General features: G+C 43.9%; 3 protein-coding genes across 4 annotated transcripts in view; all 3 read right to left on the bottom strand.

The window, feature by feature from the left end:
* Positions 1-57,850, bottom strand: part of LOC122932418 (sialic acid-binding Ig-like lectin 5) — a 61,181-nt gene extending 3,331 nt beyond the window's left edge. The window contains exons 1-4 of the mRNA XM_044286803.1: positions 57,835-57,850; positions 50,268-50,351; positions 16,566-16,934; positions 3,023-3,160 (exon numbers count right to left, since the gene is read on the bottom strand). Coding sequence (XP_044142738.1) covers positions 3,023-3,160; positions 16,566-16,934; positions 50,268-50,322 — 562 coding nt within the window. The 5' untranslated portion in view covers positions 50,323-50,351; positions 57,835-57,850. The remainder of the gene's footprint in view (positions 1-3,022; positions 3,161-16,565; positions 16,935-50,267; positions 50,352-57,834) is intronic.
* Positions 57,851-68,486: 10,636 nt separating this feature from the next.
* LOC122932403 (sialic acid-binding Ig-like lectin 14) lies at positions 68,487-117,516 on the bottom strand. Of its 2 annotated transcripts, none has more exons than XM_044286785.1 (7): positions 117,390-117,516; positions 115,074-115,445; positions 112,786-113,088; positions 111,857-111,886; positions 102,309-102,431; positions 97,434-97,489; positions 68,487-69,665 (listed from the first exon to the last, which is right to left on the bottom strand). In XM_044286785.1, exons 1-7 carry the CDS (start codon positions 117,430-117,432, stop codon positions 69,615-69,617), a joined length of 978 nt encoding a protein of 325 aa, XP_044142720.1. In that variant the 5' UTR covers positions 117,433-117,516; the 3' UTR covers positions 68,487-69,614. The 2 variants fall into 2 exon arrangements, with proteins under 2 accessions (XP_044142720.1, XP_044142727.1); XM_044286792.1 differs by having other exon boundaries at positions 102,358-102,431.
* A 15,842-nt stretch (positions 117,517-133,358) lies between these two features.
* The window catches only part of LOC122932396 (sialic acid-binding Ig-like lectin 8), a 21,773-nt gene continuing 10,952 nt past the window's right edge, over positions 133,359-144,179 (bottom strand). The window contains exons 4-7 of the mRNA XM_044286772.1: positions 144,086-144,179; positions 141,747-141,869; positions 136,507-136,547; positions 133,359-133,622 (exon numbers count right to left, since the gene is read on the bottom strand). The exon at positions 144,086-144,179 is cut by the window's right edge and continues 206 nt beyond it. Of these exons, the coding sequence (XP_044142707.1) occupies positions 133,572-133,622; positions 136,507-136,547; positions 141,747-141,869; positions 144,086-144,179 (309 nt within the window). The 3' untranslated portion in view covers positions 133,359-133,571. The remainder of the gene's footprint in view (positions 133,623-136,506; positions 136,548-141,746; positions 141,870-144,085) is intronic.

The raw sequence follows: 144,179 nt of genomic DNA, 5'->3' as shown, positions 1-144,179 counted from the left end.
CCAAGTTTACGAGGGTAAAAAGGGGGTGTTGTTATGGGGGCTTGGCTTAAAAGGGTTGGCCCAGCTGGGACATTGATAGCAATCAATGTCAGATAGGTGCGAGTTCCACATCTGACATCTACACCTACCCAGAGAACGGAGCCCCCAAAGTGAAGTTGAGCACACTGTGCATGCTCAGCATGTTCTCCATTCATCGCTATGGAAGTTACAAAAAATAGCCAAGCAGGTATACTCGGCTGTTTTTGGAAGATCTATAGCTGTGAAGGAAGAGTGCATCGCGCAACCGTGGCCATCTCTATATTTATTGCTAAGCGACAGCCAGGCCATCGCTTGACTATTTTCAGAGCTCCCGTATTGATAAATGGAAAGTGGACATGCAAGTGTGGATGGTCGCTGTTCACTTCAAAGGTCCTGTTCTGGAAATAGGGTTCCAAAGGTGGGAACCGCACCCATTTGATATTGGTGGGATATCCTAGGAATATACGATCAATGTATCAGTTGTTATACAACACCAATGATTTGATCATATTTTGAGTTTTGAGGATTTCCTAGCAAAATATTTTTTTCCTGTTATTTTTAATTTAAAAGAAAAAACAGCCAAAATTAATGCAAAGACCTATTTTAGTGCTGCCCCCTGGACCATACAACCCTATGCAGGAGCCCAGTTTCCCTGTTTGCGCTGATTTGTCATACTGGTTAGTTTTGTAAAACTAACATAAAGCGAGAGTCTTTTCTGATGGAAACCTCTATCTGTCCAAAATCTATGAGATATTCTTCTCTAGTGATAATTGTCCCTATTACTCCAGCATGTGATGGGTAACGCTAGAGAATGACAGCATATTTTATAGGCTAAAGAATAAGTGTGGGCAGGAGGACAGTGTAACAGGGGCAATTGATATTTTTGGGTTTGGTGCAACTGATTTGGCACTGTGATTTGGTGGCTTGGCCAACACTGTACAGTATGTAGTTCTAAGCACACAAGGTAATTAGAATAAGTTAAGAAAATATGGTAAATAAGAAAAAAAATATATAATTTTATGCTGCAAAATAAATATTGAGCAGATCAATTCTTCAAAATAAGAATTCAACCACATATATTTTTTTTTTTACTTGGATTTATTATTTGGGGGAATTTTTCTGGAAAAAGAGTGATAAATAAGAGATTCAGTGAATGACTTCGTTATTCCTATCTGTGCATTTAAAAATATTTTAAAATAGGAATCCATACTTGGCTTTGGTACCAAGGAGCCCACCAGTACCCGAACCCATTTCAGATTCCTATCTTAAAATGTTTTTAAATACGCAGATAGGAATACTATATTTATTCACTGAAGTCTCAAGCAATCTAGGCCGAGAATAAATTTGGCTACACGGAGCGCATACATTTTAATGCTGTACGGAAACAGTATTTTAACAAATCGACTTTAACTATGATCCGAAGCGCTATTCGCTCAAGCCTACTCATGACCATTATTTTAGTAAAAGTAAGCAGGAGACCCCTCAGTAATATTCCAGGCCACAATAATCAGGGTTTAGAGAGGCTATCCGGGTTGCACCATGATCCCGTGCAGAGGCCACTTCCAGGTTAAAGGGGTTGTCGGGTTCAGAGCTGAATCCGGACATACCTCCATTTTCACCCAGGCAGCCCCCCTGACAAGAGCATCGGAGCAGGGCAAATGCATCAAGAGTTCCGGTGATGAACCGGGCTATCGGTGGGGCTGCCAGGAATTCCAGTGACGTCACCGGCACTGATAGACTGGCTTTAGCGCTGCCCTAGCCAGTAAAACGGCTAGGGCAGCGCTAAAACCTGCCTATCAGAGTCGGTGACGTCACCGAACACACTGCTGAATGGAAGCTTCCACCCAGCAGTGTGTTATGATAAACAAAAGAGCCCCTGTCATGCGCAATCCAACATCAAGAGGGCTGCCTGGGTGAAAATAAGGGTATGTCTGGGTTCAGCTCTGAGCAAAGGCAACCCCTTTAATGTTCCTTACATTGGGCACATGATCCGAGTCTGGCGTTATAACCTTCAGCACATAGCTTAGTGGCGATAGATTCAGATTCGCGCATAGAAACATAGAAACATAGAATGTGTCGGCAGATAAGAACCATTTGGCCCATCTAGTCTGCCCAATATATCTGCATGGGCTGTGGGTTCTAACCCCAGGCTAGGATCACGTGCACAATGTATGCCATGTGATCCCGCAGGTGGCTTCTGTATGGAATTGTAGTACAACCCAAATAACCCCTTTAAGTTTCATTTGTACAGTTAATTTCAGTTTATATTATATTTTATGTACTTGTGCTGTTTGTATCTGTAGATCCGAACTCCGGTCACAAGACTCACTAAACAAGACAGCCTTTCTATTGACATGAAATCTACAACTCTCCTCTTCTAGTCTTAAGAGTTTCGGAGAGCATTACCATTTTACTGATTTGGATGAGCGGTCAGTAGGGGGTACCCATATCCCTCGCCCAGCCTTGGCACTACATGACAACACTTTTAAATTCATATTTTTTTGAAGTGTAACTGTAATTTTTTTAATTTTTGTAATCTGTAGGGGCAGTGATACTGACCATTTTTGTAATATACTTTATTTACTGAAATTGTACTTTTCTATTAGAAAAATAGCTCTAAAGTGGCCCATTTTGAAGCCTTAGCAACGCTCCTCTGTCTTCTGTTAACATAACTGTGGAGACCTGCTCAACACTGACTGTTATGTAAACAGAAGACAGGAGCGTTGCTAAGGCTCAAAATGGGCCACTTTAGTGCTATTTTTCTAATAGAAATGTATGATTTCAGAAAATTACAAAAATGGTCGATATCACTGCCCGTACACGTTAAAAAAATTTAAAAAAGAATGACAGTTAATCTTTAAGGTTTTGTTTGTCTGTTTCTTTGTTTTCACAACATTTCCAAATATGGAATATTATTAAAAAATATTAAGAATAACTTACTTTGACACATATAGTTAACATAGAAAACAATATTAGCTATAAATAATAATGGGGAAAATATTACCAGACTGGCTGTTCTCCATGTTTTTCTTAAGGTAGCGATGCAATCCTACAACTGTCAGGACCAGGGTGGCGAAGTTACTGAAAACTGTCCACACAATGATGCGTGAAGTCACAGTCCTGGATGCTACAGTCCTAGAAGCTATAAAACATAACAATGTGAGTATTTTTTTGTTATACTTTATGGAATTGCCATTTTTAAGACTTGTTTTGTAGCTGTAATGCTTCTTCCAGAACGTACAGTTACAGTTGGTAGTTTTACAGATGGTAATTTCAGTCACTGTCCAAACAATCCACTTAGGACATAATTGGCCCTGGCTCAGTGTAGTCCAGGGTTAAAGTCAGTGATGTAGGTACCTTCAATAGAAGCAGACCACGTGACTGCTATAGGGCCTGGGCGGGGGGAGGAGGGGTTGAACATCTTCTGTTGCCAATATAGAATTTTTTTTTTTTTTCATGCAGCCGTCGCTAAGGGCAGCTCAGTGCAAAGAGATGATATGTGAAGTAAAGCTGAAGATTTATCCCATTTGCCTGGTGTAAATACATTGAGAAACATTTTGTTCAGAATGAGTCCCAAATTTTTGATCCACCAATCCCACTATTTGTGACTTAAAAGTAAGATGGGTCAAGGGTGACTTTTTCATGATAGCAATAAGGGGATATGCAGGGAAAACGGAGGTACAACATCTGTAATAGATTGGTCCTGTTCTGTACAGTTATGACCAAATGTTTTTTGTTACAATTTTTTTAATTACCTTTCTATAAAGAGTTTAATTGTTAATTTATTAGCCACCTACCTACATCCATTCATTTTTTTTACCAATATTCACACATTTTGGTACACTTACCATATTTACCATAATACTGTATATTTTCATACTTATAGTCTTTTTTAAACCCCTAACTGACCTATGATGAAAGGTTACATCTCAGTAGGTTGCTGATTCCCCCACTGTAATGTTCATTTCCCTCATAGTGATCTCAAGGGTGCTGTTAGTACTACTCCAATGCCAGCAGTTTAACCTCTTAGATGCCATAATCAATAATGATAGCGGCAGCTAAGTAGCTGGGACTCCAGCTGGTATGCCACAGCAGCCAATGGCGGCTTGCCAATGGTTGCTATGGCAATAGGTGCATAACAGTGTAAAACAATGTATATAATCCTATGAGGATGTCTGTCAATATAACACCAACGGGCATAATACACTTCGAGTAGTGCAGTGTACTATAGACATGGGATTGAAAAGAATGAAAATAAAGAAATAAATAATTAAATGTAAAAATGTAGAAATGGGAAACACTAAAATGATCTTCCTCAAAAAGTTATGTCATAAAAAGTAAACCTAAATGGTATAATCACATGCACAACAAAATTATCATGTTATTACCTCACGTAGTGAAAAGTGTTAAAATAAAAACCCATCAAAGCTCTGTTGATGGAAAACAAAAAAAGAGCTCTCAGAATATGCAGACACAAAAACAAATGATTTACAAAGTGTTTTGAATGTGCAAAACAAACAAAATAAAACAGCATAGAAACAAAAGGGCTCATTTATTAAGACCGGTGTTTTAGATGTGAGCGATAGAGTGAGTACAGTAGACTTTCTTACTACTATCACTCCTATTCTCCTCCTCTGCTGCCCACTATACTACTTGAATTTTTTTAAGCCACTATTGGTACTATTTTTGGGTACCCACAGCATTTTGATCATTCGGGTATTTATTTATTTTTTCCTTGCAATATGTGTGCACACAACAGTCCTACTGCAATTGAGTTTTCAAACATTTATAAGTGCATTTAAACCACCTTTCCTACCTGTAATGTAGACAGCTTTAGTGAGACTTCTGGCAATCTTTGTTTTTCACAATGTGTTTCAAGATTTCTCAGATGACCGCCCCATGCTCAGATGACCGCTCCATGGTCAGATGACCACCCCATGCTCAGATCACCGCCCCCCATGCTCAGATCACCGCCCCATGCTCAGATGACCACCTCATGCTCAGATGACACCCCATGCTCAGATGAAACCCCATGCTCAGATGACCGCCCCATGCACAGATGACCGCCACATGCTCAGAGGACACCCTCATGCTTGGATGACACCCTCATGCTTGGATGACCGCCCCATGCACAGATGACCACCTCATGCTCAGATGACACCCCATGCTCAGATGACACCCCATGCTCAGATGACCGCCCACATGCTCAGATGACCGCCCACATGCTCAGATGAAAACCTTCATGCTCAGATGACACCCTCATGCTTAGACGACTGCCCATATGCTCGGATGACACCCTCATGCTTGGATGACCGCCCCATGCACAGATGACCACCTCATGCTCAGGTGACACCCCATGCTCAGATGACCACCTCATGCTCAGGTGACACCCCATGCTCAGATGACACCCCATGCTCAGATGACCGCCCACATGCTCAGATGACCGCCCACATGCTCAGATGACCGCCCACATGCTTAGATGACACCCTCATGCTTAGACGACCGCCCATATGCTCAGATGACACTCTCATGCTCAAATGACACCCTCATGCTCAAATGACACCCCCAACCCTATTCTGAGATCATGTGTGGGGGGTTGATTTGACATAGGGGGTATGTGAGAGATGTTAGCATGGGGTGTCTGATTTCTGTTGTTTTATGTGAGCACTGGGGGGCTTATTTTGTGGGTCTGATGAGGATTTGGAGGTCTTATCTGAGCTCATACTACCCCCATGTCAGATAAGACCCCCCTGATCAGTACTGTAATAAAAAACTGTAGGAGGCTTATCCTACCTCTGCTGCTGCTGCTCTGAGGACTGTGGCACCCTCTCCACTGTGACCTGACATGCACAGCGTCAGGTCAGAGCGCAGGTCTCCACGTATAAACTACGTCCTAACAGCAGTGCGCGTCAGGACATAGTGGAGAGTGCTGCTGAGAGGAGCGCAAAGTAGAATAGCTGGCCCGCTCCCCTGCGAGCTGCATATAGACAGAGCACTGCAGAGAGGAGAGTAAGAGCTGGCCGGACCGCTCCCCTGCAAGCTGCAAATAAAGGTGCGAGGAGCCACATGCAGCGCGTGAGCTACGGGTTGGCCACCCCTGCTTTATGCTGTTCACTGTGCATGATAAATAACAATAATTTGATTGTTTTGGAAACAGCAATGCTGCAATTCCTTTTTATTGTTTATTTTATATGATATATGGGAAATGTCTTAGTTTATAGTCAATGCACTTTTTAGTATAATGACATAGTAAGGGTCTAAAAAGAAACAACTTAATATGGTTCAATCTAGTTGTTATGCTGATATCCATGTCCACCACTCCCCCGCTCTCATAGGTGGACATGGGAGCCGCTCCATTCGCCCTGTGCCTGTTGCAGTTCCAGCACACCAGCAGCAAGTCCAGGCGTCCGTGTTCTGGGTGTATGTTAGGAATAGAGATGAGAGAATTGAAGTTGACGAAGTGGAAAAATTAGATTTGTCCCGAAGTCAAATTTACACGCGCTTCGTGGTAACTAGGAATGAGTGAACCCGAACTGCAAAGTTCGAGTTCGAGTACCCAGACCTGAACTCAAACTTTTTCACTAAAGTCCGGGTTCGGTATTCAGGTGATTTTATTATTTTCCGCTATAACATGGTTATATCAGAAAATAGCATTCTTAAGACAGAATGCAAAACAATATGGCCATTTATGGGTTAACCCTTTAGGACCCTGCTATTTTTCACATTAAGGACCAGGCCATTTTTAGCATATCTGACATGTGTCACTTTATGTAGTAATAACTTTAAAAAGCTTTTACTTATCCAAGCCATTCTGAGATTGATTTCTTGTCACTAGTGAACTTGTGTTTTCAGTCCGGCGTCTAAAGTTTGGGTTATCGAAGTATTCCGTTATGGATTTTAATTCCGTTATGGTCCGTGGCAGCGGAATCCATAACGGGATACTTCGATAACCGGAACCCGAACTTTAGATGCCGAACTTAAAACACAAGTTCGCTCAACATTACTCGTCACATATTGCACTTTATAACAGTAGTAAAATTGAGTCAAAAAATTTCATTTTTAGTTATAAAAAAATACCAAATGTACCAAAAAGTTCAGAAAATTTGAAAATTTCCAAATTTCAATTTCTCTACATTTATAATAGATAGTAATAACTCCAAAAATAGTTATTACATTACATTCCCCATACTGTATGTCTAGTTCATGTTTGTATCATTTTGTGAATGTCATTGGAGTATTGTGCGCAGTACTGGAGGCCATATCTCCAGAAGGATACTGATACTTTGGAGAGAGTTCAGAGAAGAGCTACTAAACTGGTACATGGATTGCAGGATAAAACTTACCAGGAAAGATTAAAGGACCTTAACATGTATAGCTTGGAAGAAAGACGAGACAGAGGGGAGATGAGAGAAACTGCTAAATACATAAAGGGAATCAACAAGGTAAAAGAGGAGAGAATATTTTAAAGAAGAAAAACTGCTACAAGAGGAGATAGTTTTAAATTAGAGGGGCAAAGGTTTAAAAGTAATATCAGGAAGTATTACTTTACTGAGAGAGTAGTGGAGGCATAGAATAGCCTTCCTGCAGAAGTGGTAGCTGCAAATACAATGGAGGAGTTTAACCACCTCCGGACCGCCTAACGCAGATGTGCGGTCCGGAGGTGGCAGCCCTGCGCAGAGTCACGCATATACGCGTCATCTCGCGAGGGCCGGGATTTCCTGTGAACGCGCGCACACAGGCGCGCGCGCTCACAGGAACGGAAGGTAAGCGAGTGGATCTCCAGCCTGCCAGCGGCGATCGCTCGCTGGCAGGCTGGAGATCCGAATTTTTTAACCCCTAACAGGTATATTAGACGCTGTTTTCATAACAGCGTCTAATATACCTCCTACCTGGTCCTCTGGTGGTCCCTTTTGTTAGGATCGACCACCAGAGGACTCAGGTAGGTCAGTACAGTCGCACCAAACACCACACTACACTACACCCCCCCCCCGTCACTTATTAACCCCTGATCACCCATGATCACCCCATATAAACTCCCTGATCACCCCCCTGTCATTGATCACCGCCCTGTCATTGATCACCCCCCCCTGTCAGGCTCCGTTCAGACGTCCGTATGATTTTTACGGATCCACGGATACATGGATCGGATCCGCAAAAAGCATACGGACGTCTGAATGGAGCCTTACAGGGGGGTGATCAATGACAGGCGGGTGATCACCCATATACACTCCCTGATCACCCCCTGTCATTGATCACCCCCCTGTCATTGATCACTCCCCTGTAAGGCTCCATTCAGACGTCCGCATGATTTTTACGGATCCATGGATACATGGATCGGATCCGCAAAACACATGCGGACGTCTGAATGGAGCCTTACAGGGGGTGATCAATGACAGGCGGGTGATCACCCATATACACTCCCTGATCACCCCCCTGTCATTGATAACCCCCCTGTAAGGCTCCATTCAGACGTTCGCATGCGTTTTGTGGATCCGATCCATGTATCCATGGATCCGTAAAAAATCATGCGGATGTCTGAATGGAGCCTTACAGGGGGGGTGATCAGTGACAGGGGGGTGATCACCCTGATCACCCCCTGTCATTGATAACCCCCCTGTAAGGCTCCATTCAGACGTCCACATGCGTTTTGTGGATCCGATCCATGTATCCATGGATCCGTAAAAAATCATGCGGATGTCTGAATGGAGCCTTACAGGGGGGGTGATCAGTGACAGGGGGGTGATCACCCTGATTACCCTGATCACCCCCTGTCATTGATAACCCCCCTGTAAGGCTCCATTCAGACGTCCACATGCGTTTTGTGGATCCGATCCATGTATCCATGGATCCGTAAAAAATAATGCGGATGTCTGAATGGAGCCTTACAGGGGGGGTGATCAGTGACAGGGGGGTGATCACCCTGATTACCCTGATCACCCCCTGTCATTGATAACCCCCCTGTAAGGCTCCATTCAGACGTCCACATGCGTTTTGTGGATCCGATCCATGTATCCATGGATCCGTAAAAAATAATGCGGATGTCTGAATGGAGCCTTACAGGGGGGGTGATCAGTGACAGGGGGGTGATCACCCTGATTACCCTGATCACCCCCTGTCATTGATAACCCCCCTGTAAGGCTCCATTCAGACGTCCACATGCGTTTTGTGGATCCGATCCATGTATCCATGGATCCGTAAAAAATCATGCGGATGTCTGAATGGAGCCTTACAGGGGGGTGATCAATGACAGGGGGTGATCAGGGAGTCTATATGGGTGATCACCCCCCTGTCATTGATCACCCCCCTGTCATTGATCACCCCCCCCCCCCTGGTAAGGCTCCATTCAGACATTTTTTTTGGCACAAGTTAGCGGAAATTTTTTGTTTGTTTTTGTTTTTTCTTACAAAGTCTCATATTCTACTAACTTGTGTCAAAAAATAAAATCTCACATGAACTCACCATACCCCTCACGGAATCCAAATGCGTAAACATTTTTAGACATTTATATTCCAGACTTCTTCTCACGCTTTAGGGCCCCTAAAAAGCCAGGGCAGTATAAATACCCCACATGTGACCCCATTTCGGAAAGAAGACACCCCAAGGTATTCCGTGAGGGGCATATTGAGTCCATGAAAGATTGAAATTTTTGTCCTAAGTTAGCGGAAAGTGAGACTTTGTGAGAAAAAAACAAAAAAAATCAATATCCGCTAACTTATGCAAAAAAATAATAATTTCTAGGAACTCGCCAGGCCCCTCATTGAATACCTTGGGGTGTCTTCTTTCCAAAGTGGGGTCACATGTGGGGTATTTATACTGCCCTGGCTTTTTAGGGGCCCGAAAGTGTGAGAAGAAGTCTGGGATCCAAATGTCTAAAAATGCCCTCCTAAAAGGAATTTGGGCACCTTTGCGCATCTAGGCTGCAAAAAAGTGTCACACATGTGGTATCGCTGTACTCAGGAGAAGTTGGGGAATGTGTTTTGGGTTGTCATTTTACATATACCCATGCTGGGTGAGAAAAATATCTTGGTCAAATGCCAACTTTGTATAAAAAAATGGGAAAAGTTGTCTTTTGCCAAGATATTTCTCTCACCCAGCATGGGTATATGTAAAATGACCCCCCAAAACACATTGCCCAACTTCTCCTGAGTACGGCGATACCACATGTGTGACACTTTTTTGCAGCCAAGGTGGGCAAAGGGGCACATATTCCAAAGAGCACCTTTCGGATTTCGCAGGCCATTTTTTACACATTTTGATTGCAAGGTACTTCTTACACATTTGGGCCCCTAAATTGCCAGGGCAGTATAACTACCCCACAAGTGACCCCATTTTGGAAAGAAGACACCCCAAGGTATTCCGTGAGGGGCATGGCGAGTTCCTAGAATTTTTTATTTTTTGTCACAAGTTAGCGGAAAATGATGATTTTTCTTTTTTTTTCTTTTTTCCTTACAAAGTCTCATATTCCACTAACTTGCGACAAAAAATAAAAAATTCTAGGAACTCGCCATGCCCCTCACGGAATATCTTAGGGTGTCTTCTTTCCAAAATGGGGTCACTTGTGGCGTAGTTATACTGCCCTGGCAATTTAGGGGCCCAAATGTGTGAGAAGAACTTTGCAATCAAAATGTGTAAAAAATGACCGGTGAAATCCGAAAGGTGCAGTTTGGAATATGTGCCCCTTTGCCCACCTTGGCAGCAAAAAAGTGTGACACATCTGGTATCACCGTACTCAAGAGAAGTTGGGCAATGTGTTTTGGGGTGTCATTTTACATATACCCATGCTGGGTGAGAAAAATATCTTGGTCAAATGCCAACTTTGTATAAAAAAATGGGAAAAGTTGTCTTTTGCCAAGATATTTCTCTCACCCAGCATGGGTATATGTAAAATGACACCCCAAAACACATTCCCCAACTTCTCCTGAGTACGGCGATACCAGATGTGTGACACTTTTTTGATGCCAAGGTGGGCAAAGGGGCACATATTCCAAAGTGCACCTTTTGGATTTCACCGGTCATTTTTTACACATTTTGATTGCAAAGTTCTTCTCACACATTTGGGCCCCTAAATTGCCAGGGCAGTATAACTACCCCACAAGTGACCCCATTTTGGAAAGAAGACACCCCAAGGTATTCTGTGAGGGGCATGGTGAGTTCCTAGAATTTTTTATTTTTTGTCGCAAGTTAGTGGAATATGAGACTTTGTAAGAAAAAATAAAAAAAATAAAATCATCATCATTTTCCGCTAACTTGTGACAAAAAATAAAAAGTTCTATGAACTCACTATGCCCATCAGCGAATACCTTAGGGTGTCTACTTTCCGAAATGGGGTCATTTGTGGGGTTTTTCTACTGTTTGGGCATTGTAGAACCTCAGGAATCATGACAGGTGCTCAGAAAGTCAGAGCTGTTTCAAAAAGCGGAAATTCACATTTTTGTACCATAGTTTGTAAATGCTATAACTTTTACCCAAACCATTTTTTTTTTGCCCAAACATTTTTTTTTTATCAAAGACATGTAGAACAATAAATTTGGCGAAAAATTTATATATGGATGTCGTTTTTTTTGCAAAACTTTACAGCTGAAAGTGAAAAATGTCATTTTTTTGCAAAAAAATCGTTACATTTTGATTAATAACAAAAAAAGTAAAAATGTCAGCAGCAATAAAATACCACCAAATGAAAGCTCTATTAGTGAGAAGAAAAGGAGGTAAAATTCATTTCGGTGGTAAGTTGCATGACCGAGCGATAAACGGTGAAAGGAGTGTAGTGCCGAAGTGTAAAAAGTGCTCTGGTCATGAAGGGGGTTTCACCTAGCGGGGCTGAAGTGGTTAAGCATGCATGGGATAGGCATAAGGCCATCCTTCATATAAGATAGGGCCGGGGCTATCCATAGTATTCAGTATATTGGGCAGACTAGATGGGCCAAATGGTACTTATCTGCCGACACATTCTATGTTTCTATGTTTCTATTTTATTTTTTGGGGACGTTACAAAGCTTAGAAGTTTAGAAGCAAATCTTGAAACTTGAAAACCCACTTTTTAAGGACCAGTTCAAGTATGAAGTCCCTTTGTGAGGCTTACATAATAGAATCCACCGAAAAATGACTCCATTTTAAAAAAATACACCCCTCAAGGTATTCAAAACTGATTTTACAAACTTTGTTAAACATTTAGGTGTTCCACAAGAATTAATGGAAAATGGAGATTAAATTTTAGAATTTCACTTGTTTTGGGCAGATTTTCCAAGGGTTAACAGCCAAACAAAACTCAATATGGCTGTGTGGCTGTCATGGCCCATAAAAGGTAGGAACTAGTGTTAGGGACCACTCATTAAGGCGACCTTGACGCGGTGAGAGGCTTATTACGCTTTGGCCAAAATGTACACCAATGCCTTATTTAACATCCAGCATAAAGGCAGGGCAGAGTGCTGGTGTTTATGATTTTTTTCATCGCTTGGTATTACACTTTTTGCGATTGTAAGGTGACAAAAAAATGGCAATTTTTACACATTTTTTAATTTCTTTTTACGGTGTTCACCTGAGGGGTTAGTTCATGTGATATTTTTATACAGCAGGTTCTTACGGAGTTTTTTTTACTTTATTTTTGGAAAAGGACACTTTTTTTACTTGAAACTTTTAAACTTTGTGGAAATACTTATTATTTTTTCACTTTTTTTTTTCACTTTTTTTTTGTCCCACTCTGGGACTTCAACTTTTAGGAGTCTGATCCCCTTTACAATGCTTTAGAATACTTCTGTATTGTAAAGCATTGGCTATAAGTGTATTACACACTGTATTTCACTTACAGCTTTCTGCCTGTGAGATCCAAGGAACTAGATCTCACATGCTGTCACAGAAGGCATCCACGATATCTAAGGAAGGCATCTGGCTGCCTTCCCTGCCATCGGGTCCCCGTCACAGCAGCCCGGGGACCCAATGGCAGCTCCGATTCCCGCAAGGACATTGCCCGTGCCGCAGTCAGCGCTGACCGCAGCACATCAAGGGTTAATGTGCTGGCATCAGTGTTTTCACCGATGCCAGCGCATACAGCAGGGGTCCCGCTATTAGTGACTGCCGGACCCTGCCGCGGGTCGAACGGGCGCAGCTCCTGGACCCGCCCAATCAGTGCTCCATACATTTACGGCGCTGGGGGTTAAGGGGTTAAAAAAAACTCTTCTCATCCACTTGCGGCAGTCTCTTCTATCTTCATTCAGCAGGACCTGCGATGTGTGTGATGGCATCACCGTGCTCAGCATGTGGGAGACTTTGACCTGAAGTTCACCTGAACCTAGCGAACCCGATCTTCCATGTGTTCACTTATTCCTAGCGGTAACTAATCACAATTTTTCTAAAATGGCTGTTGCACACGTGTCACGTACCGGAGGACCAAGGTAAACCTCTGGGACGTCTTGCAAGCATGGCACAGGCAGAAATAGACCAGGGACCAACAGAGTAATTGATTACACTTGTAATAAAAGAACTTGACAGTAACAGATGCAGGTTAGGCAATAGTGGTAGCACTACCACAGAACCAAGTGCATCGGCAGACCAGAGGCAAAACCCAGAGGGCGAAGAGCGAGTGAGCCCCGTTCTTCACAGAGCCTCTGGTTACGGGGATAAACTGGGCCGAGGGCTCACTGGTTGCACCTCCAGGAAGGTCCCAGTACACTTGGCCCCTACCTGCAGGATACCACAGACAACAGGACTGGAACCCAAACAAACACAGGACATAAATCAGACAACAACAAAAAATGGGAACCAACACAGAAGCAGGTGCCTGGACTACAAGCAGAATGGAAGCATGGCGGTCACAGGCAGAGATGCACACAGACTTGAGATCTTCCCTCCGGAGAACCCAGGGGTCCTTTCACAAAGGCAGGACAAACACAGGATGGGAAGCAGTGGGCACTTCTAGGCAGGACAAAGTACAGCATCAGAAGCAGATTAGCTCTGCCAGGCTACCAGACACAGGTAGAGCACTGCGATACATGGAACAGGGTGGATCCAGACAGAGAACACTGTAAAACAAAACATGCAATGCAACAGCATGCATGTGGAACCTACACTCCCTGAATTGTATGGTAGCCGTCATGGCACATAACATGTAGAATTAGTGTTAGGAACCCGTCTTACAGAGATCGCCTTGACGTGCAGCAGACGGGCTCAAATAATTTTGTACAAAATGCATTTGCCAAGCATCTCTAATTTATAAGTATAGCATTAGCAATTTTTATGCATTTTTGTACTTTATTTGGTTTGCAGAGAGCTGTTGCATTGCATGTTTTGTTCTACAGTGTTGTTTTCAGCCATAACAACGTGCCCCTGCACATTGGGATGTGCGGACTGACCCCCTGTTTCTTTGCAGACAGAGAACAGGTACAGAAGAACAGGTAAGACATGGACAAGGATAACAACATGAACATCACAAGACAGGTACAGAAGAACAGATAAAGCAACAATAACAATGCATTACCAAGCTACACCACACAAAAGGGCAGATGGCAAAAAAAAAAAAATGGGTCAGAAGCAAGGGGCTACACCCAGCAAGGCAGAAGACAGACCCACAGCTCACAGAAAGATATAGCAGCGATAACGAGGGCACCTGATAAGCCGCACCCAGAAACAGACCAGGGGACATCAACCCCATCAGAACCAGGAGTAACCAGAATTACTGAACAAATGATACAGACCACAGTTCACACACAAGCCCGCAGCCGGCACGCATAGCAGAACCAGCATACATGGGAACAGCCAGTACCCAAGGCGCATGCAGACAGCCTGCATGGCACTTTTGACAGGAACCACAGATATATGGACGTGGGAGCCACAAACACGGGTCACAGTTCACACACACAACCGCAGCCAGCACGCAGCCCTAAGCAATCAGCATACACAGGTGTCAGCCTGCAGCTAGTACGCAAGAGAACCTGCAGCCAGCCTACATGGCAACAGTGACAAGAACTGCAGTGAGATGCAGACGCGGGGAGTACACACATTTCCAGGCAACAGTTCACACAAGACACTGCAGCCAGCACGCAGCCCCAAGCAACAATCATACACAGGAGAGAGCCTGCAGCCAGTACGCGATAGGGCATGCAGCCAGCCTACGCGGCACAACTGTCACAGTGAACCGCACCATACCATGGCAACATGTTAGAATGAGGAAATAAGAATCCGGGGAAGAAGTGATCACCCACAATGCCATCCGCAGCTAGCTAGCCCCTGTGATGTAACAGCCCTATAAAAAGTCTCAGCCTGCTCAGTCTCCACCATTTTACAGTGAACTTAGTGCAGGGAGAGACATTGCAGGCACTAGGGACAGTGATTAGGAAAGACTTTGTTCATAAAAAAAAATAAAAAAACAACTATTGAGCAGTTCAGGTAAAGATTATTCATAGTGTAGGGAAAAGATAGGGAGGCATTATCCACACTGTAGGGAGGGAGCAGGGACCAATAGGAGAGTGTAAACTCTGGGTAATAGGAGCGATTCTAATACACCTTGCTGCACTAATTGGGGGTGCAAAAAGTGGTCTATTCCTATAGATTTTAGGTTGTTTGCATTCTTTGATACATCAGTAATTCTATTAATCCTTGATTCTGTTATTGGGGTGAAACTGCGGTCTGATACAACCAGTTTTGGGATGTATTTAGTTGATCCATTCCTCCTTGATTCTGAGGTGTTATTATGTTCTGATACAACCAGTTTTGGGGTGTATTTATTTTAAATATAAGTACTTCCATTCCTCCTTGATTGTGGGGTGGAATTGCAGTCTTATAGTGTTGCTCTTTTATACTATCAGTTTCTTTTAATTTATAGTATGTCGAACAGACAGGCGACAGGCCCTTCTAAGGGAACGGGCAGTGGCCAAGATCTTTCTGGATCTGGCAGAAGTAGCAGCAGAAGAAGGGGGCAGCAGCAGTCGCAGCAACAGGCCAGAGCTGCCAGTGTCATCTAGCGGTCATGTTTTGACCAGCAACCCAGCTGTCTTTGAATGGTTAAATGGATAAGTAAAAGTGTTCCAAAGTTATTACAACATAAAGTGACACATGTCAGATTTACAAAAATCTGAGATTTAAGGTGAAAAGTAGCTTGGTACTGAAGAGGTTAAGCAACTCCGTAAGGTCTGTTGTTGTGTAAAATGGCAGCTAATATGCTGTGCAATTTATGTGTGATGAATACCAACAATTTCAGATTCAATAAACTACAAAACTTTTGTGAAATTTGTAGCAAATTTGATTTGCTTAGAATCAATTCACTCATCTTAACTCATAGCCATTTACGCCTCATAATGTTTATGGCAATTGACAAAGACCCTTAAGAAATTTCAAAAATATAGAAATTAGAGAAAATCATTGGATCAACAACCCATCTCACATTGAAGATGTATTCCAGTGAAAATGATAATTGTGTGTGTATTTCATTAATCTGTAGAGATACAGGTTTTTTGCTCCAGCTTTTAGGAAATCTGTCACTGTATTCTGCCTGCATGGTAGTACGGTACGTAGACGGGCATACAGGCACACAAAAACAAAGACTAAAGCTCACTTACCAGTCACCACAACTTTCACTTCCTCTGGAAATGTTACTACTTTAGATATACTGGTATATTTATTTCTATTAAACTGAAAGTAATAGACCCCTTCATCTTCTATCCTGGCATCAGTTATTAACAGCGAGCAGTCTCCATTTTCTGGATTTCCTACCAAGTGGAAATTTGACTTTTGCACAGTTGCGTACCGATCATTAGTGGCAGCATAACTTTGTGAGGATTTAGAGCCTATGAGCCAGTATCCAACAGAAAATAGTAAGGACCTTTGGGCACTAAATGTACAAGGAATGAAGACACAGTGCCCCTCCTGCACACGGACACTGCCATTAACATGAATGGAGGAGCCAAGGGTCTCCTGACAATTGATACCTGCAGGAAGATAACGCTTGTGATTAGTACTGAAGATCAAGATAGGAAGTTCATAATAATACAATAAAGGGTAGTAATAATAATAATAATAATAATAATAATAATAAATAGTTAACCCTTTCTACCCTGGACATTTTTTTGCAAATCTGACTTGTGTCACTTTATTTGGTAAGTAATAACTTTGGAACACTTACTTATCCAGGCCATTCTGAGATTGTTTTATCGTGACTAGAGATGGCCTTGCAGTTCATCCGGCGGTCGTTTCATGGTGAATTTTGCTTGTTCGCGATTCACCGAACATGTGAACATATGGCGATTTTTGCATGCCTCATATACTTTTGAATTGCGCCAAACTTTGACCCATGAAACAACCATCAGGTGGGACAGGACCGCTAATTGAGACATTTTAGCACATGGACACACCCCCACTCTAAAAATGAAAACATTCTGGCAGCCATTTTACATTCTGTGTTTTGCCAGTGTAGGGAGAGGTTGCTGTGTGGAGCAGGGACAGGCTGTTAGGAACACCAAACGCTAGCTAATAGGGTCACAAAAGTCCTTTTAAGGACTGGTAAAGGTGTGCTATCGATAGGTGTAATACGCCAGCACCTCAGAAGACAGGGTTAGCATGGCCGACATGTGCAAAAGCTTTGTCACCTCGCCGCAACAACCGGCCCCAACTGCTGATATGTAGCATGTTAGCAGGAGGCAGCATCTGAATAACAAGGTGGAACAGTACCTGTGCACATGCCTACACGTACTGACTGATGGTTCTGCCCTATTCAACTTCTGGGTCTCCAAATTGTCCACATGGCCAGAGCTTGCCCTGTATGCCTTGGAGGTGCTGGCCTGCCCTGCAGCCAGTGTACTCTCTGAATGTGTATTCAGCACGGCAGGAGGCGTCATTACAGACAGACGCAGCCGCCTGTCCACAGCCAACGTGGACAAGCTGACGTTCATTAAAATGAACCAGGCCTGGATCCCACAAGACTTGTCTGTATCTTGTGAAGAATAGACAGTTCTAACAGCCTCAACCATCCATCCTTGTACTCAAGTGCACTTATTTTTTTATATGTCCCAATATTTTGGGGGATACCCCTATGTAAAAATTCAAAATAACACACATCTGTGTTGGCTACCTTTTCCTCCTTTGCCGCCGCTTCCACCTAGACCGCCACGTGAGCCTACACCGCCACATCCACCCATTCTCTGCCTCCTCAACCTCTTCCTCCTACATCATTCCTAATTTTAATTTTTTTTAAGGTCTTTTATGTTTTTTTTATTCATTTCCCTATCCACATTTGTTTGCAGAGCATTTGCCATGCTCTTAAGCACATTTTGCTGCCTTTTGCAGCCCTCTAGCTCTTTCCAGGGCTATTTTAGAGCCATTTTAGTGGCCAAAAGTTCGGGTCCCCATTGACCTTAATGGGGTTCGGGTTCAAGTTCGGGTTCCGAACTCAAACTTTTTTTTCAAGTTCGGCCGAACCTGCTGAGCCCGAACATCCAGGTGTCCGCTCAACTGTAGTCTCCACGTTTTGGTTAGTGCGCTCTGTCTGACCGTTCGACTGGGGATGAAAAGCCAAAAAAAAAGTCAGTTGAATTCCCAGACGAGAGCAGAACGCCCTCCAAAATCTGGAAACAAATTGTGTCCCCCTATCAGACACCACATCAGAGGGAATGCCATGTAGTTTCACAATGTTATCGATAAAAACCTGAGCGAGAGTTTTGGCATTGGGAAAGCTAGGCAACGGTACAAAGTGGGCCATTTTACTGAAGCGGTCCACTACCACCAAAATGACAGTTTTCCCAGAGGAACACGGTAAATCTGTAATAAAGTCCATGGACAAATGCGTCCATGGACGAGACAGGATGGATAAAGGAAGAAGGGATCCTGAAGGCCGAGTGTAAGCCACCTTCGCGCGTGCAAAGGTCTCACAAGCTGTCACATAACCCTCCACACCCTTGCGCAACCTTGGCCATCAGAATCTCCGGGAAATAACATCTATGGTGGATTTGCCTCCAAGATGTCCCGCAAGGACCGTATCATGATGTTCCTTGAACACCTTGTATTGCAGTTCAGCAGGAACAAACAACTTGTCTGGAGGACAAGAATCAGGAGCCTCCTTCTGGGCCCCCAACACGTCCATCTCCAACTCGGGGTACAGAGTGGAAACCACTACCCCATTAGTCAAAATCGGAGCGGGAAGCCTTGACGTCTTTAACCCCAGGGCGAAAGGTGACCACAAAATTGAACCTAGTAAAAAAACAGTGACCATCTAGCCTGTCTAGGATTCAGGCGCTTAGCAGACTGTAAGTAAGCCAAATTCTTGTGGACAGTATATACCGTAATAGGATGAGTAGCCCCCTCCAACCAATGACGCCATTCCTCAAAGGCCAATTTGATGGCCAGTAATTCTCTATCTCCTACATCATAATTTCTTTCAGTGGCCAAGAGTTTTTTGGAGAAAAAAGCACACGGACACCATTTGCTAGGACATGGACCCTGCGACAGAACTGATCAGACCCCCACTTCTGATGCATCAACCTCCACGATAAACGGTTGAGACACATCAGGTTGCATCAGAATAAGAGCAGACACAAAACATTTCTTAATAGCAGAAAAGGCCTGTAATGCCTCATCTGACCAGATAGAAAAGTCGGCACCTTTTTCAGTCATATCTGTCAAAGGTTTTACAATGGTGGAATAATTCAAGATTAATTTTCTGTAGTAATTGGTAAAACCCAAAAACCGCATCAGAGCTTTCTGATTCTCAGGCTGGTCCCATTCCAGTATTGCCCGGACCTTTTCGGGGTCCATACGAAAACCAGAGTAAAAAATCAGGTATACTAAAAACGTCAGCTTCTGGACAGCAAATACACATTTTTCCAATTTTGCATACAATTTATTCTCCCGAAGGATCGACGACACGTGATCCTGATAGGTCTCCAATCGGGTAAATTAGTATATCATCAAGGTAAATAACAATGAACCTTCCCACTAAATGATGGAAAATATCATTCACAAATCACTGAAAGACCGCTGGCGCATTAGTTAAACCAAAGGGCATGACAAGATTCTAGAAATGACCTTCGGGTGTATTGAAGGCGGTTTTCCACTCATCTCCTTCCTTGATTCTGATCAGATTATAAACTCCTCTTAAATCCAGCTTAGAGAACACCTTGGCTCCGACAATTTGATCAAATAGATCAGAAATCAAAGGAAGGGGTTACGGATCACGGACCATAATGAGATTCAATTCCCGGAAATCTAAACATGGTCTAAGTGATCCGTCTTTCTTTTTTACGAAAAAGAAGCCGGCGGCCACGGGGGACTTAGATGGCCTAATATGTCCCTTTGCCAAACTCTCTGCAATATACTTTCGCATAGCTTGTATTTCGGGTTGGGAAAGGTTGTATAGTCGATATTTTGGCAGTTTAGCTCCAGGGATGAGATTGACCGGACAATCATATTCTCGATGTGGAGGCAGCTCCTGTGCTCCTCCCTCTGAGAATACATCTGTAAAATCAGAGAGAAACTGAGGTAGGACCGTAGTTGACACCCCTGAGATAGAAGCACCAAGACAGTTGTCCGAACAAAATTCACTCCAGCTACTTATTTGTCTTGTTTGCCAGTCAATAGTAGGGTTATGCTTTATCAACCACGGTAAACCCAGAACCTTCGGAGCAGCCAAGCCCTTCATAACAAAACAAGAAATGGACTCAACATGTGAATCACCCACCCTTAACTTAATGTCATGAATTATATGAGTCAGACTCTTTTGTGAGAGAGGGGAGGAATCAATAGCAAACACTGGTATCTCTTTATCTAAAGTGCTAGTTCTAAAACCAAGATTTTGGAGGAACTTAAAATCAATAAGTCTAGTGCCACCATGGCAGGCAGGAGGAAACGGGTATTGCAGGGAGTATGCATATTTGCTTGCTCAGACCCCCAATTCACACTACCAATAGTCAGGGAAGTATTTTTTTTCTCTTTATATGAATACCTCCATAGTTTTTTATTATCACTTTTAGGTTTAACAAAAGGACATGCACAAACACAATGACCTTCTTTTCCACAGAAGTAACATAGCTTATTCAGCTTCCTAAAATCCCTATCACCTGAGCGAAAGGAAAACTGGCCCAACTGCATAGGCTCCTCCCCTGCCCCAGATTCAAAAGTCATACTCCCCCGGGAACTAGGTGGGACGGATCCACTTACAGACGGGACACCCCCCCCCCCTTCCCCGCTCGAGAGGAATCTTACACCTTTCTCTAAGACGTCTATCAAGCCGGACTGCCAAAGACATGGCCGTCTCCAATAAATCGGGATACTCATGAAAAGCAAGGGCATCTTTCAACCTCTTACATAGCCCCTGACAAAACTGACTCCGGAGTGCAGGATCATTCCACCCCGAGTCAGTTGCCCATCTTCTAAATTCTGCACAATACGACTCCGCAGTACGTTCTCCCTGTAACAAACTGCGCAGCTTAGATTCAGCCATAGAGACGCGATCTGGGACATCATAAATCAAGCCCAAGGCTCTATAAAATTCATCCACCGACTGGAGGGATGGTGAACCGGTCGGCAGAGAAAAAGCCCATGACTGCGCGTCCCCTTTGAGCAGAGATATAATGATCACCACTCTTTGATTCTCGTCACCAGATGACATTGGCCGCAGACGAAAATACAACCTGCAGGACTCCCTAAATCGTATAAAGTCATCACCATCCCCTAAGAACCGGGAGAGCGACTTTAGGCTCTAAGCAGACCTCTTTTCCTCTAACTGCGCCAGACGCCAGAGCATTCTGACACCGTGCAACAGAACTGCAGAGATCAGCAACCTCCAGCGATAATCCCTGCATGCGATTAACCAAGGCATTCATAGCCTCCATTTCGCAAACAGCAGGGATATTCAGCAGGTTATAATGTCACGACGGGTAGGTATCCAAAATAGACTAAAACAAGCAAGTGGAAGTAATGTATCAAAATATCAATTTGTTATAAAATATATAGTATAGGGAAAAGACGGGATGGTATACAGTATACAGAAAAGCAAAGGGTCATACAACACCATAACATACACGTGCCAGCCTATGTATCAGTAAGACACAGGAAGGTATAGCAATTGGAAAGAGAGGGATTCAAGCTCAGGGACCACCAATATTGAATAGCTCAAGGATAATTACCACAATGGGATAACACGCTATTAATGCAGAAAATTCATACCTTGGTGTCCATGGGCTAACCCTCACATCCCAAAATAAATAAGCAGCACAACTAATGAATACAAAAGGAAAAACCTTAAATCACATCGATATCCTGAAAAAGGTAACAGTGGTGGACCTGGAGTCTCCAGGACCCACTATGGATGTATGTAGCAGTGCCGATAGGATACCATGATATACTAAACACAGGACGTACCTGAAGACATGGTGAATGAAAGGAGTGAGACCCTAAGCGCGAGACCTCGACGTGCGTTTCACCTCACCACGACAGGTAGGTAAGCAGGAAAACAACCAAACACGGGAAAACAAACTGAACAAACGACTAGGCCTAACAGCTAGGGAGAAAGGGTCACCTCCTAGAGATCCCTAAATGCTTTCCCTAAGCTGCTGTGCCCATGTGCATACCCTTAGGGTGGATATGCACATGCCCTCGTGTCTAAACCTGAACTCCCTGGGCAAACCATAAGCAGCAGGGAAAAGGGAAGAGGCAACCTGCTTCTTCAAACCAGGAAGAAGCAAGCGTCTCCCTAGAGGCCTAGAAAAAACTCACAAAGGGAAATGAAGGAGAGGACTTATCTTGAGCAGAGATGGAGCAGACGATTCACCACAAACCAAGAGCTCCCAGGAAAAGAATTATAACCCGCACAGGCCACTGGGGGGGGGGGGGAGGGATAAATAGCCTCACTAACAATGAAACCCAGTACACCTGAGGGAAGGTGGATCCAGCTCAAATCCAAATCAAAACAAACCAAGAAGTCAGACATGTGCAGCCAGTCTGACAGATCTCCGCACAGTCACAGAGCAAGGCGTTACACTACCGCAATCAAACAACGCAAGTGTGAAAGTACCTTAAAGAGAGCATGCTCGGCCGAACACCAGTTCTGCTTGAGCATGGCTATGCAGCTACTAAACGTGCAGGAAATACTATCATGCCCAAACCATTAGTGTTAAGCGCGATTCACAATGGAATACTTATTATGCTATCTACCTTTATTTTTCTTTTTTGTTGTTATTTTACCTATCATTAGTAAACTTATTATAAGTATTAGTTTACCTTCCATTATTGATTAAAAAATTTTTTATCGATGCTATATCATTATTTATAACATACAAAAGACAACATATAATCACACAAAATCTATATGCCAAAAGCTGGGTATGTGCAAGCCAACAATCTATCCATAAGACAGTTAGTGTGATGAATACCACGCCTCGTGCCCGCTTGACGTCACCTATGTCGAGCTCACGAGATGCAGTATGGTCACTTGTTACCAAAGCGTGATGTTACGCCCTCCAGAGGAGCAGGTAAGGTCAGCTTGGTACAGTTTACACAGACACCTCCTGTCCACGCGGGCACAAAGAGGCAACAAGCTGAGAGAGCCGCTTCACTGCTGCAGTGAAAACAGCAATGTCTCAGCCGGGGTAACTGCCACCAGTAGAGTTGAGCGAACACCTGGATGTTCGGGTTCGAGAAGTTCGGCCGAACATCCCGGAAATGTTCGGGTTCGGGATCCGAACCCGATCCGAACTTCGTCCCGAACCCGAACCCCATTGAAGTCAATGGGGACCCGAACTTTTCGGCACTAAAAAGGCTGTAAAACAGCCCAGGAAAGAGCTAGAGGGCTGCAAAAGGCAGCAACATGTAGGTAAATCCCCTGCAAACAAATGTGGATAGGGAAATGAATTAAAATAAAAATTAAATAAATAAAAATTAACCAAAATCAATTGGAGAGAGGTTCCATAGCAGAGAATCTGGCTTCCCGTCACCCACCACTGGAACAGTCCATTCTCAGATATTTAGGCCCCGGCACCCAGGCAGAGGAGAGAGGTCCCGTAACAGAGAATCTGTCTTCATGTCAGCAGAGAATTAGTCTGCATGTCATAGCAGAGAATGAGGCTTCACGTCAGCCACCACTGCAACAGTCCATTGGCATATATTTAGGCCCAGCACCCAGGCAGAGGAGGGAGGTCCCGTAACAGAGAATCTGTCTTCATGTCAGCAGAGAATTAGTCTGCATGTCATAGCAGAGAATGAGGCTTCACGTCAGCCACCACTGCAACAGTCCATTGGCATATATTTAGGCCCAGCACACACACAGGCAGAGGAGAGAGGTCCCGTAACAGAGAATCTGGCTTCATGTCAGCAGAGAATCAGTCTTCATATCATAGCAGAGAATCAGGCTTCACGTCACCCACCACTGTAAGAGTCAATTTTCATAAATTTAGGCCCAGAACCCAGGCAGAGGAGAAAGGTCCCGTAACAGACAATCTGGCTTCATGTCAGCAGAGAATCAGTCTTCATATCATAGCAGAGAATCAGGCTTCACGTCACCCACCACTGCAACAGTCAATTTTCATAAATTTAGGCCCAGAACCCAGGCAGAGGAGAAAGGTCCCGTAACAGACAATCTGGCTTCATGTCAGCAGAGAATCAGTCTTCATATCATAGCAGAGAATCAGGCTTCACGTCACCCACCACTGCAACAGTCCATTGGCATATATTTAGGCCTAGCACACAGGCAGAGCAGAGAGGTCCCGTAACAGACAATCTGGCTTCATGTCAGCAGAGAATCAGTCTGCATGTCATAGCAGAGAATGAGGCTTCACGTCAGCCACCACTGCAACAGTCCATTGGCATATATTTAGGCCCAGCACCCAGGCAGAGGAGGGAGGTCCCGTAACAGAGAATCTGTCTTCATGTCAGCAGAGAATTAGTCTGCATGTCATAGCAGAGAATGAGGCTTCACGTCAGCCACCACTGCAACAGTCCATTGGCATATATTTAGGCCCAGCACACACACAGGCAGAGGAGAGAGGTCCCGTAACAGAGGATCTGGCTTCATGTCAGCAGAGAATCAGTCTGCATGTCATAGCAGAGAATCAGGCTTCACGTCAGCCACCACTGCAACAGTCCATTGTCATAAATTTAGGCCCAGCACCCAGGCAGAGGAGAGAGGTCCCGTAACAGAGAATCTGGCTTCATGTCAGCAGAGAATCAGTCTTCATATCATAGCAGAGAATCAGGCTTCACGTCACCCACCACTGTAAGAGTCAATTTTCATAAATTTAGGCCCAGAACCCAGGCAGAGGAGAAAGGTCCCGTAACAGACAATCTGGCTTCATGTCAGCAGAGAATCAGTCTTCATATCATAGCAGAGAATCAGGCTTCACGTCACCCACCACTGCAACAGTCCATTGGCATATATTTAGGCCTAGCACACAGGCAGAGCAGAGAGGTCCCGTAACAGACAATCTGGCTTCATGACAGCAGAGAATCAGTCTGCATGTCATAGCAGAGAATCAGGCTTCACGTCAGCCACCACTGCAACAGTCCATTGTCATAAATTTAGGCCCAGCACCCAGGCAGAGGAGAGAGGTCCCGTAACAGAGAATCTGGCTTCATGTCAGCAGAGAATCAGTCTTCATATCATAGCAGAGAATCAGGCTTCACGTCACCCACCACTGTAAGAGTCAATTTTCATAAATTTAGGCCCAGAACCCAGGCAGAGGAGAAAGGTCCCGTAACAGACAATCTGGCTTCATGTCAGCAGAGAATCAGTCTTCATATCATAGCAGAGAATCAGGCTTCACGTCACCCACCACTGCAACAGTCAATTTTCATAAATTTAGGCCCAGAACCCAGGCAGAGGAGAAAGGTCCCGTAACAGACAATCTGGCTTCATGTCAGCAGAGAATCAGTCTTCATATCATAGCAGAGAATCAGGCTTCACGTCACCCACCACTGCAACAGTCCATTGGCATATATTTAGGCCTAGCACACAGGCAGAGCAGAGAGGTCCCGTAACAGACAATCTGGCTTCATGACAGCAGAGAATCAGTCTGCATGTCATAGCAGAGAATCAGGCTTCACGTCAGCCACCACTGCAACAGTCCATTGTCATAAATTTAGGCCCAGCACCCAGGCAGAGGAGAGAGGTCCCGTAAAAGAGGATCTGGCTTCATGTCAGCAGAGAATCAGTCTGCATGTCATAGCAGAGAATGAGGCTTCACGTCACCCACCACTGCAACAGTCCATTGGCATATATTTAGGCCTAGCACACAGGCAGAGCAGAGAGGTCCCGTAACAGACAATCTGGCTTCATGTCAGCAGAGAATCAGTCTGCATGTCATAGCAGAGAATGAGGCTTCACGTCACCCACCACTGCAACAGTCCATTGGCATATATTTAGGCCTAGCACACAGGCAGAGCAGAGAGGTCCCGTAACAGACAATCTGGCTTCATGACAGCAGAGAATCAGTCTGCATGTCATAGCAGAGAATGAGGCTTCACGTCAGCCACCACTGCAACAGTCCATTGGCATATATTTAGGCCTAGCACACAGGCAGAGCAGAGAGGTCCCGTAACAGACAATCTGGCTTCATGACAGCAGAGAATCAGTCTGCATGTCATAGCAGAGAATCAGGCTTCACGTCAGCCACCACTGCAACAGTCCATTGTCATAAATTTAGGCCCAGCACCCAGGCAGAGGAGAGAGGTCCCGTAAAAGAGGATCTGGCTTCATGTCAGCAGAGAATCAGTCTGCATGTCATAGCAGAGAATGAGGCTTCACGTCACCCACCACTGCAACAGTCCATTGGCATATATTTAGGCCTAGCACACAGGCAGAGCAGAGAGGTCCCGTAACAGACAATCTGGCTTCATGTCAGCAGAGAATCAGTCTGCATGTCATAGCAGAGAATGAGGCTTCACGTCACCCACCACTGCAACAGTCCATTGGCATATATTTAGGCCTAGCACACAGGCAGAGCAGAGAGGTCCCGTAACAGACAATCTGGCTTCATGACAGCAGAGAATCAGTCTGCATGTCATAGCAGAGAATGAGGCTTCACGTCAGCCACCACTGCAACAGTCCATTGGCATATATTTAGGCCTAGCACACAGGCAGAGGAGAGGTTCATTCAACTTTGGGTAGCCTCGCAATATAATGGTAAAATGAAAATAAAAATAGGATTGAATGAGGAAGTGCCCTGGAGTCCAATAATATATGGTTATGGGGAGGTAGTTAATGTCTAATCTGGACAAGGGACGGACAGGTCCTGTGGGATCCATGCCTGGTTCATTTTTATGAACGTCAGCTTGTCCACATTGGCTGTAGACAGGCGGCTGCGTTTGTCTGTAATGACGCCCCCTGCCGTGCTGAATACACGTTCAGACAAAACGCTGGCTGCCGGGCAGGCCAGCACCTCCAAGGCATAAAAGGCTAGCTCTGGCCACGTGGACAATTTAGAGACCCAGAAGTTGAATGGGGCCGAACCATCAGTCAGTACGTGGAGGGGTGTGCACACGTACTGTTCCACCATGTTAGTGAAATGTTGCCTCCTGCTAACACGTTGCGTATCAGGTGGTGGTGCAGTTAGCTGTGGCGTGTTGACAAAAGTTTTCCACATCTCTGCCATGCTAACCCTGCCCTCAGAGGAGCTGGCCGTGACACAGCTGCCTTGGCGACCTCTTGCTCCTCCTCTGCCTTGGCCTTGGGCTTCCACTTGTTCCCCTGTGACATTTGGGAATGCTCTCAGTAGCGCGTCTACCAATGTGCGCTTGTACTCGCGCATCTTCCTATCACGCTCCAGTGCAGGAAGTAAGGTGGGCACATTGTCTTTGTAGCGTGGATCCAGCAGGGTGGCAACCCAGTAGTCCGCACAGGTTAAAATGTGGGCAACTCTGCTGTCGTTGCGCAGGCACTGCAGCATGTAGTCGCTCATGTGTGCCAGGCTGCCCAGGGGTAAGGACAAGCTATCCTCTGTGGGAGGCGTATCGTCATCGTCCTGCCTTTCCCCCCAGCCACGCACCAGTGATGGACCCGAGCTGCGTTGGGTGCCACCCCGCTGTGACCATGCTTCATCCTCATCCTCCTCCACCTCCTCCTCATCCTCGTCCTCCTCGTCCTCCAGTAGTGGGCCCTGGCTGGCCACATTTGTACCTGGCCTCTGCTGTTGCCAAAAACCTCCCTCTGAGTCACTTCGAAGAGACTGGCCAGAAAGTGCTAAAAATGACCCCTCTTCCTCCTCCTCCTCCTCCTCCTCCTGGGCCACCTCCTCTTCCATCATCGCCCTAAGTGTTTTCTCAAGGAGACATAGAAGTGGTATTGTAACGCTGATAACGGTGTCATCGCCACTGGCCATGTTGGTGGAGTACTCGAAACAGCGCAACAGGGCACACAGGTCTCGCATGGAGGCCCAGTCATTGGTGGTGAAGTGGTGCTGTTCTGTAGTGCGACTGACCCGTGCGTGCTGCAGCTGAAACTCCACTATGGCCTGCTGCTGCTCGCACAGTCTGTCCAGCATGTGCAAGGTGGAGTTCCACCTGGTGGGCACGTCGCATATGAGGCGGTGAGCGGGAAGGCCGAAGTTACGCTGTAGCGCAGACAGGCGAGCAGCAGCAGGATGTGAACGCCGGAAGCGCGAACAGACGGCCCGCACTTTATGCAGCAGCTCTGACATGTCGGGGTAGTTGTGAATGAACTTCTGCACCACCAAATTCAGCACATGCGCCAAGCAAGGGATGTGCGTCAAATTGGCTAGTCCCAGAGCTGCAACGAGATTTCGCCCATTATCACACACCACCAGGCCGGGCTTGAGGCTCACCGGCAGCAACCACTCGTCGGTCTGTTGTTCAATACCCCGCCACAACTCCTGTGCGGTGTGGGGCCTGTCCCCCAAACATATGAGTTTCAGAATGGCCTGCTGACGTTTACCCCGGGCTGTGCTGAAGTTGGTGGTGAAGGTGTGTGGCTGACTGGATGAGCAGGTGGAAGAAGAGGAGGAGGAAGCCGAGAAGGAGGAGGTGGCAACAGGAGGCAAAGAATGTTGCCCTGCGATCCTTGGCGGCGGAAGGACGTGCGCCAAACAGCTCTCCGCCTGGGGCCCAGCTGCCACTACATTTACCCAGTGTGCAGTTAGGGAGATATAGCGTCCCTGGCCGTGCTTACTGGTCCACGTATCTGTGGTTAGGTGGACCTTGCCACAGATGGCGTTGCGCAGTGCACACTTGATTTTATCGGATACTTGGTTGTGCAGGGAAGGCACGGCTCTCTTGGAGAAGTAGTGGCGGCTGGGAACAACATACTGTGGGACAGCAAGCGACATGAGCTGTTTGAAGCTGTCTGTGTCCACCAGCCTAAATGACAGCATTTCATAGGCCAGTAGTTTAGAAATGCTGGCATTCAGGGCCAGGGATCGAGGGTGGCTAGGTGGGAATTTACGCTTTCTATCAAATGTTTGTGAGATGGAGAGCTGAACGCTGGCGTGTGACATGGTTGAGACGCTTGGTGACGGAGGTGGTGGTGGTGGTGTTGGTGGTACATCCCCTGTTTGCTGGGCGGCAGGTGCCAACGTTCCTCCAGAGGCGGAGGAAGAGGCCGAGGCGGCAGCAGCAGAATAGGCCGAGGCGGCAGCAGCAGAAGAGGTAGCAGGGGGAGCCTGAGTGACTTCCTTGGTTTTAAGGTGTTTACTCCACTGCAGTTCATGCTTTGCATGCAGGTGCCTGGTCATGCAGGTTGTGCTCAGGTTCAGAACGTTAATGCCTCGCTTCAGGCTCTGATGGCACAGCGTGCAAACCACTCGGGTCTTGTCGTCAGCACATTGTTTGAAGAAGTGCCATGCCAGGGAACTCCTTGAAGCTGCCTTTGGGGTGCTCGGTCCCAGATGGCGGCGGTCAGTAGCAGGCGGAGTCTCTTGGCGGCGGGTGTTCTGCTTTTGCCCACTGCTCCCTCTTTTGCTACGCTGTTGGCTCGGTCTCACCACTGCCTCTTCCTCCGAACTGTGAAAGTCAGTGGCACGACCTTCATTCCATGTGGGGTCTAGGACCTCATCGTCCCCTGCATCGTCTTCCACCCAGTCTTGATCCCTGACCTCCTGTTCAGTCTGCACACTGCAGAAAGACGCAGCAGTTGGCACCTGTGTTTCGTCATCATCAGAGACATGCTGAGGTGGTATTCCCATGTCCTCATCATCAGGAAACATAAGTGGTTGTGCGTCAGTGCATTCTATGTCTTTCACCGCTGGGGAAGGGCTAGGTGGATGCCCTTGGGAAACCCTGCCAGCGGAGTCTTCAAACAGCATAAGAGACTGCTGCATAACTTGAGGCTGAGACAGTTTCCCTGGTATGCATGGGGGTGATGTGACAGACTGATGGGGTTGGTTTTCAGGCGCCATCTGTGCGCTTTCTGCAGAAGACTGGGTGGGAGATAATGTGAACGTGCTGGATCCACTGTCGGCCACCCAATTGACTAATGCCTGTACCTGCTCAGGCCTTACCATCCTTAGAACGGCATTGGGCCCCACCATATATCGCTGTAAATTCTGGCGGCTACTGGGACCTGAGGTAGTTGGTACACTAGGACGTGTGGATGTGGCAGAACGGCCACGTCCTCTCCCAGCACCAGAGGGTCCACTAACACCACCACGACCATGTCCACGTCCGCGTCCCTTACTAGATGTTTTTCTCATTGTTATGGTTCACCACAACAACAAATATATTATTTGGCCCAATGTATTGTATTCAAATTCAGCGGGATATAAATTTGAGGCCTAGTATTTAGGCGCTGGGTGACCGGTATGGATTTAGTGACAGAATTAGACTTGGAAATGCACAGAAGCGTGTGTGTGAAGTTATTCTGAATGACCCTATGTGCACCTTCAATATTATATACCCTTTTAGGGATAGATTTCAAATAGCTCTGATATAGCAGAAACCACTAAATTATGAAATTGCTAAATTGGGAATTGTACTTCAACCCAGAACAAAAAATGTGCTTTGACGGACACTAAATATCTTGCCCAGCAACAACAGTACAGCGGTGGGTAACGAGAGATTTAGAGGGATTTAAATTTGAGGCCTAGTATTTAGGCGCTGGGTCACCGGTATGGATTTAGTGACAGAATTAGACTTGGAAATGCACAGAAGCGTGTGTGTGAAGTTATTCTGAATGACCCTATGTGCACCTTCAATATTATATACCCTTTTAGGGATAGATTTCAAATAGCTCTGATATAGCAGAAACCACTAAATTATGAAATTGCTAAATTGGGAATTGTACTTCAACCCAGAACAAAAAATGTGCTTTGACGGACACTAAATATCTTGCCCAGCAACAACAGTACAGCGGTGGGTAACGAGAGATTTAGAGGGATTTAAATTTGAGGCCTAGTATTTAGGCGCTGGGTCACCGGTATGGATTTAGTGACAGAATTAGACTTGGAAATGCACAGAAGCGTGTGTGTGAAGTTATTCTGAATGACCCTATGTGCACCTTCAATATTATATACCCTTTTAGGGATAGATTTCAAATAGCTCTGATATAGCAGAAACCACTAAATTATGAAATTGCTAAATTGGGAATTGTACTTCAACCCAGAACAAAAAATGTGCTTTGACGGACACTAAATATCTTGCCCAGCAACAACAGTACAGCGGTGGGTAACGAGAGATTTAGAGGGATTTAAATTTGAGGCCTAGTATTAAGGCGCTGGGTCACCGGTATGGATTTAGTGACAGAATTAGACTTGGAAATGCACAGAAGCGTGTGTGTGAAGTTATTCTGAATGACCCTATGTGCACCTTCAATATTATATACCCTTTTAGGGATAGATTTCAAATAGCTCTGATATAGCAGAAACCACTAAATTATGAAATTGCTAAATTGGGAATTGTACTTCAACCCAGAACAAAAAATGTGCTTTGACGGACACTAAATATCTTGCCCAGCAACAACAGTACAGCGGTGGGTAACGAGAGATTTAGAGGGATTTAAATTTGAGGCCTAGTATTTAGGCGCTGGGTCACCGGTATGGATTTAGTGACAGAATTAGACTTGGAAATGCACAGAAGCGTGTGTGTGAAGTTATTCTGAATGACCCTATGTGCACCTTCAATATTATATACCCTTTTAGGGATAGATTTCAAATAGCTCTGATATAGCAGAAACCACTAAATTATGAAATTGCTAAATTGGGAATTGTACTTCAACCCAGAACAAAAAATGTGCTTTGACGGACACTAAATATCTTGCCCAGCAACAACAGTACAGCGGTGGGTAACGAGAGATTTAGAGGGATTTAAATTTGAGGCCTAGTATTTAGGCGCTGGGTGACCGGTATGGATTTAGTGACAGAATTAGACTTGGAAATGCACAGAAGCGTGTGTGTGAAGTTATTCTGAATGACCCAATGTGCACCTTCAATATTATATACCCTTTTAGGGATAGATTTCAAATAGCTCTGATATAGCAGAAACCACTAAATTATGAAATTGCTAAATTGGGAATTGTACTTCAACCCAGAACAAAAAATGTGCTTTGACGGACACTAAATATCTTGCCCAGCAACAACAGTACAGCGGTAACGAGAGATTTAGAGGGATTTAAATTTGAGGCCTAGTATTTAGGCGCTGGGTGACAGGTATGGGTTTAGTGACAGAATTAGACTTGGAAATACACAGTAGCGGGTGTGTGTGAAGTTATTCTGAATGACCCAATGTGCACCTTCAATATTATATACCCTTTTTGGGATAGATTTCAAATAGCTCTGATATAGCAGGAACCACTAAATTATGAAATTGCTAAATTGGGAATTGTATTTCAACCCAGAACAAGAAATGTGCTTGAACGGACACTAAATAACTCGCCCAGCTACAGCACTAGGGACAGATTTAGCTGGATATAAATTTGAGGCCTAGTATTTAGGCGCTGGGTGACCGGTATGGATTTAGTGACAGAATTAGACTGGGATATGGCCAAAAAATAAACAGACTATTGCTGGTTAAATGCACTTGGTGTGACAGCTTCACCCTGATGTAGGCTTTAGCCAAAAAACAACCACACCATTGAGGGTTAAATGCACTTGGTGACAGGCGCAGCTTGCCCCTGATTTTGTATATGGCCAAAAAATGAACAGACTATTGCTGGTTAAATGCACTTGGTGTGACAGCTTCACCCTGATGTAGGCTTTAGCCAAAAAACAACCACACCATTGAGGGTTAAATGCACTTGGTGACAGGCGCAGCTTGCCCCTGATTTTGTATATGGCCAAAAAATGAACAGACTATTGCTGGTTAAATGCACTTGGTGTGACAGCTTCACCCTGATGTAGGCTTTAGCCAAAAAACAACCACACCATTGAGGGTTAAATGCACTTGGTGACAGGCGCAGCTTGCCCCTGATTTTGTATATGGCCAAAAAATGAACAGACTATTGCTGGTTAAATGCACTTGGTGTGACAGCTTCACCCTGATGTAGGCTTTAGCCAAAAAACAACCACACCATTGAGGGTTAAATGCACTTGGTCGCAGCTTGTGCTGGCGCACCACAAGACACAAAATGGCCGCCGATCACCCCAGAAAAATGAGACTGACAAACGGTCTGTGCAGCCTAAAAACAGTGAGCAATTGAGGATCAGCAGCTCAATGATCCACAGCTGCAGATCGATCAGTTAATCAAGTCCTTTGGAGGAGTTAATCTGCCTAATCTCGCCCTACTGTCGCAGCCGCAACCTCTCCCTACGCTAATCAGAGCAGAGTGACGGGCGGCGCTATGTGACTCCAGCTTAAATAGAGGCTGGGTCACATGGTGCTCTGGCCAATCACAGCCATGCCAATAGTAGGCATGGCTGTGATGGCCTCTTGGGGCAAGTAGTATGACGCTTGTTGATTGGCTGCTTTGCAGCCTTTCAAAAAGCGCCAAGAAAGCGTCACAAAAGCGCCAAGAAAGCGACGAACACCGAACCCGAACCCGGACTTTTACGAAAATGTCCGGGTTCGGGTCCGTGTCACGGACACCCCAAAATTCGGTACGAACCCGAACTATACAGTTCGAGTTCGCTCATCCCTAGCCACCAGCTTCTCGTTTGATATAAGCCTGATCCGCTAACGGGATTATATAGGGTGAGAAACCAACCCACGGTAGCTTATAACTAGGCCGAAACACGGACGTGGGGATTCGTGATTGAGATACAAGATAGCACAAGATTAGATTATACTGTATATTTAATCGCCTTAAGCACACACTAGATGACACAATATACGCAGAGAATATATACAGTGGTCTGAGGTTACAGATACAGGTGATGTAAGTAAAACAGGGTTAAGCAGAGCAAAATTCAGTTTACCAGATATATGAGTCCTTTGGGTAGTGATGAGTTCTTAGCTGTATTCACGTCGGAGGCAGTGATGTCAGCCGGTTGCAGGTCCCTCCAAACACATTGCACGATGTGACCCCTTTTCAGAAAAAGACCTGCCCGCTTGCTGGCACAAGCCTTTTAACCTGAAGCCGGTCCCTCCCCTCCCGGCCTTTGGGAGGGGTCCACCCCTCTCTGCTGGACTGGCTGCAAATGACCCACAAAACCTTTTAGGGTTTATAGCTCCAGTCCAGAAGGTCACAGGGAGATGGTTCTGGGACCAACAGATCTGCCTGGGTTCCGGCTACAACTAGAGTCCAAGCATGGTGCCGCTATTGGGTTTCTGTGGGGAGATATGGATATCTCCCTTTCCTGGCATCCCACCGTCAAACAAAGACCATGGGCATGTTCTTCGTGTCCACTGGGGCAAAAATATGTATCTGGTTTGCGCCTGCAATGGCTGGGCGATTCATTATTCATTATTAAATGTAGGTGCCAACATGTCTGGGAGGTATCATTGATCCTGGCAAGGGCTGATATCTCCTGTTGGGGTTTTTTCTGCAGGATCCATGCTGGAGTGTGTGAAATGTAACCAAATGTGGCCTGCTAGGAGTTTTCTGCTATCTGGCTGCGGCTTTGACCCAGGCCCCCCCTGTGGAGCTTTCCTCCACCATCTTTTAGCAAATGGTGGGTGTGAGGACATGGCTGTAGTATTCCTCACAGTCGGCATACCTTACAATGAGACATTAAAGCCCATCTCTCATCTGACTGAGAGATGGTAAGTCTCAAAACTGCCAGATCTGAGTTGGATAGCTTGGGGGGACCTGCACATCTAGACCATTATGATTAGAGGTGGGACGACAAATCCGTTGAATCCACGAATCCCTCGAATCATGTTGGATTCGAGGGATTTGTGGACACGAATCCCGACCTCATTTACTAAATTCGAATCCGACGAATCCATGACAGTGGGGACCGGTGCAGTCTCTGTATTCTAATCCACCGGCCCCGCTCACTGTAGTATAATCTTATGATCTAACCTGCATTGATAAGATATAACAATCCATCTGTATTACTTACATTACAACATTAAGTTCCGTAGCAGAGAGGAGGGGGGAGGCAGGCCGGGAGGATGGGCGGGCGGCACGTCACTCACTACATCACGTGCCTGCACCACCCACTTTATGAATGAAGCAGGTGGCATGGGCACATGACGTAGTGATTGACGCGCCATCCGCCCGTCCTCCCGGCCTGCCTCCTCCCTCCTCTCTGCTACGGAACTTAATGTTGTAATGTAAGTAATACTGATGGATTATTAAATCTTAACAATGCAGGTTAGATCATAAGATTATACTACAGTGAGCGGGGCCGGTGCATTTGAATACAGGGACTGCACCGGTCCCCGCTGTCATTCCTAATCCAGATGCCGGCCCCCAGCCCCTGTATTGGGGGTCATTCACAATGCAGGGACACTGTTATGGGGGGGATCTGTGGATGGCACATAGCATAAAATGCTATATATGTGTCATCCACAGATCCCCCATCACAGTGCCATCAAGATATCCCCAATAACAGTGCCATTCAGAGATCCCCCATAATAGTGCCATCCAGAGATCCCCCATAACAGTGCCATCCAGAGATCCTCCAAAACAGTGCCATCCACAGATCCCCCATAACAGTGCCATCCACAGTTCCCCCTATATAGCAGTGTCATCCACAGATCCCCCCCATAAGTGTTTGGATCACTTTGTTTCTTACACCGTTCACACAATTGTTATGTACAAGATTCGTAGGATTCGAGATTCGAAAGATTCAATAGATTCGAGAACCTTTTCGGATTCGGATTTGGAAAAAATTGGATACGTCCCACCTCTAATTATAATTATGGTGACAAAAATTGTAATATAATTTTTTTTTTGTATGCCAGCTAACTCTTCTCTCACTGCTAAGGAGGGCTTCATAAAAATATTCAGTTTTCTAATTGTCCAACCATTATATTCAATAATCTTTCTATACTGTTTTGTCATGTAAACTCATTTGCATAAACATGGGCATATGGTAAAGACATGTAAATTAGCAGAATCAGTTTTTCAGCTGAAACACTATTTGCATGTCTTCCCCACATGCCCATGTTTATGCAAATGAGTTTACATGACAAAACAATTTCTGACATTTTCCTATGAACCAGAAACCCTCCCCTCTTCAGAGCAGGGGGTGCCTAGTTTAATGCTCGGGTTCTCCCATTGACTTCCATTGTGCTCAGATACTCGGTCAACACTACATATTAGCCATTGTGTGGTGAAGTGGAAAAATTTCAGCCCTTTTTGGCGTGTATTAATGGCAAACAAAAGTATTATTTGCCGTTCAGTGGTGCAGTTACATGTTCTAAAGCCTTTTTTTGAGCTCCCTGTGTCATCTAGCAGTCGTGTCTTGACAAGCAGCCCAGCAGTTCTTGAATGGTTGACTCAGTCATCCACTTCGTCCCAAGTAACATTCAGACACCCCCAGCCAAGAGTCGGTTGGTTTGTCAGACACAACACTTAGTTGGCATGGCCCGGGAGCAGACCCTGAGCCCTAACCTGTCCTCAACCTGCCTCTGTCCTTTTCTGTTCCCTCAGCCAGAGAAGTATTATATGCTGTGGGCTCAGCTCCACTATACAGCGAGGACGAGCTACTAGAGGTCAATCAGCAGCTACTGCCCATCCAAGGTCGGTAGCGTGGCCGGGAGTCAGCAGGGTGGCAGCAGTGGAAGATCGGAAGCTAAACGTGCCTGGAGTAGACCTCCTGCCTGCCCGAAAAGTAGTAGTTCAGGGGTTCGTGGAGGCAGCGTTGGTAGCAGTCAGTCAGTGCGGAGTGTTAGGGGTAAAATCACCTATTCGTCGGTGTGGCAGTTTTTCGATAAGCCGCTGGAGGGGGTGAACATGGCCATTTGCCGAATATGTAGGCAGATGGTGAAGAGTGGCCAGGGTGCCAATGGTGGCACCACGGCCCTGTGTCAACATACAGATGTAGCAGTGTTAGCGATCACAGTAGAATCGTGTGAACGCAGAGCAATATCCTGTTTTAATTAGGTAACAAAGTGCGTAAAAAGAGTAGTTAGAAGAATCAAGGTGCAATTTGTGTTTGTAAACAGCAGATGGTGCTTGGAACTGAAGTTTCATATCTATACTATGCCCCCAAACACTTCTGCCCTAATAGAGATCAAAATTTTCCTACACAAAGACTTTTTATAATTGCAAATATTCTAGATTTTGTATAGTAATTATTTTACCTACCATTAATGAATTTTTTTATCAATATTTTCCTACCTATTAATTTTTTTTTTTTATAGATGCTATATTATTTTTTTAAATACATCATTACCTATAACATATGTAATCTTATCCATGAAACAGGTACAGTCAGCATATGGTACAATGGCAGTCTTGTAGCCTCTCACTGCTTAGGGACCATTCACATGTCCGCAGAATGGATCCGCATCCGTTTCACAAATTGCGGAACGTGTTCGGACCCATTTATTCTCTATGGGGCAGGAATGTATGTATGTGAATGGACCCTTAGGAGGGCTGCATAAAAATTTACAGTTTTCTAATTGTCCTAAAATTTATATTCAATAACCTTTCTATACTGTTTGTCATGTAAACTCATTTGCATAAACATGGGCATATGGGGAAGATATAGTCTCATTGCCTTACATTCTGCAGACTACATAGTAACATAGTACATAAGGCCGAAAAAAGACATTTGTCCATCCAGTTCGGCCTGTTATCCCGCAAGTTGATCCAGAGGAAGGCAAAAAAAAAAAAAAAAAAAAAAACTGTGAGGTAGAAGCCAATTTTCTCCACTTTAGGGGACTATAAACTTCCTTCCCGACTCCAATCAGGCATCAGAATAACTCCCTGGATCAACGACCCCTCTCTAGTAGCTATAGCCTGTAATATTATTACGCTCCAGAAATACATCCAGGCCCCTCTTGAATTCCTTTATTGTACTCACCATCACCACCTCCTCAGGCAGAGAGTTCCATAGTCTCACTGCTCTTACCGTAAAGAATCCTCTTCTATGTTTGTGTACGAACCTTCTTTCCTCCAGACGCAGAGGATGTCCCCTCGTCACAGTCACCGTCCTGGGGATAAATAGCTGATGGGATAGATCTCTGTACTGACCCCTGATATATTTATACATATTAATTAGATCTCCTCTCAGTCGTCTTTTTTCTAAAGTGAATAACCCTAATTTTGATAATATTTCAGGGTACTGTGGTTGCCCCATTCCAGTTATTACTTTAGATGCCCTCCTCTGGACCTTCTCCAGCTCTGCTATGTCTGCTTTGTTCACTAGAGCCCAGAACTGTACACAGTACTCCATGTGTGGTCTGACTAGCGATTTGTAAAGTGGTAGGACTATGTTCGTATCACGGGAATCTATGCCCCTTCTGATGCAACCCATTATCTTGTTGGCCTTGGCAGCAGCTGCCTGACACTGTTTTTTGCAGCTTAGTTTGCTGTTTATTAAAATTCCTAGATCCTTTTCCATGTCAGTGTTACCGAGTGTTTTACCATTTAGTATGTACGGGTGACTTGCATTATTCCTTCCCATGTGCATAACTTTACATTTATCAGTGTTAAACCTCATCTGCCACTTATCTGCCCAAGCCTCCAATCTATCCAGATCCCTCTGTAGTAGTATACTGTCCTCATCAGTGTTAATTACTTTTCACAGTTTAGTGTCATCTGCGAAAATTTATATTTTACTATGCAAGCCTTCTACAAGATCATTAATAAATATATTAAAGAGAATAGGGCCCAATACTGACCCCTGAGGTACTCTACTAGTTACAGTGACCCAATCTGAGTATTTACCATTAATAACCACCCTCTGTTTTCTATCATTGAGCCAGTTACTTACCCACTTACAGACGTTTTCTCCCAGTCCGAGCATTCTCATTTTATATACTAACCTTTTATGTGGTACAGTGTCAAATGCTTTGGAGAAGTCCAGATATACGACATCCATTGATTTGCCGCTGTCAATTCTAGAACTTACCTCCTCATAGAAACTGATTAAATTAGTTTGGCATGACCGATCCCTCATGAAGCCATGCTGATATGGCGTTATTTGCCTATCTCCGTTGAGATGCTCTAAGATAGCATCTCTTAGAAAACCTTCAAACAGTTACCCACAACAGATGTTAAACTTACCGGCCTATAGTTTCCAGGCTCTGTTTTTGGACCCTTTTTGAATATTGGCACCACATTTGCCATGCGCCAATCCTGTGGGACATTCCCTGTCAGAATAGAATCCGCAAATATCAGAAATAAGGGTCTGGCTATGACATTACTTAAGTCCCTTAGGATACGGGGGTGTATGCCATGCGGTCCTGGTGATTTGTCTATTTTAATCTTTTTAAGTCGCTGATGTACTTCTTCCCGGGTCAGACAGGACACTTTTAATGGGGAATTTATTTTTGCATTCTGCTTGTCATCTGAGAAAAAAATATTTAACAGCTTTGCTTTCTCCTCGTCGCTCTCTGCGACTTCCCCCTCATTACTCCTTAAATAGCCGACACCTTCAGATTTATACTTTTTAACATTTATATAATTAAAGAACATTTTAGGGTTAGTTTTACTCTCTTTAGCAATTAATCTCTCGGTCTCTAGTTTGGCTGCTTTTATTTTTTTTTTACATGTTTCATTTTTTTCCTTATAGTTTTTTAGTGCTTCCGTGCTCCCCTCCTGTTTGAGTGATTTATATGCTTTCTTTTTGTCATTTATTGCTTTCTTTATAGTTCTATTTATCCACATTGTTTTTTTTTGTTCCTTAACCTTTTATTCCCATACGGTATGTACCTCTCACAATGAGATTTTAGGACGCTTTTAAAGATATCCCATTTTGTGGCTGTATTTTTACTTTTAAGGACTTTGTCCCAGTTAGTTAGGCCTATGGCCTCTCTTAATTCTCCTTGTAGAAACGCTCTTTTGAATGATAATTGGAAGGCTATTACTTTATGATCACTATTTCTCAGGTGTTCCCCAACCTGCACATCTGTTGTTCTGTCAGGCCTATTGGTTAATAATAAGTCCAGTATGGCTGTCCCTCTAGTCGGGTCTTGGACCAGTTGGGAGAGGTAATTGTCCTTGGTTATTGCCAAGAACCTGTTTCCTTTATGAAATATACAAGTTTCAGTTTCCCAGTCTATATCTGGGTAGTTGAAGTCCCCCATAATAACCACCTCATTATGATTTGGCACCTAATGTACCTCCACAAAGAACTTTGGAGAGCAAAGAACTTTAGATTCTGTGGCTGGAGGTACATTAGGTGGTCACAGGATGAAAATGTAACTATCGGCCAGTATAGGCCCCAAAAATTAGGCAATAAGCATTCACCTGACAGTAAAGAACTTTGGATTCTGTGGCTAGAGGTACATTAGGCGGTCACAGGATAAAAATGTAACTGTCGGCCAATAGGCATTCACCTGACAGAAAAGGCCTTTTATGCCATTGTATATACATAAGGCAAGGACCAATCTTTGTTCTGGGTGGTGGCGGATATGTGTAGGCTGGCATGAGGAAATTCAATTACATGTTTCGATGTGGGTGGAAAATTCCTCTGCCAGCCCCCGCAACAGCAGAATGCAGCATCTCTCACAGCAAGGCCTGGAAATTCTGCATTCTGCCAGCCCTCTGTGATGAAGGTAACATGTCCGCCATTTTGTGTTTGTACCGGGGGTCTAAGTACGTTGCCCCCCAGTACTGGTCCTTGACCTTTATGCTTTTTATATGGTGGTCCCTCTTCAAACACAGAAGCATGAAGGCCCCCATTTGCACTAAATTGGAAGCGGTGGAGCACCCCGGATCCTACTCATCACCCAGGAGAATGTTGTCCTCGGTCTCCTCCCCCCAGCCACGGACAACATCATTGATGCCCGAAAAGTTGAAAGCATGCTCCTCTTGCTCCTACTTCTTCTCCTCCCCCCAAGCCACCATTCTCCTCTGACTCCTCTTCAGACTCCTCCTGACTTGTCTCAGATGGAGTAGCCCCCCTGGGAATTCATTAAGCATAGCGACTAGAAGATCTTTCTAGCGTGGCTTTGTGGGATCTGACGGCGATGCTCCCACTGGGCTTGGTGATGGGAGTCCAGGTGCCTTCTTAAGGTTGTTGTCCCTAGGTGAGTGTTGGGCTTACCGCAACTTATGCGTTGACAGCACAGGCTGCAGATGGCAACACTATTGCCAGCAGCTGACACGTTAAAAAAAGCACACACTGCGGAGCCATGTGCCGGCATCCTGGGAGCACCAGAAGTGACCGTGCATGGTGGATGGCTCGCTCCAGATACATTTGCAGTCTGCTTTTTGCCTCCTGTTTCCTGCAAGCTCTGCCTGCTTCTTCTCCTTCTCCTCCCTCTCTGTTGCTCTGTCTCTCCCTCTGAACTCCCCTTCTCTTCCTCTCTTGTGGGCACCCACGTGACATCCATTGACACGTCATTATCGTCACCTTCACCACCACTGACATTTGAGATCTCAGAGTAGGCAGCAACAGCGGGGACTTCCCTCCTTTGGCTGATCTGGGTACTGCTGTCAAACCGCTGGGTGGCGGCCATTGCTACCTCCTCTTCCTCATCCGATGAAGGCCCCCATTTGCACTAAATTGGAAGTGATGGAGCGCCCTGGATCTTGCTCATCACCTAGGAGAAAGTTGTCCTCGGTCTACTTCCCCCAGCCATGGACAACACCATGGATGTCCGAAAAGTTGAAAGCATGCTTCTCTTGCTCCTACTCCTTCTCCTCCCCCCAGCCACCATTCTCCTCTCACTCCTCTTCAGACTCCTGCTGACTTGTCTCAGATGGAGTAGCCCCCCCCCCCAGGAATTCATTAAGCATAGCGACTTCCTCATCTTCCAGCTCCTGCTCCTCGACGACTTGGTCAATGACACAAATCAATGCATGCTCCAGAAAGAAGGTGTAAGGTACGATGTCACTGATGGTGCCCTGGCTGCTACTGACCAGTTTAGTGATCTCATCAAATGGCCACAGAAGTCTGCATGCACCGCGAATGAGCATATACAAGGTGGAGTTCCAGCGCATCAGGCAGTCACAAATCAGACGTCTGACGGGCAAGTGGTGTCACCGCTAAACATCAGCAAGGGGAGCCATGGCCGTGAAAGATCTTCTAAAATGGCCAGAGATTTTCCTGGCCTGCCGCAAGATGTCCTGGACACCGGGTTATTTGGCAACAAATTGCTGCACGACTAAGTTTAGGACGTGTGCCATGCACGGCACGTGAGTCATTTTGCCCTGTTTCAGCGCGGTCAGCAGATTGGCACCGTTGTTGCACACCACTTTGCCAACTGTCAAATTGAGCAGGGTTAGCCACTGATCAACCTGTGACCGCAGAGCTGAAAGCAGTGCAAGAACGGTGTGTCTCTTGGCTTTCAGGCACAACAGCTGCAGCACAGCATGACAACGTCTCACCTGGCACGTCGAATAGGTTCTGGGGATCTTGGGGGGTGCAGCGGAAGAGGAGGTAGCAGTGGAAAAGGAGAAGTCAGCTGAGAAGGAGACAGAGGATGCAGTAGGAGGATAAGAAGAAGAGGCAGGCCTATATGCAATACTTGGTGGTAACACCAAATCCACACGGGTGCCACGGGTTACATGCTTGACGGCCATCAGAAGGTTCACCCAGTGGGCAGTAAAAGTTATGTACCTCCCCTGCCCGTGTTTTCTAGACTACGTGTCTGTGGTCAGATGTATCTTGGCACCGACACTGTGTGCCAGAGATATATTAATTTGTTGCTGAACGTGGCCATATCGCTCAGGGATGCAATTCTAGGAGAAATATTTCCTTCCAGGGACCTTCCATTGCGGTGTGCCAATGGCCACAAATCTTCTAAAGGCCTTTGAGTCCACCAGTTTATATGGCAGTAGTTGGCGGGCTAGCAGTTCCGACAAGCCAGCGGTCAGCCGTTGGGCAAGAGGATTATCGGGTGTCATTTTTTTACGCTCGGAACATTTGGGCCACGGAAGTCTTTCTTCTGCCAGATGAACGCAACGACGGCACGGTGTAAGGTGGAGTGGAGGACAAATGGGAGGAGAGAGGAAAATGAGAAGAGGCAGAACGTGGAGCGCCGGGAGCGTGGCTTTGTTGGATCTGACGGCGTTGCTCCCACTGGGCTTGGTGATGGGAGTCCAGGTGCCTTCTTAAGGTGGTTGTCCCTAGGTGAGTGTTGGGTTTACCGCAACTTATGTGTTGACAGCACAGGCTGCAGATGGCAACACTATTGTCAGCAGCTGACACTGCTGGGAGCACCAGAAGTGACCGTGCATGGTGGATGGCTCGCGGCAGATACATTTGAAGTCTGATTTTTGCCTCCTGTGCCCTGCAAGCTCTGCCTGCTTATCCTCCTTCTCCTCCCTCTCTGTTGTTCCGTCTCTCCCTCTGAACTCCCCTCCCCTTCCCCTCTTGCGGGCACCCACGTGACATCCATTGACACGTCATTATTATCACCTTCACCACCACTGACATTTGAGATCTCAGAGTAGGCAGCAACAGCGGGTACTTCCCTCCTTTGGCTGATCTGGGTACTGTTGTCAAACCGCTGGGTGGCGGCCATTGCTATCTCCTCTTCCTCATCCGATGTCAAGAATGGCTGTGCATCAGTAAGGTCTTGGAATGGATGGAAAAATAATTCCTCTGACTCGAGTCGAGGGGCTATATTGGTGGTGGTGTATTTGGGGGTGCACACAGCAGAAAGTGAGGAGAGTGCAGATACAGAGGATGAGGAGGGTGCAAAAGCAGAAGGCTGAGTGAGCCACCCAACCAACTCTGGTTCGCCCATTCAAGTAATTGCATGTGCCTTCTCCAACTTCCCACTTAGGCTCTGGCCTGGTGCACCTGCCAGACCCCTACCACCCCTGCGGAACGAACGTCCTGCCTCTTCCTCTGCCAGTCATTTTCAAAATGACCCTGTGCCTATGTACCTAGAGAAGAGAAGTATTTGTGGAGGCAGGTATATCGCAGCCCTTAATCAGTATTTGGTGGATGCAGGTATATCGCAGCCCTCAATCAGTATTTGGCTGGAAGCAGGTACATCGCACCCCTCAATCAGTATTTTGTGGAAGCATGTATAACACAGCCCTCAATTAGTATTTGGTGGAAACAGGTATATCACAGCCCTCAATCAGTATTGGGTGGAAGCAGGTATATCACAGCACTCAATCAGTATTTGGTGGTAGAAGGCATATGGCACCACTTAATAAGTATTTTGTGGAAGCAGGTATATCACACCCCTCAATCAGTATTTGGTGGAAGCAGGTATACCGCACCCCTCAATCAGTATTTGGTGGAAGCAGGTATATCGCACCCCTCAATCAGTATTTGTTGGAAGCAGGTATATCGCACCGCTCAATCAGTATTTGGTGGAAACAGGTATATCACAGCCCTCAATCAGTATTGGGTGGAAGCTGGTATATCGCACCCCTCAATCAGTTTTTTGGGGAGCAACCAGTTGCAAATAGTTGTTCCAATAGCGCTTGTCCCTCTATATACCTGCAGTACGCAGCAGAACGGAACAAAACTGCTGGACAATACAAATGCACTATAATATACTTTCTATGTTAGAAAGTATATTATAGGTATCACACCACTCAATAAAAATTTTTTGGGGGCAACAGGTATATCACACGCGTTGCAATTAGTTGTTCCAATAGCATTTGTCCCTCTATCTAGCTGCGGTATTGCAGCAGAACCGCACACAACTGCTTCACAATACAAATGCACTATAATATAATTTCTATGTTAGAAAGTATATTATAGATACCGTGTATCACACTTTTCAATCAAAGTTTTTTTTGGGGGAAACAGGTACCGTATATCACACCGGTTGCAATTAATTGTTCCAATCACGTTTGTCCCTCTATCTAGCTGCGGTATCACAGCAGAACCGCACAAAACTGCTGCACAATGCAAATGCAATATAATATAATTTCCATGTTAGAAATTATATTATATGTATATCACACCCTTCAATAACAGGTGGGGCAACAGGTATATCACACGCGTTTCAATTAGTTGTTCGAATAGCATTTGTCCCTCTATCTAGCTGCGGTATTGCAGCAGAACCGCACACAACTGCTTCACAATACAAATGCACTATAATATAATTTCTATGTTAGAAAGTATATTATAGATACCGTGTATCACACCTCTCAATCAAAGTTTTTTTGGGGGGCAACAGGTACCGTAAATCACACCGGTTGCAATTAATTGTTCCAATAACGTTTGTCCCTCTATCTAGCTGCGGTATCGCAGCAGAACCGCACAAAACTGCTGCACAATACAAATGCACTATAATATAATTTCCATTTTAGAAATTATATTATAGGCATATCACACCCTTCAATAAATTTTTTTGGGGGGAAACAGGTATATCACACCCGTTTCAATTAGTTGTTCCAATAGCGTTTGTCCCACTATCTAGCTGTGGTTTTCGCAGCAGAACCGCACACAACTGCTGCACAATACAAATGCACTATAATATAACTTCTATGTTAGAAAGTAAATTATAGATATATAACACCCCTCAATCAGCTTTTTTTGGGGAACAGGTATATCACACCCATTGCAATTAATTGTTCCAATAGCGTTTGTCCCTCTATCTAGCTGCGGTATCGCAGCAGAACCGCACACAACTGCTGCACAATACAAATGCACTATAATATAATTTCTATGTTACAAAGTAAATTATAGGTATATCGCACCCCTCAATCAGTTTTTTTTGGGGGGCAACAGGTATATCACACGCGTTGCAATTAATTGTTCCAATAGCGTTTGTCCCCCTATTTAGCTGTGGTATCGCAGCAGAACCGCACACTGCACAACTGCTGCACAATATAAATGCACTATAATATAATTCTATGTTAGAAAGTATATTATAAGTATTAGTGATGAGCGAGCATGCTCAGCCGAACTACTGTTCGGCTCGAGCATCGCTATGCGTGGCTGATCCAAGTGCACGGCCGAATAATTTGGGTGCTCGAATACAATTTAATACAACGGAAGTCAATGGGAGAACCCCAGGCACCCCAGAATATATAGCAATATAGCGAATATTATGTAATAATTATGTAGTAAGTCAGTGATAATATCTGACACTGGAAAAGCTGGGTAATAACTCAATGTAGATCGTGAGTTATTACCCAGCTTTCCCAGTGTCAGATTTTATCACTGAGTTATTACCAAGCTTTCCCAGTGTCAGATATCATCCTAGTGTAGATCGCAAATATTCTAATTGCTAATTTTCCATGCAAAAGGCTACACTAATAAGCTTGTTATAAGACTCAGTCTAATATTCTTGTCTGAAGACTATGAAACCAATAGATGGCTCTATTGAATTATGAACAGCGCCCTCTATTGGTTTCATAGTCTTCTGACAAGATAATTTGTCTTGTCATAAGACTGTGAAACCAATAGAGGGCGCTGTTCATAATTCAATAGCACCATCTATTTGTTTTCATAGTCTTATGACAGCTGAAAAACAAGGCGGATTCTGCTCATTTGCATGTATTTTTCATATGCCCATGTTTATGTAAATGAGTTTTTACATGGCGAAACTGTTTAGAAAGGTTATTGAATATTATGTGTGGACAATCATAAAACTTTTTGTCGCACTAATGATATTGATCTAGGTATGCAGGTCCACCCAAGCCATCCAACAGATGCAAAACAACTTTGAGGTTTACTGGTTCTCAGTCAGATGAGAGCTGGTTTGGAATATCTCATAGTGCACAAGGCTGCCATTGTAAGGTATGCTGACTAAGCCTGTCATCTGTCTCATGGATAGATTGATGGCTTGCACATACCTGGGTTTTGGCATACAGCCTTTATGTGGTTGTCTATTGTATGTTGTACATAATAGAAGTCTAAGTTGCATCCAGCTATCCTCTTAATGCTGTTTCCAAACCATTTTGATTGGGTTTCATCAATTTCTAACCTTTTTTTGAAAACCACACACCCTCTTCTCTTCCGAGCAGGGGGTACCTGGTTATCTCCCATTAACTTCCATTATACTCGGGTGCTCAGCCGAGCACACGAATATAGCAATGTGTTTGGGTCGAACACCCAAATTCTTTGGTGCTCGCTCATCACTATCTATCTATATCACACCTATTAATAGCACACCTATACCAGTCTTTAAAAGGACTTTTGTGGCCATATTAGCTAGCGTTTGGTGTCCCTAACAGCCTGTCCCTGCTCCACACAGCAACCTCTCCCTACACTGGCAAAACACAGAATGTAAAATGGCTGCCATATCGGGTTCTTTTATAGGGTGGGGGTGTGTTCATGTGCTGAAACATTTCAATTGGCTGTCCTGTCCCACCTGATGGATGTGTCATGGGTCAAAGTTTGTCGCAATGCAAAAGAATATCGCTATAGGTTTGCATATTCGGGAATCGCGAACTACCAAAATTTGCCGCAAAACGACCGCCGGGCGAACTGCAAGGCCATCTCTAGTTATTGTTCTGACAGATCAGAGGAAGGACCAAATAATCAGTGACGTCAATGCAAACTTTCTGCTGACACCCTCTCCACTCTGTCGGGGGGGGGGGGGCTTCTTGTATAAGCGTTTAATAGAACAGGTTCTGTAGACATCTATGTGGAGTCAGCTGACGGCGGTGTAAAAGGAGTGCGCTTCTTCTTGGCGCTAACATCGACCTGCAAGGCTGAGTTCATACTTCAGTTATTTGGTCAGTTCTGGCCCCATAACTGCCCAAATAAGTGAAGTGTGTACTTGATTCTAAGAGTGACGCCAGTCATCTGCATGTCATACTGACTCACAGTATTATTTCACAGGCTTTCTGCAGCCAGGAAATAGCTTCTTTGAAGGCGATTCACTGCAAATAAATTAGGATCTAATATTTTCGGAAAATTCGGCGAACCGGCTGAATCAAATTTTTTAGGAATTCGCTCATCTCTATTTATGACCTCTCAGTAGTTTAGATATAAGGTTTATTAGATGACAGGCACAAAGTGAAAGTAGTATTTAAAAAATTGCCTCCCAAGGTGTACAGTCATGGCCAAAAGTTTTGAGAATTACATAAATATTGGAAATTGGAATAGTTGCTGCTTAAGTTTTTATAATAGCAATTAGCATATACTCCAGAATGTTATGAAGAGTGATCAGATGAATTGCATAGTCCTTCTTTGCCATGAAAATTAACTTGATCCCCAAAAAAAATTTCCACTGCGATTCATTGCTGTCATTAAAGGACCTGCTGAGATCATTTCAGTAATTGTCTTGTTAACTCAGGTGAGAATGTTGACGAGCACAAGGCTGGAGATCATTATGTCAGGCTGATAGGGTTAAAATGGCAGACTTGACCTGTTAAAAGGAGGGTGATGCTTGAAATCATTGCTCTTCCATTGTTAACCATGGTGACCTGCAAAGAAACGCGTGCAGCCATCATTGCTGATGGCTGCACAGGCAAGGATATTGTGGCTACTAAGATTGCACCTCAATCAACAATTTATAGGATCATCAAGAACTTCAAGGAAAGAGGTTCCATTCTTGTTAAGAAGACTTCAGGGCGTCCAAGAAAGTCCAGCAAGCGTCAGGATCGTCTCCTAAAGTGGATTCAGCTGCGGGATCGGAGTGCCACCAGTGCAGCGCTTGCTCAGGAATGGCAGCAGGCAGGTGTGAGCGCATCTGCATGCACAGTGAGGCGAAGACTTTTGGAAGATGGCCTGGTGTCAAGAAGAGCAGCAAAGAAGCCACTTCTCTCCAAAAAACCATCAGGGACAGATTGATCTTCTGCAGAAAATATGGTGAATGGACTGCTGAGGACTGGGGAAAAGTCATATTCTCCGATGAAGCCTCTTTCCGATTGTTTGGGGCATCAGGAAAAATGCTTGTCCGGAGAAGAAAAGGTGAGCACTACCATCAGTCCTGTGTCATGCCAACAGTAAAGCATTCTGAGACCATTCATGTGTGGGGTTGCTTCTCATCCAAGGGAGTGGGCTCACTCACAATTTTGCCCCAAAACACAGCCATGAATAAAGAATGGTACCAAAACACCCTCCAACAGCAACTTCTTCCAACCATCCAACAACAGTTTGGTGAAGAACAATGCATTTTCCAGCACGATGGAGCACCGGGCCATAAGGCAAAAGTGCTAACTAAGTGACTCGGGGACCAAAACATTGACATTTTGGGTCCATGGCCTGGAAACTCCCCAGATCTTAATTCCATTGAGAACTTGTGGTCAATCCTCAAGAGGCGGGTGGACAAATAAAAACCCACTAATTCTGACAAACTCCAAGAAGTGATTATGAAAGAATGGGTTGCTATCAGTCAGGAATTGGCCCAGAAGTTGATTGAGAGCATGCCCAGTCGATTTGCAGAGGTCCTGAAAAAGAAGGGCCAACACTGCAAATACTGACTCTTTGCATAAATGTCATGTAATTGTCGATAAAAGCCTTTGAAACGTATGAAGTGCGTTTAATTATATTTCACTACATCACAGACACAACTGAAACAAAGATCTAAAAGCAGTTTAGTAGCAAAATTTGTGAAAACGAATATTTGTGTCATTCTCAAAACATTTGGCCACGACTGTACATACCCTTAAATTTTTATTTAACGGTCGCGTGAATGTAATGTTAGGTTGTATTCACATGTGACTTCTAACCTCTGTTGCATACTGCACTTTTTTGCCTGGTAAAATGACAGTTACCATAAACGAAATCTGACAGATTTGACACATCTGTCATTTTCATTCTTCTTCTCATAAAAAAGAGCAGAGCAATGGAAATGATGAAAGCAGGTGTGAACAGAGTCTTACTCAGTATCCAGTAGGATATTATGTAAGAAGAGTTATTTTTAACCGTTTTATAGATTATAAATGAAATGAAATGAATTCTCATAAACAGTTGAGTCACTTTGTGAATATATTATTATCTAGAATTTGAAGTCATTCTTACCTTCCCAGAAGAGAGAATGGATAACCACAAGATAGATCAACATGATTTCCTTCATCGTGATATTGAAATGAACGCTTGGTTTACCTTGAGTAATGATTGAACAGAGATGGTAGAACTTTAAGTACAAATTATGCTGTAGAAATCTGGATAAAACAGAGTTCATCATCTCATTATCTGTGGCTGGAGACAAACTGTTGTCTTTAGGCTAAAGCAGATATGAATGTAAGAGCCGTTAACTGAGTAATGGACTGGTGTGTATCTTTTTATGGTTGCTTATTCCTTTGAATGGACTACATTTTGGCTTAGAGATGACAGGCCCATTAAGCATGCTGTGCTCTGATTATCTCATTGAATGAGAGCCTTGAGGGTGACAGTCGAAACATACTGTAGGTACAGGTGACTGGCAAGCCCCAGGAAGAGTTGGTGTTTACTAGTGACAGAGCTTGTTGATGATCTGTGTGTGGACCTAAATTCTGAAGATCTGTGTAGAGCAAGCTTGGTTCTCGATAGATAGAAAGGGTTGACTGGAGGTCATGGAGGTAGTGAATCAGAGGTTTGAGACATCGTTATGTGGGCCTGTTCCCAGCTCAGAAGAATGTTTCCTAAACGATGACAGCCAAATTGTATCATCAGCCTAAGTAGTTAGCTCTGTAAAATTCTCTGGAAACTAATTTTGGGGAGAGCTGTGGTGTGCAGTGTTGAGCGAACCCGAACTGTAAAGTTCGGGTCCGTACCGAACTTTGTGATTTTTGGTAACCGGACCCAAATCCGAACTTTGCCGGAAAAGTTTGGGCTTGAGTTCGGTGTTCGGGCATTTAATAAAGCTTGTTGAAAGGCTGCAGCACTACCAGCTGATATGGAACGTCTTAGCAGGAGGCAGCATTTTAGCAACATGGTGGAGCAGCATGTGTGCACACGTCTACACGTACTGACTGATGGGTCTGCCCCCATTCAACTTCTGGGTCTCCAAATTGGACACATGGCCTGAGCTTGCCCTTTATGCCTTGGAGGTGCTGGCCTGCCCTGCAGCCAGTGTATTGTCTGAACGTGTGTTTAGCACGGCAGGAGGGAGTTATCACAGACAAGCGCAGCCGCCTGTCCACAGCCAATGTGGAAAAGCTCACGTTCATTAAATAGAACCAGGCATGGATCCCACAGGACTTGTCCGTACCTTGTGCAAAATAGACATGTATACCGGCCTCACCCAGCCATTGTTATACGGCAGCACACTTTATCTTTGCATTCTCTTTTCTATTTCCCAATTTTTTTGGGTCTTCCCAAATTAAAAAATAAATAAAAAATAAAATAAAGGGAAAAAACAAAAAAAAAAAAACCTACAAAAACAGTGTTGGCTACCTCCTCCTCCTCCACCACTACTTCCACCTGCACCGCCACTTCAACCTCCTACTCCACTTTGAATTCTGCCTCCTAGTTCAAGATCATTATGTTTAACTTTTTTTTATATTTTATGCTATTTTAAGTCATTCCCTATCCATATTTGTTTGCAGAGCAATTGTCCTGCTCTTACTCCAATTTTGCTTCCTTTTGCAGCCCTCTAGCCCTTTCTATTACTTTTTTATAGCCATTTTAGTGCCCCAAAGTTCGGGTCCCCAGTGACTTCAATGGGGTTCGGGGTCAAGTTCGGGTCAAGTTCGGGTCCCGAACTCAAACTTTGCAGCGAAGATCGGCCGAATCCGGCGAACCCGAACTTCAAGGTGTCCACTCAACCCTAGTGGTATGCTCAAACCTTGAAAAGGATGTAGTTAAGTTCTTATGGGATTCAGGATAATTCCTGTCTTCAGAGATGTAGCTAGGCTTTCCAGCATCTGCAATGATTCAGCATGCCCCCCCCTCCACTTGCCACACAGGTTTGCATAAAGAAGGAAAACCTAACTTTGCGCACTAAGCCACTCCTCTAACTTCACCCAATGCATAACTATACACATCCATAGGGTACAGATGCTTAACCAGATGTGTTAACTAAACTAGTTGCGTTAAGTTGACATCTTCAATTGCTTTTCAATGGCTTTTGTTATTGGATATCACGATAAAAAATTTGAGTTAAGTCTTTGAATGTTAACTCTACTACATCTGTACATGGTGGTACCAAAACACCTTGTGATAAATGGAAGAACAAACTGATCCTACCTCATCCAGGGTTTTGCTTGAGTGTTGGCGAGATGTCCACTGGATCCGGAATAAGGTCCTTGTGATGATAGAACAAAATGAATAATCACATGAACAGGGGATGCTAAATGTCCCTGGCAAATCCCCAGCAGTAGGCGCTGTGCTGGCCCTGTAAGACCAAGCCATCTCAATGTATAGCAGGGTAATATAAGGCAATGCGTTCCTCTTAGTAGTACCACACAGTATTAATGCCCACATTGTGCTCCCTCACAATCGAAATGCCTACATTGTGCCCTCCACAGTAGTAATATCCATATTGTGCCCCCTCACAGTAGTTATGTCCTCCTTGTGCCCCCTCAGAGTAGTTATGTTCTCCTTGTTCCCCCTCAGAGTAGTTAACCCACATTTAGCCCCTCTCACTGTAGTTATGCCCATAGTATGCCCTCTCACAGCAGTTATGTCCCCCTCGTTGCCATTTCACAGTACTTATGGCCTCCTTGTGCCGCCTCACTGTAGTTATGACCTCACTGTACCCACCGCACAGAAGTTATGTCCTTGTTATGCCCCCTTGCAGCAGTGATGCCCTCCTTGTGCAACCCTTGCAGCATTAATGCTCACTTTTCGCCCCTAGTGCCCTATCCAGCACCATTAAAAAATAAAACTTAAATACTCATCTGTTTCCTTGATGATCACCACATTTAATGTTCCCAGCAGCAGAAGGCGCGGTCACACAAATCACACTGCTGGCTGTATAGTCTCCCTGTCTTCCCCACTCCTCCTACACAGCCAGTATCAATATGTGTGGCCCCCTGGGGAACAACCGAACTCATTAGAACGGTGAAGTAGGGAGCGGACGGCTCCCTACTTCACCATGTAAATCACTGAACTGCCCGGATGTTCCCTCAACCCTCTGTGCCTGGGGCATTGCCGCCCCCCTCCCCCCCCCCTTGCTATGCCACTGTGTATCTTAATAGTCTGGTGAAATAGCTACAGTGGAGTCTTGTACAGGCTTTATATGTGTATGATAGTTTAGTCCTGAATTAGACTGGATTGGGTGGAGTAGTCAATGGGAAGGGTAGCATGAAAGCAGCCTTTGGTATAAAAGCTGACCCACTACCTAATTTAATGAGTTTGAGGAAGGCCTGAAGTGGGGTCTGATTGTCCCCTGACCAAAGAGAGAGAAATTGTCATAGATAAGTAGAAACAGTTGAGAGTTTGGTATGAGACTATGTGAATTAACATAGTCTGGGTGCAGTTGAAGAGTCAACAGAGACCCATCTGTTATACCCGGAGAGGTTGCACTCATTGTGCATGAAGAGCCTAACACAGTATCTAAGGGCTTTGTACCTGATATATCCAACAAAGAAGGGTGGAACCAAAGTTCAGGAGACTTGTAGGCAAGCCATTTTAGGACTAGACAAGAAATTCCTGGTAGAATGTAAGAGAGCGAGAGAGAGAGAGAAATGTGCGTTCTTGACACACAAGTAGCAACAAGAGAGTCTGCAGATGAGAACTGAGCACCATGTGTGTTCTGAAAGAACAGTGCACAGGGGACCACAGAGAGTCAACGCAATGCTGAAGTCACATTACAGAGCCAGACCGTGACCTGTGTGCCATCTCCAAAATAGATGAGTAGGCTGCAAAGGGGAGATCCTTGATACCAGTATAAACACTGGAGTGAAATGCGTGAGTCTTAGTCAGTTGACTAATGAAGTCGGTTTCTAACTTTTTAGTGTTCAATTCATTTTTTTTTTATGTTTGGAAACTGCATCACCTTGTGTATCCTGAAGCCACCAAATAATTGCACTTCTTGAAACCACTCAGTGTAAATGGATAATAACTGCAAGACTGAGGTCAGTAAAGGTTGAACTGTTTGATATTTACAGTTGCAAGAAAAAGTATGTGAACCCTTTGGAATGATATGGATTTCTGCACAAATTGGTCATAAAATGTGATCTGATCTTCATCTAAGTCACAACAATAGACAATCACAGTCTGCTTAAACTAATAACACACAAAGAATTAAATGCTACCATGTTGTTATTGAACACACCATGTACACATTCACAGTGCAAGTGGAAAAAGTAGGTCAATCCCTAGACTAATGACATCTCCAAGAGCTAATTGGAGTGAGGTGTCAGCCAACTGGAGTCCAATCAATGAGATGAGATTGGAGGTGTTGGTTACAGCTGCCCTGCCCTATAAAAAACACACACCAGTTCTGGGTTTGCTTTTCACAAGAAGAATTGCCTGATGTGAATGATACCTCGCACAAAAGAGCTCTCAGAAGACCTACGATTAAGAATTGTTGACTTCCATAAAGCTGGAAAGGGTTATAAAAGTATCTCCAAAAGCCTTGCTGTTTATCAGTCCACGGTAAGACAAATTGTCTATCAATGGAGAAAGTTCAGCACTGCTGCTACTCTCCCTAGAAGTGGCCGTCCTGTAAAAATGACTGCAAGAACACAGCGCAGACTGCTCAATGAGGTGAAGAAGAATCCTAGAGTGTCAGCTAAAGACTTACAAAAGTCTCTGGCATATGCTAACATCCCTGTTAGCAAATCTATGATACGTAAAACACTAAACAAGAATGGATTTTATGGGAGGATACCACAGAGGAAGCCACTGCTGTCCAAAAAAAAACATTGCTGCACGTTTACAGTTTGCACAAGACCACCTGGATGTTCCACAGCAGTACTGGCAAAATATTCTGTGGACAGAAACCAAAGTTGAGTTGTTTGGAATAAACACATAACACTATGTGTGGAGAAAAAGAGGCACAGCACACCAACATCAAAACCTCAACCCAACTGTGAAGTATGGTGGTGGTGTCACGAGGGTGTCAAGAGCCACGTCTGACTCCGTTATACCTGGGGTCAGGAAGACGCAGCAGGTGGCTGCGCGCTCTATGTCTAAAGATAGTGCTGTTTCTTAATGGTAGTTTTCTGGGTTTGCCTTGCAATCCTTTTTGGCTCACTCAGGGATCCGTAGCTTCTTCTCCTCAGCTGTTTCTTGTCCAGCAATCCCAACCTCCTTATATACCCCTCTCCCACTTCTCTGGTGGCCAGATATAATATCATGACCGGCGTGCCGATCACATACATGACACAAAGGGAGGGAAATGGGAAGGCCCTGTCCAAGGGAGAGGGAAAGGTGGTGACCCCTAACTCACCTTGAGGCTGGCACCTCACTGCCCTGACGTCCCTAGACGGGTTCCTCACCCGTACGCCGATCACGTGCCTAAACCCTGGCTTTCCCTGACATGAGCCCTACGTAGTGAATAGGGCGGTGGGAACACTAGTCCGCACCACTAACACTAAAGAAAAACACCAAGGAGAGGACAGACAATACAGACAAAACATATAATCCCAGGTGGGCGACAACAGCGGACAACAAAAGCCCAACAGGGATCCGGAGGGTAATGGTCTGGAACAACAACCAGGAATCACAGCTACACAGCTCCAGTGGGTCAGTATAGAAGTCCAGGCAGGAAGCTCTATATCTGGCAACCAGAGAAGTGAGAGAGGGGAATATAAGGAGGTTGGGATTGCTGGACAAGAAACAGCTGAGGAGAAGAAGCTACGGATCCCTGAGTGAGCCAAAAAGGATTGCAAGGCAAACCCAGAAAACTACCATTAATAAACAGCACTATCTTTAGACATAGAGCGAGCAGCCACCCGCTGCGACTTCCTGACCCCGGGTAAAACTGAGTCAGACGTGGCTCTTGACACCCTCGTGACAGGTGGGGGCATCATGGTTTGGGGCTGCTTTGCTGTTTCAGGGCCTGGACGGATTGCTATCATTAAAGGAAAAATGAATTCCCAAGTTTATCAAGACATTTTGCAGGAGAACTTAAGACCACCTGTCCACCAGCTGAAGCTCAACAGAAGATGGGTGTTGCAACAGGACAACGACCCAAAGCATAGAAGTAAATCAACAACAGAATGGATTAAACAGAAGAAAATACACCTTCTGGAGTGGCCCAGTCAGAGTCCTGATCTCAACCCGATTGAGATGCTGTGGCATGACCTCAAGAAAGTGATTCACACCAGACATCCCAAGAATATTGCTGAACTGAAACAGTTTTGTAAAGAGGAATGGTCAAGAATTTCACCTGACCGTTGTGCACCTCTGATCTGCAACTACAGGAAATGTCTGATTGAAGTTATTGCTGCCAAAGGAGGTTCAACCAGTTATTAAATCCAAGGGTTTGCATACTTTTTCCACCTGCACTGTGAATGTTTACATGGTGTGTTCAATAAAAACATGGTAACATGTAATTCTTTGTGTGTTATTAGTTTAAGCAGACTGTGATTGTCTATTGTTGTGACTTAGATGAATATCAGATCACATTTTATGACCAATTTGTGCAGAAATCCATATCATTCCAAAGGGTTCACATACTTTTTCTTGCAACTGTATTTGGTCTGTGATTTTCTTCTTTTGAAAAGAGAGCTTCTCAAGGAAAGAAACCTTGTGTTATATGAAAGCCTAAGCTCATCCCCAAATATCATAATTTATTGTTTATTAATTTTTTTGGAGTATTTTTCATTTTCTATGTTCCACGTTCTATATATAGATGAAACTCGAAAAATTAGAATATCATGTAAAGTTCATTTATTTCAGTAATGCAACTTAAAAGGTGAAACTAATATAAGAGACTCATTACAGGCAAAGCGAGATATTTCAAGCCTTTATTTGTTATAATTTGGATGATTATGGCTTACAGCTTAGGAAAGCCCCAAAGTCACTATTTTGAGGTCCCCTTTGCTCAGGGGGTATGGATTAATAGCTGACAAGAGTGTGACACTTTGAGCCGAGAATATTGAACCTTTTCACAATGTTCGAATTTTAAGCTGCATTAATGCAATTCCTTTTAATTTGCATTACTGAAAAAAGTGGACTTTTGCACGATATTCAAATTTTTCGAGTTTCACCTGTATATTATATGAAAGAGTGGTAAGATGGATAGGTATATGCACTGATAGATACATATGATAAGAATGTACAGATAGATAGATACATCTCTATCTCTTCTTATACAAAAAGCAACCATTTAATATTAATAAAACACAGATATATACAGATGTAACAGCTAAACTTGTAATCAGTGCATCATGAGGAGGACCACACATTTTAAAGATTTATTGTTTATTCTCATCTCAGCCTTTCATGGCTGAGATAAAATAACCCTGGTAAATAGGCAGCCCAGTTGATTGGGCTGTGCTACAAGGTTTCCATAACTCCATCCCTGTCCACCACTTACTATGTTTATTCCAGTCTCAGTCATGAAAACCAAAGATGGGAATTAAACGCTAATACTAGTGTAAAATAATTCTTATTCCCATAGCACCAGTAAAATCAGTCTGATAATGTCACCCATTCCATGTACACAGGAATTCAGTGGAATACTGTAGTTTGTAAAATGGGTAATACTCACAGATTGGACTCCTAAACTCCTTCTGTTCTTTCAACTGGTAGAAAAATCCTCAATACCCAACCAAGTTCTCTTTTTCTTCATTTCCTTATTTTGCAGAAAACTGTATTTCAAAATAGCGTATTGGTTCACACAACAAGGAGTTAGCACCCAGTTCATCTGTAGGGGGCTGAGATGTCCAATTGTTTTTTATTCGGGGGATGCATTTGTATACACAACCCCTTACTGTCCCAAGCCATCAGTGATTTTATCGTGAGTCAATCCATTATTTTAGACCACCAGGAACTTTATGAACATCTTATTTATTACCCTAAAGTAAACCATCATGGATTTTTATCATGATGCCATTCATTATCGTAGACCACTCGGTGTGTAACATAATCCCAATAACTCTCTTAGACCACCATGGATTTATCATGATCCCGTTCATTACTCTAGACCACCTAGGGTTTTTCTTATGATATCATCTCATTGATTACCCTAGGCCATCACGGGTTTTGTCATGATCCCATTTTTATGACAGCACTCCTCTATTCCTGCTGGTGGGCAAGTTCACTACCTTCATCACCAACTTTATAGCTCCAGGGCTCTGCTCGGACACTAGAGCAGTGCTATACATCCTTCTACAGGCTGAGGCCTGATTCCTATCGGCAGTCCCTCTCTCTCTCTCTCTCTCTCTCTGTCAACAGGGGGTGTGCATGCTCTCTCTGTGGGTCTTAAAGGGTCAGCATGCACCTTTTTCTTCCTCAGCCAATTGCTGGCCACCTATGGGTATCTGAAGCACCTTCCCTTGCGGAAAGATGACTGACCAACAAGTTTTAGTTCTCTAATTTTCTTTAAAGGTGTGCTGTAGCTTTTTTGCCTGTTCTGTGCACCAATTTCTGCCTAACTTTTGGATTTGACCTATTGCTTCTTATCATGAACCTTGCCTGATCTCTGTACAGTGACCCGTCCTGAAGTGCTTTGAAGGTGTCTTAACGTGTTTCCCACCTCTTCTGCAGCAGAGTCTTGATAGCTTGATCACTCTGCGGACTAATATGTTGTAGGTTGCCAATTTTCTGTGGCTTTGGACCCTGCAGGCTCTGTGGAGTAGTGGTCCTCACAGATGATCTGTCTCTTAGGGCCTCATGGTAAATGGACCACATTCCACCTCACTCCTCACTCTACATCCTTAGACTGACTTTCCTTAGCTTAGCCCCACCCTTGGCAGAAAGTCGGACCAGCCTACTCCTACCAAGAGAGGATTAATAGAATGTACTGTTTCTTTTGTATCTCATCCCAGCCAAATACTGCCCCTTCTCTTGACCCCCGTGGGTCACCAGTAGTTAAACAAAGATTACGCTACAAGATAGAGATCTGATGGTTTTACAACAGTGGAGTCATGATCTCTGTATACAGGTATAAAGAGTGAAGACCAGAAGGCTTCCAGGATGATTCCCTTAGGAGTATTCCCAAATCATATTTGTTCAGTTGTACAGTGGATCCACATTTACTTCTGTAACAATTTGCTCAGCCATGGATCCAGCAAGACCACCGAAGGTGGAATTAAGCAGTTAGGTGCGTTCACTAGGAACAACTATTCTAATATTTAAACTTAATTTATGGTTGTCTGGAATTCCAAAGGTTACCACTCCTGCACTGCCCCCACAAGCTGCATCATCTGCATCACAACCTCAGGGATCCAAAGGAGATCCAAAGATCTGTCATAGATTCTTGATTCAACACATCAATCCTTTTTGAATCGCAGGTTCACCAGTTTCCTACTGCCTGGGCAAAAATCTCTTTCCTTTAGTACCTGTTGTCCAGAGAAACTTTAGCCTGGGTGACACCCCTCTGGGAATGAGGTGATCCTCTGACCTACAATTTTCTGGAAAGAAGCTTCTTTCCTATTATGTCTCCATCAGCGCAATCTTATGCCATCCAGTTTCAAACTCTCTCCTCAGAGCTGTTTCTGTTTCGTTCCATTATGTATGACAGGAAAAAAAGTCGACAGGACTTTATTTTTCGTCGTACATAACGGAACGAAACTGAACCATTATTTGTGCCCATAGAAATGTATTAGGCTACTTTCACACTAGCCTTTTTCCTGGATCCGGCAGGGTTGAGAAAAAACGCTTCCGTTTTGTCCCCATTCATTGTCAATGGGGACAAAATGTAACCATACAGAATGGAATGCTCCAAAATGCATTCTGTTCCATTTTCATACCGGAGAGCAGCATGCTGCATTTTTCTTTCCGTCCTGGGATGTGGAGCAAGACACAATCTGACACAATAGAAAATGGATCCGTCCCCCATTGACTTTAAATAGAGTGCATGACGGATCCAACTTGGCTATGTTTAAGATAATACAATTGGATCCGTTCAAAACGGATACAGATGGCTGTATTATCAGTATTATCTTAAACATAGCCAAGTTGGATCCGTCATGTACTCTATTTAAAGTCATAGAGTACGGTATGAAAATGGAACAGAATGCATTTTGGAGCATTCCATTCTGTATGGTTACATTTTGTCCCCATTGACAATGAATGGGGACAAAACGGAAGCATTTTTTTCCGGTATTGAGAAGAATCTCAATATCGGAAAATATTAACGCTAGTGTGAAAGTAGCCTAAGGACAGAGCAAAACAAAATGCCTCTAAAAGGTTCCGTTTTGTATTCCGTACTTAAATTCTGTTATATTCCGACACAGGTCATTATGTGAGAATTTGTTCACTCAAGTCAGGAAACTCCAATGCCTAGAGTTCATAGGTGAGACATCTCTAGGTGAATACACTCTCTCTCCAAAAATTACAATTTCCATGGGTCTGTTAAGCAGGGACATCCGTTATACAGGTCTTATTGGATTCACATTTCACAGGTAACTTTCTGAATTAGGCTTTGGTGACCCAGTACCTACAGTATGTTTGAAACGTCCTTGTCTGTAGTATATTCCAACAGAATACTTCTTCCAGAGCTTTATGCTACAGTAAACATGGATCTTCAGATGGGAGTCATGCATACAGAGTAGACCTCCATCTACTTCATGTCTGAATCCATCAGTCCTCTACTGTCATAGTTACCTTGGCTCCACCTTCATGCATGTCATCAATTGGAACAGTCGGTAAATTCTTTGATGGGGAACATGTCACTCATGATTTCTCTCTTGAATATCACATCTCTCTCTCTCTCACTCACTCACTCTCACATTCTACTAGGAATTGTATGCCTAGGCTTGAAATGACTTGCCTATCAGTCTTCTGAGCTTTGATTCCACCCTTCTCTGCTGGTCATATCATATACAGAGCCCTTAGATACTTTGACAGTCTCTTTTTGCACCAAGAGTGAAACCTCTTTGGGTATTACAGATGGGTGTCTGTTGTCTCTTCATCCACACCCAGACTAGGTTAATTTACATAGTCTAATACCAAACTCTCAACTGTTTCAATTTATCCGTGACAATCTCTCTCTCTCTTTGGTCACACATTAAAGGCTCTGTCTCATGGTCACAGTTATATGTGTTTGCATGAAGCTTTCCATGTTCTGCTTAGTTATATCTGGTAGGCAATCTCACTATTGCACAATCAGACCCCAATTCAGCCCTTCCTCTCACACACTAAATTTGACAGTGGGGCAGCTTTTATACCAGAGACTGCTTTAATGCTACTCTTCCCACTGACTACTCTGCCCAATCCAGTCAAGTTCAGGACTGAACTATCATACACACATGAGCTGCTTGCCATAAAATGATGTAGCTCTCAAAGATTGGAGACATCTTCTGAAGGATGTTTGTCATCCTCTTATTATTTATAATGAGTGACCATACAATTTTGACAACTCCAATCTCAGTTTACTGGCCATTGTATGTATCTTGAACTTTCATCCTGCGGGAAAAAATGTCAAGGCAGATGCCCTTTTCCCAGTACTTCAATCTTGATTACCAATAGTACGAGCCTTGTCACATCATTGATCAAGCCTGGATCATTTAAGCTACTAATGTTCTGAAGGATCCTTGCATGGGGCATAAATCTAAAATGACAGGAAATTCTGTTTCCACAAGACATTTTTTCCCACTACTACTGGTGGCTTATGCTTTCCCAGGATGTCCAAGACAATTTTCTCTCCTGTACCAAATGTGTCCAGTACAAGTCCCCTCGGTAGAGACCTGCGGGCTTACTCATACCTTCGTCTGTACATGATGCTCTGTGAATTTTATTATGAATCTTTCACCATCCACTGTATGTACTCTAATATACAGTAGGTGGTTGTGGGTTGTTTTTCTAAGATGGCACATATTGTCCATCTTTCCACTACAGTTCATCAGACAGATCTATTCATTAAAGATGTCTTCTGTCCCCCCCTCCCCCCCAGTCCATTGGACAGGTACAGCAAATTAAGCTTAAAGCCAAGATAATGGGGTACCCTTATTCCTTTGGGCTGAGTTCTCCTATACCCAACACCTTGAAAAGTATGAGCTGTTGATGCTACACTCAGGAGTTTCCTCCAAATTTGACAAGGGACTAAAGCTTCTTTGGACAAGGCGTCTGATTTTATGAAGAAGTCTGCAGGCTGAAAACACCAGCTGCCACCACATTTCTCTGCTGGAAACAGAGTCTGGTTATTCTCCAGGGATATTTGGCTAAAGGTACCCTTGGCTAAAGTTCTCACCTTGCTTATTTCATGCATTTGATGTTTTAAGACAAATCAAACCCATCTGTCATATTCCCTTCACTTTTCTAACTCCTTTCATGTGTCTCATCTCAAGCCCTTGAGGCTTGAGGCCTTCTGTTACGAAGAATGGGAAAAAATTACTTAGTGGACTGGAAGGGTTTTGGTCCTGGGGGGAGATCCCAGGAGCCTGCTGAGAGCATCAAATCATCAGTCCTTTCTGCAGTCTAGATAAAAAAGAGGAGGTGTAAGGATGGCCGTATATGTCCACTGCTGTCTCAAATTCCCTGGTAGGCATGGCCGCTGGAGCACTCACTGGGTATCCTGTACTGTTTCTTTGGCAGTTTGTTCCACCAGATTCCTACTGCCCCTCCCTGGTTGGCACAACCACCGGAACAACAGTAAAGGGAATGTGTGAGCACCTTAGTTTTCCCTGCCCAATGGCTTGCCACCTTAGGGTATTTACGACACCTCCCTCTGTGAGTAGGTGCCTGAGAACTAGCGTGTTGTAGTCTAGTTTCCTGTGAATCATTGTTTTGTTGCTTGTCTGTATACGGATATCTGCCTGTTTCTGGATTTTACCCTTTGCTGCCTGACCTGCCTCTTTATATTCCTCACATTGACCCTTATCTGCCTGCCCTGACCTTTGGACTGCTTTCTGGATTGCATAAACTCTGTTTGCCCTGACCTCGGTCTGTCCCTGACTATGGTTTTGCCTGATCCCCTGGTGCTCTGCACTGGTGTCTCTTGGCCCCAGTTAGACAGCAATTAGTGGACAGAGTCCACCCCAGGAGACAGTTGCCTGTTGGTTCCCCTGCAGCAGAGTACAGATGTCTGTATAAAGGTTAAGGGTGAAGGGTATGTCCCCTCTCTCCTCTGCTTTTTGCTATAGCTATTTAGCCACTTGCAGATATGATCCGGGAATTGAGGGGTTTAGATATGGTACCCATGAGGAAAAAATTGCCTTATATGCGGACGATATCATGCTATTTGTGGGCTCACATGGATCACTAAATAGGATATTTCAGGTATTTGAGCAATTTGGCAAATATGTAATATACTTAGTATAAATTGGTCAAAATCGGCATGTATCCCGATTGATCCTCTGAACGAGTTTAGACCGGGACAGTTGGAAATTAAGACAATAAATGAACCCGTTAAATATTTGGGAATTCAGATCACTCAAAACCCTAATGACTATGTTAGATTAAGCGTGATCCCGAAAATTCAGGAAATTAAAGGGATTCTGTCACCAGGTTTCGCCCCTGTCAGCTAAACATATGCTGATGTTCAGGGCCTCATCAGGATTCCTAATGTGGGCTTCTAAATGTGATCCATAGCCTTATTTTGCTAAAAAACAGGTTTTACTAACCTGTCACTCAAAGAAATAAGGTGCCCAAGGGGATGTCAAGGGATGCAAGGTGCCGGCCGCACCCACCGCCGTTCGTGCCCAGCGCCGCCTTTCCAGACTTCTGCACCGCCTCCTAATCCTCTGTGCCGCCTCTCGCTCTCCCTCCCTCCCTCCCCCCTCCTCCTGCTGTAAGATCTCACGCGTGCACACAGGGCTCTGCCTGATGCGCCTGTGTGGACTTCTTGATTTGGCTTCTTAAAGCGAAGTGCGCATGCGCCGGCACTTCGCTCAACCCAGGTATGACCTGCACTCTGGCGCCAGCCTCTCAGAGCCCTGTGCGCGCGCGCGAGATCTTACAGCAGGAGGGGGGAGTGAGGGAGGGAGAGCGAGAGGCGGCACAGAGGATTAGGAGGCGGTGCAGAAGTCTGGAAAGGCGGCGCTGGGCACGAACGGTGGTGGGTGCGGACGGCACCTTGCATACCTTGACATCCCCTTGGGCACCTTATTTCTTTGAGTGACAGGTTAGTAAAACCTGTTTTTTTTAGCAAAATAAGGCTACGAATCACATTTAGAAGCCCACATTAGGAATCCTGATGAGGCCCTGAACATCAGCATATGTTTAGCTGACAGGGGTGAAACCTGGTGACAGAATCCCTTTAAGAAGAAAATAGAGGTATGGAAAAGATTGTATATCTCGATGGCAGGACGTATCTCATTGGTTAAGATGTGTGTACTACCCGCCTTGAACTATGTCCTGTGGAATACACCAGTGATAATCCCTAAAAGATATTTTAAAATAATAGCTGGCTTATTGACCGACTTAATATGGCGAGGAAAAAAAACGAGGATAAAGGTACAGATACTGAGTATTCAGGAGAGGGAGGGCGGATTGTCCGTACCAGATCTGGAACTATTCTTTAGGGCAGGGATTATAAAAAACATGATAACATGGAGTAATACGCAAAACTATAAAAATCTAGTGGCAGGGATAAATAAAAGAATGGAGAAATGTAACATCTTTCAAGTAAAAGAAACAGGTATTTTGGCCAAACAAGGAGGTAAATCTACAGCTTTGATTCTGTTGATGGCCAAGAGTTGGGAGATGGTAAAAGATCTGTCGTCCCAAACAGGGCTATATGTAGACACCATACTATGGGACAATACTGGCCTCACAGAATTAGAGTTAGTTGAGCAGAAGATCTGGTGGAAACACAGAATATATAAACTGGGACAGGTATCGGAGGCGGGGGATATAATTCCTTATGAAGAGCTAAAAAGGAAATACCAACTGAAAAATATAGGGTCAAGGTTTTATTATTTACAACTAAAACATGCACTATATGGGATAATAGGGAAAGGCACACAAATAGCCACTCTGCCACAGCCTTTGGAGAATATTACTGAGTTAATACCTGGTAAGAAAATGATTTCAAGAATATACCAATGGCTGTCACATCAAAAGAATGACATAGGGGCGCTCAATAACCTGTCCCATAAATGGCAGGGTATTCTGGAACCCGTGCGGGAAGTATTTTGGAATTCAGCTATACAGACAAAGACTAGGGTTTCAAGGAATTTCTCAGATAGAATAATCCAATTTAATATATTGTATCATCTCTACTACTCTCCGAAAAAGTTAATGAAGTTCTACGGTACTAAAGTCTTTGCTTGTCAGAAGAGTGGAGAGGTGGGGGTGGACGATATACATATATTATGGACATGTACAGAAATCCAAAACTACTGGGCAAAGATAATTGAAAAAATAGATGAATACCATCAGCTTACAGCGCCTAGACATTTCGAGGAATGTATTTTAGGTGTACTAGATGGTGTGGAAGGGTTTCAGCATAAGGAAATTGCAACTAAATTACTGTTCCAAGCCAGGAAATGTATAGTCGGCCACTGGGGGGGCGTGAGGCCTCAACAGTCAAAGAATGAGAGAACCGCACAAGGTTGTCGTTAGCCAGTGAGGAGCTTTGCTTGACCGGTTTGAAGAAAAAACATAGATTTGCTAGGCTGTGGCGGAGGTGGCTAAATAAAAACTGAGGAGAGTTGGGGGGGGGGGGGGAGGTGCAGTGGAGGAAGGAGGTTATTATTAATAATTGTATTTTTTTTCCTGTGTTTTTATGGCAACCGACAAACTATGGGTGGGGAGGTGGGGAAATATTTATATGTAGTTAATTTATGTAATCATGTATTAAAAAGATTTTATATGCAAATTTTGTATGAATTGAAAAAGTGTAATAAAGAATTATAAAAAAAAAAAAAGGGTGAAGACCAGGGGTCTGCTAGGTTAGGCCATTATAAGTATCCCCAAGTTAAATCTATTCAGTGGCACAGCAGATCCACATCTGCTTCCGTAAAAACTTTTAACACCTTAAGAACACAATATATATTTTTTTTCATCTACAATAAAAGATTTTTTTTTTTTTGCTGTTGTGTTTTTAATGCCACCTTTGTGAGATACGTACAATGTAATGCATATTACACATGCTTATTTTGGATAGTGGAAAATTATTATTCTGTGAATCATTACAATTGTCAATATCAAATTTATAGTCATGGCCTAGCTGTCTTATCTACTTGGCAGACCTATGGACCATTTTTAGGCCCTTAAAGGGAGTCTTCTACCTATACTGACCGTTATAGAGCACTAATAACATTATGTGAAAGCTACTTACTGTTTAGCTGGCCGTCGCTTATTTTCTTAAAAAAAAACTTTTATTCAATATGCAAATTAGGTCTGAAGGTGCCCAGGGGCGGCGTTCAAGCGGTAGGTGCCCAGGCCCCCTCGTCGCTATTCATCTGAAACCCCTCCCCTTTCACTACTCTGGCCCGCCCTAGGTTCTTCCTATTACATCCTCCCTTCAGTGTGAAATGCTGCGCCTGCGCCATGCACCCGAATCATCGCGCCTGCGCCATGCATTACCCATTATGGGCATCGGCATCTGAGCGTTTATTGCGCATGCGCTGGCCCCAACATCCCGATATAGCCGGCGGAAATTCACACTGAAGGGAGCAGGTAATCAGAAGAACCTAGGGCGGGCCAGAGTGGTGAAAGGGGAGGGGTTTCAGATGAATAGCGACGAGGGGTCTGGGCAACTGCCGCTTGAATGCCGCCCCGGGCACCTTCAGACCTAAATTGCATATTGAATAAAAGTGTTTTTTGAAGAAAATAAGCGATGGCCAGCAAAACAGTAAGTAGCATTCACATATGGGGACTATAATGCTGATAATGGTGTTATGGTGTTAGTGTTCTATAAGACTCCCATTAAGTGCCATGGGAACTCGACAAGTCGCACAACATAATCATGGCTTATAGCACCAATGGGAGACAGAGAGTGCCAACTCCCTCTGTCAAATCAATTAGATGCTGCGCTCAACATTGTCTGTGGCATCTGAGGGATGATCTGGAATATCTCTGATTCTCGCAATTGTAGCAAAATGTCAGCTGTATTTTGCATCCTGTATTGAAGAGATGGAGGACAGTGGATATCAGACACCACACAATCGGGAGATAACACCAGGAGCGTGGTCATGTGAAATCATATGAGTGCTGCTCAGCTGATTAGTGTAGCAACTGGATGACAGCAACATTAGACTTAAGGTCACTTAAAGAGGAAGTAAGTACCAAATACACATGTCTGCCATATATAGTTTGTCTCTGAAATCTTGAATAAAAACTTAGTGACTTCACCCAAAAAACACAGGACAGGTGCACACCCCTCGGCACCCCCAATGCCGTAGTAGTAATGAAATCGGGGGGCACTTAATAACTAGCAATACATGGACCACTGTGAATGCACCAATCGCGTATAAAACCTTTTATTCTCAATATAGATATCTATAGATAATATATTGTTGATATCTTAAATCAATACATATAAAAACACAATAAGTATCAAAAATAACAAATAAAAATAAAATGCGTGCGCAGTCTCTACCAACTGTCCCCGTGTGTAGAGATTTATACTGGAAGTACTGCGCAGTCTGATCACGTTTGTGTAAGTAAGCTCTTAAAATTGGGGTATAGTCCTCTCCTAAATATGTGTAGATATTGGGGGTACTGAATCGTATAGTGACAATTGGGTATATATAGCCTCAATTCGGTCTCTACACCTCTATGTTTCCGATAGACTGTCCACCTTTGTATAGCGTGCAGAAATCCCTTATTGTAGCGGTATACCAGGTGAATCTTTCAACACATATAGGTACCTGATACCCGGAGCTTATTTATCAGGGAGGTGGTATTCAGTTGCAGCAAACGCTATATCATAAGAGTGCCAGAATATACGGTCAATATATTGCATGCATATGAGATAAAACAAGAATGTGGCTGTGTATTCAGTACTTTACCACTCCACGCATACGTAGGTTGTGCCGTCCTGTGTCAAGTCTTTACAACTGGAGATATAGAGTTTTTAATACTTATTCTGCACGCTATACAAAGGTGGACAGTCTATTGGAAAAATAGAGGTGTAGAGACCGAATTGAGGCTATATATACCCAATTAGGACTATACAATTCAGTACCCCCAATATCTACACATATTTAGGGGAGGACTATACCCCAATTTTAAGAGCTTACTTACACAAAGTGATCACACTGCGCAGTACTTCCAGTATAAATCTCTACACAAGGGGACAGTTGGTAGAGACTGCGCACGCAATTCATTGCTTTCATTTTTAACACTAAATCAGAGCTGCACCGATATGTTTAAGTAAGGATGGCGTATGAGTACCTGAACACACGATCATGCCTCCAAATAAGTAATAAAACCATTTCAAGGCACTCCCTATGTTCCATAGCTGTCCCTCTTACTGAGCCTTTTTTCAAGAAAACTACTATTGAACTTTTTGGAAGTGAAGTGGAATTTTATCTATCTATCTCATTGTGAAGGAGACCCCTTCACTATGGACCCATTTGCCCCCTTTTCGTTCATTTATTTCCATAATTTTGGCTGTTTGTTCGGTTCCCGGAGCAGAGGGGAAACCCTGGAATGCCACAAACCCTGCACCTGTTCAGGAAAATCACATCACAGGAGTCTTTTACAATTCTGTATTGTTCTTTCCTGGAGAAGTTGGCTTAGTTTGTAACTCAATCATCTCCCAGGCTGTAGGGGAGGTGTTCTGTACACTATATATTTGGATGCGTGTGTGCCAATAAATTTATACTTGGTTTACCCAGTATTAAGCCTTGGCCCATGTGTGGGGGGTTATACTAGTCCGCCTATATGGCTGAAGAAAAGGGGAACCCGTGATGGTGAGAGTTAGACAGACCATCACACTCATATCTATCTATCTATCTATCTATCTATCTATCTCATATCTATCTATCTATCTATCTATCTATCTCATATCTATCTATCCATCCATCCCATACCTGTCTATCTGCAGGGCCCAACAACCTCCAGAACTCAAAACTGTTGAAAAACTACAAATCCCAGCATGCTGAATTCACTATTATGGGACTTCTGAGAACAGCAGAGCAAGTGTGCATGTCAGGAGTTGTAGCGTCACAGCAGCGGACATGCAGGAGGCTGTAGACCAATAATCTATCAGAAGCGGTTGCTGGGATCATATTTAATTGGGTAGACAAAAAAAAAAGACAAAAAAAAAAAAGATCTCTGATAGAAGCATTGTAAAAAAAAATCTGCACAGAATTGGACCTTCATAAATTTATAAAGAAAATTAACAACAGGTAGACTATAGGAATCACTGATTACTTATAAGAAGTGATGTGAACATGCAAAGAACCAGCTTGCAGAAATTGTAGAACTTCATTATCATTGTGTCCTTATGTTGTAGTAGATGTCGTCTTTCTGTCCTATTAAATCCTTCAAAACAAAGTTTATTCAATTATTAATTTATCACGTAACCAACTTTCAATCATTTTGTGAAATTTCTATCTATAGTGGAGAAAATAAGTATTTGATACACTGGCAAAGTTTTTCCACCTACAAAGAATGGAGAGGTCTGTAATTTTTATCGCAGGTAAAAAATCCAGGAAATCACATTGTATAATTTTAAAATAATTAATTTGCATTTTATTGCATGAAATAAGTATTTGATCACCTATCAACCAGCAAGAATTCTGGCTTTCACAGACCTGTTAGTTTTTCTTTAGGAAGCCCTCCTACTTTGCACTCTTTACCTGTATTAATTGCACCTGTTTGAACTTGTTACCTGTATAAATGACATCTTTCCACACACTCAGTAAATTATACTCCAACCTCTCCATGACCAAGACCAAAGAGCTGTCTAAGGACACCAGGGACAAAATTGTAGACCTGCACAAGGCTGGGATGGGCTACAGGACAATAGGCAAGCAGCTTGGTGAGAAGGCAATAACTGTTGGAGCAATTATTAGAAAATGGAAGAAACACAAGATGTCTGTCAATTTTCCCTGGTCTTGGGCTCCATGCAAGATCTTGCCTCGTGGGGAAAGGATGATTCTGAGAAAGGTCAGGAATCAGCCCAAAACTACACATGAGGACATGGTCAATGACTTGAAGAGAGCTGGGACCATGGTCTCAAAGATTACTGTTAGTAACACACAATGCCATCATGGATTAAAATCCTTCAGGGCACGCAAGTTCCCCCTGCTCACACCAGAACATGTTCAGGCCAATTTGAAGTTCGCCAATGACCATCTAGATGATCCAGGGGAGGCATGGGAGAAGGTCATGTGGTCAATAGAACCTTTTTGGTATTAAATCTACTCGCTGTGTTTGGAGGAAGAAGAAGGATGAGTACAACCCCAAGAGGACCGTCCTAACTGTGAAGCATGGGGCAGAAACATCATACTTTGGGGGTGCTTTTCTGCAAAGGGGACAGGATGACTGCACCGAATTGAAGGGAGGATGGGGCCGTGTATCACGAGAATTTGGCCAACAGCCTCCTTCCCTCAGTAAGAGCATTGAATATAGGTCATGGCTGGGTCTTCCAGCATGACAATGACCCGAAACACACAGCCAGAACAATTAAGGAGCATTTCAAGGTCCTGGAGTGGCGTAGCCAGCCTCCAGACCTATACCAAATCAAAAATCTTTGGAGGGAGCTGAAACTCAACAGCCTAGTGACAGCCCCGAAACTTGAAATATGTGGAGAAGAAATGTATGGAGGAGTGGGCCAATATCCCTGCTGAAGTTTGAGCAAACTTGGTCAAGTACTACAGGAAACATCTGACCTCTGGAATTTCAAACAAAGGCTTCTGTACCGAATATTAAGTTTTTTTTTCTATTGTATACAATATAGGCTAGGCACAGCACTCACCTGCTCATCGTTTGGAAGGCACGGAAGTGCTTGGAACGCAGCACCAAAGGTAAATCCAAAAAAGAGGAACAAATTCCAGGTTCCAAATAAAATACGATGGTCTTTATTAAGCAAGCGATAAAAAGTCCCATAGAAAAAAACACTTTTATCCATAAATAAATAGATAAAAGTGTTTTTTCTATGGGAGTTTTTATCGCTTGTTTAATAAAGACCATCGCTTTTATTGGGAAGTAGTGTTGAGTGCGAATATTCGTATTACACATTTTTTGTGCGAATATCGGCACTTTGAGAATTTGCGAATATTTAGAAAATAGTGATATATATTGGTAATGATTCATTGTTGTTGTTTTTTAACACAGTTCATATCAGGTGATTATCCCTCCCTTCTTCTAGATTGTGGGCCAATGAGAAGGCTTTGTAACAGCTTGGCAACATCCCTAGTAGTGTTGAGAACGAATATTCGAAAAGCAAATTTTTAGCTCGAATATCGCCACTTTGAGAATTTGCGAATATTTAGAATATAGTGCTATATATTCGTTATATCGAATATTCAGCATTTTTTTTCCATCTGAACACATGATTACTCTCTGCTTCTTGCTTGTGGGCCAATGAGAAGGAAGCAATGTCAAGTTCACAACAATACTCAGTGCACCAATCAGTAATCTGTAGTCAGACCTGCTAAAATGGGAAGTTGCGAGTAGTGCGAAAAAATATTCTAATCACTGCCGATTAGCGCAATCACGAGCATATTGGAGCACTCTATGTGCATATAAAGCTATTGTAATGTTCTGCCATGCCAACCATTTTCTCCAGTCTCAGAAGAAACTCATGAAATTTTTAGCAGCTTGAAAAATGTAACCAAAGTGATGCGATTGTTACATTGACGATTTTCCGCAGTCAATAAAATAATCTCAAATTTGCAAATATATGACGAATATTCTACAAAATATTCGTGAAATATCGCAAATTCGAAGATAGCCCATGCCGCTCATCACTAATCCCTAGCAACCAGTCAAAAAGTTACCTACCCTTTCACTATATAAATTGCGACACTCCCCAGCAGGCATTTTGTGGAGTTTCATGTGAGAGAGAGAGGAGCTGGAATACTGTGCTGTGCTTTTTCAAATTAAATTCCAAATTGCATATAAATAATCCAGATAGTTAGTGTTAGATAGTAGGGATGAGCGAACTCGAACTGTATAGTTCGGGTTCGTACCGAATTTTGGGGTGTCCGTGACACGGACCCGAACCCGGACATTTTCGTAAAAGTCCGGGTTCGGGTTCGGTGTTCGTCGCTTTCTTCGCGCTTTTGTGACGCTTTCTTGGCGCTTTTTGAAAGGCTGCAAAGCAGCCAATCAACAAGCGTCATACTACTTGCCCCAAGAGGCCATCACAGCCATGCCTACTATTGGCATGGCTGTGATTGGCCAGAGCACCATGTGACCCAGCCTCTATTTAAGCTGGAGTCACATAGCGCCGCCCGTCACTCTGCTCTGATTAGCGTAGGGAGAGGTTGCGGCTGCGACAGTAGGGCGAGATTAGGCAGATTAACTCCTCCAAAGGACTTGATTAACTGATCGATCTGCAGCTGTGGACCATTGAGCTGCTGATCCTCAATTGCTCACTGTTTTTAGGCTGCACAGACCGTTTGTCAGTCTCATTTTTCTGGGTTGATCGGCGGCCATTTTGTGTCTTGTGGTGCGCCAGCACAAGCTGCGACCAAGTGCATTTAACCCTCAATGGTGTGGTTGTTTTTTGGCTAAAGCCTACATCAGGGTGAAGCTGTCACACCAAGTGCATTTAACCAGCAATAGTCTGTTCATTTTTTGGCCATATACAAAATCAGGGGCAAGCTGCGCCTGTCACCAAGTGCATTTAACCCTCAATGGTGTGGTTGTTTTTTGGCTAAAGCCTACATCAGGGTGAAGCTGTCACACCAAGTGCATTTAACCAGCAATAGTCTGTTCATTTTTTGGCCATATACAAAATCAGGGGCAAGCTGCGCCTGTCACCAAGTGCATTTAACCCTCAATGGTGTGGTTGTTTTTTGGCTAAAGCCTACATCAGGGTGAAGCTGTCACACCAAGTGCATTTAACCAGCAATAGTCTGTTCATTTTTTGGCCATATACAAAATCAGGGGCAAGCTGCGCCTGTCACCAAGTGCATTTAACCCTCAATGGTGTGGTTGTTTTTTGGCTAAAGCCTACATCAGGGTGAAGCTGTCACACCAAGTGCATTTAACCAGCAATAGTCTGTTCATTTTTTGGCCATATCCCAGTCTAATTCTGTCACTAAATCCATACCGGTCACCCAGCGCCTAAATACTAGGCCTCAAATTTATATCCAGCTAAATCTGTCCCTAGTGCTGTAGCTGGGCGAGTTATTTAGTGTCCGTTCAAGCACATTTCTTGTTCTGGGTTGAAATACAATTCCCAATTTAGCAATTTCATAATTTAGTGGTTCCTGCTATATCAGAGCTATTTGAAATCTATCCCAAAAAGGGTATATAATATTGAAGGTGCACATAGGGTCATTCAGAATAACTTCACACACACCCGCTACTGTGTATTTCCAAGTCTAATTCTGTCACTAAACCCATACCTGTCACCCAGCGCCTAAATACTAGGCCTCAAATTTAAATCCCTCTAAATCTCTCGTTACCGTTGTCCTGTTGTAGCTGGGAAAGTTATTTAGTGCCCGTCAAAGCACATTTTTTGTTCTGGGTTGAAGTACAATTCCCAATTTAGCAATTTCATAATTTAGTGGTTCCTGCTATATCAGAGCTATTTGAAATCTATCCATAAAAGGGTATATAATATTGAAGGTGCACATAGGGTCATTCAGAATAACTTCACACACACCCGCTACTGTGTATTTCCAAGTCTAATTCTGTCACTAAATCCATACCGGTGACCCAGCGCCTAAATACTAGGCCTCAAATTTAATTCCCTCTAAATCTCTCGTTACCCACCGCTGTACTGTTGTTGCTGGGCAAGATATTTAGTGTCCGTCAAAGCACATTTTTTGTTCTGGGTTGAAGTACAATTCCCAATTTAGCAATTTCATAATTTAGTGGTTTCTGCTATATCAGAGCTATTTGAAATCTATCCATAAAAGGGTATATAATATTGAAGGTGCACATAGGGTCATTCAGAATAACTTCACACACACCCGCTACTGTGTATTTCCAAGTCTAATTCTGTCACTAAATCCATACCGGTGACCCAGCGCCTAAATACTAGGCCTCAAATTTAATTCCCTCTAAATCTCTCGTTACCCACCGCTGTACTGTTGTTGCTGGGCAAGATATTTAGTGTCCGTCAAAGCACATTTTTTGTTCTGGGTTGAAGTACAATTCCCAATTTAGCAATTTCATAATTTAGTGGTTTCTGCTATATCAGAGCTATTTGAAATCTATCCATAAAAGGGTATATAATATTGAAGGTGCACATAGGGTCATTCAGAATAACTTCACACACACCCGCTACTGTGTATTTCCAAGTCTAATTCTGTCACTAAACCCATACCTGTCACCCAGCGCCTAAATACTAGGCCTCAAATTTAAATCCCTCTAAATCTCTCGTTACCGTTGTCCTGTTGTAGCTGGGAAAGTTATTTAGTGTCCGTCAAAGCACATTTTTTGTTCTGGGTTGAAGTACAATTCCCAATTTAGCAATTTCATAATTTAGTGGTTTCTGCTATATCAGAGCTATTTGAAATCTATCCCTAAAAGGGTATATAATATTCAAGGTGCACATTGGGTCATTCAGAATAACTTCACACACACCCGCTACTGTGTATTTCCAAGTCTAATTCTGTCACTAAACCCATACCTGTCACCCAGCGCCTAAATACTAGGCCTCAAATTTAAATCCCTCTAAATCTCTCGTTACCGTTGTCCTGTTGTAGCTGGGAAAGTTATTTAGTGCCCGTCAAAGCACATTTTTTGTTCTGGGTTGAAATACAATTCCCAATTTAGCAATTTCATAATTTAGTGGTTTCTGCTATATCAGAGCTATTTGAAATCTATCCCTAAAAGGGTATATAATATTCAAGGTGCACATTGGGTCATTCAGAATAACTTCACACACACCCGCTACTGTGTATTTCCAAGTCTAATTCTGTCACTAAACCCATACCTGTCACCCAGCGCCTAAATACTAGGCCTCAAATTTAAATCCCTCTAAATCTCTCGTTACCGTTGTCCTGTTGTAGCTGGGAAAGTTATTTAGTGCCCGTCAAAGCACATTTTTTGTTCTGGGTTGAAGTACAATTCCCAATTTAGCAATTTCATAATTTAGTGGTTTCTGCTATATCAGAGCTATTTGAAATCTATCCATAAAAGGGTATATAATATTGAAGGTGCACATAGGGTCATTCAGAATAACTTCACACACACCCGCTACTGTGTATTTCCAAGTCTAATTCTGTCACTAAACCCATACCTGTCACCCAGCGCCTAAATACTAGGCCTCAAATTTAAATCCCTCTAAATCTCTCGTTACCGTTGTCCTGTTGTAGCTGGGAAAGTTATTTAGTGCCCGTCAAAGCACATTTTTTGTTCTGGGTTGAAGTACAATTCCCAATTTAGCAATTTCATAATTTAGTGGTTTCTGCTATATCAGAGCTATTTGAAATCTATCCATAAAAGGGTATATAATATTGAAGGTGCACATAGGGTCATTCAGAATAACTTCACACACACCCGCTACTGTGTATTTCCAAGTCTAATTCTGTCACTAAACCCATACCTGTCACCCAGCGCCTAAATACTAGGCCTCAAATTTAAATCCCTCTAAATCTCTCGTTACCGTTGTCCTGTTGTAGCTGGGAAAGTTATTTAGTGTCCGTCAAAGCACATTTTTTGTTCTGGGTTGAAGTACAATTCCCAATTTAGCAATTTCATAATTTAGTGGTTTCTGCTATATCAGAGCTATTTGAAATCTATCCCTAAAAGGGTATATAATATTCAAGGTGCACATTGGGTCATTCAGAATAACTTCACACACACCCGCTACTGTGTATTTCCAAGTCTAATTCTGTCACTAAACCCATACCTGTCACCCAGCGCCTAAATACTAGGCCTCAAATTTAAATCCCTCTAAATCTCTCGTTACCGTTGTCCTGTTGTAGCTGGGAAAGTTATTTAGTGTCCGTCAAAGCACATTTTTTGTTCTGGGTTGAAGTACAATTCCCAATTTACCAATTTCATAATTTAGTGGTTTCTGCTATATCAGAGCTATTTGAAATCTATCCATAAAAGGGTATATAATATTGAAGGTGCACATAGGGTCATTCAGAATAACTTCACACACACCCGCTACTGTGTATTTCCAAGTCTAATTCTGTCACTAAACCCATACCTGTCACCCAGCGCCTAAATACTAGGCCTCAAATTTAAATCCCTCTAAATCTCTCGTTACCGTTGTCCTGTTGTAGCTGGGAAAGTTATTTAGTGCCCGTCAAAGCACATTTTTTGTTCTGGGTTGAAGTACAATTCCCAATTTAGCAATTTCATAATTTAGTGGTTTCTGCTATATCAGAGCTATTTGAAATCTATCCATAAAAGGGTATATAATATTGAAGGTGCACATAGGGTCATTCAGAATAACTTCACACACACCCGCTACTGTGTATTTCCAAGTCTAATTCTGTCACTAAATCCATACCGGTGACCCAGCGCCTAAATACTAGGCCTCAAATTTAATTCCCTCTAAATCTCTCGTTACCCACCGCTGTACTGTTGTTGCTGGGCAAGATATTTAGTGTCCGTCAAAGCACATTTTTTGTTCTGGGTTGAAGTACAATTCCCAATTTAGCAATTTCATAATTTAGTGGTTTCTGCTATATCAGAGCTATTTGAAATCTATCCCAAAAAGGGTATATAATATTCAAGGTGCACATTGGGTCATTCAGAATAACTTCACACACACGCTTCTGGGCATTTCCAAGTCTAATTCTGTCACTAAATCCATACCGGTCACCCAGCGCCTAAATACTAGGCCTCAAATTTATATCCCGCTGAATTTGAATACAATACATTGGGCCAAATAATATATTTGTTGTTGTGGTGAACCATAACAATGAGAAAAACATCTAGTAAGGGACGCGGACGTGGACATGGTCGTGGTGGTGTTAGTGGACCCTCTGGTGCTGGGAGAGGACGTGGCCGTTCTGCCACATCCACACGTCCTAGTGTACCAACTACCTCAGGTCCCAGTAGCCGCCAGAATTTACAGCGATATATGGTGGGGCCCAATGCCGTTCTAAGGATGGTAAGGCCTGAGCAGGTACAGGCATTAGTCAATTGGGTGGCCGACAGTGGATCCAGCACGTTCACATTATCTCCCACCCAGTCTTCTGCAGAAAGCGCACAGATGGCGCCTGAAAACCAACCCCATCAGTCTGTCACATCACCCCCATGCATACCAGGGAAACTGTCTCAGCCTCAAGTTATGCAGCAGTCTCTTATGCTGTTTGAAGACTCCGCTGGCAGGGTTTCCCAAGGGCATCCACCTAGCCCTTCCCCAGCGGTGAAAGACATAGAATGCACTGACGCACAACCACTTATGTTTCCTGATGATGAGGACATGGGAATACCACCTCAGCACGTCTCTGATGATGACGAAACACAGGTGCCAACTGCTGCGTCTTTCTGCAGTGTGCAGACTGAACAGGAGGTCAGGGATCAAGACTGGGTGGAAGACGATGCAGGGGACGATGAGGTCCTAGACCCCACATGGAATGAAGGTCGTGCCACTGACTTTCACAGTTCGGAGGAAGAGGCAGTGGTGAGACCGAGCCAACAGCGTAGCAAAAGAGGGAGCAGTGGGCAAAAGCAGAACACCCGCCGCCAAGAGACTCCGCCTGCTACTGACCGCCGCCATCTGGGACCGAGCACCCCAAAGGCAGCTTCAAGGAGTTCCCTGGCATGGCACTTCTTCAAACAATGTGCTGACGACAAGACCCGAGTGGTTTGCACGCTGTGCCATCAGAGCCTGAAGCGAGGCATTAACGTTCTGAACCTGAGCACAACCTGCATGACCAGGCACCTGCATGCAAAGCATGAACTGCAGTGGAGTAAACACCTTAAAACCAAGGAAGTCACTCAGGCTCCCCCTGCTACCTCTTCTGCTGCTGCCGCCTCGGCCTATTCTGCTGCTGCCGCCTCGGCCTCTTCCTCCGCCTCTGGAGGAACGTTGGCACCTGCCGCCCAGCAAACAGGGGATGTACCACCAACACCACCACCACCACCTCCGTCACCAAGCGTCTCAACCATGTCACACGCCAGCGTTCAGCTCTCCATCTCACAAACATTTGATAGAAAGCGTAAATTCCCACCTAGCCACCCTCGATCCCTGGCCCTGAATGCCAGCATTTCTAAACTACTGGCCTATGAAATGCTGTCATTTAGGCTGGTGGACACAGACAGCTTCAAACAGCTCATGTCGCTTGCTGTCCCACAGTATGTTGTTCCCAGCCGGCACTACTTCTCCAAGAGAGCCGTGCCTTCCCTGCACAACCAAGTATCCGATAAAATCAAGTGTGCACTGCGCAACGCCATCTGTGGCAAGGTCCACCTAACCACAGATACGTGGACCAGTAAGCACGGCCAGGGACGCTATATCTCCCTAACTGCACACTGGGTAAATGTAGTGGCAGCTGGGCCCCAGGCGGAGAGCTGTTTGGCGCACGTCCTTCCGCCGCCAAGGATCGCAGGGCAACATTCTTTGCCTCCTGTTGCCACCTCCTCCTTCTCGGCTTCCTCCTCCTCTTCTTCCACCTGCTCATCCAGTCAGCCACACACCTTCACCACCAACTTCAGCACAGCCCGGGGTAAACGTCAGCAGGCCATTCTGAAACTCATATGTTTGGGGGACAGGCCCCACACCGCACAGGAGTTGTGGCGGGGTATTGAACAACAGACCGACGAGTGGTTGCTGCCGGTGAGCCTCAAGCCCGGCCTGGTGGTGTGTGATAATGGGCGAAATCTCGTTGCAGCTCTGGGACTAGCCAATTTGACGCACATCCCTTGCTTGGCGCATGTGCTGAATTTGGTGGTGCAGAAGTTCATTCACAACTACCCCGACATGTCAGAGCTGCTGCATAAAGTGCGGGCCGTCTGTTCGCGCTTCCGGCGTTCACATCCTGCTGCTGCTCGCCTGTCTGCGCTACAGCGTAACTTCGGCCTTCCCGCTCACCGCCTCATATGCGACGTGCCCACCAGGTGGAACTCCACCTTGCACATGCTGGACAGACTGTGCGAGCAGCAGCAGGCCATAGTGGAGTTTCAGCTGCAGCACGCACGGGTCAGTCGCACTACAGAACAGCACCACTTCACCACCAATGACTGGGCCTCCATGCGAGACCTGTGTGCCCTGTTGCGCTGTTTCGAGTACTCCACCAACATGGCCAGTGGCGATGACACCGTTATCAGCGTTACAATACCACTTCTATGTCTCCTTGAGAAAACACTTAGGGCGATGATGGAAGAGGAGGTGGCCCAGGAGGAGGAGGAGGAGGAGGAGGAAGAGGGGTCATTTTTAGCACTTTCAGGCCAGTCTCTTCGAAGTGACTCAGAGGGAGGTTTTTGGCAACAGCAGAGGCCAGGTACAAATGTGGCCAGCCAGGGCCCACTACTGGAGGACGAGGAGGACGAGGATGAGGAGGAGGTGGAGGAGGATGAGGATGAAGCATGGTCACAGCGGGGTGGCACCCAACGCAGCTCGGGTCCATCACTGGTGCGTGGCTGGGGGGAAAGGCAGGACGATGACGATACGCCTCCCACAGAGGACAGCTTGTCCTTATCCCTGGGCAGCCTGGCACACATGAGCGACTACATGCTGCAGTGCCTGCGCAACGACAGCAGAGTTGCCCACATTTTAACCTGTGCGGACTACTGGGTTGCCACCCTGCTGGATCCACGCTACAAAGACAATGTGCCCACCTTACTTCCTGCACTGGAGCGTGATAGGAAGATGCGCGAGTACAAGCGCACGTTGGTAGACGCGCTACTGAGAGCATTCCCAAATGTCACAGGGGAACAAGTGGAAGCCCAAGGCCAAGGCAGAGGAGGAGCAAGAGGTCGCCAAGGCAGCTGTGTCACGGCCAGCTCCTCTGAGGGCAGGGTTAGCATGGCAGAGATGTGGAAAAGTTTTGTCAACACGCCACAGCTAACTGCACCACCACCTGATACGCAACGTGTTAGCAGGAGGCAACATTTCACTAACATGGTGGAACAGTACGTGTGCACACCCCTCCACGTACTGACTGATGGTTCGGCCCCATTCAACTTCTGGGTCTCTAAATTGTCCACGTGGCCAGAGCTAGCCTTTTATGCCTTGGAGGTGCTGGCCTGCCCGGCAGCCAGCGTTTTGTCTGAACGTGTATTCAGCACGGCAGGGGGCGTCATTACAGACAAACGCAGCCGCCTGTCTACAGCCAATGTGGACAAGCTGACGTTCATAAAAATGAACCAGGCATGGATCCCACAGGACCTGTCCGTCCCTTGTCCAGATTAGACATTAACTACCTCCCCATAACCATATATTATTGGACTCCAGGGCACTTCCTCATTCAATCCTATTTTTATTTTCATTTTACCATTATATTGCGATGCTACCCAAAGTTGAATGAACCTCTCCTCTGCCTGTGTGCTAGGCCTAAATATATGCCAATGGACTGTTGCAGTGGTGGCTGACATGAAGCCTGATTCTCTGCTATGACATGCAGACTAATTCTCTGCTGACATGAAGCCAGATTGTCTGTTACGGGACCTCTCTGCTCTGCCTGTGTGCTAGGCCTAAATATATGCCAATGGACTGTTGCAGTGGTGGGTGACGTGAAGCCTGATTCTCTGCTATGATATGAAGACTGATTCTCTGCTGACATGAAGCCAGATTGTCTGTTACGGGACCTTTCTCCTCTGCCTGGGTTCTGGGCCTAAATTTATGAAAATTGACTCTTACAGTGGTGGGTGACGTGAAGCCTGATTCTCTGCTATGATATGAAGACTGATTCTCTGCTGACATGAAGCCAGATTGTCTGTTACGGGACCTTTCTCCTCTGCCTGGGTTCTGGGCCTAAATTTATGAAAATTGACTCTTACAGTGGTGGGTGACGTGAAGCCTGATTCTCTGCTATGATATGAAGACTGATTCTCTGCTGACATGAAGCCAGATTGTCTGTTACGGGACCTTTCTCCTCTGCCTGGGTTCTGGGCCTAAATTTATGAAAATTGACTCTTACAGTGGTGGGTGACGTGAAGCCTGATTCTCTGCTATGATATGAAGACTGATTCTCTGCTGACATGAAGCCAGATTCTCTGTTACGGGACCTCTCTCCTCTGCCTGGGTGCTGGGCCTAAATTTATGACAATGGACTGTTGCAGTGGTGGCTGACGTGAAGCCTGATTCTCTGCTATGACATGCAGACTGATTCTCTGCTGACATGAAGCCAGATTCTCTGTTACGGGACCTCTCTCCTCTGCCTGTGTGTGTGCTGGGCCTAAATATATGCCAATGGACTGTTGCAGTGGTGGCTGACGTGAAGCCTCATTCTCTGCTATGACATGCAGACTGATTCTCTGCTGACATGAAGCCAGATTCTCTGTTACGGGACCTCTCTCCTCTGCCTGTGTGTGTGCTGGGCCTAAATATATGCCAATGGACTGTTGCAGTGGTGGCTGACGTGAAGCCTCATTCTCTGCTATGACATGCAGACTGATTCTCTGCTGACATGAAGCCAGATTCTCTGTTACGGGACCTCTCTCCTCTGCCTGTGTGTGTGCTGGGCCTAAATATATGCCAATGGACTGTTGCAGTGGTGGCTGACATGAAGCCTGATTCTCTGCTATGACATGCAGACTAATTCTCTGCTGACATGAAGCCAGATTGTCTGTTACGGGACCTCTCTGCTCTGCCTGTGTGCTAGGCCTAAATATATGCCAATGGACTGTTGCAGTGGTGGGTGACGTGAAGCCTGATTCTCTGCTATGATATGAAGACTGATTCTCTGCTGACATGAAGCCAGATTGTCTGTTACGGGACCTTTCTCCTCTGCCTGGGTTCTGGGCCTAAATTTATGAAAATTGACTCTTACAGTGGTGGGTGACGTGAAGCCTGATTCTCTGCTATGATATGAAGACTGATTCTCTGCTGACATGAAGCCAGATTGTCTGTTACGGGACCTTTCTCCTCTGCCTGGGTTCTGGGCCTAAATTTATGAAAATTGACTCTTACAGTGGTGGGTGACGTGAAGCCTGATTCTCTGCTATGATATGAAGACTGATTCTCTGCTGACATGAAGCCAGATTGTCTGTTACGGGACCTTTCTCCTCTGCCTGGGTTCTGGGCCTAAATTTATGAAAATTGACTCTTACAGTGGTGGGTGACGTGAAGCCTGATTCTCTGCTATGATATGAAGACTGATTCTCTGCTGACATGAAGCCAGATTCTCTGTTACGGGACCTCTCTCCTCTGCCTGGGTGCTGGGCCTAAATTTATGACAATGGACTGTTGCAGTGGTGGCTGACGTGAAGCCTGATTCTCTGCTATGACATGCAGACTGATTCTCTGCTGACATGAAGCCAGATCCTCTGTTACGGGACCTCTCTCCTCTGCCTGTGTGTGTGCTGGGCCTAAATATATGCCAATGGACTGTTGCAGTGGTGGCTGACGTGAAGCCTCATTCTCTGCTATGACATGCAGACTGATTCTCTGCTGACATGAAGCCAGATTCTCTGTTACGGGACCTCTCTCCTCTGCCTGTGTGTGTGCTGGGCCTAAATATATGCCAATGGACTGTTGCAGTGGTGGCTGACGTGAAGCCTCATTCTCTGCTATGACATGCAGACTGATTCTCTGCTGACATGAAGCCAGATTCTCTGTTACGGGACCTCTCTCCTCTGCCTGTGTGTGTGCTGGGCCTAAATATATGCCAATGGACTGTTGCAGTGGTGGCTGACGTGAAGCCTCATTCTCTGCTATGACATGCAGACTGATTCTCTGCTGACATGAAGCCAGATTGTCTGTTACGGGACCTCTCTCCTCTGCCTGTGTGTGTGCTGGGCCTAAATATATGCCAATGGACTGTTGCAGTGGTGGCTGACGTGAAGCCTCATTCTCTGCTATGACATGCAGACTGATTCTCTGCTGACATGAAGCCAGATTGTCTGTTACGGGACCTCTCTCCTCTGCCTGTGTGTGTGCTGGGCCTAAATATATGCCAATGGACTGTTGCAGTGGTGGCTGACGTGAAGCCTCATTCTCTGCTATGACATGCAGACTAATTCTCTGCTGACATGAAGACAGATTCTCTGTTACGGGACCTCCCTCCTCTGCCTGGGTGCTGGGCCTAAATATATGCCAATGGACTGTTGCAGTGGTGGCTGACGTGAAGCCTCATTCTCTGCTATGACATGCAGACTGATTCTCTGCTGACATGAAGCCAGATTCTCTGTTACGGGACCTCTCTCCTCTGCCTGGGTGCTGGGTAGTGTTGAGCGCGAATATTCGAAAAGCAAATTTTTTTCGCGAATATCGCAACTTCGCGATTTCGCGAATATTTCGAATATAGTGCTATATATTCGTAAAAACGAATATTCGTTTTTTGTTTTTTCCCCCCCCCCCACAAAATTACAGTACACAGAAAGTGATTGAGGCGAATATTCGTTTTCTGTTTTCCCCCCCCCCCCACAAAATTACAGTACACAGAAAGTGATTGAGGCGCGAATCTTCGTAAGGCGATTTTATTAGCGCACATGCGAATATCGGCACGTCCCAGAACAGAGGCAAAGGGCTTTGCATTCATACATTAGTGAATTGAGTTGCGAATCTTCGTAAGGCGATTTTATTAGCGCACATGCGAATATCTACACTTGTCCCAGAACAGAGGCAAAGGGCTTTGCATTCATACATTAGTGATTGAATTGAGCTGCGAATCTTCGTAAGGCGATTTTATTAACGCAAATGCAAATATCTACACTTGTCCCCAGAACAGAGAGGCAAAGGCCTGTGCATTCATATAGTATAGCACCATATTCGCGAATACGTAGAACTTCGTAAAATTCGATTAACGAAAATTCGTATTTTTTATTTTACTTTCCACCTTACAGATTACATTGATCTGTACTCTGTCAACTACTGTCATCACCCCCCACTGTATCTCGATTGATTCCCAAAAGTCTCACATTCCCTAGAAAGTGATTGAGGTGCGAATCTTCGTAAGGCGATTTTATTAGCGCACATGCGAATATCTACACTTGTCCCAGAACAGAGGCAAAGGGCATTGCATTCATACATTAATGATTGAATTGAGTTGCGAATCTTCGTAAGGCGATTTCATTAGCGCACATGTGAATTTTGCATAGCATATGTATTATGCGATGCGAAAATTCGAATTATCGCATATGCGAAATAATAACGAATTTGAATAATCGCGAATATTTTACGAATATTCTTTCGAATATTCACAAAATTTCGCGAATTTGAATATGGGACATGCCGCTCAACACTAGTGCTGGGCCTAAATTTATGACAATGGACTGTTGCAGTGGTGGGTGACGTGAAGCCTGATTCTCTGCTATGACATGCAGACTGATTCTCTGCTGACATGAAGCCAGATTGTCTGTTACGGGACCTCTCTCCTCTGCCTGGGTGCTGGGCCTAAATATATGCCAATGGACTGTTGCAGTGGTGGCTGACGTGAAGCCTCATTCTCTGCTATGACATGCAGACTAATTCTCTGCTGACATGAAGCCAGATTGTCTGTTACGGGACCTCTCTCCTCTGCCTGGGTGCCGGGGCCTAAATATCTGAGAATGGACTGTTCCAGTGGTGGGTGACGGGAAGCCAGATTCTCTGCTATGGAACCTCTCTCCAATTGATTTTGGTTAATTTTTATTTATTTAATTTTTATTTTAATTCATTTCCCTATCCACATTTGTTTGCAGGGGATTTACCTACATGTTGCTGCCTTTTGCAGCCCTCTAGCTCTTTCCTGGGCTGTTTTACAGCCTTTTTAGTGCCGAAAAGTTCGGGTCCCCATTGACTTCAATGGGGTTCGGGTTCGGGACGAAGTTCGGATCGGGTTCGGATCCCGAACCCGAACATTTCCGGGATGTTCGGCCGAACTTCTCGAACCCGAACATCCAGGTGTTCGCTCAACTCTATTAGATAGTAATAGGGAATTGTGTAGCTGAATAGCTGACAGGGTCCAGTGCAGGGTGTAGTGTAGGTTATAGAGATAGTTAGCCGAAATATATAATCCATATAGTTAGTGTTAGATAGTATAGGTTATAGTGTGTGGCAGGAAAATATATGTGCAATGTGCATGTGAGAGAGATTTCTCTGCTGTCCATATATACATAGTGCTGAGATGTCACAACAATACTAAGTGCACCAATCAGTAATATGTTGTCAGACCTGATTAAAGGTGAAGCTGTATGTATTGCGCTATAATATACTTTGAAAAACTCTCACCGTGATCAGGACAGAAGTCCTTCCTCACTATCTCGAAAGTTGCTGCCAACCATTTTCATCACTTATGTAGCTAATAATGCATGCGTGCGTATGTGCGAGTGCACGCATAATAGTGCAATTGAAAAAAATATCACGAATTTAACAAAATCACGAATATTTGGTGAATATTCGCCTAAATGTTCATGATATATCGCGAATTCGAATAGTGCCCCTGTCGCTCATCACTATTGGGAAGATGGAATTTGTTCCTCTTTTTTGTTTGTATCAAAAACGTATTTCATGCAATACAATGTTAATTTATTATTTAAAAATCATACAATGCGATTTTCTGGATTTTATTTAGATTCTGTCTCTCACAGTTGAAGTGTACCTACGATAACAAGTGGGCAGAGTCTGATGTAAGGCAGGATCCTGTATACTACCTGTGTTAAGCAGTGGGCAGAGTCTGATGTAAGGCAGGATCCTGTATGCTACCTGTGTTATGCAGAGGTCAGAGTCTGATGTAAGGCAGGATCCTGTATGCTACCTGTGTTATGCAGTGGGCAGAGTCTGATATAAGGCAGGATCCTGTATGCTACCTTTGCTAAGCAGTGGTCAGAGTCTGATATAAGGCAGGATCCTGTATGCTACATGTTCTAAGCAGTGGGCAGAGTCTGATGTAAGGCAGGATCCTGTATGCTACCTGTGTTATGCAGAGGTCAGAGTCTGATATAAGGCAGGATCCTGTATGCTACCTGTGTTAAGCAGTGGGCAGAGTCTGATGTAAGGCAGGATCCTGTATGCTACATGTTCTAAGCAGTGGGCAGAGTCTGATGTAAGGCAGGATCCTGTATGCTACCTGTGTTATGCAGTGGGCAGGGTCTGATGTAAGGCAGGATCCTGTATGCTACCTGTGTTAAGCAGTGGGCAGAGTCTGATGTAAGGCAGGATCCTGTATGCTACCTGTGTTATGCAGTGGGAGGAGTCTGATGTAAGGCAGGATCCTGTATGCTACCTGTGTTAAGCAGTGGGAGGAGTCTGATGTAAGGCAGGATCCTGTATGCTACCTGTGTTAAGCAGTGGGAGGAGTCTGATGTAAGGCAGGATCCTGTATGCTACCTGTGTTATGCAGTGGTCAGAGTCTGATGTAAGGCAGGATCCTGTATGCTACCTGTGTTAAGCAGTGGTCAGAGTCTGATGTAAGGCAGGATCCTGTATGCTACCTGTGTTATGCAGTGGGCAGAGTATGATATAAGGCAGGATCCTGTATTCTACCTTTGCTAAGCAGTGGTCAGAGTCTGATATAAGGCAGGATCCTGTATGCTACATGTTCTAAGCAGTGGGCAGAGTCTGATGTAAGGCAGGATCCTGTATGCTACCTGTGTTATGCAGAGGTCAGAGTCTGATATAAGGCAGGATCCTGTATGCTACCTGTGTTAAGCAGTGGGCAGAGTCTGATGTAAGGCAGGATCCTGTATGCTACCTGTGTTATGCAGTGGGCAGAGTCTGATGTAAGGCAGGATCCTGTATGCTACCTGTGTTAAGCAGTGGGCAGAGTCTGATGTAAGGCAGGATCCTGTATGCTACCTGTGTTAGGCAGTGGGCAGAGTCTGATGTAAGGCAGGATCCTGTATGCTACCTGTGTTAAGCAGTGGGAGGAGTCTGATGTAAGGCAGGATCCTGTATGCTACCTGTGTTAAGCAGCGTGCAGAGTCTGATGTAAGGCAGGATCCTGTATGCTACCTGTGTTAAGCAGTGGGCAGAGTCTGATGTAAGGCAGGATCCTGTATGCTACCTGTGTTAAGCAGTGGGCAGAGTCTGATGTAAGGCAGGATTCTGTATGCTACCTGTGTTATGCAGTGGGAGGGGTCTGATGTAAGGAAGGATCCTGTATGCTACCTGTGTTAAGCAGTGGGAGGAGTCTGATGTAAGGCAGGATCCTGTATGCTACCTGTGTTAAGCAGTGGGAGGAGTCTGATGTAAGGCAGGATCCTGTATGCTACCTGTGTTAAGCAGTGGTCAGAGTCTGATGTAAGGCAGGATCCTGTATGCTACCTTTGCTAAGCAGTGGTCAGAGTCTGATATAAGGCAGGATCCTGTATTCTACCTTTGCTAAGCAGTGGTCAGAGTCTGATATAAGGCAGGATCCTGTATGCTACATGTTCTAAGCAGTGGGCAGAGTCTGATGTAAGGCAGGATCCTGTATGCTACCTGTGTTATGCAGAGGTCAGAGTCTGATATAAGGCAGGATCCTGTATGCTACCTGTGTTAAGCAGTGGGCAGAGTCTGATGTAAGGCAGGATCCTGTATGCTACCTGTGTTATGCAGTGGGCAGAGTCTGATGTAAGGCAGGATCCTGTATGCTACCTGTGTTAAGCAGTGGGCAGAGTCTGATGTAAGGCAGGATCCTGTATGCTACCTGTGTTAGGCAGTGGGCAGAGTCTGATGTAAGGCAGGATCCTGTATGCTACCTGTGTTAAGCAGTGGGAGGAGTCTGATGTAAGGCAGGATCCTGTATGCTACCTGTGTTAAGCAGCGTGCAGAGTCTGATGTAAGGCAGGATCCTGTATGCTACCTGTGTTAAGCAGTGGGCAGAGTCTGATGTAAGGCAGGATCCTGTATGCTACCTGTGTTAAGCAGTGGGCAGAGTCTGATGTAAGGCAGGATTCTGTATGCTACCTGTGTTATGCAGTGGGAGGGGTCTGATGTAAGGCAGGATCCTGTATGCTACCTGTGTTAAGCAGTGGGAGGAGTCTGATGTAAGGCAGGATCCTGTATGCTACCTGTGTTAAGCAGTGGGAGGAGTCTGATGTAAGGCAGGATCCTGTATGCTACCTGTGTTATGCACTGGTCAGAGTCTGATATAAGGCAGGATCCTATATGCTACCTGTGTTATGCACTGGTCAGAGTCTGATATAAGGCAGGATCCTGTATGCTACCTGTGTTAAGCAGTGGTCAGAGTCTGATATAAGGCAGGATCCTGTATGCTACCTGTGTTAAGCAGTGGTCAGAGTCTGATGTAAGGCAGGATCCTGTATGCTACCTGTGTTAAGCAGTGGTCAGAGTCTGATGTAAGGCAGTATCCCGTATGCTACCTGTGTTAAGCAGTAGGCAGAGTCTGAAATAAGGCCGTATCCTGTATGCTACCTGTGTTATGCAGTGGGCAGAGTCTGATGTAAGGCAGGATCCTGTATGCTACCTGTGTTAAGCAGTGGGCAGAGTCTCATGTAAGGCAGGATCCTGTATGCTACCTGTGTTAAGCAGTGGGCAGAGTCTCATGTAAGGCAGGATCCTGTATGCTACCTGTGTTATGCAGTGGGAGGAGTCTGATGTAAGGCAGGATCCTGTATGCTACCTGTGTTAAGCAGTGGGAGGAGTCTGATGTAAGGCAGGGTCCTGTATGCTACCTGTGTTAAGCAGTGGGAGGAGTCTGATGTAAGGCAGGATCCTGTATGCTACCTGTGTTATGCAGTGGGAGGAGTCTGATGTAAGGCAGGATCCTGTATGCTACCTGTGTTAAGCAGTGGGCAGAGTCTGATGTAATGCAGGATCCTGTATGCTACCTGTGTTAAGCAGTGGGAGGAGTCTGATGTAAGGCAGGATCTTGTATGCTACCTGTGTTATGCACTGGTCAGAGTCTGATATAAGGCAGGATACTATATGCTACCTGTGTTATGCACTGGTCAGAGTCTGATATAAGGCAGGATCCTGTATGCTACCTGTGTTAAGCAGTGGTCAGAGTCTGATGTAAGGCAGGATCCTGTATGCTACCTGTGTTAAGCAGTGGTCAGAGTCTGATGTAAGGCAGTATCCTGTATGCTACCTGTGTTAAGCAGTAGGCAGAGTCTGAAATAAGGCCGTATCCTGTATGCTACCTGTGTTAAGCAGTGGTCAGAGTCTGATGTAAGGCAGGATCTTGTATGCTACCTGTGTTATGCACTGGTCAGAGTCTGATATAAGGCAGGATACTATATGCTACCTGTGTTATGCACTGGTCAGAGTCTGATATAAGGCAGGATCCTGTATGCTACCTGTGTTAAGCAGTGGTCAGAGTCTGATGTAAGGCAGGATCCTGTATGATACCTGTGTTAAGCAGTGGTCAGAGTCTGATGTAAGGCAGTATCCTGTATGCTACCTGTGTTAAGCAGTAGGCAGAGTCTGAAATAAGGCCGTATCCTGTATGCTACCTGTGTTAAGCAGTGGTCAGAGTCTGATGTAAGGCAGGATCCTGTATGCTACCTGTGTTATGCAGTGGGAGGAGTCTGATGTAAGGCAGGATCCTGTATGCTACCTGTGTTAAGCAGTGGTCAGAGTCTGATGTAAGGCAGGATCCTGTATGCTACCTGTGTTAAGCAGTGGGAGGAGTCTGATGTAAGGCAGGATCCTGTATGCTACCTGTGTTATGCACTGGTCAGAGTCTGATATAAGGCAGGATCCTGTATGCTACCTGTGTTAAGCAGTGGGCAGAGTCTCATGTAAGGCAGGATCCTGTATGCTACCTGTGTTATGCAGTGGGAGGAGTCTGATGTAAGGCAGGATCCTGTATGCTACCTGTGTTAAGCAGTGGGAGGAGTCTGATGTAAGGCAGGGTCCTGTATGCTACCTGTGTTAAGCAGTGGGAGGAGTCTGATGTAAGGCAGGATCCTGTATGCTACCTGTGTTAAGCAGTGGGCAGAGTCTGATGTAAGGCAGGATCCCGTATGCTACCTGTGTTAAGCAGTGGGCAGAGTCTGATGTAAGGCAGGATCCTGTATGCTACCTGTGTTAAGCAGTGGGCAGAGTCTGATGTAAGGCAGTATCCTGTATGCTACCTGTGTTAAGCAGTAGGCAGAGTCTGATATAAGGCCGTATCCTGTATGCTACCTGTGTTAAGCAGTGGTCAGAGTCTGATGTAAGGCAGGATCCTGTATGCTACATGTTCTAAGCAGTGGGCAGAGTCTGATGTAAGGCAGGATCCTGTATGCTACCTGTGTTAAGCAGTGGGAGGAGTCTGATGTAAGGCAGGGTCCTGTATGCTACCTGTGTTAAGCAGTGGGAGGAGTCTGATGTAAGGCAGGATCCTGTATGCTACCTGTGTTAAGCAGTGGGCAGAGTCTGATGTAAGGCAGGATCCTGTATGCTACCTGTGTTAAGCAGTGGGCAGAGTCTGATGTAAGGCAGGATCCTGTATGCTACCTGTGTTAAGCAGTGGGCAGAGTCTGATGTAAGGCAGTATCCTGTATGCTACCTGTGTTAACCACTTAAGGACCACAGGTTTATACCCCCCTAGTGACCAGGCCCTTTTTTACAAATCGGCACTCCACAACTTTAGCGGTTTATTGCTCGGTCATGAAACTTACCACCCAAATGAATTTTACCTCCTTTTCTTCTCACTAATAGAGCTTTCATTTGGTGGTATTTCATTGCCGCTGACATTTTTACTTTTTTTGTGATTAATCGAAATTTAACGTTTTTTTTGCAAAAAAATGACATTTTTCACTTTCAGCTGTAAAATTTTGCAAAAAAAACGACATCCATATATACATTTTTCGCCAAATTTATTGTTCTACATGTCTTTGATAAAAAAAAAATGTTTGGGCAAAAAAAAAAAATGGTTTGGGTAAAAGTTATAGCATTTACAAACTATGGTACAAAAATGTGAATTTCCGCTTTTTGAAACAGCTCTGACTTTCTGAGCACCTGTCATGTTTCCTGAGGTTCTACAATGCCCAGACAGTAGAAACCCCCCACAAATGACCCCATTTCGGAAAGTAGACACCCTAAGGTATTCACTGATGGGCATAGTGAGTTCATAGAACTTTTTATTTTTTGTCACAAGTTAGCGGAAAATGATGATGATTTTATTTTTTTTATTTTTTCTTACAAAGTCTCATATTCCACTAACTTGCGACAAAAAATAAAAAATTCTAAAAACTTGCCATGCCCCTCACGGAATACCTTGGGGTGTCTTCTTTCCAAAATGGGGTCACTTGTGGGGTAGTTATACTGCCCTGGCAATTTAGGGGCCCAAATGTGTGAGAAGAACTTTGCAATCAAAATGTGTAAAAAATGACCGGTGAAATCCAAAAGGTGCACTTTGGAATATGTGCCCCTTTGCCCACCTTGGCAGCAAAAAAGTGTGACACATCTGGTATCGCCGTACTCAGGAGAAGTTGGGGAATGTGTTTTGGGGTGTCATTTTACATATACCCATGCTGGGTGAGAAAAATATCTTGGTCAAATGCCAACTTTGTATAAAAAAATGGGAAAAGTTGTCTTTTGCCAAGATATTTCTCTCACCCAGCATGGGTATATGTAAAATGACACCCCAAAACACATTCCCCAACTTCTCCTGAGTACGGCGATACCAGATGTGTCACACTTTTTTGCTGCCAAGGTGGGCAAAGGGGCACATATTCCAAAGTGCACCTTTCAGATTTTGCAGGCCATTTTTTACACATTTTGATTGCAAGGTACTTCTCACACATTTGGGCCCCTAAATTGCCAGGGCAGTATAACTACGCCACAAGTGACCCCATTTTGGAAAGAAGACACCCCAAGGTATTCCGTGAGGGGCATGGCGAGTTCCTAGAATTTTTTATTTTTTGTCACAAGTTAGCGGAAAATGATGATTTTTTTTTTTTTCTCTTTTTTCCTTACAAAGTCTCATATTCCACTAACTTGCGACAAAAAATAAAAAATTCTAGGAACTCGCCATGCCCCTCACGGAATACCTTGGGGTGTCTTCTTTCCAAAATGGGGTCACTTGTGGCGTAGTTATACTGCCCTGGCAATTTAGGGGCCCAAATGTGTGAGAAGTACTTTGCAATCAAAATCTGTAAAAAAATGACCGGTGAAATCCGAAAGGTGCACTTTGGAATATGCGCCCCTTTGCCCACCTTGGCAGCAAAAAAGTGTGACACATCTGGTATCGCCGTACTCAGGAGAAGTTGGGCAATGTGTTTTGGGGTGCCATTTTACATATACCCATGCTGGATGAGAGAAATATCTTGGCAAAAGACAACTTTTCCAATTTTTTTATACAAAGTTGGCATTTGACCAAGATATTTCTCTCACCCAGCATGGGTATATGTAAAATGACACCCCAAAACACATTCCCCAACTTCTCCTGAGTACGGCGATACCAGATGTGTGACACTTTTTTGCAGCCTAGATGCGCAAAGGGGCCCAAATTCCTTTTAGGAGGGCATTTTTAGACATTTGGATCCCAGACTTCTTCTCTCACTTTCGGGCCCCTAAAAAGCCAGGGCAGTATAAATACCCCACATGTGACCCCACTTTGGAAAGAAGACACCCCAAGTTATTCAATGAGGGGCATGGCGAGTTCCTAGAATTTTTATTTTTTTTGCATAAGTTAGCGGATATTGATTTTTTTTTGTTTTTTTCTCACAAAGTCTCACTTTCCGCTAACTTAGGACAAAAATTTCAATCTTTCATGGACTCAATATGCCCCTCACGGAATACCTTGGGGTGTCTTCTTTCCGAAATGGGGTCACATGTGGGGTATTTATACTGCCCTGGCTTTTTAGGGGCCCTAAAGCGTGAGAAGAAGTCTGGAATATAAATGTCTAAAAATGTTTACGCATTTGGATTCCGTGAGGGGTATGGTGAGTTCATGTGAGATTTTATTTTTTGACACAACTTAGTGGAATATGAGACTTTGTAAGAAAAAACAAAAACAAACAAAAAATTTCCGCTAACTTGTGCCAAAAAAAATGTCTGAATGGAGCCTTACAGGGGGGGGGGGTGATCAATGACAGGGGGGTGATCAATGACAGGGGGGTGATCACCCATATAGACTCCCTGATCACCCCCCTGTCATTGATCACCCCCCCTGTAAGGCTCCATTCAGACATCCGCATGATTTTTTACGGATCCATGGATACATGTATCGGATCCACAGAACGCATGCGGACGTCTGAATGGAGCCTTACAGGGGGGTTATCAATGACAGGGGGTGATCAGGGTAATCAGGGTGATCACCCCCCTGTCACTGATCACCCCCCCTGTAAGGCTCCATTCAGACATCCGCATGATTTTTTTACGGATCCATGGATACATGTATCGGATCCACAGAACGCATGCGGACGTCTGAATGGAGCCTTACAGGGGGGTTATCAATGACAGGGGGTGATCAGGGTAATCAGGGTGATCACCCCCCTGTCACTGATCACCCCCCCTGTAAGGCTCCATTCAGACATCCGCATGATTTTTTACGGATCCATGGATACATGGATCGGATCCACAAAACGCATGCGGACGTCTGAATGGAGCCTTACAGGGGGGTTATCAATGACAGGGGGTGATCAGGGTAATCACCCCCCTGTCACTGATCACACCCCCTGTAAGGCTCCATTCAGACATCCGCATGATTTTTTACGGATCCATGGATCGGATCCACAAAACGCATGCTGACGTCTGAATGGAGCCTTACAGGGGGGTTATCAATGACAGGGGGTGATCAGGGTAATCAGGGTGATCACCCCCCCTGTAAGGCTCCATTCAGACATCCGCATGATTTTTTACGGATCCATGGATACATGGATCGGATCCACAAAACGCATGCGGACGTCTGAATGGAGCCTTACAGGGGGGTTATCAATGACAGGGGGTGATCAGGGTAATCACCCCCCTGTCACTGATCACACCCCCTGTAAGGCTCCATTCAGACATCCGCATGATTTTTTACGGATCCATGGATCGGATCCACAAAACGCATGCTGACGTCTGAATGGAGCCTTACAGGGGGGTTATCAATGACAGGGGGTGATCAGGCCCCCTGTCACTGATCACCCCCCCTGTAAGGCTCCATTCAGACATCCGCATGATTTTTTACGGATCCATGGATACATGGATCGGATCCACAAAACGCATGCGGACGTCTGAATGGAGCCTTACAGGGGGGTTATCAATGACAGGGGGGTGATCAGGGAGTGTATATGGGTGATCACCCGCCTGTCATTGATCACCCCCTGTAAGGCTCCATTCAGACGTCCGCATGTGTTTTGCGGATCCGATCCATGTATCCATGGATCCGTAAAAATCATGCGGACGTCTGAATGGAGCCTTACAGGGGAGTGATCAATGACAGGGGGGTGATCAATGACAGGGGGTGATCAGGGAGTGTATATGGGTGATCACCCGCCTGTCATTGATCACCCCCCTGTAAGGCTCCATTCAGACGTCCGTATGCTTTTTGCGGATCCGATCCATGTATCCGTGGATCCGTAAAAATCATACGGACGTCTGAACGGAGCCTGACAGGGGGGTGATCAATGACAGGGCGGTGATCAATGACAGGAGGGTGATCAGGGAGTTTATATGGGGTGATCATGGGTGATCAGGGGTTTATAAGGGGTTAATAAGTGACGGGGGGGGGGGTGTAGTGTAGTGTGGTGTTTGGTGCGACTGTACTGACCTACCTGAGTCCTCTGGTGGTCGATCCTAACAAAAGGGACCACCAGAGGACCAGGTAGGAGGTATATTAGACGCTGTTATGAAAACAGCGTCTAATATACCTGTTTAGGGGTTAAAAAATTCGGATCTCCAGCCTGCCAGCGAACGATCGCCGCTGGCATGCTGGAGATCCACTCGCTTACCTTCCGTTCCTGTGAGCGCGCGCGCCTGTGTGCGCGCGTTCACAGGAAATCTCGCGTCTTGCGAGATGACGCCTATTGGCGTTAGTGTGACCTGGGAGAGCCGCCGCGATGACGCCTTTCGGCGTTAGCGTGGCGGCAAGCGGTTAAGCAGTAGGCAGAGTCTGATATAAGGCAGGATCCTGTATGCTACCTGTGTTATGCAGTGGGCAGAGTCTGATGTAAGGCAGGATCCTGTATGCTACCTGTGTTATTCAGTGGGCAGACTCTGATGTAAGGCAGGATCCTGTATGCTACCTGTGTTAAGCAGTGGGCAGAGTAGAGTGTGGTGTAGGGCACAAGCCAAATTGTGAGAAATAGTGGAAATGGTACAGGACCGGTAAGAAGACAGTTGCAGTTGGTGTTAGGCGAATTGGGTATGGACTGCTATATCCACCCCGATTGGTTTGAAAACTTCATTAACAATACAGCTTCCGTACTAACGTAAAATGAATGGGCTCCAATGAGATTTTTGCCATCTTGCTGCAAATATTGCGAGACTTGCTTTGTCTCGTGTCGATGACGTGACACTTTAGTTATGCGCATAAATTACAGTGTCAAAATCCAAAGCTGAACTCGACTTCGTTAATGAGGCACACAGCCAAGTTCAGGAGGCATCTGGTGCACAGAGAGATTTTTTCCAGCCAGTTAAAGCACTTCAGATTCAGGTAGAATTGATTCATACCCAAATCAATTTTCATGGCCGATTCAGACGAATTGGACTTTGAGGGAGCTCACCAGCTAGTGTGGAGCCCGGTCAACCGTTCAACCCACGGTACCAAAAAAATGCAAATAATTCACTAATGAGACGGGCTCTCAACACATCCCCTGTATTTTATTAATCCATATTACGTATAAACATTCATTAAAATATTTAAAGTACATTATTTAATGATCCAGGCCTATAATATGCGAAGCTGAGGCATAAAACAAAATGAAAAATAAAAAAAATGGCCGAACTGGTATATTAAGACTGTGCTTTTTGGACTGTAATTCAGCAGATATTAATGCCCATATGTTGTTGTTCACATTGATTGGGCTGCAGCTAGTCCCATATGAAGATTACACGTATAAGTTGATATTCAGATGTTGCATATATTCGTGCGTTAGTATGTTCATTCACATGGATAATAGCAACGTGGGATTTAATAACTGGCAATTTTGCGGCACTAGTTTAGAGAGGAAAGCATAGTCTATGGTATATGTGCGCTGTGTTACCTAATAGTTTGTAATCTGCTCATACTTAAGCCAGGTGATTTTTGCAGGTCATCTATATTCAAACTAGTGCCGCAAACTGCCAGCTATTAAATCCCACGTTGCTATTATCCATGTGAATGAACATCTGAATATCAACTTAAGGCCGGGTCGGCAATCCACAGCTGCCGGCCGTGTGCACCGCGCATCACGGATGCGGTCTCATTCACTTAAATGGGTCCGCAATTCCGGAGATGCGGAACGGAGTCCCGGAACGGAAAACCGGAAGCACTATAGAGTGCTTCCTTGGTGTTTCTTTCCGTTGTTCCGCACCGCAAAAAAATATGACATGTCATATTTTTTGTGGTGTGTACTGACCATGAACCCATTCAAGTTGAATGGGTCCCGCCCGCTGCACGGATGTTGCCCGTGCATTGGGGACCTCAATTGCGGTCCCCAATGCACGAAACGCCCGCATAACGGCCGTGTGCATGAGGCCTAAACGTGTAATCTTCATATGGGACTAGCCGCAGCCCAATCAATGTGAACAACAACATATGGTATGGGCATTAATATCTGCTGGATCACTAATTAATGTGAACAACAACATATGGGCATTAACCTCTGCTGAATTACCGTCCAAAAAGCACAGTCTTAATATACCAGTTCGGCCATTTTTTTTATTTGTTTTATGCATGAGCTCCGCATATTATAGGCCTGGATCATTAAATAATGTGCTTTTAATATTTGAATGTATGTTTATATGTAATATGGATTAATAAAATATAGGGGATGTGTTTAGAGTCTGTCTCATTAGTGAATTAAATGATAGAAAATGTAATGTCCACTCCCAACCAAGGCATGCACCCCCCCCCCCCCACCCTCCTCATGTGTACTCATAGAAGAAAGGGGAACAAGAGAACACTGATGATGACTTATTACTTGGATGGTTTCCAAGAAATGGAAATAGTGCATTGCTCATATAGCAGAAAAATCTGAACTATTATTTAAATATTTGTATATATGCTGTACGTAGAGTACCTGATAAGTAGACTCTGTTCCTTGTTCTCTCTGTTCACCACCATTGGGTTTATTCCCTAGAAAACATGGTAGATTCAGATGTTTTTTTTGGGGTGGGTGAAAGATTTGTATCTATATTTGAACACAGTCTTTTTATTCACTTAAGGTGTACACCTTTTGTAAATACAGTAACTTATTCGATGATCTACTCATCCAGACTTCTAGCCTTTGTTATGCTCCAGAGCTGCACTCACTATTCTGCTGGTGCAGTCACTGTGTACATACATTACATTACTTATCCTGTACTGATCCCGAGTTACATCCTGTATTATACTCCAGAGCTGCACTCACTATTCTGCTGGTGCAGTCACTGTGTACATACATTGCTTATCCTGTTCTGATCCTGAGTTACATCCTGTATTATACTCCAGAGCTGCACTCACTATTCTACTGGTACAGTCACTGTGTACATACATTACTTATCCTGTACTGATCCTGAGTTACATCCTGTATTATACTCCAGAGCTGCACTCACTATTCTGCTGGTGCAGTCACTGTGTACATACATTACTTATCCTGCACTGATCCTGAGTTACATCCTGCATTATACTCCAGAGCTGCACTCACTATTCTGCTGGTGGAGTCACTGTGTACATTACATTACTTATCCTGTACTGATCCTGAGTTACATCCTGTATTATACGCCAGAGCTGCACTCACTATTCTGCTGGTGCAGTCACTGTGTACATACATTACATTACTTATCCTGTACTGATCCTGAGTTACATCCTGTATTATACTCCAGAGCTGCACTCACTATTCTGCTGGTGGAGTCACTGTGTACATACATTACTTATCCTGTACTGACCCTGAGTTACATCCTGTATTATACTCCAGAGCTGCACTCACTATTCTGCTGGTGCAGTCACTGTGTACATACATTACTTATTCTGTACTGATCCTGAGTTACATCCTGTATTATACTCCAGAGCTGCACTCACTATTCTGCTGGTGGAGTCACTGTGTACATTACATTACTTATCCTGTACTGATCCTGAGTTACATCCTGTATTATACTCCAGAGCTGCACTCACTATTCTGCTGGTGGAGTCACTGTGTACATTACATTACTTATCCTGTACTGATCCTGAGTTACATCCTGTATTATACTCCAGAGCTGCACTCACTATTCTGCTGGTGGAGTCACTGTGTACATACATTACTTATCCTGTACTGACCCTGAGTTACATCCTGTACTATACTCCAGAGCTGCACTCACTATTCTGCTGGTGCAGTCACTGTGTACATACATTACTTATCCTGTACTGATCCTGAGTTACATCCTGTATTATACTCCAGAGCTGCACTCACTATTCTGCTGGTGGAGTCACTGTGTACATTACATTACTTATCCTGTACTGACCCTGAGTTACATCCTGTATTATACTCCAGAGCTGCACTCACTATTCTGCTGTTGGTTCACTGTGTACATACATTGAATTTGTTGAGCTGGCATCCTGTGCTCACCATTGCGCCACTCCTTCCTATAGGCATGGGCACCATGGGCATGGTGTCCTGGCCTGCCCCCTTCTCCCTGGTCTCCAGAGTCATCTGTAGTCTGCATGTCTGCATTGTTGAAATCCTGGCCTGGATTTTTAGGGAGTACATGCTCACTATCGGCCCCATAAAGGGTCAGCGCACATGTTCAAATCCTTCCCCAGCCAAAGGCTGATAGTTTCTGGTTATTTAAGGCATCCTCCCCAGTAGGAGTGTGTCTGATCTTTAGTCTAGTCTCTAGTTACTAGCAATGATGTGATCTTCCTTCTGACTACCCGTGTACCATACTCCTGCTTGACTACTGACTTTTACTTTTAGCCACTTTCCCTGACCTTAGTCTGTTTCTCGGATTGACCTAATGCTGCTTGCCCTGACTTTGGACCTGTCTCTCGGATACAATAGTACACTCCCTGCCCTTTCTTGGCTTATCTCCAGACTATGCATATTGCTTGATGTCTCAGTGCTTTATACAGGTGTCTCTAATGCCATGGGCCAACCACCAACCACACCAGGACTATATCAAGAGATAGTGGTCTGCTGACTCCTCTGAAGCAAAGTTTATGTCATTGTATGGGGATTAAAGGGTTAATACTGGAGGACTTCCAGGATAATGCACTTAGAGTTAGCAACTCCTTCCAAGATGACATTTATGATTTCCCATTTGTCTGGAGTGGCCCTAGCCTGGACAAATCCACTATTGGAGAAGAATGATCCCATCACAAATGATTTACAACTCTTTCTGAACATACTCAGAAGAGTTTTTGAGGAACTTGAGCATATCTCTTCTACGGCTTCCTCCCTTATATGGAACTCTGAAAGCAGGCCAATATGTTATCCAGTTCCAAAACCTTGCCTCAGACTGGCTTAGAATAATAAAGCACTAGTTGAAGAATTCTAGGAGGGACTTTTGGCATGAATCAAGGATGGATAAGTTGGTTGCTACATTCCCTCTACTCTGGATGTTCTGATCTCCTTTAGCATTCCAAAAAGGCAGCCTGTGAAAGAAGACCCTTTTGATTGGCACTCAAGTTACAGAGACCACTTTCTCCACAGCTACTAGACTAGAGCCTATGCATGTGGACACTGAGGGGCAGCATAACCAAGAAGAAGCACATGCCCAGAATTACTAATAATCTCTGTATGTATTGTGAAGACAAGTGGCACTATGACTACACCTGCTCACTCAAGTCGGGAAACTCCAGAACCTAAGGTCAGTGGCAGAGTCTACTCTAGGTGAAGAAAAGTCTTCTCCAAGACTGAATTTACCAGTGACCCCGTCTTTCCTGTTCACTATTTCTGCCCTCCTATATTTTATGGATTGGCAGGAAACGTCCTGCATCAAACCGTGGTGAGTCAGTATCAGATAACCATGCAGTGACTTGAGAGACCTTTGGTGGTGACATCTGTCAATAGGAGGGCTCTCTCTCTAAATCCATTCAGTTTGTCACCATGCCTATAAATCTGCAATTGGGTGCACTCCTTTCTAAAATATCTCTCTGCTGCTTCTTCCAATGTCCTTTAGTACCCTGCTGTGGAACTACTCTAGCTCTATCTGCATCATCCTGTCCAAGCCTGGCAAGATTCTACATTGAGGATCTACCTGTCATTCCAAATGCTTGACCTCTGTACAACCTATCTGACATCCACCTGTACATCACAATCTGCAAGGCTTACAGTAGCTTACCACAGTTTTCAAGTCTTTGCCAACCTATCATCCTTATGAATTAATATCAACTACCATTAATCCCTGTGATTCTTGACAGATTGTGTGGCGCCAAGGTTTTTTTACTAAACTAGATCTGAGTAGAGACTACAAACTAATTTGTATCTGTACCGGCGATGAATGGAAAACAGTTTCAATACCCAGGATGGCCACTACAAGTCTTTTGAACTTAGTAATGCTCCAGCAGTCTTTGAAAAGTTTGTAAATCCTTGTGATTTCTCTATATTTTTTATGTGTGGTATATCTTGATGATATCTTGATCTTCTCACCCCACTTAAAGGGGTTGTTCGGGTTCAGAGCTAAACCCGGACATATCCCCATTTTCACCCAGGCAGCCCCCCTGACTTGAGCATCAGAACAGTTCATGCTCCGATGCTCTCCTCTGCCCTGTGCTGAATCACGCAGAGCAAAGGCATTTTCTGGAGTTCCGGCTCTCCATGGGGATGCTAGGCGGAGGCTTCCGCCCAGCAGTGAGCCCAGTGACATCACCGGGACTGATGGGCAGGCTTTAGCGCTGCCCTAGCCTATAAAATGGCTAGGGCAGCGCTAAAGCCCACCCATCTGAGCCAGTGAAGTCACCGAACACACTGCTGGGCAGAAGCCTCCGCCTGGCAGTGTGTTATTGTAAAAAAAAGAGCCCTTGCCCTGCGGTATCCAGCGCAGGGCAAAGGAGAGCACCGGAGGATGAAATGCTCCAATGCTAACATCATGGGGGCTGCGCGGGTGAAATTATGGGTATGTCCAGGTTCAACTTTGAACCCAGACAACCCCTTTACTATCTAATCACAAACATGTCTACACTGTACTCCAGCATCTGAAGGAGAATAGACTCTCCAACATTTGAAAGGCATGTGTTTGAGAAAACCTCTCTTCCCTTCCTATATAACATATCTGATCTAGGTCTTCAAATGGATTCTGAAAAATTATCTCCTGTGTTAAACTGGCCTTGACCATCCTGCTTAACCTTATCTGCAATCCAATAATTTTTGAGCTTTGCAAATTATTATAGGCAGTTCACCCCCCACTTTTCCACCTTAACTGCACCTATCATCACTCTGACCAGAATATCCACTCCAGAGGCAGAATCCACTCAAATCCTGAAAAACCCAGAGGCTTTTTCCTCTGTACCTGTACTACATTGTCCAGATATTATTAAACAAACTGTTCTTTCTAGATGTGGACACATTGTTCACAGGAGAGTAGATATTCGTCCTTAGAAATCTTCTTCTGGCAGAATGATGCAATGAGTTTTTTTTTCTAAGGTTTTCTCAGCTTCTGAATGTTATTTCAGGATGCATGGATCTATTAAACATCAAGCTGGCCTTGGAGGAGACGTGCTATGTTCTAGAGGGAAAGAGTTACTTTGTCTAATTTGCTCAGTGACTCAATCCTTACCAGGCCCGATTGGTCTTTTTCCTTTGACCTGGTCTACTTCTTGCTACTTTTCCTCTCCACAGACAAAATGCTTAATGCATTCTCTGCTCCCAGTCTTTCCACCCACTACTTACAAAGAAATTCTCTTTGTGACAAAGTAATTTGTCACAAAGCAAATGTTTTTGTAAAATTTGTCGAAGCAGCCGAATCGAATTTTTGAATACTTCACTTATCTCTATTACCTAATTTCTTTTTCTCGGTATGTTTCTTGAGAAAGAAATATGATCCTACAGTGATAAGGGTCAGGATTATGATGTTACCAGCGACCATCCCAGCGATGAAGATAGAATCCATACATCTGCAAACTATGAAAAAAAATTGTAAATTGCACTATAATGAGCTACAAAGAACAAGGAGATGAGGTAAGAAGTTGTAACAATATAATGATTTATCATACATACATTATATTATTGACATAATAACTGTTTCCCCGAAAATAAGACAGATATTGATTTTTGCTCCCAAAGATTCGCTAGGTCTTATTTTCAGGGATGTCTTATTTTTCCATGAAGAAAACTACGGTACACATTTATTGTTGAACAAAAAAATCAGGGTGGGAGGGGGATCACTTAAAATGACACAGGGGGATCAGAAGGGGGAATCAAAATGGCACAGGAGAATCAGAGGGGGGGGGGATTACCGTACCATCTTAGTACCCCCTTCTGATCCTCCTGTGTCATTTTGATCCCCCCCGATTCCCCTGTGTCATTTTAAATGATCCTCCTACCCACTCTGATACCCCTGTGCCATTTTAAGTGATCCCCCTCCCCACCCTGATACCCATGTGCCATTTTAAATGATCCCCCTCCCCTGTGCCAGGTATTTAGTCCCCCCCCCCACCTGTCACCCCTGTGTGTCTGTGCCAGCCAAGTTGTCAGTCAGCCAGACTCCGTCATGGCAGAGCGAGCAGCGGGCGGTACAAGGCAGCAGCTTGTCCTGGCAACGGCGCGGTCTCTCTGATTTAAAGAGACCTCGCACCGCCTGCGCTGCGGCCAATCAGTGAGCTGCGTTGCGGCGCCAGTAGGGTCCACAGGAGTCAGAGGCCTTACGGTACCGTAGCTTCGGGGGCCTCATACTGGGGTGGCTTTATTATCGGGGTGGCCTTATATTACAGCGCAAGGCAAAAATAGAAGTAGGTCTTATTTTCGGGGATGTCTTATTTTCGGGGAAACACGGTATATGTGTCCCCTCGTCTACTGATGATAATCATTAGTGTTGAGCAAATCGAAGCATCCAAAGTGGAATTCAATCCAAAGTTTAGTAAAAATTTAATTACCCACAAATCTGAATTTCCTTGCACTTTGTGGTAATGAATCATTTTATTCAAATTTATTTATTTTAAATGGCTGCTGCACGTGGTACAAAGTTAAAGTAAGAAGCCCGGGAACACAATATTACCCATAATGCCACGCATCCAGCCAATCCGCAGGTAGCCAGCCCCATTTGTCACAGCCCTATAGAACCCTTATCCCATACGGTCTCCACCAGTTCACTGGGAGCTGAGCTTAGGAAGAGACGTGACAAGAGCTCATGCACTGGGGCAGTGTTGCTGAAAACTATTAATAGAAGAATATTGGAGAAGTACAGTGCAGGGAGATTGTAGGGAGAGTGTTTAGAGACTGTAGGGAGAGCATAGGCACACAGCAAGAACAGTGCAGGTTGAAAACTGCTAGAAAAAATATACAATGCAACAGCTCTCTGCTAACATCTAGGCGATCTCTGTAAGATAGGAGCCTAACACAAAATACCGTATTTTTCACCCCATAAGATGCATTTTGGGATCTCTCATTAGTACCGGGGGACCGGGAAGCGGTGATGACTCTGTACTCACAGCTTCCAGGTCCTCAGCTGTCAGTTGTGCAGGGCTGCGCACAGCGTGAGGCGCCCTGTGATGGCACGCTGTGCGCGCCAATTCACAGCACAGCCGATGGAGGAGGAAGCAGATCGCTGGCGGTGAGGAGCAGTGGCGTCCAGGAGCAGGAGAGGTAAGTGTTTTTTATATTTTATTTTATTTTATATGAGGCTGGTGAGAGGCTACTGGGGGCTGCTATATCAGGCTATTGGGGGCTGATAGGAAATAGCCTTTAAAAAAGTTTGTTGCGGACCCCTTTGGCGCTGCCTAGACCTTGATTGAATGAACTTCAGAATTGAAGTGTCTGGTATTAAGAGATCTTTTATTATACAGTATAGTCAACGCGTTTCTGGGGCAGGATTACCCTCTTCATCAGGGCTATTTACAGTATGACAGGCTACAAAAGGTTTAAAAGCCAGTTTTTTTGGTGGGCTGGGGTGGGGCTTAATAGGAAGGGGGCGGGGCTAAGTGAATTGATAAACATATATAGCACATACAGAACATTGGTTACATATATAGATTTAAAATAGATTTAAAATACAACATAATGTAGATGGCAATGTGCAGTCCATCTGTTAGGATGCATGGTTCTTCCTCAGAGGGTGCAGGGTGGCGTCGCATAGGTGGGTGTTATTCTGTTGTCTGTGGGGAATGGTTCTGAGAATATGTTCCCAATCATGTGCTCATATTGCTCCGATTCTGGTTCTCGAGTGGCGTGTTAGGTAGAGAGTGGGCCACTATTGCTGTGCTGCAGTAGATCTGCGCTGGGGTGCTGGTTCTTGTCCCCCAGCACGCAGTATATATAAATATATACACAGGCAGGGCCGCCATCAGGGGGGTACAGCCGATACTCCAGTAAGGGGCCCAGACCCTGGGGGGGCCTGGCCAGTTCCAATGTAAAAAAAAAAAAAAAAAAAAATTTTTTTTTTTTTTTTTTTTTTTTTTTACCCCCTCTCATTTGTCAGTGACTTGAGTTGAACTTTATTGCATCGCTAGAGGGGGGCAATTGATCATTCCTTGCTAGTGATGTCCAGTTCATGAACGAATCATTCATTTCAATCGATTCAGTTCACTGAACCGGAGGAGTCGATTACTCTGACTGAGCCGATCCGTGTGAAGCCGCTCAGTCTGAGTCAGTGAGTCACACAGCACATAATAGCAGAGCCGCTGGCAGCAGGGAGGGACTCGGGAGGAGTGTAATCTGATCCTAGAGTGGAAGCTGCTTCTGCCAGCCCCTCCCCTCCCCGCCCACCAACCAATCAGAGCTGAGGCAAGGCAAGCACTAGCAGCTCTGAGTCTGAGTCACTGACACAAGTGAAGGGAGTCTGAGAAAGAATCGAATGAGTCACAGGTTAAAGGAATCTAAAGATCCGACTTAGGCCTCTTTCACACTTGCGTTGTCCGGATCCGGCGTGTACTCCACTTGCCGGAATTACACGCCGGATCCGGAAAAACGCAAGTGTACTGAAAGCATTTGAAGACGGATCCGTCTTCAAAATGCTTTCAGTGTTACTATGGCACCCAGGACGCTATTAAAGTCCTGGTTGCCATAGTAGTAGTGGGGAGCGGTATACTTACAGTCCGCGCGGCTCCCGGGGCGCTCCAGAATGACGTCAGAGCGCCCCATGCACATGGATCATGTGATCCATGCGATCACGTCATCCATGCGCTTGGGGCGCCCTGACGTCACTCTGGAGCGCCCCGGGAGCCGCACGGACGGTAAGTATACTGCTCCCCCGCTCACCGCTACACTTTACCATGGCTGCCAGGACTTTAGCGTCCCGGCAGCCATGGTAACCATTCAGAAAAAGCTAAACGTCGCATCCGGCAATGCGCCGAAACGACGTTTAGCTTAAGGCCGGATCCGGATAAATGCCTTTCAATGGGCATTCATTCCGAATCCGGCCTTGCGGCAAGTGTTCCGGATTTTTGGCCGGAGCAAAAAGCGCAGCATGCTGCGCTATTTGCTGCGGCCAAAAAACGTTCCGTTCCGGAACTGAAGACATCCTGATGCATCCTGAAGGACGGACTGTCCATTCAGAATGCATTAGGATAATCCTGATCAGTATTCTTCCGGCATAGAGCCCCGACGACGGAACTCTATGCCGGAAGACAAGAACGCAGATGTGAAAGAGCCCTTAGAGACTCATTCGATTCTTTGAGTTAAAAGAGCCGTGAGTCACCAGAACAGTTTACACTGAGGCTGATGCTTTTGTTGCAGCAGTGATACGATTAAGGGACAGGAGCAGAGAGATAAGAGAAGTGACAGATGACTGTGAAGACCATGCGATCTGTTTGCTCAGAAGCCATGAGATTGTAAGGCTACTTTCACACTAGCGGCAGGACGGATCCGACAGGCTGTTCACCCTGTCAGATCCGTCCTTCCGTTATTTCGCCGGACCACCGCTCCGTCACCAATGGCGAAAGGCCGCCGGACTAAAAGTACTGCATGTCCAACTTGTTGTGTGGTCTTTGCTCAGGGGTAAAATGCAAAGCTGTTTTCTGGATTATCCCACAGGGCCATGATCCTCCATTATTGTTTTTAACCCCTCCCTTGCCAGCCCACCCAGCCCTATTTAGCTTTGTGTTCAGCTTTGAAAAAAATGTTTAGGCCATGAAGGGGTTAATTAAGTGTTGGAGGGGGTGGGGGGTGTTATTGTGCATATTGTGTTTGGGATCCATTTAACAAGTTTGACCAGTTGGGTTTGAGAGTGGTTGAGTGTCATCCACAGATCCCTCATAACAGTGCGTCACCCACAGACCCCCCCCCCCCCCATAACAGTGCGTCACCCACAGACCCCCCATAACAGTGTGTCACCCACAGATCCCCCATAACAGTGTGTCACCCACAGATCCCCCATTAACAGTGTGTCATCCACAGATCCCCCATAACAGTGTGTCATCCACAGATCCCCCATAACAGTGTGTCATCCAGAGATTCCTCATAACAGTGTGTCATCCACAGATCCCCCATAACAATGTCATCCACAGATCCCCCATAACATTGTGTCATCCACAGATTCCCCCATAAACAGTGTGTCATCCACAGATCCCCCCATAACAGTGTGTCATCCACAGATCCCCCATAACATTGTGTCATCCACAGATCCCCCCATAACAGTGTGTCATCCACAGATCCCCCATAAAAGTGTCATCCACAGATTCCCCCATAAGTGTGTCATCCACATATTCCCCCCATAAGAGTAAGTCCTCCACAGATTCCCCCCATAACAGTACGTCATCCACAGATCCCCCCATAACACTGTAACAGTAAACCTTGTGCTTTTTTTTTTTTTTTTTAAATGTGCCAGGGGAAGATTGCTAGGGCAGATTAGAACAGATAGTGTAGTTAGTGTTAGTAGAGGGTCCTGCTTAAAAGAGTCTACCTTGTCGTGGTAGCAGGCTTCATATTATTTGGTCAAAAACGAATTCCTTACTGAAATCACTGATTATCACTTTTTACTGTCTTTGTAGTTGTAAAAAAATTATCACTTTTTACTGTCTTTGTAGTTGTAAAAAAATTATCACTTTTTACTGTCTTTGTAGTTGTAAAAAAATTATGAAATTGGGGGTAGGTCCTTGGGGGTGGAGGGGAGGTGGAGTCAGGATGGATTCTAAAGGGGCGGGGTAGGAGGGGGGGCCCAGGCCTTGAGCTGTGTAAGGGGCCCCAAAATTTCTGATGGCAGCCCTGTACACAGGTGTGTATTCTAGGTACCAAAATCGTAGGTATACTTGTTTTTTTGGGGGTATTTATATTTATTGTTGCATTTTCAATATCATTTCATGTATTTCATTCAGGCCATTTGGAGTGAGGGTGTTCAATTGATAGATCCAATACACTTCTCTTTTTTGGAGGAGGTTGAATCTGTTATAGGGATTAGGTGGTACGAAGTCTATTGGGGTGATATGTATCTGGTGTTTTTCTTTTTCAGGGGTACTCATGCAGTGTCTAGATAGACTGTGTTTGGTGTACAGTTTCTGTATATTGTGATGGTGGTGCTGATTTAGACGGCAGTGTAATGGTTGGGTGGTGCGTCCTACATATTGCAGTCCGCACTGGCATTCAATCATATAGATTACATATGATGATTGACAGGTTAGGTGATGTTTGATGCTGAAGGAGGTCTTGTTGGTGTTTTAGGAAAAGGATGCTTTTTTGTTGGTGATGGTCTTACAACAGAGGCAGCGTAGGGTGTTGCATTTAAAACTGCCCGATTTTTTTTAGTATTTTTTGGGTTTTGTTTAATGTCTGTGTTTTTGGGTGTGTGTCTTTTCAGATGGTGTTTTGGTTTGCTTGGTGCTAGTAGGTTTCGGATTGTGGGGGCTCGTCTGTATGTGATTTTCGGTCTGTTTGGTAGATATTTTTTGAGGTATGGGTCTTGTAGTAGGATATGCCAGTGTTTCTGTAGGATTTGTAGAAGGACAGAATTGGACGTACTGTACTGCGTGACAAAATGAACGGTTTGCAAGGGAGCAGGCTCTTTCATACTTGGTTGTAGGCATTCAGATTGCGTTAGTTCGCGGCTTCTTTTGTATACGTCGGATATGATTTTTTAGGGATATTGTTTCTCTTTGAATCTTTTTTCTAGTAGTTTTGATTGTGCGGTGAAATCTGTATCATTGGTGCAGTTGCGTCTTATGCATTTATATTGACTATATGGAATATTCCTGAGGCATTTCTTGTGATGGAAACTCAAATATTGGATATAGCTGTTCGTGTCTACGGTCTTAAAGGGCTTCTGTCACCCCCCAAAAGTCTCTTCTTTTTTTTTGGCTAATTAAAGTCTTTATACTGCAATTTTTCAATATATAGGGCTCTTACCCTTTTCTGTTGGCTAGTTTCTTTAAAAACGGCACTTTTATAATATGTAAATTACCTCTCTACCAGCAAGTAGGGCGGTTACTTGCTGGTAGCCTCCGCATCCTCCTTTCCAAAAAACGTCCCCTCCTCCTGCTGATTGACAGGGCCAGGGAGCGCTCTCCTCCTCCGACTGGCCCTGTCTGCAATTCAAATCCCGCACCTACATCTCTTTCGGCGCAGGCGCTCTGAGAGAAGGACGCTCGCTTTCTCAGCACTTCCTCAGTGCGCCCTTCGCCGATGACGTCTTCTCTTTCGGGTTTAGAGGTGACGTCATCGGCGCAGGCGCACTGAGGGAGTGATGAGGAAGCAAGCGTCCTTCTCTCAGAGCGCCTGCGCCAAATGAGATGCAGACGCAGGATTTAAATTGCAGACAGGGCCAGCCGGAGGAGGAGAGCGCTCCCTGTCAATCAGCAGGAGGAGGGGGCGTTTTTTGGAAAGGAGGATGCGGTAATGAGGTAATTTACATATTATAAAAGTGCCGTTTTAAAGAAACTAGCCAACAGAAAAGGGTAAGAGCCCTATATATTGAAAAATCACAGTATAACGATTTTAATTAGCCTAAAAAAAAATGATTTTTGGGGGGTGACAGAAGCCCTTTAAAGAAGGTTTTTGTGATAATTTTGTTGTCTTGATTGGTTACGATGATGTCTAGAAATTCTGTTGATTTTCTACTAAATTTAGGTGTGAAGGTAATATTCCAGTCTGTGAAGTTGAGGCTCTTACAGGAATCAAGTGCTGATTTATCATCACCATCCCAGATGATGAACAAATCGTCTATATATCTTTTATAGTATACAACATTGTTTTTATATATCTGGTGTCCCCATATTTGTGTATCTTCAAATTCCCCCATAAAATTATTAGCGAACGCCAGTGCTACCCGCGTCCCCATCGCGGTTCCAGTGCGCTGATATGAGGCATGCGGCTCTTATCTGAGGTCTGATTGGGGGTCATTCACATTGGGGTCTGAGCTGAGGTCTGATTGGGGGTTTGATCTGAGGTCTTATTGGAGTCTTATTAACATTGGGGGTCTTATTGGGGCTGTCAGCTGAGGTTTGATTAACATTCTGGGTCTGATTAGTGGTCTAACCTGATGTGTAATTAAAAATATTTTTTTCTTATTGGCCCCCTCTTAAACCTAGGTGCGTCTTATAGGGTGAAAAATACGGTACTACCTGTTTTGTGCCATAATAGCCACCATAAAATTCTAGCCATGGCAGTGTGCACCTGCTTATTGGGATGTGCTGACTGACCCCATTTTCTTTGCAGTTTGTACTGGAGGTGTGGCTGACTCCATTTAGTCTTGCACCCCTGACCAGCCTTTCTTCCCCATAGGCTGATTTTAATCAGTGTAAGTATAAAGCTGTAGCCAGCTCTCCATTCATTGGAAACCTTTTGGCACCAGGACAGGTATAGAGTGGGCTTAGCATGCATGTTGGTACCTGCATTCCCTGGATTTAATGGAGGCCTATACAGCACCAAAAATGGTAAGACAGAGTGGACCCAGCAGTGGACCCAGCAGAGACCCAGAGTGGACCCAGCAGAGTGGAACCTGCACTCCCTAAATTTTATGGTGGCCATTATTGCACATAACAGGTAGTATTTAGTGTTAGGTTCCCGTCTTACAGAGATCGCCTTGACCTGTGGCAGACGGGACCAAATAATTTTGTACAAAATGTATTTGCCAAGAATCTCAAATTTTTAAAAGAAGCGTAGCATTAGCACCATAATATTTATTATAACTATCGCAGTATTGTACTTTATTTGGTTTGCAGAGAGCTGTTGCATTGTATTTTTTTTCTTCGTGTTTCTAGCCATGGCAGCGCGCACCTGCACATTGGGATGAGCCCCTCTTTCTTGCTTTTGTTCAACTGTTGTCACATTCTTAGTTAATTTGTTACATTACTGATTTGGTTACTGTACACTATGGCCAATAGACAGTGCCTGGGCCCTCCAAAGGAATGGGCAGTGGCAAACATGTTGCTGTATCCACAAGTAGAAGTAGAGGAAAAGGGGGTTGGTAGCAGCCACAGCAACAGGCTATAGCTTCCACTGTCATCCAGCAGTCACTATCTGCTCCTCGGGAGACTAGCTGTGCGGACCACACTAGCAGTGCACGGGTTCATAAAATCAGCAGCAGGCAGGCATCACACAGTGGTGGAGGGAAAATGCCATTCTCGTCAGTGTGTTTTCACTAAGTTGCTGGGGGAAGTTAGCATGGCGGTATGCAGGATGTGTGGGCAGAAGGTGAGGCACGGCCAGGGTGCTAATGTTGGCACGACAGCCCTGCTTCAACAAATGGAGCATTACTATAAAGTGAAAACTGTGCCACTCGTAAAGTGTTTCAGCCAGGGCTTGACAACGTCAGAAGAAGGAAGCTGTCATTCCTTGACCTCAACTTCTATGTCATCTATTGCTCCTGATATTTCTCCTCGTCATTTGTTTCGACAGCTATCAATCGCTACGGCGATTTCAAAAAGACAACAGTATGAATGCACTCATCCAACATCAAATTGAATAAACCGCAGCACTCAAATAAAGTAGTGAATATTATTTATTCTATCCAATCATCCAAATTTTTAACAAGGAGCCATTTGGCCAACGTTTAGTTTATTTTTTTGCTTTACTTTACTGAAGGGTGCTGTATGCTTTTCTTTAAACAGAAGGGATTAGCTATGAATCTTGGTGCCCTGCACAGTGATACACAGTGATACATTATACCTGTAATACTGATGGCACAGCACCTACAGAGGGATTAACTATGAATGTGCAGTTTAAGTTTCAAGCCTTCACACTGGGATTGGGCCACCAAGTGGGATGATTAGGATTAGATAGAGTGGCCTGGGAATACCTGATTTATAGCGATTTATGAGAAATTAATTTGTAACAAATCAAAGTTTGGGGAATCTGCTGAATTGATTTATTATTTTTTAAACTTCGCTCATCTCTAATAATGATAAAAGCATTGAGGATGATATCAGAAAGAAAAATAAATATGAAATAAAATGTATTTTTACCTGGACATACAATCGACTGATCCGGAGAAGCTGGAAAAAACAAACAATAGCAATTTATTTTCAGAACATGGTAGTAATAATAATAATAATTATAATAATAATATGCATTTTTATCTGGGTGACAATTTGGGGAAGCAGGAAAAGAGTGGATGAGATGTATATTATGAATTATTATTAATTTTAGTCTCTTCCATTTTCTGTTCCATTCCCCTTCCTTTCCCCTAACCTTCTTTACTTTACCTACTTTCCTTTCAATTTCTTTTCCATTTGCCTCTTTTTTTCCTTCTAACCTCCTTTTCCTTCATCTCCTTCCCTCTTCTATTACTTTTCTCTTTTTTAGCATTTACTTTCCCTTTCTTTATCCTCTACCCCTCCTCTTTACCTTTTTCATTTCCTTGTTTATCTACCCTTTTACCTCTTTTCCTTTCAACTTCTTTTCACCCTTTATTTTTACTTTCTCTTTCCCAAGTTCTTCAAGTAATCACCTTTTCTTCCTTCCTTTCTTTTTCCCTTCTCTTCAACTTCTTTCCCTTCACCTTTTTTAATCCCTTTTATCCATTCTTCTTTATATTCTCCTCCTTTATTTCCTTTCCTTTATTTAATCCACCTTCACTTTTTCCATTGCCTTCAACTTTTCTTTTCCCTTTCTCTTCACCTTCTTTACCTTAACCCTTTTCCTTTCTTTTTTTCCATCTCTTCACCTTTTTTTTTGTCTCCTTTCTCTTCACCTAATTTGCCTTCCCATTTTCTTTTTTCCCCATTCTCTTTATATCCGTTCACTTCACCTTTTTTCCTTTCTTTTTCCATTTTCTTTCCCTCCATTACAACACTCTCCCATTCTTTTCATATATTCACCATTAGTAAAGAGGACCTGGAGGGACATTTCAGTACTTTAGGATAAATTTTGGGGTAGCAAACAGAAAACTTACCTTGAACCATTAGTCTAATGCTCCTACTGGTGGTTACATTACTTTCAAATGTCACTTTACAGGTAAGTAAAGACTGATTATGCTCAATCCATGGAATAAAGGTGAGACTGGCGTGATGTGTCATTGTACCATCTTCATTCCTTTCCATATATCTCTGTGTTACTCCAGATATTTCATCTTTTCCTTCCCATGTGATAAGTGGAGATTTCCCAGAACATCTTCCAGGATTTGTGCAATCGAGAGTTACCTCCTCACCAGCAGTAATCCTTCCCACAGGAGATATCTTCGGTTTATCTGATAAATCTTTCAACAGAAGACATTTTATTATAGAGATTGAGAGTAAATACTTCTTACTAAGGATGAACACATTTCTTGAAGTTTGTTTTGTTCCAATTTGCCCAAATCAGCAAAGAAATTTGATTTGAGTATGAGTTTATTCTACCAGAATTAAAAGTAAGTTTAATGAGTGGTGAAAAAGAGGAATGAGAACAGTCTCTCTCTCTCTCTCTCTCTCTCTCTCTCTCTCTCTCTCTCTCTCTCTCTCTCTCTCTCTTTCTCTTTCTCTTTCTCTATCTCTTTCACAATTTTCTGGAAGAAATTCTGACAAATTCAAACATGGGTAGACTTTTCATTTTATAGAACTGATTTAATCATCTCTACTTCAGATCAATTTGTGTTGACATTTCTAAAGCAGACCTATGTCCCCCCATGTTCCAGAGAACTAATATATCACGTATAGGGTGTAGCTATATGAGATGCAGAGAAGACAGCCACTCCCAGAAACTTGTGCCCCTCAGGGCCAAAAATAGTATAAATGGCACATGGTAGGTGGGAAGCTTCGCATTTTGCCTCCACCTAAAGGCTGATCCTGCATTCAGGGTCCCTTCTATCTTCTACCTACTTTCATATTAAGCTACCAAAATGCACATTGCCAAGCAGCCAGGGACAGATGGAAGGGAGTATGGCTACAAGACCTGGCTGCACAAGGATTATTTGTAGTCTGTAATCAAGGAGACACATAGTTCCAAATAGGGGCTGTATACAAAACATTGTAAAATCTTCATATTTAAGGCTATTTGAAATGTAAAAATACCTACAGGATAGTCTGGATTTGTGGCCTGGCAGATAACAAGTTAACTGCGTATGCGCCAGTATGTAAGTGAATAGCACATAAGCAGAAATACAGGGCCAAGTGAGATTACGTCTCTACCGCATGGAGAAAGGAGAAGGGCTTGTATGCACGGAAAGCACTGACCTGGTGGCACCAAATGCCTAACAAATTGATTTGTTGGAAACTTAATTCGATTTGATTGGGTAGAATTTTTCCAGAGAGTGAAAATGAACCAAATAGAAAGGAATTTTAGAAAATTCACCCATCTCTCCTGAATTTTCATATTGAAAGAAATAGATCGAGAAAAGAAAAGAAGCATTATACTCAGGTGAAGTAAACCTATGTGTCGATGGCCTCCATTCAAGTATTTTAGGTTGGTCATTCATACGGGGTTGACAAATTTGCTGAAATGACTTCATTTTTTCCAAACTCTAGATCAATGCACAGATCAGAAAAAAGGACAGAGGTATCAAAAACAAGTCCAAACGTATTCTTGGGAGGTCTGAAAGAAATGGTAGCACTACAGGTGTGATCTGCATCTTACCATTGAGGGCTCCATGTGCTATACACAATACATGCATTTCTGTCCCAGACGACAAGCCGCTCCACACCAGGCGCATCACTACCGGTAGCTTAGGACATACGGAGCAATTTACAGGGAACCTGTCATGTTAAGCATGGTATCTGAGCTGAAGTCAGCATGTTATAGAGCAGAAGGAACTGAGCCAATTCATATGTATAGCTTTATGGGGAAAGATTAAGAATAACTTGTAATTATATTATTTACTATACATATATATTCTCATTCTGGACTTGAAGTCAATGAGGCAGTCTTATCAATGGCTGACAGCCTGCCCTCAATGATAAGACCACCTCCTTTACTTCAAAGACCAGAATGAACAGAAATATAAATGAATAAATTACAGGTTATACAGAATATTTCCCCATAATACTACATATTAATCTGCTCAGCTCCTCCTGCTCTATAAGGTGCTGCCTGCAGATTATTTTCCATTTTCATGGCGATGGGTTCCCCTTAAATCTACAACACAATAAATCTTGATGGCAAGAAAAGTTTCTCATCTGACTTAACTGGTGCCAAGGTTCTGCATTTCACCAAATAGACAAATGTAGAGAAATGGTAGTTCTGAGGATCGGACCACTTGAATTTACTTACCAGTTACCTTAACATTGACCAGTGAGCTCCCATAATTATAATTTATAGAATTATTAATACTGTCTTCAAACCGAAAGTAATACGTGCCAGCATCTTCTCTCCTGGCATCAGTTATAGTCAATGTGCAGTCTCCATTATCCGTATTTCCCGTCAGATGGAAGTTTTGCTTTAGGACGCTCCTGGATTTGACATTAGTGGCTACAACTTGAAATGGAAGTATGGGACTCTTGAGCCAGAATCCCCTGGAATTCCTGAATCCACTTCTAGAGCTGGCAATAAAAGTGCAAGGAATGGTGACACAGAGCGACTCCTGGACAGAGAAGCTAGAATTAACAAAAATGGAGTAACCAGGAAGCTCTGCACACAGGATACCTGTAGAAAAAAAGGAGAACATTGTGCTGAAGAATGTGGTATCCATGAAAATGATCTAAAGGAGATCTTACATATATTCTAGAATGTTCCTGACACTGTACGGTATTGTCCCGCTTTTTGGTGGGAGGGAAACACCACACCGAGCATAGGAGAGAAAGGGGAACAGGGAATAATGCCTGAGAACTAGGGAAGGAAGATGGACACCTCAGAGTTAAAACCCTAACCAAAATCTTGACTGACTACCAGTATGAACAGACCCCAGAGGTAGGTGTGTTCATACACAGGAATACCTAGAGTCCTATCTAGCCCTATAGTACCCTGGTACTAATGGCAGGGACGAGAATACTTGTTCCTCCAAAAAGAAGGACCAACAGGCTTAATACAAACAATAGGGAAAAGCAACACACAGAACCCAAACAAAATACAAAAGGGAAAGGAAAGACTTAACTTCAAATGGGCTATGGAAGCACCAGGAACTCAGCTGAGATCCAACTACAAACTATCGACAGAAGCTATAAACCGTAGAGCATTGTGGGAGAAGCAACTATAAATAAGGAAAGTTAAATGACCACATTAGCAACACCTGGAGGCAAGGGGTGTGACCATTACCAGAAACAACACAGACGCCTATTTATCCACAAGGAAAACCTGTCAGATCAGACCATGTGTTGCCAGTCTCACAGATCTCCTGCCGCTCACTGTGGCCGGGACGTCCATTTGCAGCCATTAAGAACAAATGTGAATGTTATGTCAATCAATTTGTCTCCCATTTTGTCCCTGAATCTTTTCTCATAAAACTATACATATATCAATCTGCTCAGCTCCTCCTTCTCTATCACATGCTGCCCCCGGCGCAGAAACCATGTTTAACATGACAAGTTTCCTTTAAAGGGGTTGTCCAGGCTACAAATGCTGATGAACTTGTACGCTGTGTCGTGACCGTGCCTGGGTACTGCAGCTCTGCTCCCATTCAAGTGAATTGGTGTTAAGCTGTGGTATGCTGGTGCCAGAAACACTCTGCTTCCACTTTATACAGTCTGTCTAGTTTCCAATGTCATGGCTGACTACTACAGATCGGGTTGTCGGAGCCCTACCAATTTTTTTTTTTTTTTACAGGGAAATGGCTAGCAGCCATATATACCCCAGCAATCACACTGTTTATTTTATATTTAACTGTCCTCCATAACAGTTACCTCCACAGCACCCAACCCCCTTAAATGTTACTTCTACAGCACACCTCCCCTTTAACAGTGATCCCCTTAACAATGACCTATGACAGGTTGTTATGGAAACCTAGTGTAAAACTATATGTATGTCAGTGAAGTGAAGACTGAAGGACCTTCAGGCTTCTATTGGCTAATAAGCGTCACGTGATGGTGTCATATTTGCATTTTTTTGGCAATATCTCTAGAACCATAAATCCTAGTGAGACCTTTATGAAAATCTTCCCAGACACCCGATGTACCTATGTGCCAAATTTGGTGTCCAATGGTTCATGGGTTTGCATGCCTATAGAGGACAGACAAACATTGATTTGTATAATATAGATATTGGTAACTGTATCCCCCTTGTGTCAAGTTGTTGTGTCAGATATTGTAGAGTGACTCTTTCCCATTTCATCTGAATGGGGCTAAGCTGAAATACCATTGATAATAAAGCCCAAATCTGGAAAATAAATAAAACATTTAGTAAAAAATACATTTGCCTTCAGAATCCTTCAAGAATAATTTTTAGATATGCTCTTCAGATACACATAGAGGTGTTCACTTTGGCATCAGCTGCAGGATAGTGCTGGATCTCCAAGCTCCAGTGGACAACACTGGTAACCCTACTATCTCTTCGAAGGGCTAGTAACAAACCCCATTTTCAGCCTCATTACTCACAAAGGAAAATGTAAAACAAGTTAAAGGCAAGGCTTTTGGTATTTAAAAGAAAATCACTTACTTTTCCAAAGTAGAAGAAGGACAATAGAAAGATGGAACCACATGCTGAAGCCCTTTATCTGCCTCTTCCTGATACTGAGATGACCACTGCTTAGTGTAAGAACGGTCTTTCTCCTAGAAATAAAATTTCTTACTGTCTTTATCAACTTCTCCTTTTATTTCTTTCCTGTTATGTGAACTTACATTTCTGCATTTCATTTAGATCTAGCCTATTGCATGTATCGCTTACATCAGCTATTGTGTCCTACCTAGTCTCATCAGGTATATGTTTTTAATACTTGTCCAGTAAACTTTTCTTTACAACAACAGAAGACTCATTTTTGCAATGGTCATTAGAACTTTTTTGATTCCCTCCTTCTAGGAGTATCTAAAATGTTCTCTTATAGGTTGTTTTCACGTATGAATTTTGTTAATATTTTTATATTCATTCCATGATAGCACAACAACCTCTTCCTTCTATATAACGAAGAACTATAATAGTAGGCATAGCGGTTAAGATGGTAATATGGTCTATATTATAGAGAAAACTACTCTATGAGGTCAATTGTCACTGCAATATCACACTATTTTATAGGTATTGTTGTTACGCCACTCGTAACACCACACTTTTCCAACACTTGCCTTATGATCAGAGTTATGCCCCTATGAAAACTGGTTACAGCAGCCCTGTCCTCTCCTGCATGTCAGGTTAGCATGGCAAACAACACTATTATGATGATGGTCCTGACAGCTTATACAAAGGGAAGTTTCACCTTACCACCATGCCTACAGATTAGGGTATATATCTTGCTTGGCTCTGTTTATGATCATTTTAACACTCCTTTGATTAGTCACCTGGTATCAATTATCCTAATCCTGACTGTAACCTCTGGCTCAACCTATGACTATGTCTTGATCTGCCTTCTGGCTTGTCATATTGTTAGGGAGTTCTAAGGTCACCATCTGACCACAACCAGTGAACCTCAAAACTGCCACTAGTCAAAACTGCCACTCAGGGTGATAGGAAGCTCAGGCTACCCTAGGTTCTTCATCAGAGTCTGCCAAAAGGCCTGATGTACTTTGTGGCTAGGGACCCAGATTACATCTGCAGAGTTGGCAGTAGAAAACTGGGTTGGGCACATTGCAGACCTACCAGAAGGACCAGAGAGGTACAAAGAAAATTCAACAAGCAGGGGAGACAGATATGGCCCATGTGGTAAACAAAAGTTTAATCCAGAGGCAAGCCAATACAAGCAGGGACAGTAAACACAGAGTTAATCCAGAAACAAGACAGTAGTCAGTTCACCAGAAGAGTCATTAAACAGGAGTAGGATATCACACAGTATAGATCCAGAATTCAACACAATCACAGGCAGAGATTTAGGATCACAACCTGGTTTAAATCCCCCACCAAGCCTTCAGATTAGATGCTGAGCCAGAGACCTAATTGATTATGCATCTTCTCTCCCTGATAGGCTGATCAGCCAGAGTTTGGCTGGTATGCATGGTAACTTCCCCGGAATTAACCATCTCCTGATTTCCTCCAGTGCAACTCGATATACTGGAGTAATGGCTGCTGAGTGGAGAGGAAGGCATTGCAGGATAGCGACTAGGTAAATTCTCAACATATATCCTGACCACATTCCCAGCTGGCTACATTCCTGTCTACCTGCCACCAATCTATTCCTATTCTGGGGACCATGCCATGAAATAAAAAGAACAGAAAAGGGTAAATAATGGGGACTCTACAAATCAGTCTAGCAAGTGTCAAAATAATGTCAGCTTCCACTGAAGTAAGAGACGTACGAATAGCTTTGCGGTTGTGTGTGCATCATTAACATGTAGCTAAAGTGAAACAAATTGGTTGAACCAGTAGTTCCACACCCACTGATCGTTACTAGTGTTGATCACGAATATTCAAATTGCTAATTTTTATCGCGAATATAGGGACTTTGAAAATTCGCAAATATTTAGAATATAGAGATATATATTCGTAATTTTCGAATATTCAAGTTTTTTATAGCAAATTTTTGTAATGCAAATTTTTATCGCAAATTTTTCAATTGGCGTGTAACATGAGAATTTGCATATTACACGATCATTACCTTGTCAGCTTTTCAAGTAAAAAAAATCATAGAATATAATGAATATTCGAATTGGTGAATATTCGGCGAATATTCTACAAAATATTCTCGAAATATCGCAAATTCGAATATGACCCCTCCCTCTCATCGCTAAACACTACTAAGGATTTGTGGACATTAGAATGCAATGCATTAGAAGCAAATGTCAAGTAATTATCAAGCAATTATCAAGTAAAGCCCCTTATAGGGTTGTTTTGCCTTCTTCTGGCTCAACACTACAGAAATATGGGTAAAACTTAATAAACTTATAGTTTTTCTCAGTCTTAGAATTTTTTTTATCATATCAGTTAGGCCTCATGCGGCCTGGATGCGGACCCATTTACTTCAATGGGGCCGCAAAAGATGCGGACAGCACATGGAGTTGCTCTGTTCCATGGTCCGCAAAAAAAATATAACCTGTCCTATTCTTGACCTGTCCTATTCAAGAATAGGCAGTTATATCAATGGCAGATTGCGGAACGCACACGAACGCCATCCGTGTTTTGCGGATCCGCAATTTGCGGACCGCAAAACAGACAACGGTCGTGTGCATGAGGCCTTATTCAATCATTCCGAGATTATTTTGAGAGCACTGTCCCATTAATATGGCCATAGGGATATGGTAAGGACCACAAGGTTTAGAGGAATCATAGATACCTACAAGAAAAGGTCCCAATTGGCCCCACCCCACACAGAAAGCATTACAAAGTTCTGGTCTGATTGATATCATAACCCATAAATGGATGTCACAAGAGCATAGGGAGTGTGTGGAGTAGGCTCAGGAGCTCAGTGGATGTCAGCGGTGTTATACCACATACAGTCACCTACAATGGCTGCCCATTTAACTTCTCAGATCCTGCATCTGAGTAGTTAGACACAGTGGCTGTCACGGCAGCTGGGGACCTAGTCAATGTGCCACAGACTGCTATGTTAGTAACTTAATTGCGCCCTGACTTTGGTAGAGTATAATAGGATATTAAAAGCATATGTCAGCAGGTTTGTCTCTATGACACCTGCTGACCTGTTACATGTGCACTTGGTAGCTGAAGGCATCTTTGTTGGTCCCATCTTCATATGTACAGTCGTGGCCAAACGTTTTGAGAATTACATAAATATTGAAAATTGGAAAAGTTGCAACAACAGTTTGGTGAAGAACAATGCATTTTCCAGCACGATGGAGCACCGTGCCATAAGGCAAAAGTGATAACTAAGTGGCTCGGGGACCAAAACGTTGACATTTTGGGTCCATGGCCTGGAAACTCTCCAGATCTTAATCCCATTGAGAACTTGTGGTCAATCCTCAAGAGACGGGTGGAAAAACAAAAACCCAATAATTCTGACAAACTCCAAGAAGTGATTATGAAAGAATGGGTTGCTATCGGTAAGGAATTGGCCCAGAAGTTGATTGAGAGCATGCCCAGTCGAATTGCAGAGGTCCTGAAAAAGAAGGGCCAACACTGCAAATACTGACTCTTTGCATAAATGTCATGTAATTGTCGATAAAAGCCTTTGAAACGTATGAAGTGCGTGTAATTATATTTCACTACATCACAGAAACAACTGAAACAAAGATCTAAAAGCAGTTTAACAGCAAACTTTGTGAAAACTAATATTTGTGTCATTCTCAAAACTTTTGGCCACGACTGTACCTGCATTGCTGAGAACAATGATGTTTTTATATATGCAAATGAATCTCTACGAGCTACTGGGTTATTCTTCTGAGCAATGCAAACACACATGCAACATTTCAGCCAGTTTCATATGTCCAAATCTGCTGACAGATGCCCTTAAAGGGTTTTTCCCAACTCAGACAATGAGGGCATATCGCTAGGATATGCCCTCATTGTCTGATAGATGCAGGACCCTAAAAGTTGTGAAGGGCATGTGCAGTTGCCCTCCATTAATTTATATGGGACCACCAAAAATAACCCAGCGCTGGCTCGGCTTTTTCCGTTGGCCCCATAGAAATGAATGGGAGCAGTGGCCGTGCAAGCGCGGTGTGCTCTGATTTGCTGCTACAGGGAGAGAGGGATCCGCATCTATCAAACAATGGGGACATATCCTAGTGATATGCCCCCATTGTCTCAGATGGGAATACCCCTTTAATAAAATCTTAATGCACTGCAATACAGATGTATTTCTTTGCATTTTTGAAGCAATGAAGAGATTGTGTCAGAAGTATTCAGAATATGGTGGCATAAACCAATATTTTAAAAAAAAGGTATTTAATCTTTTAAAAGTAGTTAAACAGTAAACAAATATAAATTTGATATCACTATAATAGTGACCCCCAGAAAAAAAAAAATTTATGTAATCTTTATAGTGAACACTGTTATGGCAGAATTGCATTTTTTCCCATTCCATGGCACAAATTACCATATTGAATGCCCATTGTATTTGTTGATTGCGTCACAGGCAGAGGGGGGTTTGTGTACATTAGTGTCTAACTGTACAATACTGTGTTGATTGGCTGTTCTGACTTTGTGTCCTGTGCTCCACAAGGTCCACGTGGGTGGTAACCTTATGGGGAAATGCTTTATAAGGAAATGCCTTTGTGCTCATTAAACAGACCTGCTTTACCCCTTTATAAAGTCTTGGCTCATGTTTGGGGGATAGGATAACTACACTCTTGGGGATTGCTATATCACAATACTCCCCTGAGTATAAGCTCTTGTAAGAGCTTGTTCCTGGTTCCTGCTCTCTGGATGTAGGAGAGGTTCGCCCACTGGAAGCTGAAGCCCAGTCTTGGGTCCAGTGTGGTGGAGGACGGCGAGACCCCAAACAAGCTGCAGCTGTTCGTGGGGTCTGTGGTGGTTGCGGTGTCAAGTAAAGTGTATGGAGCCCTCAGGAAGCACTAGGAGCATCCATTAACGGAGGTACCCAGTCAGGGTGCCAGGAAATCCATTACACTGGGTCACATGCCCTGCTGCAGCCAATGACTGGCCTCGGCATGATGTGTCCACAAGCAGCATGTGACTCAGCAGTGACGTCCCTATTGTGGACACGTCACCACTAAGACTAGTTGTTGGCTTCAGCGGCGCACCCAGCCCCGTCCATGCAGGAGTTGACAAATTGGAACTGGAAGTCCTGTGAAGACAACCTGGGAGCCAGACTGGAGCATCAAGGATCAAGTAAGTAACAATTTCCAAGGTATTCCGGTTGGAGAGGGGGTTTAAAAAAAAAGAACTACCCCTTTAAAGTTGAAGCAAATTCATTATACAACATGGAACCTCCTGAAGAATATGGAACATGGCACTCACCAACCGTTAAAAATATTTCCTTTATTAGAGCGTCAGGTTGTCCAAGATGTGACCAAAGATCAGAGTGATGGCCATTTTATACTATCTGCAATTCGTCTGGCCCTTAATTAACATGATTACTAATATTAGAAAACATAAAATGTTGCAAAATATGCAACTTAACATGAATATAAAAGGTTAAACAACTCCAACTCTATAAGAAGAGTCACATGAAACATTTTAGTCTACAAAAACAATCTTTTCTATAATTTCAACCAATTGGTCCCAGACTTTTCGTTTCTATAATTACTTCTGTAATTCCCTAAGTCTATCTCCTCCATTCTTACAGTAGGTAGCTGAGCCTGTTTTAATACCATGGACATCATGTATGTGCTGTTTCCACTGTGAACACTACACATGTGCCTAAAGAGTTTAGATGCTCTCACTTTGTTCTCAGAGAGCACACATACATCGGACATCTTTTAAATTTGGCGTAAACTATGCCAATGCATACTCATATAACACTGACTTCATATATTACCCTCATGATAAATTCCCCTCCTCCTCCCTCAGTATCTTTAAATTTGTATATAGTGAGCTCCGAATTGTATTGTGAATAGGAATTATTTAACATTTACTAGATCATTTAAAATAAATGCCACTTAGTGAGAAACATAAAGGACAAACACCTCCGCTGTAGTATAGACAAATAAAGGATGGATCTTACCCCGTTTGATAAATTCCACAGCCTGTGGAGGACGGTTCAGGTAGTGGGTGGACCACCAAAACCTGTGTGGTCAGGTGCTGATGTCTGTAGGCGGTATGGCACTCCTATATAGCCCTGGTATGTCTTTCCTACCTACATATAGGCGGGGGGCTACTTGAGCAACTGCCTAACACACATGGAGCACCCGCCCCGACAGGGGCGACCCCATACCGATCCTGTCCCTCAGTATGGGCCTTGTGCTATTATTCCCTAATACAAACCCTACATGCCATGTTTCGGTCCTAGACTCCAGACCTCCTCAGGGGTTTCATAGATGTATTCGGGGGTAACTAAAAGTAAATTAACAAACACACACTAAGTATAAGTCTCATATATAAAACTGAGTTGCCAATGTTCATAAATTTATGAACATTGGCAACTCAGTTTTATATATGAGACTTATACTTAGTGTGTGTTTGTTAATTTACTTTTAGTTACCCCCGAATACATCTATGAAACCCCTGAGGAGGTCTGGAGTCTAGGACCGAAACATGGCATGTAGGGTTTGTATTAGGGAATAATAGCACAAGGCCCATACTGAGGGACAGGATCGGTATGGGGTCGCCCCTGTCGGGGCGGGTGCTCCATGTGTGTTAGGCAGTTGCTCAAGTAGCCCCCCGCCTATATGTAGGTAGGAAAGACATACCAGGGCTATATAGGAGTGCCATACCGCCTACAGACATCAGCACCTGACCACACAGGTTTTGGTGGTCCACCCACTACCTGAACCGTCCTCCACAGGCTGTGGAATTTATCAAACGGGGTAAGATCCATCCTTTATTTGTCTATACTACAGCGGAGGTGTTTGTCCTTTATGTTTCTCACTAAGTGGCATTTATTTTAAATGATCTAGTAAATGTTATGTTTTAAATAATTCCTATTCACAATACAATTCAGTTATTTTTGGGTGTGAACATATACCGCAAACGCATCTTCACAGTGTGTTGGTATAATAATACCGTGTATATAGTGAGCTCCCTCTAGTGGTGGCTGTAGGCAGCTTCCATTACAGTGTTAGATCTAGGCAGTGAGCTCCCACTAGTGGTGGATGCTGGCAGCTTCCATTACAGTGTTAGATCTAGGCAGTGAGCTCCCACTAGTGGTGGCTGCTGGCAGCTTCTTTCATAGTGTTAGATGTATGATGTGCAGTTAGCGCCTCTAGTGGTGGCTGCAGGAAGCTTTTATGACAGTGTTAGATGTTGGCAGTGAGCTGCCTCTATGGTGGCTATTCCATAGTGTTGAATATATGCAATGAGCTCCTTCTAGTGGCGGTTGCAGGCAGCTTCCATGTCAGTGTTAGATGTATGAAACGATCTCCTTCTAGTGGTGGTTGCAGGCAGCTGGAAGCTTTTAACACATTTAGATGTACAGTATGCAGGGAGCTCCCTCTAGTGGCGGTTGCAGGCAGCTTCCATGTCAGTGTTAGATGTATGCAATGAGCTCCTTCTAGTGGTGGCAGCTGGAAGCTTTTATCACAGTTAGATGTACAGTATGCAGGGAGCTCCCTCTAGTGGTGGCTGCAGACAGCTTGTAAGATAAAATCAGTGATAGTTCATTGCTGGACAACTACCCACAATGAGGCCTATAGCAGTACCTCTGTCTCTATGGTAGGTATACCACTTGTACAGATTATATAGCAGATTAGCTATAAGGCAGATTTTATGATTTGTAGGAGATTGCTAAACCTTTCCTTCAGACTCATTGCAATAGTTTCCTGTTAGAAGTTGATGTTGAAATTCATGAGGCAACCAAGTAAACAATATATGTAGATGCTCGTTGGTCAGTCCATTTAAAAAAAAATTTAATATGACTGTAGAATTACAACATAACGAACTCAGAAGAAAAGTAAAGGTTTAGAATAATCAGTCTAAACATGTGTTGAAACATACATGTGCCATATGAGAGGTAACATAAAAAATGGGTACATGGTATGGAGTCCCTATGCAACACAGATGTTCACTTCTTATCTTGCCTATTGGATAAATATATATCAAGATGTGTGAGACAAGATTACCGACTATGGAGGGGGGGGGGATGCAATAATGGTTGTGAAGTGCACTGCAGCATATTAAGGGCTTTGGTAGCATGTTGTGATACTGTCTTGAATTGGTATCATATTGGAAGTCTTAACCATGACAATGTTGTCCTCCAGTTTTATGAACTCATGGATCTCCATTCTGTGCAATTTAGAACATTGTAGGAGGTGATTTCTAGTGTAGATTTGTCACGGCTGTTTAAGGGTAACCAGAGCATACACAGTAAGAAGAGCTACTGACCGGACCCAAACTAGGGAAGAGGAAGGGTGACCCCTGTCAGACCCTCAACACTCTCCCTATGCTGCTAAAGCACATGCCCGGATCCAAATGGTGGAACGAGGCATGCCCGCGTACCTTAGACTGATGAGCCCTGTAACCCCTACAATAGTGGAAGGGGCACGGCCACCGATGCCCTGCTCAGAATATGGAGGGAACCGTGGCCACCTCAGATCCAGTCAGGAAATCACCAGGTACACAACAAAGTCTGCACACTTAGCTGATGGAGCTGCAGCCGCAGAGAAGAAGGATCCAAGGGCCGCTGACAATATCCGGAGTGCTTGCAGCAGCAGAACACAGGTCCAGAGAACTAGTAGCTAAAGAAGTGAAGATTAGTGATGAGCGGCAGGGGTCATATTCGAATTCGCGATATTTCGCGAATATTTTTTAGAATATTCGTTGAATATTCAAAAATTCGCGATTTTTTTTCTTGAAAAAAATCGGCAAGGTAATGATTGTGTAATATGCGAATTTTCGTAATTTTAATTTTCGGATTCGAATTTTTATTGCGAATTTTTCAATTTACAACTATTAGACAACGAAGATTATAGCACTATATTAGCTAAATTGCTCTATATTAAATTTTTTGAATATTCGCTATATTGCTATAACAGTTTTTTCGAATATTCGTAATATATAGCAATATAGCGAATATTCGAAAAAACTAATATAGAGCAATTTAGCTAATATAGTGCTAGAATCTTTTTTTTATAGTTGTAATTTTTTTTCCAATGTGAACTTCAGATGAGAAAAAAATTTACAACTATTAGACAAAGAAGATTATAGCACTATATTAGCTAAATTGCTCTATATTCGTTTTTTTTCGAATATTCGCTATATTGCTATAACTTAGTTTTTCTGAATATTTGTAATATTCTAAAACAAGAATATATAGCAATATAGCGAATATTCGAAAAAACGAATATAGAGCAATTTAGCTAATAGTGTTATAATCTTCTTTGTCTAAAAGTTGAAAAATTCGCAATAAAAATTTGAATCCGAAAATTCCAATTACGAAAATTCGCATATTAAACAATCATTACCTTGCCGATTTTTTCAAGAAAAAAAAATCGTGCATTTTCGAATATGACCCCTGCAGCTCATCACTACTCCTAAAGTCAAGTATATTGCAGCCTTATTATTGGCCCACAAGCTAGAAGCAGGAAGGGATCATGTGTACTGATAATAAAAAAAAAAAAAAAAAAAATCGGGAAAAAAAAATCGGGAAAAAAAAATCGGGGAAAAAAATCGAATATTCGAAATTACGAATATATATAACTATATTCGAAATATTCGCGAATTTTCGAAGTACCTATATTCGTGATAAAAATTCGAAATTCGAATATTCGGGATCAACACTAGTGAAGATACTCAAGGCAGAGCTACAACTGAAAAGAGAAATATAATCCACGCCCTGCAATAGGAGGAGGGGTGATTTAAAGGCAGGGAAATCAAACGCAGGAGAGACAGCTGGGAGTAAAGACCTCATCACAGGGGCGGAGAAACAGAACAGTGAGAACACCTCCAAACTCTAAGTGACATCATCACAGGGGTGGAGACACAGAGCTGTGAGAACGTCTCAAAGCTCTGGTAGTGACAAGATTGGTAGAAACTTGGGTATCTAAAAGCTCTGGAGGTAAAAACTATAAACACATGAAACATTTTGATCTGCCATATGGTGTACCCATCCAGCACAGCAATTCTGAAATCGAAGGCATATGGAGAAATAGTATGGTCCCAAAGACTTCTATTAGCATTACACTATAGATATGAGACATATCTCATGTCCTGCTATGAGATTCTTAAAGGAGAGAGAACATCCAAAAGAAGCATGACGTAGAAGAAAACAATGGTGCCAGACTTGGATCTCATTTTTCAGTCATTGATCATTACATATGGCTACTACATTTACATGTATTTATTTATTTTTAATTTAATATCTTTATTGGAATAAAACAAATACAATTCAAGTTTTAGTACAAAATCAGAATTCAATATTATAATATTTTTCATTCCGCATACACCACCACTTCCCAATCCCCCACCTCCCACCCCTGTGACGTGTCTCACATCTCACTATCACTCAAAGAAAACAGAAGAAAGCAAAAAGGGAAAGCAATGAAAAATATACCATCGAGGCTTAAAAACCTCCAGGCCTCCCATATCTTGATCCACTTCTCTTGAGAATTTCTTTGCTTATATAGGATATTCTCATAGTTTTTAACCTTATTGACCAAATTTATCCAGGTATTCACGTCTGGAGTATATCGTGAAAACCAGAGAGTATTCTGCCTAGAAAGATCTTTTGGTGTTTATTAATACCATTTTAGTTCTGGACAGGACCAAAACATGTGTAGGTGATCCACACCTGGAAAATCACACCACGGGCACCTAGAACTATCTCTTAACCCACATTTGCCATAGGGGCATGACATACAGGGCCATTTTCGTATTTTGGTGCCTCAATTTACAGAATATATTGTGAAGCAAACAACAAATAGGACTAAATAACAAAAAAGGTCAATGAGCATAACTATTCACCACCCTAAAGTTAATACTTTGTAGAGCCACCTTTTGCGGCAATCACAGCTCCAAGTCTCTTTGGATAAGTCTCTATGAGCTTGCCACATCTTACCACTGGGATTTTTGCCCGTTCCTCCTTGCAAAACTGCTCCAGCTCCTTCAAGTTGGATGGTTTGTGCTTGTGAACAGAAATCTTTAAGTCTGACCACATATTTTCTATTGGATTGAGATCTGGGATGTGACTAAACATAGAAACATAGAATGTGTCGGCAGATAAGAACCATTTGGCCCATCTAGGCCATTCCAACACATTTACATGTTTCCCCTTAAACCAGTCAAGTGTTGCTTTAGCCGTGTGTTTGGGGTCATTGTCCTGCTGGAAGGTGAACCTCCGTCCTAGCCTCAAATCACAGAGTGGTATAGGTTTTTCTCAATAATATCCCTGTATTTAGCACCATCCATCCTTCCCTCAGGTCTGACCGGTTTCCCAGTCTCATACCCCCAGCATGATGCTGCCACCACCATGTCTCACTGTGGGGATGGTGTTCTATGGATGATGTGATATGTTGGGTTTGAGCCAGACATAGCGTTTTCTTTGTATAATGTAGAGAGAATCTGGGTCGCACATCCTCATTCCTATACTTCTAATATGACAACTGTATGAAATTTGCAGCATTTCTTTTGATAAAACATGGCTATACAGCACTAGTATCAATCATTTGCTGTGCACTATGAAGAGGCATTAGTACACAGTTTGATCAAAGAGCATAGGCCCACTTACCGCGACAAGGTTGCCTCTTGTTAAGTGGGGACCTACTCTAACCATAGCGCGGCACCGCGCGGCGACCACCGCGCCTCCACACCGCTCCAGCAGGCAACGGGATCCGGCAGCCACACCGCAGCCCTACCGTGTGGCAGAGCCACTTAGGCCTCGGATCCCATGACTCCACCAGCACAGCACAGAAGCAGCGACGGCCACCGTCCAGCGCCGCATGTGAACTGGTGCATAGCGTTTTCTTTGTTGGTCGAAATGTTCAATTTTAGTCTCATCAGACCAGAGCACCTTCCTCCATACATTTTGGGAGTCTCCCACATGCCTTTTCGTAAACTCACAATGTGCTTTTTTGTTTTTTGCTGACAGTAATGACTTTCTTCTGGCCACTCTGCCATAAAGCCCAACTCTATGGACTGTACGGCTTATTGTCGTCCTATATACAGATACTCCAGTCTCTGCTGTGCAACTCTGCAGCTCCTCCAGGGTTACCTTAGGTCTCTGTGCTGCCTCTCTGATTAATGCCCTTCTTGCTCGGTCCATGAGTTTTGGTAGGTGGCCGTCTCTTGGCAGGTTTGCTGTTGTGCCATGTTCTTTCCATTTGGTCATGATAGATTTGATGGTGTTCCTAGGGATCATCAAAGATTTGGATATTTTTTTATAGCATACCTCTGACTTGTACTTCTCAACAACATTGTCCCTTACTTGTTTGGAGAGTTCCTTGGTCTTTATGACAGTGTTTGATAAGTGATGCCTCTTGCTAAGGTGTTGCAGCCTCTGGGGCCTTTCAAAAAAGGTGTGTATATGTAATGACAGATCATGTGACACTTAGATTGCACACAGGTGACATCATTTCACTAATTATGTGACTTCTGAAGGTAATTAGTTGCATCAGAGCTTTTTATGGGCCTCCTAACAAAGGGGGTGAATACATACGCACATGGCAATTTTCTGTTTTCTATTTTTAAACAATAGTTTTATTTATATATTTTTCTCATTTTACTTCACCGACTTAGACTAATCCATCACATAAAATTCAGATTAACAAAACATTGAACTTAAGGCTGTAATGTACCAAAATGCAAAAAAGTCAGGGGGATGAATAATTTTGCAAGGCACTGTATAATCTATGAAAAATATTAAATTGTACCAAAATGTGATGAAAATTATGAGATAATGAACTTAAATTTGAAAATATATTCCCCCATCCCCCTAGTTAAATACTTGGACAATACACCTCCCAGGCCCTTTGTCCTGGTGATTGTATTTTAGTAAATCATGCCTTAAGAAACAATTTTAACTTCCTCATTTAAGGAAGTATCTATCTCTAAGGGCTCATGCACATGAACATATTTTCTTTCCGTGTCCGTTTCGTTTTTTGCGGACCGTATGTGGAACTATTCACTTCAATGGGTCCACAAAAACAACTGAAATGACTCAGTTTGTATTCCGTTTCCGTATGTCCACGTGGTCATTCCGCAAATAAGTAGTGCATGTCCTATTATTGTCCGTGACTCCATTCAAGTCAATGGGTCCGCAAAAAATACGGAATACATACGGAACACATCCGTATGTCATCTGTATTTTGCGGATCCATGCCCACTTTGCCCATGTGTTTAATGTTTACAAACATTACAGTACATTACAGTAATGATAACAAAGTTCCTGTTTCCGTTTGCGATCAGCAAAAAACAGATCGCATATGGAAACCATACGGATATGTTTTGTGGCATAACGGAACAGAAGCGGCCACAAAACTGAAAAATAAAAACCTCAGATACGGAACAACAGATCCATTAAAAACGGGCCGCAAAACTACAACGGTCATGTGCATGAGCCCTTACAGTGATTTATCCTTCAAACTAGAAGGTGCCGATCACAGCTAAAAGTATCTAAACCAGAATAAATTATCCACCCTCTGTGCTGAATCCAAGATCGGCAATATCGCTCTATTCTTCACCACCTGTGTAACATATAAAATCCTATTATTTTGCCAAAACTGATCCTCAGCTACAGTATACCACCTAAAACCTGCAAATAAGAATTGTGCCAAAGCGGAGTGTATTGAGGCGACCCTTTTACCCCAACCATCATTTTAATAGTGCCCCAAGACTTATATTATTATACCTCACCAAAGTCATAAGGAATGCACTTTTCTAACATTCACGACACAACCATACCTGGCCAGCAATAAAATATCCCTTGAAGTAGGGGAGAATCAATCCCCCCTGCTCCAATGGTATATACAAATATTCCCATTTGAGCCTTAGGCTACTTTCACACTTGCGTTTGGTGCGGATCAGTCTGGTATCTGCACAGATGGATCCGCACCTATAATGCAAACGCTTGCATCTGTTCAGAACGGATCAGTCTGAATAAAACAGCTTTTTCAGATCTGAGTTTTCACATCGTGAAAACTCAGATCCGACAGTATATTCTAACACAGAGGCGTTCCCATGGTGATGAGGATGCTTCAAGTTAGAATATACTAAGAACTGTGTACATGACTGCCCCCTGCTGCCTGGCAGCACCCGATCTCTTACAGGGGGCTGTGATCACCACAATTAACCCCTCAGGTGCCGCCCAGCTGGCCACAGACAGCGCAGGTAAGTATAATGCTTCTAAAATGGCTAAGTAACCATGGCAGCCAGGACTGCAGTAGCGTCATGGCTGCCATGGTAACCGATCGGAGTCCCAGCGATTAAACTGGGACTCCGATCAAAACTCTCCGCTGCCACCAATGATGGGGGTGATTTTAATTAGGGGGGGAGAGGGGAGGCCGCACTGGCCACCAATGAATTTAATACTGGGGAGGGAGGGGGGGGGCGCACTGGCCACCAATGAATTTAATACGGGGGAGGGAGGGAGGGGGGGTGCACTGGCCACCAATGAATTTAATACAGGGGAGGGAAGGAGGGAGGGAGGGGGGGGGCCGCACTGGCCACCAATTAATTTAATACTGGTGAGGGAGGGAGGGGGGGCCGCACTGGCCACCAATGAATTTAATACTGGGGAGGGAGGGGGGCCGCACTGGCTACCAATTAATTTAAAACTAGGGAGGGGGGTCTGGCCCTTGCTGGCTGGCAGCACCTGATCTCTTACATGGGGCTATGATACGCACAATTAACCCTTCAGGTGCGGCACTTGAAGCGTCTCCATCACCATGGGAACGCCTCTGTGTTAGAATATACTGTCGGATCTGAGTTTTCACGATCTAACTCAAATCCAATGGTATATTCTAACATAAAGGCGTTCCCATGGTGATGGGGATGCTTCAAGTTAAAATATACCATCGGATTGGAGAAATGGTATATTAATAGGGACTCCTGACTTTACATTGAAAGTCAATAGGGGACGGATCCGTTTGCAATTGTACCATATTGTGTCAACGTCAAACGGATCCGTCCCTATTGACTTTCATTGTAAGTCAGGACGGATCCGTTTGGCTCCGCACCGCCAGGCGGACACCAAAACAATGCAAGCTGCGTTTTGGTGTCCGCGTGCTGAGCGGAACAGAGGAGAAACGGAGCCATACTGATGCATTCTGAGCGGATCCGCATCCACTCAGAATGCATTGGGGCTGTACGCATCCATTCGGGGCCGCTTGTGAGAGCCTTCAAACGGAACTCACAAGCGGAACCCCAAACGCAAGTGTATAGATAGCCTTACTCGCTTTCTTCCCCACAATAAGTTGTTAATGATTCTCTCTATAAGTTTAAAAAACTTGTCCTCTATCCATATGGGTGAATTCTTAAGAATATAAAGGAGTTGGGGTAGAATCACCATCTTAACCAGGGATACTCGATCAGCTCTAGATAAGGAAAATCAAAGCCATATGCCAATTTTTGACCTTAGTTTTGTTATCAGAGGAATCAAGTTAAGCTGTAAAAAATCTTAAATCTTAGGGGATATAGTCATATACTGAAAGGTATCAGAAACATTCAACTTAGTCAACAAAACTTCATTAGAGGGTGCAAAGTCCAGTGGCATAATGACCAATTTATATCTAAACCAGAAACCCCTCCGAAAGTCTTGGAAGAGTTGTTTTTGTATAATCTATAAAAAATAAGACATCATCCGCGTATAGGGAGATACAATCTTCCATCCCTAATATTCCAAACCCTTTAATTTTATCATTCTGTTTGGCCAAAGCCAAAAGCGCAATATAAATATCAAATAGCAATGGAAGATAGTGGGCAACCTATTCAAATCAAAGTTAGATGTCAAGATGCCATTAACGTTCAGCCTCGCCGAAGAAGATCTATATAATAGTTTAATCATATCAATAAATCTATCTCCAAAACCCATCCTAGCCAAAACCTTCCAGAGAAATTAATGGCTACTACATTTATAAGAGTAGATTAGTCAAATACAAAAATAAAGAATTGATCTGCAAGATAAGATCTGAAGCTTGGAATGTCCATTTTTGCTGGGTTGTATCTCTCTTCTACAAGGATGTTCCTATGTCTTCATTGCGTCCTTATGCTGTAGTAGATGTCATTTTTCTGCCCTATTAAGTCCTTTAAGAGAAAAGTTTATAAAAGGGGAGATCACAAGACTCATCATGATAATTCTTCATTGTGTATCATTACTGGTATGTACTATTGCTGGACAACTAGCTGACATGAAGCGGTCAGTTGGAGTTGGAGCTACTAGTCCTTAGGGGATATAGCCAGAGGAAGCTGCTGTTGGCCACAAACCCCTGGGGGAATTTAGCAGTACATGGCTCTAGAAATTAGCAAATTGAAAGAGAGATTAGGTTAGGCCAAGTAACACTGCTCTTGGTTCCTGGGAAAATATATGGAAGGAAAGTGAACTGGCAGATCTGGGTTTCTGGGAAAGATATTGAAACTAGCATTCTTTCCTAAAGGAAAATAAAGCTAAGTCTGATGCCAGCCGAAGAATAACAAAAGTTCTAATTTGCATATATTTTTCTCAGAAACCAAGAGCAGCGTTGCCTGACCCACAATACTCCTTGTGCATGCTAGGTGCTCTACATAATAAGAAGTACCCACCAGACAATACATATTTCCTAGAAACCTATAGTGGCATACTAGTCTCTCTTCTTTCTTTCTCTCAAAGTACAGGGTGGGCCATTTATTTGGATACATCTTAATAAAATGGGAATGGTTGGTGATATTAACTTCCTGTTTGTGGCACATTACTATATGTGAGGGGGAAACTTTTCAAGATGGGTGGTGACCATGGCGGCCATTTTGAAGTCGGCCATTTTGAATCCAACTTTTGTTTTTTCAATAGGAAGAGGGTCATGTGACGCATCAAACGTATTGGGAATTTCACAAGAAAAACAATGGTGTGCTTGGTTTTAACGTAACTTTATTCTTTCATGAGTTATTTACAAGTTTCTGACCACATATAAAATGTGTTCAATGTGCTGCCCATAGTGTTGGAATGTCAATGCAATCCTCTTCTCCCACTCTTCACACACTGATAGCAACACCGCAGGAGAAATGCTAGCACAGGCTTCCAGTATTCGTAGTTTCAGGTGCTGCACATCTCGTATCTTCACAGCATATGCTGTGCAGCACCTGAAACTGCGGATACTGGAAGCCTGTGCTAGCATTTCTCCTGCGGTGTTGCTATCAGTGTGTGAAGAGTGGAAGAAGAGGTTTGCATTGACAATCCAACACTATGGGCAGCACATTGAACACATTTTATAAGTGGTCGGAAACTTGTAAAAAACTCATGAAAGAATAAAGATACGTTAAAACCAAGCACACCATTGTTTTTCTTGTGAAATTCCCAATAAGTTTGATGTGTCACATGACCCTCTTCCTATTGAAAAAAACTAAAGTTGGATTCAAAATGGCCGACTTCAAAATGGCCGCCATGGTCACCACCGATCTTGAAAAGTTTACCCCCTCACATATACTAATGTGCCACAAACAGGAAGTTAATATCACCAACCATTCCCATTTTATTAAGGTGTATCCATATAAATGGCCCACCCTGTAGAAGCTCTCCAGTTCTCCCAGTGGTTAATACATGGGGGTCCCATAGAGGATCCCTTTTCCATTTCATGATACTGATACAGGCTTTTAGAGGGCATTAGAAGTTTGAATGCATGGGGTCATTATTGCACATGGAAGAATTCTTAAATTGATGAATGCCCCTTCCCTCCCGATGAAATTTAGTGTTGTTGAATTTAGAAATAATTACTAGTGGTCAGAACACCAGAGTTGAATGGTATGCTGCAGCCACTACTAGAGGAAGCTTACTGTATATATGAGATGTACATACAGTATGCAGAAAGCTCTTGAGTTCCCCCTAGTGGTGGCTGCACAGAAACAGAGTCTTATTATTAATCTCCGGGGATTTGGGGCTCTGTATCAGAAAACAGAGCTCTGTCCGCTATGGAGATATAAAGCAAGATTAAGGCCTCATGCACACGACCGTTTTTTTTTAAGGTCCGGAAAAACGTGGTCCGTAGGTCCGTGATCCATGACCGTTTTTTCGTCCGTGGGTCTTCCTTGATTTTTGGAGGATCCACGGACATGAAAAAATGAAAAAAAAATCTAAGTCAAGTTTGCCATTGAAATCATAGGAAAAAAACGGACACGGATCACGGACGCGGATGACAATCTTGTGTGCATCCGTGTTTTTTCACTGACCCATTGACTCGAATAGGTCCGTGAACCGTTGGCAGTGAAAAAAATAGGACAGGTCCTATTTTTTTCACGGCCAGGAAAAACGGATCACGGATGCGGCTGCCAAACGGTGCATTCTCTGATTTTTCCACGGACTCATTGAAAGTCAATGGGTCCGCGGAAAAAAACGGAAAACGGCACAACGGCCACGGATGCACACAACGGTTGTGTGCATGAGGCCTTACAGATGTTGTGTAACAGGAGTGCAGGGCATTGTGGGAACGTCTATGACAGTTGCAGAGTTATTTTACGTGATCACATGACTGGTTTCAAGTAAAAATTTAACTTTCTTGTTTTGAATATAAATAAAGCACAAAATACCATATTTCTGTAAACTTTGCCTTAGGCTACATGCACACGACCATATGTCTTTTTTGGTCCGCAAATTGCGGATCCGCCCAAAAAATAATAATATGACGTCCGTATGGCATCAGTTTTTTTTTGTATATGCCTATCCTTGTCCGCAAAACGGACAAGAATAGGACTATATGTTTTTTTGTGGGGCTACGGAACGGACATACGGATGCGGATAGCACATTGAAATGAATGGGTCTGCATCCTATACGCAAAAAAACCCGAACGGACACGGAAACAAAATACGTTCGTGTGCATGAGGCCTTAGAAATCCCCCACATAGAACGTATTATTAGATTTTGCTTATGTGGGTTGATAGATATTCAATTAATTACATAGTTAATACGGATGAAAAAAGACACAAGTCCATCAAATCTCATACCTGGTAAGTGCTTTCTGCTCCTTGTGCTTCCGAGCCTTTTACTGGAAAACACAGCACATGTCCGGTCAGTGAGGAGTCATCATAAAGAAAGCCAACAGCAAACCTCACTCTTCTGTGTTATTAGTCTTGACTCTGCTACATCTGTTAACCTAAAACTATATTTAAAGTTATGGAAAATAATGCACAAACATAATATATGGACTGAGCCCTCACTCTAAGGCCTCATGCACACGACCGTTGTTTGGGTCCGCATCCAAGCCGGCGTATTTGCGGCTCAGATGCGGACCCATTCACTGCAATGGGGCCGCAAAAGATGCGGACAGCACTCCTTGTGCTGTCCGCATCTGTGGCTCCGTTCAGCGGCCCCGCTAAAAAAAATATAACATGTCCTATTCTAGTCCGCGCTTTACGGACAAGAATAGGCATTTATATTGCCGGTGCCCGTTCCATTTGGCAAATTGCGGAAGGGAACACGGGCGGCTTCCGTTTTTTGCGGATCCGTGGTTTGCGGACCACAAAAAACGGAACGGTCGTGTGCATGAGGCTTAATGATAAAATCTGAGACTCTCAGCTGTTATATTTTCATTAAAACACATCTGTGCCCACCTACCAGCGCCACGGTGGTCTCAGGTCAGGCAGGTCCTACTCTATACCTACCTACGCATATATTATGTTTGCTTCTATTGGTGGTGCTGGGTAGAGATGGCCTTGCGGTTCGTCCGGCGGTCGTTTTGCGGCAAAATTTGCGTGTTCGCAAATTGGTAGGACATATGGTTTCTGATTTGGTGTCGCCGAGCACCTGATTTAGTGCCGCCGAGCACCTGATTTAGTGCCGCCGAGCACTTGTTATTGCCGACCACATCTATGCTTTTTGCTTAACTTTAATAATTTAATTTATTTTCATTTTGAGGGATATCTTTTCCATTCACACGTCCGCAAAATGGGTCCGCATTCGTTCCGCAAATTTGCGGAACGGGTGCAGACCCATTCATTTTCAATGGGGCCGGAATGTTCTGTCCGCATCCACATTTGCGGATCCACATCTGCATTTGCAGATAGACATCCGTGTTTGCGGATCCGCACTTCCGCATCTGTGCTTCCGTTTCCGCAAAAAAATAGAACATGTCCTATTCTTGTCCGCAATTGCAGAGAAGATTAGGCATTTTCTATTATAGTGCCGGCGATGTGCGGTCCACAAATAGCGGAATGCACATTGCCGGTGTCTGTGTTTTTCGGATCCGCAAAACACTTACAGACGTGTGAATGGACCCTCATAGTAACATTATTAATGGTTACGTTTTATCTTTATGTATATTCTAATAGATTGCCTTCCGTGTACAATGTTATAATGTCCTTTCTATGTCAGACGGTATATTATAGTGCATTTGTATTGTGCGGCAGTCGTGTGCGGTTCTGCTGCGATACCGCAGGTAAATAGAGGGGCAACCGTTACTGGAACAAATCATTTCTACTGGTGTGATTTACCAGTCGCCCCCCAAAAAACTGATTGAAGCGGGGTGTTATATACCAATATACTTTCTTTATAGTGCATTTGCGAATGCGCGTGCGCGAAAATTATATTGCCGATATTTCGCATTGAAAAAAATAATGAATGGAGATCGCAAATTCGAATAATACCTCTGGTGTCACGGTCCATGTTGTGGGACTATTTGTGCACTTCTAGTAATTATTTATTGGCTGCAAATATGAGCAGAAGGTTTTTCAGGTTCGCCTGCCATTAAAATAAATAAGACCGCAAACTTGCGGTTTGCGAACATTTTATCGCGTTCGCGAACCGTCCCGGCAGATGTTCGTCCATCACTAGTGCTGGGTAGGCGGGCACAGATGTGGTTTGATCAGGTTTTATCATTAGAGTGAGGGCTTAGTCCATATATAATGTTTGCATCTATTGTTTTAGTGCATTATTTTCTGTGACTTTATAAATGGAGCCATGCACATCCACATATTTACTATCATATTGTGCAGAATGTTTTGTATCTTTTTTCCGTGATATTTTTAAAACTATAATTATAGCACACTTGAGCTGGGTTAACACATTAGGGCAGATTTACTAAGCCTGCATGTCTGGTGCACCCGGCCTCCCCTGCATCATCCCTACCACTTATGAAATCTCAGGGACTGTCAATGAAACAATAAGGGGTGGCCCTAGTCAAGCAATGGTGCACCAAATGGAGTAGCCCCACCCATGGTGCACCCAACACATTATTTTCCTGAAAATAAAAATAAGTATTTCTCAGGATAAGGGCTCATGCACACGACTAGGGTTGAGCGAATTGAATTAAAATGAATTGACTTCTATCCGAATTTCAGAAAAAAATGTGTTTCAAATTTTATCGTGCTTCGAGACAACGAACCTACAGTCATGTGAAAAAATTAGGACACCCTTTGAAAGCATGTGGTTTTTTGTAACATTTTTAATAAAAGGTTATTTCATCTCCATTTCAACAATACAGAGAGATTAAAGTAATCCGACTAAACAAAGAAAACTGAAGAAAAGTCTTTTCAAGATCTTCTGTAAATGTCATTCTACAAAAATGCCTATTCTAACTGAGGAAAAAGATAGGACACCCTTGCCCCTAATAGCGAGTGTTACCTCCTTTGGCTGAAATAACTGCAGTGAGACGGTTCTTGTAGCCATCTACCAGTCTTCGACATCGGTCTGAGGAAATTTTACCCCACTCCTCAATGCAGAACTTTTTCAGCTGTGAGATGTTTGAGGGGTTTCTTGCACGTACAGCCCTTTTCAAGTCACCCCACAGCATCTCAATGGGATTCAAATCTGGACTTTGACTTGGCCATTCCAGGACTCTCCATTTCTTCTTTTTCAGCCAATCTTTGGTTGATTTACTAGTATGTTTTGGGTCATTGTCATGTTGCATGGTCCAGTTCCGCTTCAGCTTTAATTTTCTAACTGATGGTCTCACATGTTCTTCAAGCACCTTCTGATACACAGTAGAATTCATCGTGGATTCTATGATGGTGAGCTGACCAGGTCCTGCTGCAGCAAAGCAGCCCCAAACCATGACACTTCCACCTCCATGCTTCACAGTTGGTATGAGGTTCTTTTCTTGGAATGCTGTGTTAGGTTTACGCCAAACATGTCCTCTGCTGTTGTGTCCAAATAATTCAATTTTGGACTCATCTGTCCAAAGAACATTATTCCAGAAGTCCTGGTCTTTGTCAACTTTATCAATGGGAAATGTCAGTCTGGCCTCGATGTTTCTCTTGGAAAGCAAAGGTTTCCTCCTTGCACACCTCCCATGCAAGTTAAACTTGTACAGTCTCTTTCTGATTGTAGAGGCATGTACTTCTACATCAACAGTAGCCAGAGCCTGCTGTAGTTCTCGAGATGACACTTTAGGGTTTTTGGAGACCTCTTTTAGCATCTTGCGGTCTGCTCTTGGGGTGAACTTGCTGGGGCGACCAGTCCTGGGCATGTTGGCAGTTGTTTTGAAAGCCCTCCACTTGTAGACTATCTTCCGGACAGTGGAATGGCTGATTTCAAAATCTTTTGAGATCTTTTTAAATCCCTTCCCAGACTCATAGGCTGCTACAATCTTTTTTCTGAAGTCCTCTGACAGCTCTTTTGCTCTCACCATGGTGCTCACTCTCACTTCAACAGTCAGGAGCACACCAAACTAAATGTCTGAGGTTTAAATAGGGCAAGCCTCATTCAACATGCAGAGTAACGATCTACTAATTATGTGCACCTGGTGTGATATACCTGTGTGAGATCTGAGCCAATTTAAGAGGGAATACATGTGAGGGTGTCCTATCTTTTTCCTCAGTTAGAATAGGCATTTTTGTAGAATGACATTTACAGAAGATCTTGAAAAGACTTTTCTTCAGTTTTCTTTGTTTAGTTGGATTACCTTAATCTCTCTGTATTGTTGAAACGGAGATGAAATAACCTTTTATTAAAAATGTTACAAAAAACCACATGCTTTCAAAGGGTGTCCTAATTTTTTCACATGACTGTATTTTCCCTGAAATGACGGCAAAAATAATCTAACGTACGAAATCTTGCGCGTGGTGACGCGCGACATAACTAGGTCACTGCGCTGGCCAGGTGCGGTGACGTCATCACTGATGACGTCTCCGTCCCGGCCTCCTTCTTGATATGATAACGTCGCTCATCACATCACCGCGTGAGAATTTCAATCGAGATGACCACGATGGCCTCTCCACAAGAAAATGGATAAGGTAGGTATTTATTTTATTTTTTAACCGGATTAACCCTTGAAATGCCTTAATTTTAAACTCAGATGCCTCGATCAGCGATATAGCATGGTTATAATGAAAAATAAAAGCATTCTTAATACAGAATGCTAAATAAAATGTCTACTGAGGGGTTAAAAAAAAAAAAAAAACTCACCTCATCCACTTGATCGCGCAGCCAGTATCCTCTTTTCTTCAGGACCTGCAAAAGGACCTACAGTGACGTCACCGCTTGGAGAGCACAGTGACGTCACTGCAGGTCCTTCTATCTTCATTCAGCAGGACCTTCGTGACGTCACCGCAGGTCCTTTAACAGATCCTGAAGAAAAGAGGATACCGGCTGGATGAGGTAAGTTTTTTATTTATTTTTAACCCCTCAGTAGACATTTTACTTAGCATTCTGCTTTGAGAAGCTATTATTTTCCATTATAATGGAAAATAATAAAGTGAAGTTCGGGTCCGCATTGGCTTAAATGGGATCCGGGTTCGGGGTGAAGTCCCCCCAAATCCGGCAAACCCGAATTTCCACGGGTTCGCTCAACCCTAATCACTACACATAACCACTGGCTGTTTTGCGGTCTACAAATTGCGTATCCACAAAACACGGATGCTGTCTGTATGAATTCCGCATTTTGTGGAGCAAAATATTCAGCCCTCTATAGAACTGTCCTATCCTTGTCTGTAAAATGAAAAATAATTTGAATTGTTCTATTTTTTTAGCAGGGTTGTGGAATGGACATATGGATGCAGACATGGTGGTGCGTTACACTGTTATAAATGCCCCGGTTGGCGCTGTCATGGGGCAATGACATAACTCTAATAGTGTAATCATGGCTAACACTACGGTAGTAAGGATGGTAGCACTTTTTCAGGCTTGCCATGGCTATCTAAAAAGCTTGCCCTATGTTTTGGGTTTATACCATTAGGTTGTTGTAATAGCAGCAATGTCATTTCACCAGGAACATCACTACACTGAATGTGGCTACAAAATCTACAGTTACCTAGAAGTCTTTTCTCCATGTGTCTCTTCAGAAAGCAGTAAGTTCCCACCACGATCAGGATCAGGATCACAACGTTACCAGCAACCATCCCGGCAATGAGGTCAGGACCCACAGACCTGCAGACTACAGAGAGACGTGTGAGCCACAGCATAGCAGATCTTTAGAGACTTTGTGTGGCTGTCTTGGCCCATAACAGGTAGGAACTAGTGTTAGGGACCACTCATGGAGGCGACCTTGACGTGGTGAGTGGCTTATTACGCTTTGGCCAAAATGTACACCAATGCCTCATTCAACATCCAGCATAAAGGCAGGGCAGAGTGCTGGTTGCAGAGTGCGATTGCATTTTGTGTTTTTACGTTTGTATCTGTATTTCGCCATAGCAATGTGCACTTGCATACAAGGTTGTGCGGGCTGAACCCCCCACATTTCTTTCTTTATAGTTTATATCTTGTATGTTTATTTATTTGACTACTACAACTACTAGATTACTACTATAATATTATAATTACTACTAACACTAGAGTACTTCTACAACTACTGGAATACTGTCATTGTGTATTACTATTTATATACTTTAGAGATTTCTATTAGAGTTCAGCGGACACCTGGATGTTTGGGTTCGCCGGGTTGACCCGAACTTGACCTGAACTTGACCTAGAACCCAGACCCATTAAAGTCAATGGGGACCTGAACTTCACTTTATTATTTTCCGTTATAACATGGTTATAACGGAAAATAATACTATTAGCTTTTTTCAGATCTGATTTTTCACGATCATGAAAACTCAGATCTGATGGTATATTCTAACACAGAGGCGTTCCCATGGTGATGGGGACGCACCTCTGACAGGGCACTGCCATCTGCAGCACCTGAGGGGTTAATTGTGCAGGCAGCAGCTCCCTATCAGAGGTATGGTGCCTGGAATGTTTCTACAATGTTTGCATTGGTGGTCAGTGCGCCCCCCCTCCCCATTATTTAAATCATTGGTGGGCTGTGCACCCTCCCCCCCTCCCCAGTATTAAAATCATTGGTGGGCAGTGCACCCTTCCCTCCTCCACATTATTAAATTCATTGGTGAGAAGTGCGCCCCCCCCCCAGTATTAAAATCATTGGTGGGCAGTGAGCCCCCCCTCCCCAGTATTAAAATCATTGGTGGGCAGTGCCCCCTCACCCCCCCCAGTATTAAAATCATATGTTGGCAGTGCGCCCTGCCCCCCCTCCCCGGTATTAAAATCATTGGTGGGCAGTGCGCCCTCCCCCCCATCATTGGCGGCAGTGGCATTTCCGATCGAAGTCCCAGCAGTGTAATGCTGGGGCTCAGATCGGTTACCATGGCAGCCAGGATGCTACCTGTCTGCCATGGTCAGTTACTCAGCAGCATTATACTTACATGCGCTGTGGCCGCCCGGTTGCTCCTTCTTCTTGTAACTCACAGGTCTGTGCGGCGCATTACTATAAGCATAAGCAATGCACCGCACAGACCTGTGAGTTACAAGAAGCGCATGTAAGTATAATGCTGCTGAATAACTGACCATGGCAGACAGGACTTCAGTAGCATCCTGGCTCCCATGTCAACCGATCGGAGCCCCAGCATTACACTGCTGGGACTCCGATCGGAAATGCCGCTGCCACCAATGATGGGGGTGGGAGCACACTGCCCACAAATGCAAACATTGAAGAAACATTCCCGGCACCTGACCTCTGACAGGGAACTTCCGCTCGTGCAATTAACCCCTCAGGTGCCGCGGATGGCAGCGCATTGTCAGAGGTGTGTCCACATCATCATGGGAACGCCACGGGTTTAGAATATACCATCGGATCAGAGTTTTCTCCAATCTGATGGTATATTTAAACTTTAAGTGTCCCTATCACCATGGGAACGCCTCTGTGTTAGAATATTCCATCGGATCGGAGTTTTCTCCAATCCAATGGTATATTTTAACTTCAAGCTTCCCTATCACCATGGGAACACCTCTGTATTAGAATAAAATAACCCGAGCACTGAACCTGAACCCGGACTTTAGTGAAAAAGTTTGGGTTCAGGTCCGTGTACCAAAAAATTTACAGTTCGGGTTCGCTCAACTCTAATTTCTATTACTGCTATGGTACTGCTACTTTCTCTATTACTAATACAGCACTATAGAGTCTAATATCACTACAGTAAATACTACTGCCAGACATAGAAATATCTGTGAATAAAGTGATTATCTTACAGTCAGGAGGGTCTTCTTCTCCCAATCTATGTTCTACTGTTTGCATATACAGCTCCTGCGTATTCCTGCTGGTCTTAGAAAGCAATGCTATATGTCCAGTAGATCCAAAGTTGTGACAAAACTCACCTTTTACACTCAGCAAGATGCCATTCCTTGTGGTCACATTATTTTCATAAATCACTGTACAGGTCAGTAGAAGTCCATCATCTTCAATTGAAGG

This window comes from Bufo gargarizans, chromosome 1 (genome assembly GCF_014858855.1).
Source record: "Bufo gargarizans isolate SCDJY-AF-19 chromosome 1, ASM1485885v1, whole genome shotgun sequence".
Taxonomy (NCBI): domain Eukaryota; kingdom Metazoa; phylum Chordata; class Amphibia; order Anura; family Bufonidae; genus Bufo; species Bufo gargarizans.
This window is presented reverse-complemented; position numbering and strand designations above follow the sequence as displayed.

Bases quoted from the DNA above. Each gene is read 5' to 3' on its own strand.
- LOC122932403 (XM_044286785.1), bottom strand. From the start codon at position 117,432: ATGTGGTTCCATCTTTCTATTGTCCTTCTTCTACTTTGGAAAA. The intron at 115,446-117,389 runs GTAAGTGATTTT...TTTTTTCTACAG, and splicing joins CCTTCTTCTACTTTGGAAAA to GTATCCTGTGTGCAGAGCTT. The intron at 111,887-112,785 runs GTAAGTTTTCTG...TGTTTTTTCCAG, and splicing joins CATTAGACTAATGGTTCAAG to CTTCTCCGGATCAGTCGATT.